This window comes from Talpa europaea, assembly GCF_964194135.1.
Source record: "Talpa europaea genome assembly, chromosome: X".
Lineage (NCBI taxonomy): Eukaryota > Metazoa > Chordata > Mammalia > Eulipotyphla > Talpidae > Talpa > Talpa europaea.
Genome location: NC_140081.1, coordinates 48,992,640 through 49,130,328, shown reverse-complemented (window position 1 = coordinate 49,130,328; position 137,689 = coordinate 48,992,640). Strand labels below are relative to the sequence as shown.

At 39.1% G+C, this 137,689-nt stretch overlaps 2 protein-coding genes and 1 pseudogene across 4 annotated transcripts; all 3 read right to left on the bottom strand.

Moving 5' to 3' along the window:
* Window positions 1-18,559: 18,559 nt before the first annotated feature.
* CHIC1 (cysteine rich hydrophobic domain 1) lies at window positions 18,560-72,073 on the bottom strand (the record flags this gene model as incomplete). 2 transcript variants are annotated; one of them, XM_084258773.1, is made up of 6 exons in its annotated part: window positions 18,560-18,610; window positions 20,300-20,359; window positions 20,630-20,686; window positions 50,296-50,451; window positions 57,675-57,729; window positions 71,793-72,073. In XM_084258773.1, 6 exons carry the CDS (start codon window positions 72,071-72,073, stop codon window positions 18,560-18,562), a joined length of 660 nt encoding a protein of 219 aa, XP_084114899.1. The 2 variants fall into 2 exon arrangements, with proteins under 2 accessions (XP_084114899.1, XP_084114900.1); XM_084258774.1 differs by lacking the exon at window positions 20,300-20,359.
* An 8,811-nt stretch (window positions 72,074-80,884) lies between these two features.
* Window positions 80,885-85,389, bottom strand: LOC311187563 (RNA-binding protein EWS-like; annotated as a pseudogene). The gene is made up of 2 exons: window positions 85,260-85,389; window positions 80,885-81,727 (listed from the first exon to the last, which is right to left on the bottom strand). The product of its transcript is annotated as an RNA-binding protein EWS-like (transcript).
* Window positions 85,390-101,076: 15,687 nt separating this feature from the next.
* On the bottom strand, window positions 101,077-108,622 carry CDX4 (caudal type homeobox 4; the record flags this gene model as incomplete). The annotated part of the gene is made up of 3 exons (XM_084258431.1): window positions 101,077-101,283; window positions 102,419-102,564; window positions 108,121-108,622. The coding sequence occupies 3 exons, from the start codon at window positions 108,620-108,622 to the stop codon at window positions 101,077-101,079; spliced, it is 855 nt and encodes a 284-aa protein (XP_084114557.1).
* Between the last annotated feature and the right edge of the window lie 29,067 nt (window positions 108,623-137,689).

Sequence of the window (137,689 nt, the reverse complement as noted above, 5' to 3'; positions counted from 1 at the left end):
GGAGGGGAAGAGTGCAAGGAACATGGTGATGGACTCTGGGTGGTGGGAGAACTACAGTGACCACCTCTGAGAGGAGAAATGACGTTCAAAAATTAGCAACAATTAAAAACCCACTACATTTAAAAATTAAAAACAAATAAATAGACTGATTCCAGTTGAAATAAAGCAAGATGAAATAAAAATCTCTAAAATGCATATAATTAAAGATTACCTGTGAATTATGTGAATACTGTGAAACTGGTATGTAAATCTTAAAAAGAAGAAGGTTTAGGACAAATACATTTTATATTATTTTATACACTAAAAAGAAAAAAAAATGCGAAGCTAATCCAAAACAAATTGAATAAGAAAGACTTCAGTGGGAGTTCCTAGTGTAACTAGGTAACCTGAGCTTCAGTTATAACTCTGCCATTAAAAGCAAATTTCTACCCCTAATCTGGGACTCTGTTTTCTTCTTTGTATTGGAGTAGATGCCCTAGAAGATCTTTTTCTGCATCTAACATTTTGTCAGTGTATAATTTCCTGGGAGCTTAAAATCTAAATGCAAATTTAAGAGTTGTTTAGAACATCATATTCAGAAGGCCTACCAGAAAGTTAAGATCCCATATACCCTCTTGTTCAGTTATCACAGACTACGCTCTCCACCATAACCAGGAGTCTCACAAATATCTTTCTGATCATATGGTATCCTTAACAAAAGTTTCCTTAGGCAACATTCTCAATACTAGTGTAAAAATGATCAGGACAATATTACATGAATATGAGCAAAACAATATGTGATTTTCCTAACACTATTTTATTACTTTGTTGGAAGTCAGTTGCAAAGATTTAAATGAAAGGAAGAAGGCCTCTTCATGAGCTTATGCTTATAGGAAAAAACAATGGAAAGATAAATTAGTGATATTTAGTACTATATGACACGGTGGTTTTGCATAAACTTTGGGCATTCCAAGGGAGTATATGAGACTAATAGCTGTAGGACTTAGCTGGCTACAGCACCCCCTCATGGGGAGGATTCCCTCTTTTCTAGCTATCCCTTGGTAGGTAGTGTATGCGGAGAAATCTGTGACAGCAGATTTCTGCTGTCCTTAATCCTCTCCTTCGCTTTATAGCTTCTTTTTAAGATTTATTTTATTTATTTATGCATACACAAGCTGGGGTGTAGGCCAGAGGTGCAGGGAGGGAGGGTGAGAGGATTCACCAGAGACAGAGTGGGGAGCAGAACAGGCGGATTGACTGAATATACTGTTGAGGGGAGACAGGAGAGGTCTGCTGCACTATGTGGGTTAGCTCCCTGGCCGGGGTTCAATTCATGCTGCAGTGGCTGCTGATAATTTCATAGTGCTGAGACTTAACCCTTTGCGCCATCAGGGAGGCCCCACTTTATAGTTTTATTTATTTATTTATTTGAAAAAAATTATTTATTTATACAAGCACTGGGTACAGTCAGAAGCGCGGGAGGGTGAGAGAATTCACCGGAGCCAGAGCAGGGAACAGAACAGGCAGACTGATGAAATACACTGCTGAAGGGAGCAGTGGGCACAGCAGGAGAGTTCTGCGCGCCATGTGGGACCCTCGCCCTGGCAGCCGGGGATCGAACCGGCGCTGCAGAGGCTGCGGGCAGCTTTGCAGCCCAGCGCTCAACCGCTGCACCACCAGGGGAGGGCCCACTTTATAGTTTTAAACACTTGTCCACATCTATGATCTCATTTGATCCTCACAATAGTCCTAAGAAGCAAATATTATATTTTCCCTGTTTCCTAAGTGCATCAAAGACTAAGTCACCTCAAAGATAGTAACAGGTAGTGCCAGAATCTCAGGTGGAAAGTCTCACTGCAGTCTCTAAGGGACAACTATTCTTTCTTTTTCTACTCATTGGTCCATGATCTTTAGTTCTGCTTCCCATTCTGTGTAGCTCAACAGACTGAAAGTGGAAAAGCCCCATCATCTACCTAGAAAACAGGGATTTTAAAGAAGATTGTGTGCTGTAGGCTTGGTCACTGGCATTTATGAAGGAACTCTTTATTTTTATAAGTCAGAAATCATCTCCCCAAGAGAGAACAGTGCCAAAGCCATGAAATTTCTTTATAAGGCATGTCCCTTGACTATATTTTCTATTAAATAACTAGGCAATTATGAGTCTAAATTATCTCTGTCAGCCATTACTGATGTGAGAAGGAAATGGAGGACAGTATTTGGACGATACTCTCACTAACCTGTTCAGACCCAACAACACACATTTCTCCACTTGATCTCTTCTTTGCGATAGATCTTGACCCCATTTATCTCTTCATTACAATTTTTTTTTATACAGGTATGTTATGTTATGTTATTTATTTGTTTGTTTGTTTATACATGTACTGGGTACAGTCAGAAGCGCGGGAGGGTGAGAGAATTCAGCAGAGCCAGAGCGGGGAGCAGAGCAGGCAGAAGGACCCAAGTACACTGCTGAGGGGAGCAGCGGGCGGCAGGAGAGGTCTGCGCGCCATGTGGGACCTCCTCCGGTGGCTGGGAGCAGCCGGGGATAGAACCCGTGTGCAGAGGCTGCGGGCAGCTTCGCAATCCAGCGCTCAACCACTGCGCCACCAGCGAGGCCCTATATAAAATAAAATATTAAAAAAATACTTTGAGTTGAACGACAATGAGGACACTACTTTCCAGAATGTATGGGATGCAGCAAAAGCAGAAATAAGAGGAAAGTATATAGAAATACAGGCTCACATCAAGAAACAAGAAAGAACTCAAAGAAACAACCTAATCTCCCATCTCAAAGAACTAGAAGAAGAAAAACAAAATAAAAACCATATAATCAAAAAACCCAAAAGCTGGGGCCTCCCTGGTGGCGCAAGGGGTTAAGACACAGCCTATGAAGCTGTCCTCAGCCTCTGTAGCATAAGTTTGATCCCCCGTCAGGCCAGGGAGCAACCCACATGGCGCACCAGACCTCTCCTGTCTCGCCTGCTGCTCTCCTCAGCAGTGTACTTCGGAGCAGCGTACTTTGGTCACTCTGCCTCTTCTGTTCCCCACTCTGTCTCTGGTGAATCCTCTCACCCCCCCACACCTTTGGCCTGTACCCCAGCTCTTGTGTGCATGGATGGCTAAATGTTAAAAACAAACAAACAAAAAAAATCCCAAGAGCCAGTAGAAGAAAGGAAATAATAAAAATCAACGCAGAAATACATTAAATAGAAATTAAAAAAACAATCCAAAAGATCAACGAAACCAAGAGTTGGTTTTTGGAAAAAACAAACAAAATAGACAAACCTCTACCCAGGCTCACGAAGAACAAAAGGGAGAAAACAGATAAATAGGGTCATAAACAAAAGAGGAGAAATCTCAACAGATTCAGTTGAAGTCAAAAGAATAATCAGAGATTACTATGAACAGTTATATGCAAACAAGTTGAACAATTTAGAAGAGATGGACAATTCCTAGAACAATATAATCACCCATAGCTTGATAAAGAAGAAATAGAACACCTAAACACACCAATCACAAGCAGTGAAGCTGAAACGGTAATCAAAACACTCCCCTAAGCAAAAGCCCAGGACCAGACGACTTCACAAATGAATTCTACCAAACATTCAGGCCTATCCTATACAAACTCTTTCAAAAAATTGAAAAAGGAGGAATACGACCAAATATGTTCTATGAAGCCAACATTACACTAGTACCAAAACCAAAGACAACACACAAAAAGAAAAGTACAGGCTAATCTCTCTAATGAACACTGATGCAAAAATCCTCAACAAAATCCAACAGAATCCAACAATGCATCAAAAGGGTAATACACCATGATCAAGTGGGATTTATTCCAGGGACACAAGGAAGGTTCAACATCTGAAAATCAATTAATGTAATCCAACACATCAACAAAAAGAAAAATAAAAACTGTATGATCATATCAATAGATGCTGAGAAAGCATTTGACAAAGTTCAACATCCAGTTATGATGAAGGCCCTAGAAATTCTCAGGATAGAAAGAACATACCTTAACATGATAAAAGCCATATACGACAGAGGCCTCCCCAGTGGTGCAGCGGGTTGAGTGCTGCACTGTGCTGTGAAGCTGTCCGCAGTCTCTGCAGCGTGGGTTCAATTCCCGGCTGACCAGGGAAATTCCCATATGGTGCAACAGACCTCTCCTGCCTCACCCCCTGCTCCAATCAGCAGTATCTTTGGTCCATCTGGCCGTTCTGCTCCCCGCTCTCTCTGGTGAATTCTCTCACCCTCCCACACCTCTGATCTGTACACTATTTCTTTTATAAATAAATAAATCTTAAAAAAAAAAAGCCATATACGACAGACCCACAGCCAATATTATTCTCACTGGTAAAAAGCTGAAAGCCTTTCCTTTAAGATCAGGAACAAGACAAGTGTGTCCACTCTCACCACTGCTTTTCAATATAATACTGGAAGTCCTAGCCAGAGCAATAAGACAAGAGAAAGACACACAAGGAATCCAAATAGGGAAAGATGAAGTAAAGCTATCACTATTTGCAGACAATATAATAATACACATAGAGAACCCTAAAACAATCAACCAGTTTAGTAATAAAGTAGCAGGATACAAAATCAACACACAAAAATCAGTAGCCTTCCTATATACAAATAATCCATCTGAAGAAGAAATCCAGAAAATCATTCCCTTTATAATTGAAACAAAAAAATCAAATACTTGGGAATAAACCTTTGTAGAGGAGAAGGGCCTCTACAAAGAAAATTATTAAACACTGTTAAAAGAAATAGAAGAAGACACAAAGAAATGGAAAGACATTCCCTGCTCATGGATTGGAAGAACCAACATTATTAAAATGGCCATCCAACCAAAAGCAATTTACAGATTCAACACTATTCCAATAAAAATCTCAATGACATTCTTCAAAGAAATAGAACAAATACTGATGAAATTCATATGGAGCCACAAAAAGCCTCCAATAGCCACAGCTCTCTCCTGATGAAAACAAAGGAGAATGGAGGTATCACATTCCCTAACTTCAAACTACACTACAAAGCCACAATATTTAAAACAGTTTGGTGCTGGCAAAAACAGATACATAGACCAATGGAACTGAATAGAAAGCCCAGAAATAAAGCTACACATATATGGACAACTAATATTTGACAAAGGAGCAAAGAATTTGCAATGGAACATGGACAGTTTGTTCAATAAATGGTGCTTGGAAAACTGGACCACCATAAACAAAAGAATGAAACAAGACCACTACCTCACACCATGCACAAAAATCAACTCAAAATGGATAAAAGAACTGGACATAAGACCTGAAACCATAAAATATATAGAAGGAAATATAGGTAAAACACTACAAGACATACATCTCAGTAACATCTTTAAAGACTCATCACCCAAAACAAAGAAAGTCAAGGAAAAGATAAACACCTGGGATTATATCAAACTGAAAAGCTTCCTTACAGCAAAAGAGATATTAACCAAAACAAAGAGATATCCCACTGACTGGGAAAACATTTTTTGCACTCCATACAACTGATACGGGACTGATCACAAAGATCTACAAAGAACTCACCATGACTCAACAAAAACAAAGTAAACAATCCAGTCAATAAAAGGGCAGAACAACTTAAAAGACATTTCTCCAAAGAGGAAATGCAAATGGCCAACAGGCATATGAAAAAATGTTCAACATCCCTTATAATCAGGGAAATGCAAATCAAAACCACATCGAGATACCACCTTACACTACTAAGAATGGCACATATTAAAAAAACTACCAACAACAAATGTCGGCGAGGATGTGGTGAAAAAAGAACTCTCCTACATTGCTGGTGGGAGTGCAAACTGGTCCAACCACTATGGAAAGCTGTCTGGAGGTTCCTCTGTCTACTAAAAATGGAGCTACCATACGACCCGGCAATTCCACTCCTAGGGATCTACCCAAAGGACACAAAAACATTGATTCAAAAGAACACCTGTACACCTATGTTTATTGCAGCACTATTTACAATAGGTAAAACCTGGAAACAACACAAATGCCCAAAAACACATAACTGGATCAGGAAGATGTGGTATATATACACAATGGAATATTATTCAGCAATCAAAAAAGATAAACTCATGCCATTCACAGCAACGTGGGTGGAGCTAGAAGGAATTATGCTCAGTGAAATAAGCCAGAGGACAAAGAAAAATATGGGATGGTTTCACTTACAGCAGGAATATAGGGGAACCAAATAAGACATCAGGGTAAAAAAAATAATAGTACAAAACACAACAAAGCAAAAACAGACAATTATAAATCAGAGACATCCTGCAGGGGAGGAGGAGGGAGAGGGATCAGAGGGAGGGATGGAGGAGCATAGGGGACTGAGGTGATGGTGCACAGGTGCATTGGTGAAGGAAACTCTATGGGGACTACACCTGAGGGGGCGGGGGAAGCAAATATTGTTTAAAAATGAACAATGGGGCCTCCCTGGTGGCGCAGGGGTTAAGATGCAACCCATGAAGAAATCCGCAGCCACTGCAGCACAAGTTTGATTCCCGGCCGGCCAGGGAGAAACCCACATGATGGGACAGATCTCTCCTGTCTCGCCCGCTGCTCCCCTCAGCAGTGTACTTCGGTCCGTCTGCCTGTTCTATTCCCCACTCTGTCTCGGGTGAATCCTCTTACCACCCTGTGCATCTCTGGCCTGTACCCCAATTCTTGTATAAAAATAAATAAATCTTTAAAAAAATAAAAAAAATAAAAATGAACAATGATGTAAAAAATTTTAAAAATTATTAAAAAGGGGGAAAATGTACAATCCACATAAAATGTTACATAATTCAAAGATACTAAAATTGTAGTATAGTGGGATTTTGGGAGATTTTAATTTTTTATTAATTTATTTATACAAGAACTGGGGAACAAGCCAGAGGTTCAGGATGGTGATAGAATCCACCAGAGACAGAGCAGGGAGCAGAACAGGCAGACGGACTGAAAACACTGTTGAGGGGAGCAGCAGGTGAGACAGGAGAGGTCTGCCACGCCATGTGGGCATCTCCCTGGCTGGCTGGGAATCGAACTGTGCTGCAGAGGCTGTGGACAGCCTCACAGCACTGTGCTCAACCAGCTGCACCACTGGGGAGGCCCGATTTTATTTTTTTAAAAAAGATTATTTATTTATGCTTACAAGAGGTGGGGTACAGGCCAGAGATGCAGGGAGTGAGAGGATTCACCAGTGACAGAGTGGGGTACAGAACAGGCAGACTGACTGAAATACACTGCTGAGGGGAGCAGTAGGCAAGACAGGAGAGGTCTGCTGCGCCATGTGGACTTCTCTCTGGCTGGCCATGGATCGAACTTGTGCTGCAGAGGCTGTGGACTGCTACATAGTGTGGGGCTTAACCCCTTATGCTACCAGGGAGGCCCCTGATTTTATTTTTTTCTTCACACTTTCAGTTCTTGTATTTTCTTCTTCTTTTTTTTTTTTTTAAAGATTTATTTATTTATTTTATTTATTTATACAAGCACTGGGTACAGTCAGAAGCGCGGGAGGGTGAGAGAATTCACCAGAGCCAGAGCGGGGAGCAGAGCAGGCAGACTGACCAAGTACACTGCTGAGGGGAGCAGCAGGCGGCAGGAGAGGTCTGCGCGCCATGTGGGACCCTCCTCCGGTGGCCCGGGAGCAGCCGGGGATCAAACCGGTGCTGCAGAGGCTCAACCGCTGTGCCACCGGGGAGCTCAACAGCTGTGCCACCGGGGAGGCCCCACAATATTTGGTTTTGATAAACCTTTCCCCTAAGTACAACCAGGAAAAACTAAATTTGGCTCATAGGAAATTTCACCAGTTCACCATTGGCAGTGGGGGACCGAAGGAGATATTTGACTCTGAGGTTGGTGGCTCACTGTGGGGGCAGACAGGGAGATGGGAAGGGAGTTGCAGTCAGGGCAGAACAGCTGCGGACTGGCACAGGCTGTGTAGGCACATGGACTGTGCGTGGGCAATTGTTCACTGAGTGGGCAGTGCAGACATACATGCACACGGTTGCTGGGGCTACTTGTTCAGTCTTAGAGACTTTGGCTGGTGGAAGCGTGGGTGGCAGAGCTCCCTCCTCCCGCTCTATTGGGAGATCAAAGAGAGACCTACTGCAAGTAGCAGAGGAGAGGGCTCCATGAATCAGTGACCAAGAAGAGGCAATGCAAATCTCTCCACCTGGAATAACTGTCCTTCACCACCAGGACTAAGATCAAATATTTGGACTTCAGCATCCCTTGCCTACATCACCTGCTACCAAGTTTAACGAAGCAGATAAGCTAACAAAAGTAAAGCCACGGCACCCCAACCAGAAATGTTAAATAAGGGAACATACGTACCTAGGAACCTCTGAACGCAAAATGGAAAAGCCAAAAAAAAAAAAAAAAAAAAAAAAAAGAAAGAAATCCAGGAACCTATATAAAAGACACAGATTCAAGGAGCTAACAAATATTTCAGAATTACAATCTTTTTTAAAAAAAGATTTATTTATTTATGCATACAAGAATAGGGGTACAGGCCAGAGGTGTGGGGTTGAGAGGATTCACCAGAGACAGAGCGGGGAACAGAATAGGCGGTCTGAATGAAATACACTGCTCAGGGGAGCAGTGGGCGAGTGAGGAGAGGTCTGCTGCGCCATGTTGGTTGCTCCCTGGCCAGGGATTGAACTCATGCTGCAGAGGCTGCAGTTAGCTTCATAGGTTGTGTCTTAACCCCTTGTGCCACCAGGGAGGCCCCCCTTTTTAAAAAGATTTTATTTATTTTTATACAAGAGCTGGGGTACAGGCCAGAGGTGCGGGAGGTGAGAGGATTCACCAGAGACAGAGTGGAGAACAGAACAGGCAGACGGACCGAAATACACTGCTGAGGGGAGCAGCGGGTGAGACAGGAGAGGTCTGCTGTGCCATGTGGGTAGCTCCCTGGCCGGCCGGGAATAGAACCTGTGCTGCAGAAGCTGCGGACAGCTCCACAGCACTGAGCTCAACTCTCTGCGCCACCCGGAGGCCAGAATTACAATCTTAAAGAAACTCAATGAGGTCCTAGAAGGTCAAATACAGAGAGGTGGGTTCAGGATCTCAGAAAAGAGATCCAGGAAGAAAAAGAGTTCTTCACTACAGAGTTTGAAGATATCTAAAAAACGCAAAAAGAGCTACTGAATGAAATGAGAACAAATAGGGAAAACATATTAAGTAGATTTAAACTGGCAGAAGAGATGATTTAGGAAACTGAAGATAGAAATGTACTAATGGCACAAGTGGAAGAAGAGAAATAAGATTTTGGAAATGAAGAAACTCTACAAACTGTAAACATCAGGCTCCACTAGAAGAGGAAACAAGGACAATGGGTCTTCCAGAAGGTAGAGAGAGAAGGGAACAGAGAACCTATTCAAAGAAGTAGCATCTGAGAACTGCCAAACCTAAGGCAAGAATTAAACATGGGTGTCCAGGAAGCTGAAAGAACACCCAGTTTTCTAAAAGTAAAATGACTTACACCAATACATATCATTGTTAAACTATCAAGTCAGTGATAAAGAAATCAGAATGCTCAGCAGATACTTGCATGGCTAGGAGAGTGGAATGACATTTAGTTTTGAAAGAGAAAAATTGCCAGCCAAAAGCTAGCTGGAATATACCAACACTAGAGCTCCCCAAGAAAGGCCGAAAGGTGTTCTTCTACAAGAAAAGTAACAAAACAACAGAAAGTCTTGAGAAATAAACAGTAGGTTAAAAAAAGAAATAAACAGTAGGTGAAATCTTTTTTTTAAAAGATTTATTTATTTAGGGCCTCCCCGGTGGCGCAGCGGTTGAGCACTGGGTTGCAAAGCTGCCCGCGGCCTCTGCGGCGCAGGTTCGATCCCTGGCTGCTCCCCGGCCACCGGAGGAGGGTCCCACATGGCACGCAGACCTCTCCTGCCGCCCGCTGCTCCCCTCAGCAGTGTACTTCGGTCCTTCTGCCTGCTCTGCTCCCCGCTCTGGCTCTGGTGAATTCTCTCACCCTCCCGCGCTCCTGACTGTACCCAGTGCTTGTATAAATAAACAAACAAACAAACAAACAAATAAATAAAACATGCCTCTATAAAAAAAATTAAAAAAAATAAAATAAAATAAAAAAATAAAGATTTATTTATTTATACAAGAACTGGGATACAGGCCAGATGCGCGGGAGGGTGAGAGGATTCACCAGAGACAAAGTGGGGAAGAGCAGGCAGAAGGACTGAAATACACTGCTGAGGGGAGCAGTGGGTGAGACAGGAGAGGTCTGCCGTGCCATGTGGGATTCTCGCCGGCGGGCCGGGATCGAACCCGCGCTGCAGAGGCTGCGGACAGCTTCACAGTGTGGCGCTCAACCGCCTGTGCCACCAGGGAGGCCCAGTAATATGAAATCTTAAGTAGAAACAAGAATACTGTGAGACAACAACAACACACTAAAGGGGAGAAGGGACAGAAACTGCATAGTCAAATGATGTATCATTACCAACACACACACAAGACTATTTTAGAATAGGTTTGATATAATCCTCATGGTAACCACAAAGTAAAACTCAAGACTGCATACACTTAGAAAAAGAAATGAAGAAACTAAATCACCAGGGAAAGCCATTACAACCAAAAGGCATATAGCAAGCAACACATGGAATATGAAACAATAGAACGATAAATCTACCAAAAAACCCCTTCAAAGAATAGTAGTAAATAAGCCTCATAGATTAATAATCACCCCAAACATGAATTGTCTGAATTTACCAATTAAAAGATACAGAATGACAGGCTGGGTGGATAAGCATGAACCATCTTTACCATGTATACAAGAGACTCAGAGATCTAAAGACAAACACAGACTTAAAGTGAAAGGCTGGGATAAGGTACTTCAAGCCAGTGATACACAGAAAAAGCAGAAACTGCTATTTTTTTATACCAAAATTAGACTTCAAAAAACCAAAGAGGGTAATTAGTGACAAAGATGGGTACTATATAATGATCACGGGACAGACAATTCATTAGTTCGTTCTAACAGCCATTCATATTTACAGACTCAACGCAGATGCACCCAAATACATAAAACAACTATTCACAGAACAAAAGTAAAATATTGACAACACAATGGCTTTCTTTTTAACTGTACTGTAAGAAAAACAACATAACCTGCGTTTCAGGACAAGAGGGAATATAAGACCATGACAAAACAGAAAATAAACGCTCCACCTAAAAGGGATGGATTGCTACTCACCTCTTGCTGATTGTTCAAATGTGGAGTTTTCCAAGTGAAGTGAGAAATCTGGATTTCTATGTGAAGTCTTAGCTTTTAAGTACTGGTAGCTAATTCAAATATGTGACAAAATCTCGCAGGTCAAAAGGACACGTCTGTCTGTGGATTGGCTACAGATGAGTTTGCAACTCTGATCTAACCAAACTTTCTACTTTGTGGATGAAATGGATAAAATCAGGCTCTGAATATTCTGATTTTTGCTACATGTCACTCAGGTAAAAGAACAGATTACAACTCAGATTTATGGCAGTTATCACTGGGGAATTGTAGTAGTCCCCAGAGAATTTCTAACAATTAGGTAAGCAGAGTATTGAAGTGTTAAATGTAATCTAATGGCAGCTTTAAATGCATGTGGTTTCTGTCCTCTGATATAAAAACATAAAGTAGAAGTATTTCCCACATAGCACATCTTCTACGTCCAAGAAGTTCTCAGTGAACAGTGTAGATTTTTGCTTCACCCATATAGTAAAATTTCAAAAAAGAATTTTCCGAATAAAACATTATGAAACTTGTCTGTCGGTTTAAGTGTGTCATCTCTGCTTAAAAATGATGCAATTTAAAGATCTTTTGAAATATTTAACAATTACCAAAATACCAGGAAACACTGAGCAGTCTTTTTCTGTTGCACTTTGCTGTTTTGCTGAATTTGCAAAAGTTTGGCATAAGTTTTAAAAAACCTATTATTGCATGTTAATCAGCTTGAATAACAAGTCCAGTTGATGTTAACACTTGAACTTCTTAAACAATCTACTTTTAAAAGTCAAATTTTCTCAAGTAGCTTCAGATTTCCATATTTCATGCACTATAATTTATGCTCAGGAAGGTGAAATCCACCTCGACTGTAATTTTGCAGCTCATAGACAGGCGTGCAGGGCAAATGCAAAGTTTTTCAGAAACAAATTCCTATTTAGCCAAACACTGGGCAGAACAAAGGCCCCCAAAGCTAACATACAGCATGAATTACTTACATGGTCAGACATAACATTAGCAAATGCAGGAAGGATCAATGTGCCAAACACATTTTTTAAAAGGAAGCCTTAAGTAATGATCTCATAAAGATGAAAAAATATTGACGGGAAGGAAGGAGGGAAGATGAACCAAACAACACACAATTTAATTCATTGACATAGATTTACACTTTATTGTAATTTTGCATCCTGAGATAATAAAACTTTATATCTAACAAGTGAACAACAACAGAAGCAGCAGTGAAAGTTTCAGAGAGGCAGATATCCTTCATTTTGGCACAGCTGTATATAGGTTGAGTTCTTCCAAGGGAGTCACTCTCAAGGGAGAAAAAGGAATTCATTCCACAGGCTATGTAAGAATACAAGATGCATGAAAGTTCTTGGTTTGAGTGGACATGTCCACTTTTATTCTTTTCTGGTAAAGCTGTCCCAACAGGAATCCTCTGCCAAAAAGTAGAAATCATAGGCTTTTCAACCAGATAGTTTGATCACCATCTGCTTTCTAGCTACCCGTATTTCCTGTTTTTGCAGCCGAGACTCATATTTGCATGGTCAGTTCAAGGATGTCAAACTAGCTTGTAGATTATATAATTTCAAATATATGTAACTTGTTTCAAAGTCCAGGCATTAAAACAATTTTACACTGATCGTTTACTAGAAAAATGGAAAATTAAGCCAAGATAAAAGCAAGCAAGCAAGCAAACAACAAAAAGCAGGAATAAAAGGAACATTTGAGAAATTATTGCCTTCATACTGAGTTTATACACAGAACTATTCTGAGACGTGGAAAATTTTACTCCAGTGTTAGAACATGATATAACTTTCCACATTTGCAATTCTGTGTGTGTATTACTCATACACACCCCAATAAATTAGTTAGGTCATCCGGAAACAGAAAAAAACTGAAGGCAAATTCTAACATAGCTCAATCTAGCCAAACACACGGACACACACACACACACACAATCCAGCATTTCATTATTTAGGGACTAAGTAAGCAACATGTGGACGGAATCAAATAATCCTAGTTCTTTCGTAAAAATGGCTCCCAACACTTTTACCATAAAGATCCCTTTATTATTCCTTCCCCATGTTTTCAAGTATTTTATTTACTAAATTGCATGTAATAATAGGCTTTCTTATTTTTTTATTAATCAAAAACATAACCACCATTTACAGTTTCTGATCAGTGTGTGATAACCAGTGTTAACAGAAAGAATTGAAAAAATACAGGCAAGATGCATGGAAATGCAATGTCTTAGTTGGTTTGCACAGCAGGGTTGTGGGTTAAATGTATGATTTCTAGTATACTTTTTGAAATGTTGAAAAGTTTCAAGGATGCCCCCACTGCTGTCTTTATCTTCCCCAAGTTGGGAACCACTGGTTTACATCCACCTGCTTTTCCTCCCTAAATCAAGTATTAACATAATAACACAATTACCATGTTTAACACATAGGGGATTGGTAACAAATTTTGCTATTGAAAACATAGATTAACTACAACATTCATTCTGTAGGGTCTAGCTGAGAAAAAAAACGTAACATAGATTAAAAGAAATCTATTTAGGAATTAAAAAAATTATGATATCCAGTATATCTTTCAGTCAACTTCAAAAGCACATTAATATATGAAAAAAAACCTCAATTCACCTGTGAGGTAGGTCCAGATTATTGTCCCCACTTCCACAATGAGGACATGAGGTACAGAGGAATTAAGCAGCAGAGGCTAAGAATTAAACCAGAAGTGACTTGGGTTCTTGAATTCCATACCTCTTTCCTTTCCATCTAATATGATTAACTGGTTCCAACAGATCCTTTTGAGGATATGGACCTTAATAAGACACTGAAGCAGATGTTGGATAGGATATGAACTTATTTTCACATCAATGTCAAAGTGGATCCTCCCATATCTCCATTGTTGTCACAGCGATAATTCTTGCCTGGATACCAATTACATTCCACTTAGGCAAAGCCCACAGACCTCAGTCCTCAGTTCATAGGGAAACTACATTCGTTTTTATCACCATGGAAGGACTGAAGTCTAGCAGGCATCAGGTTTCTTTTGAGTCTGTGTGATATAAACACACACCAGATAGGAGACAGTTGGCAAATCAAACTTTAACTGAGTGCAAGGCACTGTGAGAGTGTCCACCAAGGGTAGCAGATTTGAGAAAAATGATTCTGATACTCTGTAGAGGAAATATTTCCTAAGTATTCCTAGGATCACAGAATGCTTAGTGATCTCTGATTTCCTGTCCAGCTCTAGGTTCACCCCAGATTTTGCAGATGAAGACTGACATGTAATTTAAAATGTAATTTAAATGATTTGCCTGGAGCCCACAGTATTAGATCATTTCCTCACATAGTATGAATCTGAAAAAATCCACAGAAAATGGAGCATATCCTCAGGTTGCCATCATCTAAATGAAAAGGCTGGCTCAGAATCAGGAATGGGAAATTTGGGACAAGAATATACATATATTATGTAGTGTATATGTATATATACATCTCCTTGCTTTTAGTCCATGTATCATATGAACAGGTATTATTAATAAAACCTATTCCTTTTCTATGGAAAAGTTTCCAATAGCTCACCATTGAAAAGAACCTGAAATATTTGAAAATTGTTGCAAAACAGATTTTTAAAAAAGTTTTATAGGCAGGCATAAAAGGACTTAAATTTCAATGAATTGATCTTATTATCAATTTAGCAAAAAGTACTTCCACAATGTGAAACTGCTCCAATTAACCTGGTGTAGTAATTCCATATCCTTCTATATCAATACAGTCAATTTTGACGAAATATTTTTTTGGGGCTTTATGTTCAAGCAGTGAGGTTTGATTTTTTTGTTAAGTGGAAGTTTATTTGTAAACAAAATAAAATGCTAATGATTTTTTAAAGCTCTTACACATTTGTTTAAGGGCTTATATATGTTATGGAACTTAACTCAAATTATGAAAAAACAAGAATACATTTCATTAAAAATGATAGAGTACTAAATATTAACAGTTTAATTAACTGCTCAGACATTAGTGTTTATAGGTCATAATATGAGTAGCAAGTACATTAAGCACTTAAGTGGGTTTTGGTGGGGCTTCAACCAAAAGCATATTGTTCTTTCAGAACCATGCTAAAGCTCATGTTTACAAGCATTAGAATTATACTGTTTTTTTAAAGTGACTGATATTTTCTGTAATATTTTGTCATTAATATTATCACATAATTGGAGGAAAATAAGGAAACAATAGGAATAATAGAAGAAATGAAATATGCTATTGAAATATTTTTATACTTTAGAAAAGGAGGTTTTAAATCTAATGAGCCACTAATTCACCTATTCTGCTTCCTTCAACATAAAATGTTATCTTTGTTCAGAATAGACAAGGCACTTCTCCATCTACTACTAATGTTCGACTACAATGATTTTTTTCCCTAAAATTAACAGAGGGGAAGAAGGGAACAAAAAGTAGCTGGAAAAGATTAAAGATTATTTCATTTTATATACAATTTAGGGACTTAAAGGGGGAATGGGGGTGGAGATGTATAAAAAAAGTTAGAGAAAGAACAGCTTTAACTTGTGACCTCAAAGCTTTGTTAGATTTATATACTTTGGCTTAATACACATTATTTTCTCTGCAAACTGCCATAGCAGGTTTCATAAAGGAATACTACATAAGAAAGAAATGAAAAATGACTTTCTTCAGCCTAAAAACAACTGTCACAAAATTATTTTACTAACTTGATAAAAATATCCAAGTGTGTTCTATCCTGAGGATAGGTGGGAGAGATTAATGACCAGAGTGTGCTCTGCCATTTTAGCATTCACTACTGCCAATTTCCTTGAAAAGAAAACAAACCCCCCAAAGTACTCCAAAATACCCAACTGCGACAGCTCTGTCCAAATGAAAACAGTTTGAAAAAGCAGTCATACAAGAAAGAAAATAAGAAATTTGGGTATTTTCGGAGTAGTTCAAGAAAATAAGATGAGTCAACCAGCACAATGAACATTAAAATGATCAATTTAAGAGTAATCAGAGTAGGTTTTAAAATGAAGTTTACACAAGCTGGCAAATGTTTTTTTATTACAAATACTACCATAACTTGAATTATACTTTATAACCAACATATACACTCTATTCCCGTGTCTCAGTATTTGTTTCATGGAAACAACTGACTACTTTTTGCTGTTCTTGAGCAAAACCAAGTGTGATTTATACACAGCATAAAAGCTACTATGGCCATCCTATGGCCAAACTGTATGTTTACAGAAAAAAAGATTTTATAGTTGACATATAGAAATAATTATTTTATCAGTGACAATGATACATTTTGTATTATGCTGGAAATCAATTTTGGTACTAAACAGTCACAGTTTGAAGCATAAAGACCTGGTGATATTAGCGGGAACAGGAACCACAAATACAATTTGCCCTGACCCTAGCTATATAACAAGACATCTGATACGCATTTTCAGAGATTTCTATCGTGTCTAGAAAAATACACCTTCAGTTTTGCAGCAGACAAATGATATTTGCAGGCACACACAATATATTTAAAATTAGAGATTCTGGGTGGCTGGGTGTCATGTGGGTAATAGGGTTCTACAGAGAGAGGTGGAAAAGTGTTTGTGCAAACAATTACAGTCACTTATCAAATAAACTCTCTTTTTTCCCTCTTCTTTGTCTGATCCAGGACTGTGAATTTCGAATTAGTTGTAAATTTTAAAAGTCTTTAAAAGGCTTGAACTTGTATGAAGAAATTATTGTTCTCTTCACTGGCATGAATATTTGCTTAAAAAACTTTGCTAAAAACAATAAGAATAAGGTAATAAATATCATTCAGTCCCAGACACTTTTATTTTTAGTACTATGAACTACAAATAATGCCTGCATATAGGTATACATTTACAATCGAATTAACATCATAGAAAGCTTTCATTGTGTTAAAATTTCAAAATCTAGAAGAATTAGTCTGCGGTGTTCTCACTCATTTTAATTGTGAAGAGAAATATGCACATATCAATGAAAAGGCTCCATGTGTGGTGAATTTATAAATTAAAATAATTTTGTCTAAATATCTGTCTTTATTTTAAAAATCCTCAAAAGAGGATTGTGAATATTTTAACAATTGTAAATCAGCCACTAAATATATTCTTTAGGTTCAGTTTCTCAATTACTTCTCTCTCTTTTCCAAAGTAGAGTATCAGAACATCCAGAAAGGTGTTAGCTGTGGCTTTCATGGGGGGGGTTAAGACACCTCCAGAGACAGCTAAAATCTTGAAATACCCCTTAAAGGTCATAATTGCGTATTTCCAAAGGCGGAAAGGATATATAGAGGGAAATAAATGAGGATAGTGAGACTGTGAAATGTGTCAGATAGCTGATGAATTCTTTTCAGGGTGAGAGTGGAGGACAAAATGGAATTCTTGAATTAAATGGAAAAAAATAAGGTTCTTGATTTCAGGTGCAATGCAGAGTATTTCAGACAATGACGTCAACTTTAATCCACTTGTTACAAAGGGCAACCTACCCTCACACCTGAAAATTTTAACATGTTTCTTATGGTTTTGCCATAAACAGCATGTTAACAGTCTATACATTCAAAAGGATGCTTGCAAACTTCATTCATATTAAAATCTATGCAGAATTTTGGCAATACAGTATGAGTAATATTACATTCTGTAAACCATGGCATATCACATTTTACATTATGCAAACAGATAATATTTACAAGTCTTTAGGAGTTTAAATACTTTATCTACTAACATAAGTCATAGCAAAGTGCAGGACAAAAACAGTGCTATTAATTGCATGTCCTTTAAAAGCAGGTAAGAGTAAAACCATTTCTAAAACCTACCAAAAGCTTATTTACGTGTCCAGTAGGGATTACAGAGCATGAAGTCGCCTAGGAAAATGATGCATATTTAGAAACGGTGAGTATGAAAATTATAAGGCAGCATGCTCAGAACAAGTTTTTGTTTTTTAAACACCAGCACTGATGTTTAATCTTTAGTGGCAACTATATAAATATATATACATATATGTGTATACACAGACATACACACATATGTATATACACACATACATACATACATACATGTAAGTGTGTGTATTTAAAAATTGAGAGTGCAAAACACAAGCCTCATTTAACAACAACAACAAAAAGATGTGCAAATTTTCTTCCTAAACACAAATAAAAGAGTGAGGAGAATATTCTACCATTATAAAGAATAAGTTGAACACAGCAAAGGAGGCCATCTTCATTCCAAAATCATCTACAAGGCACTAAGGGTAGGAAATGACAGGTAACAGAAGTGACTGAATAAAATTCCTCAGTCAGGTCGGAAAATGGGATATTTTGGTAAGAATTCTATTAATATTACCTGTAAAATAAAAACAAATAAAGAATATATTGACAATTTTTATTTACTATAATTTATATATAACCCAGAAAGTCTATAATAATTTTTCACAGGATTATTTTTTGATCCTGTACTATAAATTAGTAAAGTATATACAATTATAAAAAGAACAGATCACAAGTTATCTTTAGATTGACAAATTAAATTGGCAAACATAACTATGTATGGCAGCTAACAGCTTTTATTACCTGATTTATCATAACTATTTGTTTAGGTACAGGAAAGCAAACCCTACTGCATTATCTTACCCTTCTCAACCTTCTTCTTTCCCTTTATTTTTAGCAGAGTGAAAGGGATTAAAATTGTGTTATGTAGATTAGAAAAAATACCTTTACCTATATATTTTTCAATCAAAGCAGCTGATATTGGCCAAGTATTACTATCTTTGACAAGGACAAGTTTTTGAGAAAAATACTAAAATGTCCTAATGAATTATGACATTTTAATTAAAGATAGATTTGAAATAAAATTAAAAACTTAAGACATTTATACATTTATATAAATTTATATAAGTTTAATACATATAGTTTATAGTTTTATATACTTTAATATATAAAATACAAATGACAATAGTTTATTTATTTTTTATTTTATTTTATTTTTTTACTTTTATTTTTATATTCCCCATACAATTGCAACCCCCTTATTTTCACCCCAATCTCTCCTTTCCGTGCACCCCCCATAGTGTGTCTCTGGTTCATAGTTGTTTGTTGATTTTGATTTTTCCTTTCTTATAGTTATTTTTTTTCCTGGTCCCTTATTTAGGTTTTCTAGATTCCTACTATGAGTGAGGCCATCTGGTATTTTTCTTTTTCTTTCTGGCTTATTTTGCTGAGCACGATCCCTTCCAGCTCCATCCATGTTGCTGCAAATTGCATGTGTTTATCTTTTTGATTGCTGAGTAATATTCCATTGTGTATATGTACCACATCTTCTTGATCCAGTTAATTGATAATAGTTTAAATAAGGTTTTGTCTATAGTTAATTTTAAATTTGTGGTCATTTGCACATTTTCCCCAAAACTATTTAAAGTGGAGAAGGAATTCATAATAATCTTTACTTATGAAATGGAACCTGAATGTTTATATTAAATATATAATACATGTCAGCAACTTGAAGCTTGGATACATTTTACATTGTTTTGAATGTTAGGATTTATCACATTGGCTATATGTGAAGTTAATGTTTTAGGATTAAGATTGCATAGCTTTCAGTAAAAGCAATTAGAACCTATAGTTTCTTTATAAAAGTTAAATGTCAGCTAAGAAAGAAAAGTCAAATATAAACTCAAAATTCAGAAGTCAATTCCATTTTTATAAGAATTACATGTAGAAACACTTTGTTCAACAGCAGCTGTGTTCAGATATGTAGTAGTTTGCAGCTACATTAAAAGAAGATTAAGGCTGTACAATGCTTTTTCATCAGAGCATACTAGTTGAAGCTTTTCTAAGATCAAAATAATGCTAGCTTTCAAGATATTTCATATTGGCTACTAATCTAAAGAAGGTGTAAGGAAACATCTACTTTTCAACTAACAAAAGTTCAGGCTGAGCAGAAAAAAGGTAAAAAGAGGATCTGATAAATGATAACAGTAAAATGTAACACTTAGGAGGAATCCAAAAATGTTATTAAAAGCAACCACATACTTACATATTCCATCATATTGCTAGTTTCGCATTTCCTTTTAGTCAACTTCCAGTGCAAAGCAAGCTAAAAAAGGATAGTTTGTTAATAATTTTGATACTGACTTATGATATTTATAATAATTATTACCTATACATTTGAATAAATCACTGAGAGACATTCAGGAGCAAGTGCCAAATACAAAACACAGCTTTTAAAAATAACCTATAAGAAATATACATTAAAAATTGAGTATTAGTTCTCTAATTCATCCTTTTGTGGCATGAAAAATTCCCAGTTTTTAAATTTAATGATACAAATACATGAATGGGCACTTAAATGCTTAAACTTTCTTACCTTGTGATATAATCTGTTGTTTTCCCATTCTAACAACTTCTGAATTGATCTTCTGGTCTAGGATAAAGAATCAAGTATTTGTTACATGATGAACTAAATAACTTTGTAAACTATGTATATCTGTATTTTCCTGCTTCCTTTGTGAGATCCTACCATTTCTCCTATTTTCTATTAAAATCAGAAAAATTTAATGTACCTAAAATTGCCAAAAGAAGGATATTTGTGACATTATACTGTTATAGTAAGTCCCCCCCCCACATACAGGCATACAGGGATATAATACATGGTTTTCAAAATGAAATATGCACAAATTACTCTGCCTGTGAGTCCATTCACGAGACTGTTGTGAAAGCATTACCAACACTGCTTGTAGTGCATTTATAGACCCAATTTAGATTTTTGTGTACCTTCTCAAAGGGTTACTTTTTCAACATACATACATACATATGCCAAGCTAATCTGATTCTTCATAGAAAGTTTTCCTATCCTATATCCTTATATATAACAGTCAGCCAAGGTCTATACATTGACTAAAGCAAGCCAACATATGTTAAGAATTTCAAATGAGAATTTCCATTGAAGGGAACACATTTAAAACAGCCAATCAGGAAAACTTGTACTTAGAAGAAAAATGTATTAGCAAAACCTTCATAATTAACAAGTAGTCACTTTGACTCTTACTGTAAGAGGTTATTATAGGGTTTCCAATAAAAAAGTTAGTAGACATTGTTAAATTTTAAACTACTCCCTCAGGTAAATGACTTACAAACCAGGCTATATTTGAAGTGATTCCCAAAGCACCAACACAGGAAACTATTCTACATGTTCAATATGTAAGTTAGCAATCAATGGCAACTGACTTCATGAGTTCATGTATAGTGGGTGATCAATGGCAACCAACATATATATGTAGCAATACAGGCTCACATCAAGAAACAAGAAAGAACTCAAACAACCTAATCTCACATCTCAAAGAACTAGAAAAAGAACAACAAAAACACTAAAACCAGCAGAAGAAAGGAAATAATAAAAATCAAAGCAAAAATAAATGAAATAGAAACTAAAAAAACAATCCAAAAGATCAATGAAACTAAAAGCTGGTTCTCCAAAAAAATAAATAAAATAGACAAACCCCTATCCAGACTCACAAAGGAAAAACGGGAGAAAGCACAGATAAATAGGATCATATATGAAAGAGAAATCACAACAGACACAGCAGATCAAAAGAACAATCAGAAACTACTATGAACAGTTATATGCAAACAAGCTCAACAATCTAGAAGAGATGGACAAATTCCTACAACTTTACAATCACCCAAAGCTGGATAAAGAAGAAACAGAACACCTAAAGAGCCCAATTACAAACAGTGAAATTGAATTGGTCATCAAAATTCTTCCCCAAAACAAAAGCCCAGGACTAGATGGATTTATAAATGAATTCTAACAAACATTCAGAAACGAACTAGTGCCTATCCTTCACAAACTCTTTCAAAAAATTGAGAAGGAAGGGATAATACCAAACACGTTCTATGAAGCCAACCTTGCACTAATACCGAAACCGAACAAGGACAACACAAAAAAAGAAAACTACAGGCCAATCTCTCCAATGAACACTGATGCAAAAATCCTCAATAAAATTTTAGCTAACAGAATCCAACAATGTATCCAGAAGATAATTCACCATGACCAAGTAGGATTTATTCCAGGGACACAAGGATGGTTCAACATCTGAATATCAATCAATGTAATCCAACACATCAACAAAAAGAAATATAAAAACCATATGATAATATCAATAGATGCTGAGAAAGCTTTCAACAAAGTACAACACCCATTTATAATGAAGGCCCTTGAAATTCTCGGGATAAAAGGAACATACCTCAACATGTTAAAGGCCATATATGACAAGTCCATAGCCAATATCATTCTCAATGGTGAAAAGTTGAAAGCATTTCCATTGAAAGACCTGGAACAAGAGAAGGATGTCCACTCTCACCACTGCCTTTCAATATCATACTGGAAGTCAAAGCCAGAGCAATAAGACAAGAGAAAGACATACAAGGAATCCAAACAGGGAAGGAAGAAGTCAAACTATCACTATTTGAAGATGATAATATACATAGAGAACCCCAAAACCCCATAGAAAAATTAATCAAACCAATCAGTTTAGTAAAGTAGCAGGATACAAAATCAACATACAAAAGTCAGTAGCCTTCCTATATACAAACAATACATCTGAAGAAGAAATCATCAAGAATACCATCCCTTTTATTATTGAAACAAAAAAATCAAATACTTGGGAATAAACCTAACAAAAGAGGTAAAGGACCTATACAAAGAAAACTATAAAACACTGTTCAAAGAAATGGAAAGACATCCCCTGCTCATGAGTTGGAAGAATTAACATTATCAAAATGGCCAGCCTACCAAAAGCAATTTACAGATTCAATGCTATTCCAATAAAAATTTCAATGACATTCTTCAAAGAAATAGAACAATTATTGATGAAATTCATATGGAGCCACCAAAAACCCCAAATAACCAAAGCTCCCCTGAAAAAAAAAAGAAGGGAATGGAGGCATCACACTCTCAGACTTCAAACTCTACTACAAAGCCATAATCATCAAAACTGCACAGTACTGGAACAAGAACAGACACACGGACCAATGGAACCGAATAGAAAATCCAGAAATAAACCCACAGATTTACAGTCAACTAATCTTTGACAAAAGAGCAAAGAATATGCAATGGAGCAAAGAAAGTTTGTTCAATAAATGGTGCTGGGAAAACTGGGTTGCTACATGCAAAAGAATGAAGCTTGACTACTACCTCACATCATGCACAAAAACCAACTCAAAATGGATTAAAGAACTAGACATAAGACCTGAAACCATAAAATATATAGAAGGAAATATAGGCGAAACACTTTATGACATATACCTCAGTAACATCTTTAAGACATATCACCCAAAGTGAGAGTGAAGGCAAAGATAAATAGCTGGGACTACATCAAATTAAAGAGTTTCTGTACAGCAAAAGAGACAGTAACCAAAACAAAGAGACACCCCACTGAGTGGGAGAAAATTTTTGCACACAACACTAATGATAAAGGACTGATCACAAAAATCTACAAAGGGCTGAGGAGACTCAACAAAAACAAAGTAAATAACCCAGTCAAAAAACGGGCAGAAAAGCTAAAAAGGAACTTCTCTGAAGAGGAAATGCAAATGGTCAACAGGCATATGAAAAAATGTTCAACATCACTTGTAAACAGGGAAATGCAAATCAAAACTACAAGGAGATACCATTTTAAGAATGGCACATATTAAAAAAAACTAGCAATAACAAATGTGGGCAAGGATGGGGAGAAAAGGGAACTCTCCTGCACTCCTGGTGGGAGTGCAAACTGGTCCAACCACTATGGAGAGGTGTGTGGAGATTCCTCAGTCTACTAAAGATGGAGCTTCCATATGATCCAGCAATTCCACTCCTAGATTTTTACCCAAAGGACACAGAAACATTAGTTCAAAAGGGCACCTGCACCCCTATGTTTATAGCAGCACTATTTACAATAGCTAAGCCATGGAAACAACCAAATGCCCAAAATAGATGACTGGATCAAGAAGATATGGTATATACACAATGGTATATATACAATTACTCAGTAATCAAAAAAGATAAACTCATGCCATTTGCAACAACATGGATGGAGCTGGAAGGGATCATGCTCAGTGAAATAAGCCAGAAAGAAAAAGAAAAATACCAGATGGTCTCACTCATAGCAAGAATTTAGAAAACCTAAATAAGGGACCAGGAAAAAGACTAAATATGCTAAAGTAAAAATCAAAATCAACAAGCAACTATAAACCAGAGACACACTACAGCGGGGGAAGAAGGGAGTAGGATCAAAACAAGGAGGGGTGGGAATTGTATGGGGACTATAACCAAGATGAGAATGCATGCATTGTGCAAAAATGAAAAATGCTAGACAAAATATATAGAATAAAATAAAAAATAAAAAAATTCAATAGCAAAAATAAGAAATCATATATAAGAAGAAAAAAAAATTGTAACTTAAGTTAAAAAAAAAAAAAAAACTTAATGGTGGGCCTCCCTTGTGGCGCAAGGTGTTAAGATGTACCTTTGAAGCTGCCTGCAGCCACTGCAGCACAAATTCGATCCCCAGCCAGGGAGCAACCCACATGGCGCAGCAGACTTCTCCTGACTCGCCCACTGCTTCCCTAAGCAGTGTTTATTGGTCAATCTGCCTGTTCTGCTCCCCACTCTGTCTCTGGTGAATCCTCTCACCCCACACACCTCTGGCCTGTACCTCAGTTCTTTTATGCATAAATAAATCTTAAAAAAAAAAAAAACCAAACAGGTGGGAAGAGCACAAGGGACTATTGTGATGGTACACAGGTGAATTGGTGGTGGGAATTTCATGGGGACTAAACCTGAGAGAAGAAAGCATACATTGTACAAAAATGAAGAATGATGTAAAATATATATAAAAAAGGATAAAAAGAAAAAAAATACTCACTTAGCTAGAAAATTGAAAAAAAAATTAGTGTCTATGAGTAAAATGCCTTTACATCACGTAGAAAAATTGAAATATGTGTTTTAGAAATTACAAAAAGTTATTTGTCAGACTTACAATTTAAAGGGACAATAGGTATATATTTTACAATTGCTTACAATCTGGAAATTAGAAAATTAAGGTTGTAAAGATTAGGAGTTAAACAGAATTATGTAAGAAAAGGGAAAGTAAAAAGGGATAGGAGATGTGAGAGAAATCTTAGGAAACTTTGTTCGGAAAAATGACTTTGTTATAAGGGTTTAAAAAAAAATCAAGCTTTGATATCTGTAGTGTACTTATGTGAAACCAAACAAATCTCTTTAATCTGCTTGAGAGACAAAAGCATTCTTAAATTGGTCAGTTTCTGGTAAACTGTTTGTAACCTAAAGGTCTGGTTCTTTAAGGCCCCTGGCTAGCTAGAAAGCAATCTAGTCCTGTCAGCACTGCTGAGAATTGTCAGAGAAACAGATCTGCTCTTCAAATCTTTGTCACTCTGGGTAATATAGTATTTTTTTTTATAAATTCTCTGTGTTAAAGTGAGTGACAAAACCTCCCTGGAAATAAAAATTCCAAGAAAGAATAGTCTTTGATGTAGTAAAAAATATGGACAGCTTTGGAAAGACTCCTGAGATACTCCATAAAATTATTTTCCTTGTGTAAAGAGATTAATCAAATTAGGGTAATTTGGAATGTTGAAACTTCATGGGAAGCACTATCATAAGGAGAAACATTAAACCTTTTTAGCATACACACACATATTAATATAAATGGTATAAAAACCATGTGAAACAAAGTTTAATATGTTCAGGTATATCACTGGTTAATTGTGGTTTTTCTAAAATTCTGTATGTAACAGATTTGAGCAAACTTCCTTGTCAATTGCATTGCAATCAGATTTTAATTATGGTCACTTCAGTGTCTTTTGCCATTTACAGATGCTATTATTTATTTATTTTTAATTTACTCTGCTTTGTATTTAGAGAAGTCACAGGAAAAGAACTCTGACAAATATTCCAGAAATACATGTTTATCATGGCACTGAGGATAAAAAAATTGCAGAACTCATGGAAAAACAGGACTTATAAAAATTGCTAACAAGAGACTGAGATTTGCTACATGGGACTGGATGAACTGTGAAGGACTAGAAAGATTTTTCAATAATAATTTGCATCTTTTTGTGAGCAGAACTGAAACATTTACTTTCTCCCAACACCCGCAAAATATGAATAACAGTAAGCTTATTTCTCAAGGCAATGTGTTTACTTGCATAAAACCAGTAAGACGTTTTTCTCCTCTATAACAGACTATTGGAAATATTGGTGTATCACCAATACTTTGATTGGAATGTTATATTTGAGACCAGATTGCTTTCAGGAACCCACAGATTTTAGTGCCTTGAAGAAAAAGACAGCTTGAATCTTGCTTTCAGGGTTCCAGGGCTATCAGGAAAAGGGCAAGAAAGATCACCCCTTGGTAGATCCAGTTGCCCCAGGACATTTGGGGACCTCAAGGAGATTAATGTACCCAAAGATACAGGTATTGCAGGTGAAGTCTCATGGTGAGACCCTGGCATACTCCTGAGTCCTTGTGAAAAAGGCCATTAAGAGCTCAATCTAAGGGCCTCCCCGGTGGTGCAGCGGTTGAGCACTGGGTTGCGAAGCTGCCCGCGGCCTCTGCGGCGCCGGTTCGATCCCCGGCTGCTCCCCGGCCAGCGGAGGAGGATCCCACATGGCGCGCAGACCTCTCCTGCCGCCCGCTGCTCCCCTCAGCAGTGTGCTTCGGTCTTTCTGCCTGCTCTGCTCCCCGCTCTGGCTCTGGTGAATTCTCTCACCCTCCCGTGCTTCTGACTGTACCCAGTGCTTGTATAAACAAAACAAACAAACAAATAAATAAAAAAACATGCCTCTATTAAAAAAAAAAAAAAAAAGAGCTCAATCTAAGAGTCCTTATGAAAAGTTCAAGCAAAGAATATTTAAAAAAGTATATGGTCATATTTTGTTCTTATTGTGTTTATACAAAAACAAAAAACTGGCCAAATTTACTGGAACTAGACTTAATCTGCAAATGACTTGTCATGTAATTATTTTGTAGAATTAGAATGAAAGGGGAGAAAAAAATCTTTTTGTGGATATCAGATTCTGGACCTCTTAAATTATTTCTGAAGTTTTTGCTCTTGTAAATTGGACTGGATCCCAAATTTTTCTAATGTCTGCCATGACTTTCTAAACTAACCTTTCCAGTTTTTCTCCCAGTCTTTTTGGCTTCAACTGATTGAAAACTAAAACTGTTTTGTTTAGAAAACCACCAACAGTGAGAATGTGGAAAGTCAGCTTCAGGGAGATCACCAAGATGGCTATGAGTAAACATGACTATTGCTGTTTTTTTTTTAAATAACTGATGGTATCAAACTGCAAAGAGGGAAACAATTGTCTGCCCTCACCCCATCAGCAGATGCTTTGAACCTGAATATAAAAATTTTCTCCATTGGCTTCTTTAGGCTCTTTAATGGACCTGTGGTTTGCTTCAATCTTTAATTTTTCTATTGTTTTCCAACAAATCCCTGTGATTATTGTTTGTACCCACCTAAGGACTTTGGACAAGACTGCTTAACTGAAGTGAATTATTTGCAAGACTAAGGGACTGAATGCTGTGTCTACATCCCTGACTATTCATCCAATATTTCACACCTTTTATAGGCTGTGTAGGTCCAGGTTCACTCACTGTATGACATGTCAACATCTTTAAATGACTGGCTTGGTTCACTGGGTAGTTAGAATGGAACATGATGGCAAAAATTATTAATCAGATTAGCTTTTATCCTTGGGGTAGGAATACTGTTTTGCCCCCTACTGCTTCTGCAATCTGTGAGCTGCTTCACAGCACTTACTTTCCCGGTCTCCATTCTAGGTGGCAAGACCACAGTACCCTCAAAAACCCTTTACATGGGAATTAAAAACAAAACCCCTCCTGTTTTTCTTCTTTTAATAAAACTTTTTATTTTGAGATAATTACAGATTCATAAACAGTTCTAAGAAATGACAGAGAAATCTCATGTACCTCTTAACCCCATGGTACCATGTTGCAAAATTATAGAATAATATTAAAATCAGAATATTATCATTGATAAAGTCAAGATATAGAACATTTTTAGCACCACAAAAACTTCTCATGGGGTTCTTTATAGCCACACTAAACAAAACCCCTCTCAGCAGGAAGCAGTTTAAGAAGATTATACCCCGTCCCATCATCATAATTTTATGAATAAAATCCCTTTTAAAGAAGAGGGGGCGACTTTAGGGCCGGAGTCAAGGTCAATGGCACAAACTCTGCTTAACTTTTTTTTTTTTTTTAAAGATTTATTTATTTATACAAGCGCTGGGTACAGTCAGAAGTGCGGGAGGGTGAGAGAATTCACCAGAGCCAGAGCGGGGAGCAGAGCAGGCAGAAGGACCGAAGCACACTGCTGAGGGGAGCAGCGGGCGGCAGGAGAGTGGGACCCTCCTCCGGTGGCCGGGGAGCAGCTGAGGATCGAACTGGCGCTGCAGAGGCTGCGGGCAGTCTCGCAACCCAGCGCTCAACCGCTGCACCACCGCGGAGGCCCAACTCTGCTTAACTTTTAACTTATCAGTTTAGTTTAAAGCACTAAGCAACATTCCTCAGGGCCTTTATAATAAAATTATTTCTGTTCCTTCCAAGGATGCACATAACATCAGTGCCTGACAAATACCTCTGGGCCATTTTAAACCAGTAACAAAGAAAAGAGCAACCATTCCAGGAAGGTCATTGATTATCCTGTGACGAACTGCCTTAGACCACGTGTGTCTTCCCAGGCCCACACCTCTCATGTTCTTGCATTGCTTTCTTACCTATATAATCTTTCTTGCTCACCACTGGAAGAGACAGTTTCTTTAAAATACTAACTTCTGTGGTGCCACACATTAATAAGCAACTTCCTTTGTGGAAACAAAGAAAAAAATCATATAAATGGTGACAAGAAAAAGACAATCTTGCCCATATTTGCCACTTGTTTCAGCAACTTACTGTAAGTTCTAGATAGAGAATTAGGCAAGAAAAGAAATAAAAGAGATCCATATAGGAAAGGAAGGAAGAAGTAAAAGGCATGTTTGCAGGTGACACTACTTATGTGTAGAAAACCCTATAGAATCCACAAAAAACCTGTTAGATATAACACACAAATTCAGCATTTCAGGATACAAAATCAACATGCAAAATTCTACTGCACTTCTATATAATGTTAAACAACTTGAAAAATTAATTAAAAAGCACATTTATAATAGCATCAAAAATATTTAAGCTTACGGAAGACTTGTACACAAACTACAAAACATTGCTGAAAAAAATCAAAGACTGAAATAAAGTCAAAGAAACCTGTGTTCATAGGAAAACAATATTGTTGAGATGGCAATATTATCCAAAGTCATGTACAAACTTAATGTAATCCTTATCAGAATCCCAGTGACTTTCTGGATAGAAATAGAAAACTCATTAAAAAATTCATATGTAATCTCAAGAGACTCCTATTTGCTAACCATTCAATGGAGGAAAATAATCTTTTCAATAGACCTTGCAAGGAAAACTGAATATCCATGTACAAAGTAATAAAGTTGGATTCTAAAGTATGTCACATACACAAGTTAACTCAAAAGCAATCAAGCAACTAAACATAAGAGTTAAGATGATAAAAAGCCTTAGAATAAAATATAGGAGACAATCTTCATGACAATGGAATTTGTAAAGATTTTGCACAGGCAAAATGGGGGAAATAGTTTAATTGGACTTTATCAAAGCTAGTAACTTCTATGCATCAAATGATACTATTAAGAGTGAAAAGAAAATCTACAGAATGGGAGAAAATATGTTCAAATATTATATGTGATAATGGGTTAATAGGTAGAATATATTAAAAACCCCCACAACTCAAGGACAAATAAACTAACAACTTAGTTTCAAGACTGGCACCGTAACTGATAAACAAATGAAAAACTGATCAACACTGCTGTGATTAGTAAGAGGAAAATTGAAACCACAGTGAGATACGACTTCATACACATTTGGGTGGCTATCAATGAAATGGTAAATAATGAATGCTGGTGAGTATCTGCAGAAATTGAAACCCCAGTGTATTGCTGGTTGGAATGTAAAACAGCACAGCTCCAATGGAAAATTATTTGGTGGTTCCTCAAGAGCTAAACAATTGTCATTGATTCAGCAGTTCTACTCCAAGGTATAAGCCCAAAAGAACTGATAGCAGGGACTTGAACAGGAACATGAATGACAGGTTCGATTCAATTATTACCTACAGTAGCCAAAATCTACACCTCGTAAACTCATATTCAAAGTGCAGAAAATCATAGAAAAATCTTGAAAGAAATCAGAGAGAAATCCTTTACATATAAAGAAGCACACTTCTAAATAACACACAAGTCAAGAAGAAATGTCAAGAGAAATTTAAAAATATTTTGAACTAAAAGAAAATAAAAACAACTTACAAAAATCTGTGGAATGCAGTGAGCGCAATGCTTAAAAGGAAATATGTAACACTGAATGTATATAGTAGAAAAGAATAAAGACCTAAAATTAACATACAAACTTGCACCTTAGAAAACTATAAAAAGAGCAAAATAAATTAGAGCAGAACAATGAAACTGATAATAAAAATTCAAGAGAAAAACTATAGAAAAATTAAAAGTAATATGTTATATATCAATTATACATCAAATAAAAATTAATGTGACAAGCACACCAACAGGATCAAGAAGAAAAATCATGATTATATCAATAAATGCAGAAAAACATTTGACAAAATCCAATACCCATTCATGATTAAAAGAACTTTATAATAAACTAAGACTTCTCAGTTTGATGAAGAATATTTACAAAAGAGTATAGCTAACATCATACTTACTGGTAAGAAATCATAGCCCCAAAACAGATAAAGACATCACAAGAAAACTACTGATCAATATCTATCATTAGACTAGGTGCAAAAATCCTCAAAAAATATTAGCAAATTAGATCCAATAATGTAAAAAAAGAATTATATACCACAACCAAGTAGGATTTATTCCAGGTACACAATGTTGGTTCAAAATTAAAAAATTTTAAAAATCAATTAATATAATCTATCACATCAATATATTAAAGAAAAATCACATGAACGTATCAATAGGTGCAGAAAAATCATTTGACAAAATTTAATACCTATTCATAATAAAACACTAGCAAAATACAAATAGAGGAACTTCATCTTGAACATCTTAACAAAAATCCTATAGCTAACATACTTAATGGTGAGAAATCCAAAGTTTTCCAGCTGAGATCAGGAACAAGGCAAGGATATTCCCCCTTACCATTGTTTTCCAACAGCAATTTGGGAGTCTTAACTAATACCAGTAAAGGAAATAAAAGGTATGCATATTGAGAAGGAAAAAAATAAAATTGTCTTCATAGATTATACAATTGTCTACGAAGAAAATCTCAAAGAATAACAAAACTCTTAAAATTAATAACAATTATGGTGAGGCTGTAGGATACAAGGTTAATAAAACAAAGTAATTTGCTTTTTCACATGAGCAATGAACAAATGAAATATAAAATAAAAAATACACTATTTACACTAGTACCTAAAAAGCTGGACTATTCATCTGGCATAAGTGTAATAAAAAACATAAAATCTACGAGGAAAACCACAAAACTTTGAAGGAAGAAATCAAAGAGTATCTAAATGATTATCCATGCATGAACATGGATAAGATGTAATATTGTTAAGATGTCACTTCTTCCTAACTTGATCTACAGATTCAACACAATCCCAATCAAGGGATTGACTTTTTTTTTGAATACGGACAAACTGATTCTAAAGTTCATATGGAGAGGCAAAAGATATAGAATAGCTAACACAATAATGAATGCAATCAAACTGTCAGAGGACTGACACTGCTCTATCTCAAGACTTATTATAAGGTAGTAAAGGCAGTGTTGTACTGGCAAAAGAATAAATATACTAAGCTCAAAAACAGACCTACACAAATATCATCTAATATTTCACAAATGATCAAAGACAATTCAATGGGGAAAGGACTTTTCAACAAGTTGTGCTAGAACAGACATACATATGAAAAAAGAATTCAGACAATGAACTTATTATTACAACCTTCACAAAAATTACTCAACATGGGGCCTCCCGGTGGTGCAGCAGTTGAGCGCTGGGTTGCGAAGCTGCCCGCAGCCTCTGCAGCACCTGTTCGATCCCTGGCCACCGGGTGAGGGTCCCACATGGCGCGCAGACCTCTCCTGCCGCCCGCTTCTCCCCTCAGCAGTATATTTCATCACTCTGCCTACTCTGCTCTCCCCTCTGGCTCTGGTGACTTCTCTCACCCTCCCGCGCTTCTGACTGTACCCAGTGCTTGTATAAATAAATAAATCTTAAAAAAAAATTACTCAACATGGATCATAGATCTAAATGTAAAATCCAAAAGTATACAACTAGAAGATAACAAAAGACAAAGTTTAGCAGACCTTAGGTTTGGCAATGAATTCAGATACAATATCAAAGGCACAATACATAAAAGAAAAAAACTGATAAACTGGACTTTGTAAAAATTAAAACTTTCTACTCTGAAAAAAAAATTTCTACTCTGAAAAAGATACTGCTAAAAGAATGAAAAGGGGGCCTCCCCTGGTGGCACAGCGGTTGAGCGCTGGGTTGCGAGGCTGCCCGCAGCCTCGGCAGTGCCAGTTCCATCCCCGGTTACCTGCGAGGGGCACACAAAAAATATAAATAAATAAATAATAAAAGAATGAAAAGGTAAGACACAGATGGGAGGAAAATATTTTCAAAATACATACCTGATAAAGGAGGAACACCAAAAATATATAAATAATGCTTAAAATTCCACAATAAAGTAAATATTCCAATTTAAAAATGGGCATAGGTGTGAACAGAAATATCTCCCAAGAAGTTATACAGGTGGCAAAAAAACATAGAGAAAGATGCTCAATAATGTCATATGACTCTAGGGAACTGCAAATTAAAGTAACAGTAAGATACCATTACATATTTCCTAGGAAAATCCAAAATACTAACACCAAATGCTGATGAAAATATGGAGCAACAAGAAATATTATTCATTGTTGGTAGGAATGTAAAATAGTATAGCCACTAAAGAAAACAGTTTGGCAGTTTCCTAAAATACTAAACATAATATTACAATATGATCCAGAAACTAAACTCCTTGGTATTTATCCAAACGAGTTAAAAACATATGCCAACACAAAAAACATATACCTAGGATATTTGTAGCAGCTTTAAAATTGGCAAACCTTGAAAACAATCAAGATATCCTTCAACAGGTGAACAGAAAAACTGTAGTGCATCAAAACGATGGAGTAGCAATTCCACTCCTAGGTATCTACCCAATGAGTACATAATCACTAATCCGAAGGGATATATGCACTCCTATGTTTATTGCAGCACTATTTATAATAGCCAAGTTATGGAAACAACCTAAGTGTCCAAGGACAGAGCAAAGGATTAAGAAGATGTATATAAACATGGTGGAATAATACTCAGTGACAAAAGATGAACTCCTGCTATTTGCAACAATATGGATGGAACTGGAGGAGATTATGCTAAGTGAAATAAGTCAAAAGGAGAAAGACAAATACCTGATGATTTCACTCACATGTGCAATATAAAGGAAAAAAAAAACAAAAGAACTGACAAAACTAAATCAAAGCAAACCCTAGAAATATGACTGCAGAATTAAGGCTTGCTAGAGAGGGAGGGAAAGTAAGGTAGGAACAAAGGGCCAAGGGGCCCAAAGGCTGTGGTAGAGGGCTGTGGATGCTTTGATGGGGGGGGGGGTGTTGGTAACATACATCTCAGGAGTTCTATATTCTCCTAAATCATATATAGTGTTGTAAACCAATGTTACCTCAATAAAGAAAATGAAAAACAAAACAAAAAAAGCACAATGGAATATTATTCAGCAAAAAAAAAAAAAAAAAAGCTATCAAGCCACAGAAAGATATGGAAGAATCTTAAATGCACATGTTAAGCGAAAGAAGTCAATCTGAAAAGACTAGATCCTTATCTTCCAACTACATGACATTTTAGAAAACGTACATTTTGGAGAGAATTTTAAGTTCTGTGATGGCTTGGGATTTTGGGGTGGGGGAGGAACAGGTGAACAGGTATAGCACAATGGATTTTTTGGACAGTAAAACCATTATTCTACATGTACTGATATGATGGATGCATGTCATTATTCCTTTGGCAAAACCTATAGAATATACAATACAAAGAGTGAACTCAAATATAAGCCACAGACTTTAGAACAATAAATAACAGGGGAAATTGGGGGTCAGGTGACGGAGGTATCTGGGAACTGTCTACTTTTTTCTTAATTTATTCTGTAAACTTTAAATTGATCAAAAGTAGTCTATTTATTAATTAAAATATGATATATACAAAAGTAAAGGTGAAACGAAGACATTCATAGATAAAAATTGAGAGAATCTACTGCCTACAGATCTACTTTACAAGAAAAACTATGGGAAACCCTTCAGGTTGAAAGCAAATGAAACCAGGAATTAATTTGAGTCCACACCCAGAAAAAGGAAAACTCTAAGAAGCTCAATTAATTCCAAGTAAACTCAAAGAGATCCATACTAAGAAACTATAAATGATATTTGAAAGCCTAAACAAAACAAAACAAAACAGAGATAAACCTTGGCCGCAGCAAGGGAGAAGCGTCTTGTTATGTACAAAGGATCCCCAATCAGATTAACAGTCAATTTTACATTGGAAAACATGAGGTCCAGAAGCAGTGGGCTGGCATATGTTATGTGCTAAAAGAAAAATCTGTCAATCAAGAATTCCATATCTGACAAAACACTCTTCAAAAAAGGAGAAATTAAGACATTCCCATATAAATAAGTACCAAGGAAGGTCATTGCTATTAGAATTGCCTGTAAGGAGTGTTAAAGAGAGTCCTTTAGGCTGAACAAAAGAACAGTAGGCAGTAACTCAAGTCATATCATGTAATAAAGAATACCACTGAAAGTAAGTGCACAAGTTAATACAATAGCAAGTATTGGTATGTTTTTGTTTTGGAACTTCATTTTTTTCTAATATGATTGATAAGACAAATACATAAAATAATTATAAATGTATTTTAATGGACACACAATATGTAAGATGTGATTTGTGATAGTAACATATATGGGGAAGTATAAAGATGCACAGGAGTAGACTTTTGTGTATTGAAGCTATGGTGGTATTAATTCAAACTAGTGTGCTACAGACTTAAGATGTTTGTTATAATCCCCACGGTTACAAAAAAATAGCAAAAATATATAAAAGAGGAAATGAGAAGGTACATAGTACAAGGAAGTAAAGAACAACAGAGAAAATAGGTACATATAACATATGGAAAACAAACAGCATAATGGCAGAAGTCCGTCCTTATCTGTTACTAAGTTATATTGCCCCCAAGTTCATATATGAAAGTCACAACTGCCAGTATCTCAGAATGTAAGCATATCTGGAAGTAGGGTTTTTAATAAGGTAATTAAACTATATGGTGAGCCCTAATTCTAAATGGCTGGTGACCTTATAAAAAGACATTAGGATACAGACCTGAATAGAAGAAAGAACAAGTGAAGACCTGGGGAGTAAAAGGCCCCTGCAAATCAAGGAGAGAAGCCTGGGAAGAATCAACTTTCCCAGCACTTTGATCCCAGACTCACAATCTCCAGAACTGTTAGAAAATAAATTCCTGTTGCCTGAACCACCTACTCTGTGGTACTTTAGGAAGGCAGCACTAGCAAACTAATATAGTATCATTAATATTTTGAATTTAAATAATTACTCTCAATTACATGAGACTCAATTTATATTCAAAGACACAAATAGTTTGAAAGTGAAAGGTTAGAAAAAGATATGCCATATAAATAGTAATCAAAAAAGAGGGTGGTTATAATAATATCAGACAAAGTAAGACTTTAGGCAAAAAAATACTGGAAGAGAAAAGAAAGACAGTATATCTCTTAATATGCTCAGGCTGCTATAATAAAATACCACAGACTAGGTGGGTTAAACAACAGACATCTATTTTTCATAGTTCTGGAGAATGGGAAATCTTAGATCAGAGTGCCAGCATGTTTGGTTGGATTCTACTGAGAGTCTTCTTCCTGGTTTGTAAACAGCTGCCTTCTTGCTGCCTTCTTTTCAAATATATATGAAGTATTCTCCACTATAGGACATATTTATGGCACTAAACAAGCCTCGATAAAATTTAAAAGATTAAAATAAACCAATGTATCTTCTCTAATAACAATGGAGTGAACCAGAAATCACAATCTAAGGAAAATGTCATATTCATGTTGCAAGACTGAGATAACGGTCCCTTCCTTCTGAACAGTACTCTCAATTTAGTAAATATTATAGCTGGACTGTTTGAGCGGGGAGCTACTGGGAACTAGGGGTGGAGCTGAGTGGCCAGGTAGACCTATATAAAACATGGACAGGTAGCCCTGTCTGTCTTGTTTTTGTGGCCCTGACTTGCACCTCGGTACTGCTGGGGAGGAGACACATGGAGGAGAGACATGTAAAGACACTTGGAAAAGGTGCTTAGAAGATATATGTGGGTGAGAGACACAAGGGGAGGCTGCTACTTTTAATTGGCAGAGATAATGCAGCCATTATCTTGACTTCATGGTGGATCATGTTGAACATTTTGAATTTTTAGTCTCTCTTCCTGACTTAGCTGTCTGGGACCTGCCTAATCTCTTTCTAAGGTACCAGAAGGTAACTTTTTGACTTGAGGCAAGCTTTTGGGGCTCAGCAGCCCTGCTTTGGGTTTGGCTGGGCATTTGCCCATAAGGGGATAGGTAATTTTGGGAGTTTTACTGGGAAACTATTATTTGAAATCCTTTCTTATCTCTCCATACTAACTCTATTACCATCTTTCACACTAACGGTATGCTTTCTTTGCCTTTCTGCACATGGATGGCAGAATATCTTTTAAAGAGGGCGTACCTTAATAGTTTGGGGTCCTTGGGTACCCCTCAGTTGCACACTAACAATATCATTGTTATTTCAGTGGTAGATGTAAGAATGAATAAATGAAAACCCTCATTTTATATATTATACAGTCATGGAATTCTACCAGATACAAGAGAGACTAGGAAGAGCTCTGTGGACCCTGATCTGTATTTATTTTCTTTCATTTAATTTGTTAAAAATATTCCATGAAGTATACTCCCTTTCCCTGAAAAAAAAAAAAAAAAAAAGACAGAAAAAAGGATTATTTGGGCCTCCCCTGTGGCACAGCTGGTTGAGTGCAGCGCTGTGAAGCTGTCTGCAGCCTCTGCAGCGCAGGTTCTATTCCTGGCCGGCCAGGGAGATACCCACATGGTACAGCAGATCTCTCCTGCCTCGCCCGCTGCTCCTCTCAGCAGTGTTTTCAGTCTGTCTGCCTGTTCTGCTCCCCACTCTGTCTCTGGTGAATTCTCTCACCCTCCTGCGTCTCTGGCCTGTACCCCAGTTCTCGCATAAATAAATAAATCTTTTTTAAAAAAAGGATTATTTTTCTGGTTGTGCCATTGACTGTGTGAATCTTAGAAATCACTGCACCTTTCCTGATCTGTTTCCATTCCTGTAAAATAAGGAATTTGGGCTATATGGATGCTAATTATTTTTCCAATATTACAATTTAGCCTACATACATATTAGGGGGAGTAAGTGAAAACATGAAAATTTTTAATTGTTTTTTAAATTTCTTCATGTGGACAAAAAAGCAGGGAGCTGCCTTTGTCATCATCACAGCCACCTTAAAAGTGCTATTATCCTGATTTTGTAGGCAAGAAAATTGAGGAGCCAGAAAAGACAGTGCTCTCTACAAGATTACTAGCATGTCCTTAGTGTTTCATTGCCTAGCATGTTGACAACATAATGTTTGCAAAATCTAGGGCCCTAAGTATAAAGTGTATGAAGCAAGGCAGATAATGTAAATTCTGGATGATTCTGTGGTGAACCACAGGCTACATAGCCTATTTAAAGGGAGCAGTCACTGCTGAGCGAGGATGAACTGTGCATGTGGGCACTCATGCACGCGCACCCCCCCCCCAATATTGCCAGATATTTGTATTTTATAAGAAAGTCTGAATATTGAAGGGAAGAAGAATTTCCCCACCCCAAAATATGTCTTTTTGGCATAAATATTATTATAGGCTTAAACAAAAAAAGAAACAGCAGACAATGGAAAAGCCACATAAACTGATAAGTTATGCATTTATAAGAGACATTTACAATGACTAGTGAAATCTTCATTTGTAAAGGTGTCTTCCACTCTAAACCAGGAAGAGGATAATGACTGAATATATTTTATAACAGTGTAGAAAGCAGTAACCTAAATTTGTATAACAACCATATTCTTGTTATCGTGCGAGTGCCTTTCCTAGTAACCTTCCATTTCTGGGTTTTCCCTTCTACACAATATCCTTTGCCTTTAACTAAAGATGTAAGGAAGCAGCTTAGGCCATTTTGAGGAGTTAGTTTTTCTGGGTCTCTCCGATGGATATATGTTATTAAACTTTTGTTTTCCTCCCATTGATTAGTCTTTTATTACTGAGGTGTCTCTGTCAAGGACCTAGAAGGGTAGAGGGAAAATTAATTTCCTACATCTGTGAAAAAGACAAAACTTGCAAACTGGCCACAGATCTGAGGCATACAGCAGGGGAGGGGGAGAGAGAGGGGTCAAAACAGGAGAGGAAAGAGCACAAGGGACTATGGTGATGGGTCCCGGGTGCTACGGTGGTGGGAGGACTACCAGGACTACACCTGCAGGGAGAAATCAAGTCCTGTACAAAATAAACAATGCTGTAAGATAACAAATAAATTTAAAATTAAAAAAATTTCTTCACTTGTGATAGGTGAAGGAATTTTTTATTTATTATTAAAAATAAATTTTTTATTAACTATTCCAATTTTTAAATGCCAGCAATTGCTTCAAATGTTAAAAAAAACTACAGTGGGCTCAATTTGGCCCACAGGGTGGTAGTTTACAAATATATGCTAAAGAAACTTTTTTTAAATTGACAATTTTGTCATCTAAGAATACACTGGTACCTCGACTTCAGTATGACTCTTAATTAAGCTAAGTAATGGGGCATATAGAGAAATCACAGCATCTGGATTAATCTCATTTTCCATTGAATATTCTATCAGAAGTGCTCATAGTAAAATCATGACTGAAAAAACTGCTTCTATTTCAGGCCAGTGAAAGTAATAATAAATATGCAAAGATTCTTGAATCATTTATAATGTTAAAACTCAATGTTACTTCAGTAAAAACTAAAATAAAAAGATATGCAAAGAGCAAAGAGGTCATCAGGAAAAAAACAGGTCTGGCAGCAGCCATCAGGTAAGTCAGATGGGCAATTACAACTAAATCCAGGAACTATGGGGAAACAAGCAATCCAATGTGATATGCTTCCTTTTCACGGTGTGCTGCTGCCCTGGGGTGAGATTCAAGGCCAAGCAAAGTTCTGTCATATACTGGATTCATGTGCATTGTGATGGATATAAACACCCAGTTCCTTAGGGTGCAACCTATGGCAAGTTTGGCCATCATGGTGTTAACCAGCTAAAGTTTGGTCAAAGTCTTCATTCTGCTGCTGAGAAATGAGCTGAATGCCAATGTGGGGCAATGGGTTTCTGAGAGTCCTGAATTCTGACTGGGTTGGTGAAAATTCCACATAAAGAGTCATTGAAGTTATTCTCATCGATCCATTCTATAAAGCCATCAGAAGAAATTCTGACACCCAGAGGATCACTGTACCAGTCTCCAAGCACAGGAGATGTTGGGCTGACATCGGCAGGTCCCAAGAGCTGAGATCTTGGAAAGAGCCACAAGTTCCACCACACTATAGGTGGTTCTTGCCCTGCAGCTTGGAGAAGGTGCAAAACCCTCCAGTTCCATCAAAACCACTAATAATGAGTAATATTTATAAAATTTTTACCCAATAAATAACTTAGGTCAGTGGAAAAAAAGAAGATAGATCCCAAATAATATAAAGCCATAAAATCTGTGTGCTACACAGGCTGTGCCTGACCTCCAGTTTGTTTGGCTGATAGGAATAGCTGTTGCCCTGGCCACAGCTCCCTTTCCTTCTCCCTGCTCTGCCACCATAGTAAGCCACCAATCTCCCACTTTAGAGGAAAATATCTCTTAATTGAAATTGGCTGTATAATAGAAATTGATATCTGTGCGACAGGAAATCCACATCATAATTAATTCACATTGAGGCTTTGAAAATGATGGAAATGGACTCTACCCATGACATGGTGGAACAGGAAGGTTTTTTTTTTTAAATAAAGATTTTCTATTAATTTTATTTATTTATTTATTTATTAAGATTTTTAATTTATTTATATAAGCACTGGGGTACAGGCCAGAGGCGCAGGAAGGTGAGAGAATTCACCAGAGATAGAGCAGGGAGCAGAACAGGCAGAAGGATCAAAGTAAACTCCTGAGGGGAGCAGCGGGTGAGACAGGAGAGGTCTGTTGCACCATGTGGGAATCTCCCTGGCCGGCCAGGAATTGAACCAGTGCTGCAGAGGCTGGGGACAGCTTCACAGGGCTGCACTCAACCTGCTGCACCACAGGGGAGGCCCGAGGGAAAGTTTTTTTTTTTTTTTTTTTTTATAGAGGCATGCTTTATTTATTTGTTTGCTGGTTTGTTTGTTTGTTTTGTTTATACATGCACTGGGTACAGTCAGAAGCGCGGGAGGGTGAGAGAATTCACCAGAGCCAGAGCGGGGAGCAGAGCAGGCAGAAGGACCGAAGTACACTGCTGAGGGGAGCAGCGGGCGGCAGGAGAGGTCTGCATGCCATGTGGGACCCTCCTCTGGTGGCCGGGGAGCAGCCGGGGATCGAACCGGCGCCGCAGAGGCCGCGCGCAGCTTCGCAACCCAGCGCTCAACCGCTGCACCACCGGGGAGGCCCACCGAGGGAAAGTTTTGATAAACATCTCACCTAAGTACTACCAGAAGAAATCTACTATTGGTCATAAGGAAATGTCACCAGCTCATCACCTGTGTAGGGGGACTGACCCCGGGATATTTTCCTCTGAAGCGGGAGGTTGGTGGCTTACTATGGTGGCAGAACAGGGAGAAGCAAAGGGAGGTGTGGCCAGGGCAGAAGCTATTCTTATCAGCCAAACAAACTGGAGGTCAGGCATAGCCTGTGCAGCACATAGACCTTGAGCAGGGCACTTCTCAGTGAGGGTGAAGTACAGAGTTACATGAATACAGGGAAGGGGCCCCTGGTTCAGACATGGAGAATCTGGCTGTCAGCAGTGGAAGGAGCACAGTCCCATCTTCCTCCTTAGGAATTGAACAGTCAATGGAGAGAGACCTGCTATACACTATAAAGGATGGCCACGAGGTGGGGACCTGGTACTCAAGTTCCACGCTGTAACCAGGGCTGGCTCTGGACCCCAGGGAAGAATAGGCAGTAGAGAATTCTCTGCCTGGGCTGGTCTTCCTCCCAGCCAAGAGTGAGACTGAGAGCTTGGAGTCCCACTGTCCTTCAGCCCCCCCACCTGCTGCCAGGATAAACAAACAAAACTAAAGCCACAGTGCCTCAAGCAGAAAAAAAATAAATAAGGCAACACACATCCCTAGGAAATAAGAAGTCTAGGAACACAGCTGGAAAAGTTGAAAGAGAAGAATGAATGTTGAGAAACCATATAAATGACACAGCATTTGAGGACCTAATAAAGATTTTAGATAGCTATTATGAAGAAACACGATGAAGTCCTAGAATCATAATGAAACACACAAAGGCAGGTTAATCTTTGAAAAGATATCCAAAGGCAGAAGGAATTAGTTATTCATTAAAGAGATTGAAGATACTAAAACACACACACACACACACACACACACACACAGAAATGCTGAATGAAATGAAGATAAACATGCAAAGTCCAGCAAGGAGTTTCCAGAGGAAAGAATCAGTGAAAGAGAAGATAAAAATGTACATTGCTCCAAGTGAAAGAGATAATAATATTTAGGAAAAATGAACTCTATGAGAATTATCGGACTCCATTAGAAGAAACACAAGGATAATGATGGATATCTTGGTGAGGAGAGAAGGTAGACCCTATTCAAAGAAATAATAATTCAAAAAAACTTCTCAGACTTAAGGAAGTAACTAAATTTCTAAACATAAAATGGCCAAGATATACTGTTAAATTATCCAAAGTCAGTGATAAAGAAAAAGAAAAAAAAAAGCATGTTAACATACAAAGGTACCTTGATCAGGGTTTCATCACGCTTCTCAGAAGTTCAGAGGCTCGGAGAGAGTAGAACGTCACAGTCATCATTCTAAAAGATAAAAACTGCCAGCTAAGAATATTCTACCCCCAAATTATCAACATAATGGAGAGACTCAATCATTTTGGCCCTCAACATGCCATCCAGAAAAAGGAAGACCTAGAAACTTCAGGGCCATGTAAGTTATGGCCACAGCCACATCAGCAGGCCCCGGAAGCACCCAGGAGGCAGGGGAAAAGCTGGAGGTTTGCATAACCATAGGCTCAACTTCGACAAATATCAGCCAGGTTACTTTGGGAAAGTTGGTGTGAGGCATTGCCACATACAGAGGAACATCGCTTCTTGCCAACTGTGAACCTTGATGAGCAGTGAACCTTGGTCAGCGAACAAACACAGGTAAATGCTGCCGAGAAAAAGCCTAGGGCCGCTTCTATCATCAGTGTGGTGTGTGGTGTGTTCGAAATAGTCCACAGTACTGGGGAAGGGAAAGTTCCCAAAGCAGCCTGTCATTGTGGAGGCTAAGTTCTTCAGCAGGAGAGTGGATGAGAGGACTGGGGTGGGGGGAAGAGGTTATGTTCTGATGGCTAGAAGTCACAGGGAAGAAGAGTCATTAAATGCTTAAGTGCTTTTCTAAAAACAACAAATAAACAAATAAAAAAGCCCAAATATAATGGTGAAATAAACTTCTTTCCCAAACAAACAGAAATGACAGAGCTTACCACCACCAGACCTGTCCTAGAAATGTTGAAAGGAGTTCTTCTACATGAAAAGAAAAACAAAGGAACACAAACCTTTGAACAAGGTGATAAACAGTAATAGAACAAGAAGTATAAAAAAGAATATGAGACAGCAACAAAACATTAAAGGGGAGGAAGACAAGGAGAGAATCTGCATAGTCCAATGACAATGAGTTGATATCAGCACAAAAAACACTATTTTAGATATAGAAAGTTTGATACACAAACCTTAGGGCAATAACAATCCAAAAATCTGGAGCACAGACACTTGAAAGAAAATTGAGGACACTGGGAGAACCACCAAGAAAAGCCATCCAAATGAAAAGGTAGGTAGAAACACATGGAAAATAGGCAGCATTTCTGCCTGCCTGTGACTATGCAAGTACCTCTCTTTTTCTTTCTCCTCTTCCTAATAAACCTGTCCTTTTAAAATGTAAAAAAAAGAAGAAAGAAACACATGGAAAATAACAACAGATAAATAAAACAACCAAAAAACTAAAAGACAGAATGGCAGTAACTAAGTCTCATATGTCAATAATCACTCTAATGTGGATAGCTGGAACTCACCAACTAAAAGACAGAGAATGGGGTCTCCCTGGTGGCACAGGGGTTAAAGTCTCAGCGCTATCAAGCTCTGGCCAGGCACAGAGGCCTGAGTTCGATCCCCACCAGCCAGGAGCTGACCCACATGGCACAGCAGACCTCTCCTGTCTCGCCCACTGCCCCCCTCAGCAGTACATTTCAGTCTGCCTGTTCTGCTCCCCACTCTGTCTCTGGTGAATCCTCTCACCCTCCCACCTCTGGCCTACACCCCCGTTATTGTATGCATAAATAAATCTTTAAAAAAAAGGCACAGAATGACAGGTTGGATAAAAAAGCATGACCCATCTATACAGTATGCATACAAAAGTCTCACATCAGGTCTAAAGACAGACATAGGCTTAAAGTAAAAGGCTGGAGCAAGATATTTCAAGCCATAATAGAGAAAAAAACAGGAGATGTTATTTTCATATTTGATAAATTAGACTTTCACCAAAAAAGTAATTAGTGACAAATATGGGTACTATATATTTATCAAAGGGTAATTCATCAAGAAGGTATAACTATCATTAATAATTACACATCCAATACAGGTGCACCTAAATATATGAAGCAACAGACTTAAAGCAAGACACTGACAGCAACATCATAATAGTAGGGATCACAACATACCACTTACATCAATGGATAGATCATCCAGAACATCAGTGGATAGATCATCCAGACAGAAAGAAAAGGAAATAATGATCTTAAATGAAGTAAGGGATTAGATGAACATATATGTCAGATGAAAATATATAGAACTTCCTATTCCCCCCCCCAAAAAAGTACATTTTTCTCAAGTACACATGGGTCATTCTCAAGGACAGCTCCAATGTTGGGACACAAAAGAAGCCTCAATAAATATAATAGGAATGAAATCTTATCAAGCATCTTTTCTAATTACAATGGTCAACCATAAAAAAACATGAAGAAACCCAAACATGTGAAGACTAAACAAAATACTTTGAAGTCAGTCTGGGATCAATGAAGAAATCAAAGGAGAAATAAAAATTATCTAGAGACCAATGTGAAGACATGTACTACCAGGTCTTATGGGATTCAGCAAAAGTAGTATTAAAATTGAAGTTCATAACAGCATAGGATCACACCAATAAATAAGAAGAGTCTCAAGCTATTTACCATACATCTGAAGGAACTAGAAAAAGAGAAACAAATGAAACCAAAAGTCTGCAGAGGGAAGGATATAATAAAATTTAGAGCAGAAATAAATGAAATACAATCTACAAACATGATACAAAAGATCAATGGAACCAATAGCTGTTTTTTTTTGAAAGGATAAACAAGAGAGAACACTAGTAAGAAAAAAAGCTTATTAAAAAGGGAGAAAACCAAAATACATAGAATCAGAAATAAATGAGGTGAAATTACAGCAGATACTGAAGAAATATGAAGAATCATAAGAGACTATAATGAACATGCACATGCAAATAAATTGGACAATCTAGCAGAAACAGGCAATTTTAAAAAATCAAACAATCTTTCAAGACTGAACCAGGATGAAAAAGGTAGTTTGAACAGACTAATCGAAAGCACATAAATCAAAACAGTAATCAAGTCTCCCTAAGAACAAAAGCCCAGGACCAGATGGCTTCATAATGAATCTTACCAAACTTGCAAAGACCTAATATCTCTCTCCCTGAAATTGTTAAAAAAACCTTAATTGTTCCCAAGCATATTTTATAAGGCCAACTTACCTTGATGTCAAAACCAGACAAAGATAGCACAAAAAAAAACCAAAATTATAGACTGATATCTCTGCTGAACATGGATGCAAATATCCTCAACAAAATCTTGCAAATCAAACCCAGGAATATATTAAGAAAATCATACATACCAAGTGAGGTTAATTCTTTTTAAAGATTTATTTATTTACACAAGCACTGGGCACAGTCAGAAGTGCAGGAGGGTGAAGAGAATTCACCAGAGCCAGAGCAGGGAGCAGAACAGGCAGAAGGACCGAAGTACACTGCTGAGGGGAACAGCAGCAGCAGGAGAGATCTGCGAGCCATGTGGGACCCTCGCCCAGCAGCCGGGGATCAAACTGGTGCTGCAGAGGCTGCGGGCAGCCTCGCAACCCAGCGCTCAACTGCTGCGCCACTGGGGAGGCCCCAAGAGAGATTAATTTTAAGGGTTGCAAGCTTGGTTCAACATATGCAAGTCAGCGTCCTTTTTTTTTTTTTTTAAAAGATCTATCTATCTATCTATCTATCTATCTATCTATCTATCTATCTATCTATCTATGTATTTATTTATACAAGCACTGGGTACAGTAAGAAGCGCGCGGGAAGGTGAGAGGACTCACCAGAGCCAGAGCAGGGAACAGAACAGGCAGACCGACGAAATAACACTGCTTGGGGGAGCAGCGGGCATGGCAGGAGAGGTCTGCGCGCCATGTGGGACCCTTGCCAGCAGCCAGGGATCAAACCTGCGCTGCAGAGGCTGCGGGCAGTCTCGCAGCCCAGCGCTCAACTGCTGTGCCACCAGGGGAGGCCCCCAAGTCTACATCCTTTATGACATCAACAAAAGGATAAATTATATGATGATCTCAACAGATGCTGAAAAAGAATGTTTGACAAGATTCAACACCCATTTATGAGAAAAACCCTTAATAAAATGGGAATTAAAGGAACATATCTCACATAATAAAGGCCATTAATAACAAAATCACAGTTAAAATCATACTCAATGGTAAAAAACTGAAAGCTTCATCCCTAAGATTAAGAACAAGAGAAGGATGTCCACTCTCACCACCACTACTGTTCAACATAGTATTGAAGGGCCTCCGCGGTGGCGTAGTGGTTGAGCGCTGGGTTGCGAAGCTGCCTGCAGCCTCTGCGGTGCCGGTTCGATCCCCGGCTGCTGCCCGGCCACTGGAGGAGGGTCCCACACGGCGCGCAGACCTCTCCTGCCGCCCGCTGCTCCCCTCAGCAGTGTACTTTGGTCCTTCTGCCTGTTCTGCTCCCCGCTCTGGCTCTGGTGAATTCTCTTACCCTCCCACGCTTCTGACTGTACCCAGTGTTTTTGTGTGAATAAATAAATAAATAAATCTTTAAAAACAAAACAAAAAAACCCAAAAACATAGTATTGAAAATGAGGCAAAAGAAAGAAGACATAAAAGGAATCAAAATTGGAAAAAAAAGTAAAATTATCACTTTGAGATGACGTGATGAAATACATAGAAAATCCTAAAGACTTTGCAAAAAAACTACTAGAAGTAGTTAGTGAATACAGTAAAGAGGGAGGAAAAAAATCAGTACATACAATCTGTTGCATTTCTGTGCTCAGTGAATTAGAGGAAAAAGAAAAAAAGAAAACAATCCCATTTAGAATTGCACCAAAGAGGATGAAACACCCAGGAGTAAACATAACAAAGGAAGTGGAGGACCTATACACTGAAAACTGCAAGATACTGTTAGAAGAAATAAAGGAAGACACAAAGAAATGGGAAGATAACATGTTCATGGACTGAAGAATAAACATCTTTAAAATGGCCATGTTACCTAATGTAATTAACAGAGACAATGCAATACCTATTAAAATCTCAATGACTTTTTCTCAGGAAACAGAAGAAACAATTCTAAAGTTGGTATGGGACCACAAAAGACCCCCAATAGCCAAAGCAACCGTAAGACAAACGAAGAAAAATGGGTACATCACTCTCCTTACTTCAATCTATAGTATACAGGAACAGTAATCAAAACAGTGTGGTATTAGAACAAAAAGAGAAACACAGATGAATGGAATAGAATTCTCAGCCCAGGGCCTCCCCGGTGGCGCAGCGGTTGAGCACTGGGTTGCGAAGCTGCCTGCAGCCTATGCAGCACCGGCTCGATCCCCGGCTGCTCCCCAGCCATAGGAGGAGGGTCCCACATGGCGCGCAGACCTCTACTGCTGCCTGCTGCTCCCCTCAGCAGTGTACTTCGGTCCTTCTGCCTGCTCTGCTCCCTGCTCTGGCTCTGGTGAATTCTCTCACCCTCCCGCGCTTCTGACTGTACCCAGTGCTTGTATAAATAAATAAATAAACAAACAAATAAATAAATAAATCTTAAAAAAAAATTCTCAGCCCAGAAATAAACCCACATATTTATGGACAATTAATTTCTGACAAAAGAGCCACAGATATACAATGGAGAAAGGAAAGCCTCAACAAATAGTTTGGAAACTTGGACAGTTACATGTAAAACAATGAAACTAGACCATGCACAAAAACTAATTCAAAATGGATTAAACACCTAGACATAAGACCCCAAAACATGAAATATATGTAGAAAAACACAGGCAATATATTCCTGAACATCAATCTCAGAGATGTATTTGGGGATCCGACTCTAACATCAAGGAAACCAAACATAAAAGTTGAAAATGGGACTACATCAAAACTAAAAAGTTTTTATTCTGCGAGAGAAACCACCACAAAAGCAAAAAGGCTGGGAGAGAAGATCTTTATATGTCACATGTCTGACAGGAGTTTAAATTTCAAAATATATATATGAAGAACTCATAACACTCAACAACAAAGAAACAAACAACCCAATCAGAAAATGGACAAAAGGCCTTAATAGGTACATAACCAAAGATGACATACAGATGGCCAACAGGCACATGAAAAACTGCTCAACATCACTCATTATAAGGGAAATGTAAAGCAAAACCACAATGAGATATCACTTCACATCTGTGAGAACGCCCTATTATCAAAAAACCTGAAACAAGTGTTATTAAAGGTGTGTACAAAAATGGAACACTTACTCCACTATTCAGCACTGTTGCTGGGAACGTAATTTGGTGCATTTAAGGAAAATGGTATGAAGAGGCATTAAAACACCTTTAGATATTTACACAAATAACATGACAATGTTAATATGAAAAGATTTATGCACCCCTATGTTCCTAACAGCATTATTCAAAATAACAAAGACATGTAATCAACCTAAATCAACTGATGACTAGATAAAGAAATTGTATATATACTCAATGGAATACCATTAAGCTATTAAAAAAGATGAACTCTTGCCTTTTGTGACAACACAGATGAGCTTGAATTGATTATGCTTAAGTGAAATAAATCATTAAGTGAAAGACAATTACAGGCTAGATGGCTTCACTCATTTGTGGAATATAAATAACTGAAGAAAACAAACTGGCAAAATACAACAAAAATAACTTTTAAACTTTGGGTTTTGTGAAAATATGATGTTTATGAGAGGTGAAAGGAAGAGGCAAGTGGGGACAGTGTGGTGGTGCAGTGGTACTGGAACTGGTGGTGGGTGTATGAGCATGTGCATATGTCCAGGTGTGAAGATGTACCCCTGAAATTACATCATTATGCAAAAGAATGGTTAATCAATAAAATCTGATTACAAACAAAAATAATGGAAATGGATAGGCGTTATTGATTTGTAAGTTTTAAAGTAAGGTCTGACAAAGGGAAATTTTATGCTGTTAATTTTTTAACATACAGAAGCAATTTGAGAATATTATAAATAACTTAATATATAAGGAACTAAGCTCTATTTAAAGTGAAAGTATGACCTACTGGTAGTTACCAAGAGAATTAATAAAATATCTAACTTTTCCATTCAAAAAGCTGTAGGGTGGCAATATTTTATTATTTGTGTTTTGAAATGGACAGTAAGAAGGGAAGGAGAAAGAATCAGAGAGGAATAAATTGAGAGTACACACTGGGAAAATGACTGGTTTGAAACAAATGCATCACTCCTCCAGAAGTTGCTGTGAGTTTGAACATGGTTCAGTAGGCTAATTGTTATTTAAATGCTTACATGAAATCATCAATGTAGTACAGAGAAAAGAAATTTACATGAAAAAAATTAATTTTTTCTCATGAACTTCAATTAAAAAGTTAGACATCTTTATATGGGGAAAAACATTACTAAGACTAAAATAAAAATTTAAATACGATGAGATTAAGATAGTCTTAAATCCATGACATAACTAGTAATAGCACGTTAGAATGTCATTTCAACCTTTTTAAGACAAAGCAGTTTTCCCTCTAAACCCCAACTCTGTAGGTTACTCCCACTGCCTTTCTTCAGAACAGAGGAAGCTTCCCATACACCTGCAGCTTGGGAAAACTCTAACACAAGCTTTATGCAGTTTTGGGTTTTGTAAAAAGAAAAAGTGGCCAGTTACACCTTTATATTTACTTAAATACTCAGTTTTAGTGTACTTATTTAAAATCATGGGGACCATATTAAGTGATAAAATGTTAAAGGATGGATAAATGACTTAATCTCCATTCTAGATTTTTCCTTATCACTAGAATGAGGACAGCACTGTCATAAGAATTAAACAAGCCATGTTATAGTACAAGACGCATAGTAAGTGTTCAAGACTCTTATAACTACACAATAAAATGGTTACTCACTCTTTTGTTGAGACAAATAACAGGCCACAGGCTGCAACCCAGCGTGCAACAGCAGCAAAGACAACCACACAGCAGCCATTTCACATTGACTGGGACAGCTTTTTTCAAACATGCATTCACACGGCCAATGCTGGTCTTAAATTCTTCTGGGGCCACCTACAACAAGGGCACAATCTTTAACATTTTTTGGGCAGCTTTAAACTATTTACCTCTATACCACCTAAAGAAAATGCTTGTCTTACTATAAATACTTCTTGGAAGTATGTAAAAGTATGTCTTGGAAGACAGTAGAAAGCAAAACAATATAATTTCATGTTTACAGAAGTTATTCTGATGTTTGAAAACCATCTCCCCAAATTACCAACAATAAAATTGGTGGTAAAAGATATCCTTCAAACAATTTTTGTAACAAATATTATAATTATTAAGGCAGTATTATTTATAGTCTCTAGTCACTCTGACTAAAAGTTGAGCAAGACTAGAAACATAACAATAGAAATACTACCACAGTAAACAGAATTAAAATTAGATGTTGACTATATTCATGGATTCCTTTTAAAAAGGCAACTCTCAAACCTTTTCTCCCTGGCCAAATAAAAAAAAAAATTGTTAACAAAATTGATGACAATTTTAATTTTGGGGATTACAGTTTTGCTCTTCTATATGTGCACATGTTCTACTCACAACATAACAATTTTAAAATTTGCTGTTTCTGTAGGGACAAGTTATACTAACAATAGACAGTGAGGAGTGATCCCATTAAAAAAAAAGTCTTGATGTTTAGCATAAAATAGACTCATGACTGTGGTAAATTTGAAAGTGGAAAAGGTCCTTAGATATATTAATTAAATACTTCTAGCTACTACCTCCATTCCTGAAAGTGGCTGATTGCGCCTCTCTGTAAACAATGACAGTAAGTTCAAAGGTTAAAAGCATGACAGGCGTAATTAGATTTACACCAAAAAATTTGCTTGAAAGTCATACAATTCAAAGGTATACTCAACTTGCTTTCAGTGAAATCACGTTTCTGATCACAAAAGTGATTTCCTTTCATTTATAAAGCTGTCAAGACTAAAATCTATGGGGAGAAAATCCAGAATCTGGCCGCGTAAATAAAAATTATGAAATTGTTAGGAAAAATCAACTTATAAAACATAACATGTTTGGTATTAAAACCAGAGATTTACAGCACTTCCAAGTAAAAATTGTACTAGAAGAATCAATTTACTACATTTTATATTTTAACAGACACTCTTAGAATCAATACTATAAAATATATACTTATTAGCAGATGTTATAAAGATACATGACCACAGAAATCAGCACCATCATGATTAAAACATTAAGCAATTACATTAGCTTCATTAGAATTGTTCATGCCATCCAATAACACTAATTTGCTTAATCCATAAAATTTGCTTTTCTTCCCAACATGTTAATCAACAACCACTGTTAAAACTATAAGATTCAAAACTATGTTTACACAGGGAAAGTAATCTAATTTCTTTCTCCATTTAGACTGCTGGCAATATAAATTAAAGACAATCACAGAGTAAGAAGAATTCTAATTAAATGCTGAAATATTGGGGGTAAAAATGAAAATGAATTCTGAGAACCATGCCTTATAACTAAAAATAGGAAACACTAATGAGGTAACTAAACACATTAGACAACAAATCTAGTCATGGATTCTAGTTACGTATTAGCTATGAAAAATTCTAGGCAAATTCATTTAAATTTCCTGAATTTTTTTAGTTTGTCATCTATAAAATGAGAATAATAATCTTAGTTTTATGTACCTTATAGGGAATGAAAATACCTTAGAAAAAAACTTCCTGACTGGAATGCTTTCAAAAGGGAAGCCAATGAATTGTATCTCCAATTAGATTCGTAAAAAAAAAAAAAAAAAAGTTAGAAATGTCTCTCTTTCATGGATTCTTACTTGGGGGCAAAGGGTATGATCAGGCAATGATTAATATGCCACAGCTTTGCTATATATTCTATTATAACTAAAAGGATAACTTGCTACATCCAGTTCTCCTATTCTTCAGAGAAGAATGTTCTTTAAAGACAAGGTAGCAAATTGGGCCTCCCCTGGTGGTGCAGTGGTTGCGAGCTGGGCTGCGAAGCTGCCAGCAGCCTCTGCAGTGCCGGTTCGATCCCCGGCCACCGCGAAGGTCTCTCCTGCTGCCCACTGCTCCCCTCAGCAATGTACTTCAGTCCTTCTGCCTGTTCTGTTCTCTGCTCTGGCTCTGGTGAATTCTCTCACCCTCCAGCGCTGCTGACTGTACCCATTGCTTGTATAAATAAATCTTAAAAAAAAAAAAAAAAAAAGACTCCTTTAAAAAAAAAATAAAGACAAGGTAGCAAATTGCTATCTTAAGATTTACCTTTCTAACAGCAATATTCAACTTTTTTCCCTAGTGAATCATTAAGCAACCAAGTAGAAGTTAAAGTAAGCAAATATACTTATATATTTAGCCCCAATCTGTAAAATTACTATCAATTCTCTTTAAATTGTGCATACAGAGGGCCTCCCCTGGTGGCGCAGCGGTTGAGCACTGGGCTGTGAAGCTGCCCACAGCCTCTGCAGTGCCAGTTCGATCCCCAGCCACCGGTGAGGGTCCCACATGGCACACAGACCTCTCCTGTTGCGCCCACTGCTCCCCTCAGCAGTGTATTTCTTCATCCTGCCTGTTCTGTTCCCCGCTCTGGCTCTGGTGAATCCTCTCACCCTCCCGTGCTTCTGACTGTACCCAGTGCTTGTATAAATAAATAAATAAATCTTAAAAAAAAAAAAAAAAAAAAAAAAAAAAAAAAAAAAAAAAAAAAAAAAAAAAAAAAAAAAAAAAATAAATTGTGCATACAGAAACACTAATACATTTTTAAAGGTAACAGCAAATTTTTGATATGATCTCCTGTAAAGTATGAGATAATTAAATCTGTCCATTTACATATTTACGTATTAATAATTAAAATTTAACTTTTTATTTACAAAGCAAAATTTTTATTGAAAAGTATGTAAGTGCAGATAATAAATAAAAGCAGAGTGAGATTAAAGCCTGAAATCAATCAGGTCCAAAAGGGAAAAAAATGTGTATGTAAGAGCCTGAGAAAAGAAAGCCCCACTTCTACCAGGGATGAATATTGCTTAGAAGTCTGAAGGAGACTAAAGCTAGAGAATAAGAGGGAAACTAAAGCTTGTTTTTTTTGTTTAAAACATGTGAATAAAATAAATTATGTGCTTCTGGAAATAAATTAACAAAATAGTTCTAAAATGAAGCAATTTTCCTTCTCCCTGTCAATACTTTCTACTTTAAATATTATATAGTCTCAGTTTATACCAAGGGCAAATTAAAAACTAAAATATTGAAGTTACTAAAAATGAGAATTCAAATATTTTGAAGCCCTAACAAAAGTATATTGAAAAGAAAAACTTTTACTAGGATTCCAAACAATAAAATGAAATCTGCATTTTGACTTTAAAAGGAAGCAGGATTGTGTTTGAAAGAAATCTCTATTTGAATAACAGTAAAAGTCATAAAACAGAGAATAAAGGCATAGGAAATGAGAATTGGCTTACTCTTGATTTTAAACATTGTGAAAGAAAAGTTTAGTTAACTATGTGAAATCAGAGTTAATAACATTTTACTCATTTACTTCCATATAATTAAGTATCTCTACTGATGAAGGTTAGAGGGAGGCCCTTTGCTTTCTAGCCATACAGCAGGTTGTAAAGAAACATTTAATGCCTTTTGACTTTCTTGGAAAGAAAAAAAAACATCACAAAGGCGGGAGAAAGGGTCATAATATTTTATAACAGGAAGTAAGGAGCTCTGCAACAGAAGAAAATGTAAGCAAAACCCAGCAGGACTGACTTAGCTCCTTCAGTCATGGGGAACACAACCCTATCAATCACTTGCCAGACTGAATCACAATAATAAAGGTCGATTTTATGGCTTAGGATCCCCAACACTGCACACTAATTTCCCCATAATACCACTTAATTGTTTCAAGCTGAGGGACAGAAAGAAGCTTTGACGTCTTTTCCAAAGTTCTCTGGTTCTTTCATTTCCTGGTCACTAGAATGTGTGTGTATACACCTGCTCCATATGCTGGCAAGAGGACTTATCTTTAGGTCCTCTGAAATGGGAAAACAACATTTGCTGCACTTAATATAAAAGATTATCTTTTCATCTGCATTGAAAGCACTAACACATAAGAAGCCAAAAATTAGTATTGAGCCATAGAGTTTGTCAAAATGGCTTTGGCTTTTAGAATTTACTTGGTGTGATTTTTGCTTAGTTTATATATAAAAGCCATTTAGAATCCCATTCAAACCAGAAGACTGATTTATTTTTCTATTTTAGCTACTGTCTTAGTTTTTTTAAGATTTTTTTGCTTCTTTTTGCTTCTATCCTCCAATTATCACAGAAACACCTTGATAATATAAAATAACTTATACACATAAAACAATGTCTAGTAGATACTGTCCACCAAAGAAAAATGATCTCATTAAAGAGAAAATGAATAAAACTAATGCTATCACCCTATAACTTGAAAACATCAGACTTCTAGAATTCCCTTTAATGTTCTTCATCACCAAACGCTAAAGAAAAAGATCACATCATCATCTTATCTAACACAAGAGAAATTTTGCATACTTTAAATAATGTAAACTAGAATAAATATCCAATCATTTATGATACATGCTACAGAAAAAAAATGGCCACGGGGTCTCCCTGGTGGCGCAGGCAGTTGAGTGCCACACCGTGAAGCTGTCCGCAGCTTCTGCAGCGTGGGTTCAATCCCGGCTGGCCAGCAAGAATCCCACATGGCACGGCAGACCTCTTGTGCTGCGCCCGCTGCTCCCCTCAGCAGTGTATTTCATCAGTCTGCCTGTTCTGTTCCCTGCTCTGTCTCTGGTGAATCCTCTCACCCTCCCACGCATCTGGCCTGTTCCCTGGTTCTTGTATAAATAAATAAATCTTTAAAAAAGAAAACAAAAACTGCCACCTGAAAAGAATGGGCATCTTTAAGAACAACTCATGTTCAGATAATATGGGTGGATGCATATCAAAAGGAACTTAACATCCTTAAACTCCTCTAATGTAAAAAACAGTACTATCTTTTGGGTTGGTGGAGTTTTTAGTTTTAGAAGGCATGGAAAGAAAAGAAGAGGTATGAAGAGATATTCTGGAGATTCTTGGAGCACATAAAGCTGGTGAAATTTCAAAGAAGTGTAATTCATATGCCTCCAAACTCTGTTTCTGACATATTTTTTGATTATTCATATTCTAGGATTTCTTGGACTTGTAATTCAAATTTTTAACTAAACCCAAGAATAAAGCTGGATGTAACTGCCCAGACGTCACATACAGAATTATCAAGGGAAATATAAAGAACTAGTTTTCCACTGGAGATGTTTCAATTCCCATTCTCTTTAATTAATTTTCTGCTATTTCAATTGTGAATTATTCTGGTGATCAGGACAGGAAGGTAGAACATTAAGTGGCCACATGGTTTTAAATGTTAACTTAGCTGGGGACTATCTGCAACTACCTACTTACTGTATGGAATGACTTGACATTATGCCTCAGGAGAGCTAGAAAAGGTCAACAGTCAATATGACACATTATTGGTGGGACCAGAGAATACTGTTACTCAGAAGAAGAATGTAAAAGCAGCAAAAGCAATTCAAAATTGAAAGCTGGTGAGCAGGCCAAATTGGAAAAACAACAGGGCTGCAACTGGAATATACTGGTGAAGAATGGTCAACAGCAGCCATAAACACAGAGACAGTATATGTACCTACATACTAGGAGCTTTATATATGCTCTCATTCAATCTTTATAAGAAGCAAGGTATTATCATCATCCTGTTTATTTTTCACATAAGAACTAAAGCTCAGCAAAGTGTTTTGCCCAAGGCCACAAAGTCAGTAAAGTGACAGAGGATTCTAATCCAGATTTGACTTCAAAAGCTAGTTTATACTGTCTCCTGCTAGCTCTCATTTCTCAGGGGGAAAAATGAAGCAGAAAAAGTATGAAATACCTTTCTGGGTTCAATTAAATAGAATTTCTTATGATCTCTGTGATAATCCTTCAAAAAAAAGCCTCCCTTTAATGAGGCTGGGGAGAAGTTTGGGACTAGGCCAAAAGTGAGGAGAGTAGCAGCTAGAAAATATATCATGACAAAAAGGAGTCAATATTAGTGGGAATAGTTTAGCCCATTCTCAAAGAGTTTAGAATGAGCGGAAAATTATAAATAAAGGTTTGAATAGGTAATATAGACACATATTTCAAAATTCAAAACATTGAAATTTAGAAAATGACTTCATCTTAACTGTTGCTTCCACCCCTCATTCCTCTTCTCGCAAAGGCAATCACTTTTATCTGTTTCATGTGTATCCCTCTAGAATTTCTTAATACAATTGTTAACATGCTTATTTCTCCCCTGTCTTACACATGCTATACACAGTGACTTGCACTTTGCTTTTCTTAATACAATATGAGAAAATTAACACCAAAAAATCATAAAAGTCCTTCAGCAAATGGAATGCTTTTAAAATATCACCATAATCTATACTGACAAATAGCATTATTCTAGTACTAAAATTAAACAATGAGATTAAATTACAGATTTCAAAATATAAAAAGTTCAAACATATAGCTATCAACCACTTGGGTATTATTCAGTATTTTGTAACATAATGACTTTTTCTTCTACATTTCCTCAAGTGACAAATATATATAAATAACTTTTGGCTTAGTCAAAAGTTGGATCTGGACATTAACATTACTGTTGTAAAGAGGATTTTTCCAAACATAGTTCTGAATATGATGAAGTCCTTTAATATTGAGCCTCAATGGTAGAAGACACTCTACAGTAGACAAAGCAGGGAATAGAAAGAAAATAATTTATTTCAGTGAGTCTAATTTTAGAAACTCAAGTTATCTAAAAGGCAGAAAAATGTCTAAGCAAAAATATGATTCTTTTAATGTATAACAAATCATACCACAGGGCATCTTAAAAATAACAGAAACAAAGTTAAATAATGATTACTCTAAAAACAATGGAAATTACTGACCTAAATGAAAAAATATAGCTACCTGTGCTGAGAAAAAAAGCAAAACTGGAGAAGCTGAAATAGATAAGTAAATAATGGCTGGCATTAATGGACAGTGAACAAAATAACTGGTTATAGGCTAGTAGCCACGGAGACAGCTTTCAGTCATGAAAGCTACATGGCCTCCAAGTATCCTGACCTCTTATAATTAGACTTCATTACCAGTGTGTCAAATCATTTGTCATAACATTGAATAAGCCATAAAACAATGCTTTTAGAATTGAAAGGTTCAAAGCAAACTCTCACTTACCTTCCCTGTTAGAACTGAGGGAAATTCAGTATCAAACTTGTTGCTCAAGCCAAACCTTAAAAACAAAGATAGAACAAAATATATTCTACCCAGCATATTTAACTCTTTCCCTCTTAAAAAAAAAGTTACAAAGTCATGCATTTTTCTTTAAGTGCTGTGATTTAAGAACAAGTCCTAAAAATAATTTTATGACATTTATAGAAAATAACTCTGATGATTAATGCAAACTAATAGTAAATGAAGCTTAAGAAGCAAATGTTAAAGTGGGATTCTAACTAGATCCGTGATATGGGATTAAAGGACAAGAAACACTGACATTAGAGCTAGAAATATCATGATTTTGGCCAAAATGTTTCTGTTAACGGGCCTCCCTGGTGGCGCAGCGGTTGAGCGCTGGGTTGCGAAGCTGCCCGCAGCCTCTGCAGCACCGGTTCGATCCCCGGCTGCTCCCCGGCCACCAGAGGAGGGTCCCACATGGCGTGCAGACCTCTCCTGCCACCCGCTGCTCCCCTCAGCAGTGTACTTCGGTCCTTCTGCCTGCTCTGCTCCCCGCTCTGGCTCTGGTGAATTCTCTCACCCTACCGCGCTTCTGACTGTACCCAGTGCTTGTATGTATGTATGTATAAACAAACAAACAAATAAATAAATCTTTAAAAAAAATACAACTCTCCTTCATATTTAGAAAAAAAAATGTTTCTGTTAATAGTTGACAGCTGATAACTGTTGAAACTGGCTGATGGGTAGTATGTGGGTGTGGATTATACAATTGTTTCTACTTTTGTGTATCTATGCAAAATTTCCTAATAAAAATCCATAAAGCCTTTGGAACTATAGTTTGAGAATTACAAACTATAGTTTGAGAATTACAGTTACAATTCCAAATATTCAAAGGCTGATCCTTATGAATGACATATACATATATCTCACACACACACACTCGTGCGCGCACGCACACACACACACACACACACACACACACACTTTCCACCAATTTTGAAAAAAACAGATCCCAGCCTTGAGATCTCTGCCTCTCCTCAAGTGTGCTCCTTGAAATCTAAGAAGTACTAAGAAGTCAAACAGAATTTTATAAGCCTTTCATTCACCTACTAGTTGATTTCAGCAGGGTCACTTCCTGTATGTTAGATGATATCACATCACAGTGATGACAGTTTTATGTTAGTGTATTGTGGGTCATATGCAAAAAGGAAAGACTAACATTTTTACTGAGAATTCTTATAAGGTATGGGGGTAAGCAGGAACAGTTACCAGGAACTATCTACTTACCATTGGCTAGACACTGTGCTAGATAAATATTTTACTTTTAAACTCTACTACCCCGTAAAAGAGGCACTGTTATCTCTGTTTTACAGTCATGGAACTTGACATCCAGAAATTTTTCCCCCCAAATTAACTGGATTACTTGACCAAAGTCATATGTCTAGTTAGGAGAACCAAAATTCACTTTTTGATCTCTTAGGTTCTTTCTGTCCTACACTAAGCTCTTTGAGAAAGAAACTATGGCTTATTTATTGTTATCTTCTTTAGCTGCATAATGTTATTTAGTAGGTATTTCGAAGTTTGTTGAATAATAAGTTACTGTACTGTTGAATTCAACTGGTTTATGGCACTCTGGTCTTATGGTCACTTTAAAGATATGTTAAGAATCCAATGTCCTGTTAATTCAGGAATATCATATTAAATTGGGAGTATCATGTTAATTTAGGAATGTCCTGATATTTGGGAATATTATATTCTCCTTCTATCTTTTATGATAATAGCTTCTTTTCAAGGACATAAACTAGTTTTAAACACAAAGACTTATATGATGTATACTTAAAGTGTATCTTAAAACAAGAAATTCTCTATTTTGAAATAGTTGGGAAAATTAATTAGTAATTATAAAAAGACCTTAGCTTTATTTAAAAAATACTTCATTACTTCTCTTCTTCAGATGTCAATATCACACGTAATGAGAACATTAATATCCTCATAGTAAATATTCCCTTTAAATCCATATACAAATATGGGAGTAGAGTCAAACTTAAAAAACAGATGGAACACAGCTGTAGGCATTTCTATGACAGCTTTCATGTGTTGACTGAGAAGCTGACACTCTTGTATTAAATATATATTTGCAGTTATGGGCTACTTCAGCACTCAATAATAACATGACAAATACTTAATTGAGCAAGAACATTTCACTTAAATCGTTTTCTTAGATCGTGACTTTATAGCTAGTCAAAAAGATGTGATTTAATTAATTATTCCACAGTAAATTCTTACTGTGTAAAAAAAATATACAGGTTTCATTTTTAGGAAGTAGAAATGACTTTAAAGTAGAACTCTATTTCCATTATTGTCTAAATGCCTTTTAGATGCAATGCCAATGACTGATTCCTACTTCTATTAGCGACTGTTACCATTATAGCTTTTCCTAGTTCTCAACCTCTTCCATATATGAAATAAGTAGAGGGTATAGACAGATGTATTCCTCAACATATATGGACTATTTCTATTATTTAAAAAATTCTTAGCTTTGCTATTCTCTCTCTGAATCTATCACCAGACAAATGAACTTTCCTTTCCACTGTTTGCATTTTATTTAATATCACCTCCTCAATCTTTTGAAATTTGACTGTTGGTGCTGTCACTTTAACGGAAAATAATCTATTCATTAAATCCATTCAGAAACACAACTTCATCTTGTCTTGTTTCTTGACAAATTCAATGCCCTCTTTTCAGAACTTTCCCTCTCGATTTTGTAGCCTGTGATTCTGTTGATGAATCCCTTCCTAACAGTCTCCCATTACTTCACTCTTCCCAACACACTTGCTTTTCCCCAAAATCTAGCTTTCAGTCATCTGCTTCTCTTTCTAAGGGAATGATAATAATTCATCAATGCTTATTTAGCATTGATAATCTTTATATCAAAGTTGCTTTATATCAATATCTGCATATTTTCCAATATGCTCTAGCTCCTCATCTCTAATTGTACACTGAAATTTCTCATTTGGATAACCTTGCTACAAAATAGTACCACTTCAAGTGAAATATGTCTAAAACTAAATGCTCTTTTATTGGAAAATGGTTCTCCCTTTTTAAATTTCTCATCTCTGTAAATGGTAAACGGTGGCATCATTTTTTTGCATCTTTCCTCTCTATTTTTTGCACCTTGCTTATATTCAGGTGTCCCTAAGTCCTCTTATTTGTTCCTTTGAAATCACTCTTATAGCTACTCCTTCCTTTCCATGTCACTGCCATGTTAGCCTTTGCCTTTGCTCATGTGGAACCGCTTGGTTTCTCTTCCTTATTTAAATCCTATGCAGCCTTCAAGGTTCAAATCAAGTTCCAACTTCTGCCATAATCCCTTGAATGTTCAAGCCTTCATGGATTTCCCCTTTCTCTGAATACTCAGTCACTTCTAATCTGTACTACCCAATTCAACAGCTAATAATTTAAGATTTGCTTTTCTACATCACTATCTTAAACATAATTTTCCTGTTAGCTTTGTAAAGCAAGGCCTGAACTTTCTTTTCTCTGTATTATTCATAATGCTTAGTCCAGTGCCCAAGTTCTCGAGAAATATTTACTATATTGATGTTACTAACTTTCTTATCTAATATTAAAAGGAATTATCATTTCGAAAACATAAAAAATATATTGAAATGGCAAAGAAAGTGTCATTTTACATCTTAAAAATACTCTGGCTTACATATATTTGGTTCAAAAGGCATAAAAGATAGGCAAAAATATGAGACATTCCCTCATAATTTTGGCTGAAAGGCAGTAGCAATTCTGCCCTTGTCTATAAGGGATTGCTTTCCTTAACTTCTTTCATTATAGACTCAGCACCAAAAAAGGACTATTAACTCAAATAACTTGTAGACACAACATTTTCTTAGTAGCTACTAGGAAAATCACTGATAAATGATTGACATTAGCCAAGATGTAGGATTCTTTGGTATTAGACAAATAGGCACTTGGGAATTGTTCACACTGTCATTTTATATAAAGCCTAATATGTGTTTCAAACGGATCCAGCAGGTGGCTCTTAATAACTGTATTTTATTTGATAACAGTCTTCAGTGCCCCAGATTTTAATTTATTGGAAAATTCTATGGAGTAAAGGAAAATAAAACAAAGAAGTATGGGTCAAGAATGGGTCCTCTTGGGCCTCCCCGGTGGCGCAGTGGTTGAGCGCTGGGTTGCGAAGCTGCCTGCAGCCTCTGCAGCCGGTTCGATCCCCGGCTGCTCCCCAGCCACCAGCGAGGGTCCCACATGGCACGCAGACCTCTCCTGCCGCCCGCTGCTCCCCTCAGCAGTGTACTTCGGTCCTTCTGCCTGTTCTGCTCCCCGCTCTGGCTCTGGTGAATTCTCTCACCCTCCCGCACTTCTGACTGTACCCAGTGCATGTATAAACCAAACAAACAAACAAGTAATAAATAAATAAGACATGCCTCTAGAAAATTTAAAAAAAAAAAGAATGGGTCCTCTTAGTTATTCTTCCCTCTTTTCCCTCTTCTTTCCTCCCCTACACCTCTATTTTTTATTTATTTATTTATTTATTTATTTATTTATTTATTTTTGTGGGATCCTCCCCGGCAGCCGGGGAATGAACCGGTGCTGCAGAGGCTGCGGGCAGCCCCGCAGCCCAGCACTCAAGTGCTGCACCACCAGGGGAGGCCCACTATTTTTATTTTTTTTAAAGACTTATTCATTTATGCATATAAGAACTGGGGTACAGGCCAGAGATTGGTGGGGGTGAGAGGATTCACCAGAGATGGAGTGGGGAACAGGCAGATTGACAGAAATAGACTGCTGAGGGGGGCAGCGGGCGAGTCAGGAGAGGTCTGCTGTGTCATGTGGGTTACCTCCCTGGCTGGGGCTCGAACTCATGCTACAGTGGCTGCAGATTGCTTCATCGTGCTGCGTCTTAACCATAAGGAAGGCTCCCCTATACCTCGATTTTTAATCCTTTAGAAAATGACTATATATCAACCTTTGAAAATCTTGCATAACTCAAACTCCATGTGTTGGGGTTGTTTAAGAAAACGATTAAATAGTAGTAAAATCATGCCAGAAAGAAAATGATTTCACTAGGAAACTATATACTTATAGAAACACTGATTCTGAAGCATGTGCATGAACTTTATTTACTACACCACGGAAAAGGAAAGTTTATGCCATATAATTTAAAAGAGGTTTATTTTTAAAGAGGGAGAAAACTCAAATAGGATCATAAATGAAAGAGGAGAAATTAAAACAGACATAGCAGAAATGCAGGGCATAATTAGAGACTGCTAATTAGACATCTATATGCAAACAAGTTCAACCATCTATATGAGATGGACAAATTTTTAGATTTATACAATCACCCAAAACCGAAGCAGAAGTAGGAAACTTAAAGAAACCAATTACAAGCAGCAAAACTGAAATAGAAATTGAACCCCCCCCCCAAAAAAAAATAGCCCAGGACCAATTTCATAAACGAGTTCCACTAAAGGTTCAAAAATGAACTAACGCCTATCCAACAAAAACTTTTTCAAAAAATTGAGAAAGACGGCCTCCTTGGTGGTGCAAGGGGTTAAGCACCACACTATGAAGCAATCCGCAGCCTCTGCAGCATGAGTTCGATCCCTGGACGGCCAGGGAGCAACTCACATGGCGCAGCAGACCTCTCCTGACAGGCCCACTGCTCCCCTCAGCAGTGTATTTCATTTCAGTCAGTCTGCCTGTTCTGTTCCCCACTCTGTCTCTGGTGAATCCTCTCACCCCCCACATCTCTGGCCTGTATCCCAGCTCTCGCATGCACAAATAAATAAAATCTTAAAAAAAATTGAGAAAGAAGGAATACTACCCAATATATTTTACAAAGCCTAACATTACACTAATACCAAAACCAAAGACAACACACAAAAAGAAAACTACAGACCAATCTCCCTAATGAACAGATGCTAAAAATCCTCAATAAAATCATAACAAACAGAATTCAACAATGCATCAAAAGGAGTATACAGCATGACTAAGTGGGATTTATTCCACTTGGAATAAATAAACATCCAAAAATCAATTAACATAACTCACCACATCAAGAAAAATAAAAATAAAAATCTTATGATCATATCAATAGATGCTGAATGAGCATCTGATAAAGTTCAACATCCATTTATGATGAAGGTCCTTGAAAAACTCGAAATAAAAGGAATGTATCTTAAGACAATAGAGGCCACATATGACAAACCAACAACTAACATTCTCAATGTTGAAAAGCTGAAAGCCTTTCCATTAAGATATGGAACAAGACAAGGACATCCACTCTCAGCAATGCTTTTCAATGTAATACTGGAAGTCCTAGACAGAGCAATCAGGCAGAGAAAGACATACAAGGAATCCAAATTGGGAAAGAAGTAAAACTATCACTATTTGCAGATGATGTGTTTATATACATAAATAAAGAACCCTAAAAAAATCCAAGGAAAAACTAATTAAAACAATAAACCAGTTTAGTAAAGTAGCAGGTTACAAAATCAATACACAAAAATCAGTAGCCTTCCTACATGTAGACAATCAGTCTGAAGAGGAAAAAATTAAGAAAACACATCCCATTTATAATTGTACCAAAAATATTTAATTACTTGTGAACAAACCTAACAAAGAAGATGAAAGATCTACACAAAGAAAATGATAAAACACTGTTTGAAAAAATAGAAGAAGACACAAGGAATGGAAAGACATTCCCTGCTCATGGATCAGAAGAGTTAACATTATCAAAATGGCTGTCCTATCAAAAACAACTTACAGATTCAATGAAATTCCAATAAAAATTTCAATAACATTCTTCAAAGAAATGGAACTAATATTGTTGAAATTCATATGGAATTTCAGCACAAAAACCCCACAAGCCAATGTTTTCCTGACAAAAAGGAGGAAAAATGGAGCATTACATGCTTGGACTTCAAACTATACTACAAAGCCATAATAATAAAAAGAGCATGGTATTAGAACCAAAATATGACAGACAGACCAGTGGAATAGAACTGAAAGCCCACAAATAAAACCACACATATATGGTCAACTAATTGGTGACAAAGGAGCAAAGAAAATATACTGGAACAAGGAAAGGCTCTTCAATAAATGGTGCTGGGAAAATTGGACTGCCACATGCAAAAGAATGGAATTAGACTACTATCTCACACAACACACAAAAACCAACTAAAAATGGAGAAAGACTTGAATGTAAGAGCTGAAACGATAAAATATATAGGAGAAAACACAGGCGAAACATTCCATGACATAAACCTCAGAAACATCTTTGAAGACTCATCCCTAGAAGCAAGGAAAACAAAGAAGATAAACAGTTGGGACTACATCAAACTATAAAGCTTCTGTACAGCCAGAGACAATGACCAAACAAAGAGACATCCTACTGAATGGGAAAAAATAGTTGCACATCACACAAGTGATGAGGAACTGATATCAAAAATCTACAAAGGGCTTACACAACTCAACAAAAACAAAGCAAACAGCCCAGTCAAAAAAAAAATGGGCAAAAGAGCTAAAAAGACACTTCTCCAAAGAAGAAATGCAAATGGCCAACAGGCATATGAAAAAATGTTCAATATCCGGGAGATGTAAATAAAACCACAATGAGATATCACCTCACACTGGTGAGAATGGCCCATATTAAGAAAACTAGAAACAAATGCTGGTGAGGATGTGGTAAATAAGGAACCCTCTTACACTGCTGGTTGGAATGCAAACTGGTCCAGCCACTATGGAAAGCTGTATGGCGTCCCTCAAAACACAAAAGAATGTATTTACCATATGACCCAGTGATTCCACTCCTAGGAATCTACCCAGAGAACACAGAAATACTAATTTGAAAGGGAAACTTGCATTCCTGTTTATTGCAGCACTATTTCCAATAGCTAAGATGTGGAAACAACCTAAGTACTCCAAAACAGATGAATGGATCAAGAAGATGTGGTATATATATATACAGTGGACTACTACTCAGGGATCCAAGATAAACTCATGCCATTTGTGGCAACATGGATGAAGCTGGCAGGGGTTACACTAAGTGAAATAAGTCAGACAGAAAAAGATAAATATTAGATGGTTTCACTTATATGTGAAATACAGAGAAATTGAAAAATGAGTCAGGAAAATGACAAAACTGGGAGCTGACCATAGATCTGAGACATACAGAGGTGGAAGGGGAGGAGTCAAAACAAGGCAGGGAAAAAACGTAAGAGATGGGGGAGATGGATCATGGGTGCTGTGATGGTGGGAGAACTACAGGGACTATACCTTAGGGGGAGAAATCAATTACTGTTAAAAATTAATAACAATGTAAGAAAATAAATTTTAAAATAAAGTCTTTTTTTAAAGTTAAATCTCTTTAATCTTTCACATGGAAATAATTATGTCTCACCACATCGCACAATGGCAGGCTACCATATCTTCGGTATTCTCAAAGCCTAAAACCTTATGAAATATTTATTTTATACAAACACATTAACAATGCATCACTGTAATTCCTCAATGACAGTTATTCACAGAAAAGGCATTCTTTTTACTGATTTGAAAAATATCAGTGTTTGTGGTATTCTTTAAGTTTTTGCAGAAATGCAATGCTGACAAATCTGGCCACCTTTTTCAATTCTATATATAAAATCTTCAGTTCTTTCATAATAATTTTCATGAGACAATTTTATAAATCTCTGAGAATTGGTAAAATATCTTGTCTACCAACTTCTATACAGGTGTACTATCAAGGTAAATACATATTTTAAGTACTATAAAGAGTATGGTATTGGCTATAAATAAGAAAAAAAAATTCAGGGGATGCAACGTCTCTTCTATTTCAAAATATCGGATCCAAATATTTACACTAAAAATATCAACAAAAGTGAAAGGTACTAATTGTATCACTCAGATGTACAGTGTTTCTGAAACAATACTTCCAAGCAACATTTCATTATGTGCTTCTATAACTTCAACTCTGTGGGAGTTAACTTAACTATATATTTTTTAAATTTAGAAAAAGATCCCCAAATACCCATTTATGATCATCATCTCAGAACTGGAATTATAATTTGTGTGGTTAGGTCATTCTACTTCTTAAGACATTATAATTAATTGCACATTATAAGATTAATATGTTGTTAAATTAACTAGAAAGCCAGTATGTTAAGATGATATAAGTAGACAGGGGTATTCTGACTCATAAGGGCTTGCTTAATAAAACTTTCAGAGTCAAGGTATTATTATATCCATGTATATATCTATGCTCGGCAATAAGTACGTTCCACAGTATGATTCAACTAATATTTCTTGAGGGCCTATAAAACAGGTCCACTGCAGTAGAAATATTGAGTGTTACTAAAGCAAACAGATAAGCATTCAACACAATTTTATAGTGTCTACTTCAGGGCAGCCACTGTACAAGGTACTGAGGATTCAGAGGGAATCAGAAATTGCTCTTGCCATTATAGCTTACAATTTAGTGGGGGGCAGGGAAGACTTACAGGAGGTGGTAACATATGGAGAACTAGGGTGAGGATGGTGGGTACTGGAAATCTAGATGGAGGCCCCAGCTTGAGTAGAGGCAAAGAGATAAGAAACAGCATGCTCTGAACTGGAAAATACAAGCAGTAAGGAAAAATGTCAGATTAGACTTGACAGACAGGCAGGCTCCAGCTCTATGTGCCATTTACAGAGCTTAGACTCTACCCTGCAGATGAAGGGAAAACCACAGAACAGTCTTAATCAGGAGAGTGGTGTCTCTACCTAGCAAAAAGGTGGGAATAAATGTGATGGTGATAAGGATGAAAGAAAGAGAATGTTATGTAGTTATGTAGTTAAGTAATAGGTGGTAAATGGAGCCTGAATGAAGGCAGTGGTGCTATGGAGGAAAAGAAGAAATTTTTAGTTGTTAATACTTGCTGAGTGCTTGCGTAGCTGTGAGAAGTATGAGTGGAAAAAAGTAATCAAGAATGAATAATGGGGTAGGTGGAGGTACACTTAACTGAGATGAGAAACGGAAATTGAAGGGCTCCTTTGAGGGTTGGGGTTGGGGTGAGGGAGTGTGGGGGATGAGTTTTTTTTTTTAAAGATTTATTTATTTATGCATACAAGAACTAGGGTACAGGCCAGAAGTTTGGGGAGGGGGGGTGAGAGGATTCACCAGAGACAGAGTGGGGAACAGAACAGGCAGACTGATTGAAGTACACTGCTGAGAGGAGCAGCGGGTGAGTCAGGAGAGGTCTGCTGCGCCATGTGGGTTGCTCCCTGGCTGGGGATCGAACTCATGCTGCAGAGGCTGCAGATAGCTTCGTAGGTTGCGTCTTTACCCCTTGTGCCACCAGGGAGACCCGATGAGTTATTTTGAATATGTTGAATTTAAGATGATGGTAGGATGTTAGGTGAAGAAGCCCAGAAAAAGATTCTGAGCACAGTTTGGAATAGAGAAACATATTTGGGAGTCATCAGATAATTGAAAACATAAGAGTCAAGGTGAGATCATCTAGGAAGAGAGGGAAATGAAGAAGAGTAGTAAACTGAAAACAAAACCCTGGATATCACTGGTCTTTGAGGGATAAGAGAGGAAGAGAAGCCCAAGAATGACATAGTTAAGGAATAGCCAGCAAAAAAAAAAAAAAAAAAAAAAAAAAAAAAGGAGAACCAGGGAAGTGAAGTGGCCAAGGAATTCTTACATTTACTTGGCTGGCAAAGTGTTTTTGTTTTGTTTTTTAAATCAGAATTTGAATAGCTTTGGCATGTACCTTCTATTTCAACTAAGGCCCCATTATTATTCATGCAGCACCATTTTTTTTGGGCCTGTCTCAATTCTGAAGGCCTGCATATTCTGAAGGCCTGCATATTCATGACCCCTGAAGTGGAATGTGCAAAGAAAGAAGAGTCATTATAAATGTCTTATGCAGCGAGAGGGCCAGAAAGACAAGGAATGAAAGGTGTCCACTAACTTAGCAAGAGGATGACCTTAAATGAGGCTAGTTCCTCTGTGGCCATGGTGACAGAATCCAGGTTACAGAGGAGTGAAGAGGGAATAGATATGGTGAATGCAGCTACTCTTAAGAAATTTGGAGAAGGGAGGAAGAGAAGCTAAAGGGGAATGTAGCTCTAGGAAGGACTTTTGTTTTATCCTGTTCTACAGAATTAAGAGACTCTGAAAGTGTTTACAGGCTGAGCCTGTAGAAAGGCAGAGGGAGGCAATATTAGAGAAATGTGGCTGCCTGATGAGGCAAGTTCTAGGAGGTGGTTGGAAGAGAAGTGTGTGGAAGATATAAGTGGAGGAGTGAGCTTTGGACAAGTGGAGTGACTCACTGACCTTTGAAGTTGGAGGAAGAAAGCAAGAATTCAGTCCTAATTTAGCCTCAATGCAGTCTTTTCAGCAGGAAAGTGACATGATTAAACTGTTTTAAGAAATTAGTTTGGCACAAACACGCAAGATGGATGTGAGTGTGGACAAGTGGCAGACCTTGGCAACAATTCAACAGGAGGTGACGGCAACCCAAAGTACAGCGGTATCTACAGTAGAAATGGAGAAAATGAAAATCTAATAGACATTTCAAATGATATGATGACATAATTCTGGACAGAAGGACATAGGTCAATTCAAGGAGAAGGAAAAGTTAAAATGACTCAAAGATTTGAAACAATGCCCTGGAAGATTAGAATGATGGTATCAGGGTCAGAAATGGGGCAACTGGAATGTACATTTCCATACAGGGAGCCAATTTGGGGAGGGAAAATATTGCGTTTAAGGTATACTGTTTGAGCTGATGGTTCTCTAATTTTAAACTTTGAAAAGAAACAAAGTCCTCCACAAAATAGAAGTGCATAGACAATGGGGAAAAATAAGGGTTGGGAGAGAAAAAGAAATATTTTTAGATACAGGAACTCTAATACTCCCATGCCAGAAAATGATTAAATAGAAGCTGACATTGATGCTATAGGATTTAGTGTTTTAGAATTAGATTAACCATTTCCTAAGATTCTTACTTTACCTGAGATAAGAAAGGTTTTACTACCATTGAAAGACCAGTTTCTCAAATCCAGTAACTTTCTTTAAACATTTAATCTTTTTTCAAAATCTTAGACATTTAACATCAAATGTACTTTCTAGGTGAGAGCATATGTACAATACAAGTAAATAATTTTCTAATTCTGTTTCCTTGCTTCTTTTCTTTTTTTTTTTTTTTTTTTTGTGGGACCCTCGCCGGTGGCCGGGGTGGCCGGGGAGCGAACCAGCGCCTCAGAGGCTGCGAGCAGCCTCGCAGCCCAGCACTCAACCGCTGTGCTACCAGAGGAGGCCCCTCTGTTTTCTGAATTTTAGAAAATAATGTAGAGGAGGAGTGTTGGAGTCTGAAATTATGCACTGGAATGAAAAACCTTTTTTTTTTTTTTGTTCAGGCATAGGAAATAATCTGCACGAAAATAACCTTTGGTGCTAGAATAATAATTAGTTTGAATAATAAATTGTCTCCCTAGTGATAAAAGGAATGGAAGTAAAACAGCGCAGTAAGCTGGCATCTTAACATTGTAGGCTATCTGCAAAATTCTTGCACCAAGAAAAATTGTGTTAAAATTGCCTAATAAAAAGCAGGTCTAAAACTCTCCCAAAACTCTCCCACAATTTCAAAACCTTCCTTAGTACATTCATGCAAAGATCACACACAAAAATATTACAATCAATATACTCAACATGTCAAAATTAAAAGCTAATATGAAGGGGAAGGGGGTACATATTTCAGTAACTGATTTCAGATAAAATGCACTCAATTGAAAGTCAAAGGGGCTAGGAGAGCCATTATCAAAATTAGAGGCAGCATGACTTAATAGCAAATAGTCCTGTTTTGAAAATGCAGTAAAAACACCATAGTTAAGAGGATGAACATGACACAATACCGAAACTTCCAAGCATTTAGTCTGAGCACATAAAAAGAGAAAACACTCCATAAAGCTCAGTGAATACTAAAATTTTCTTTTGCTTTGCAACTACTGAGGTCCTTCCACCCTCTATTTTCTCAAATAGGATCAAGATTACAATTTTTAAGAAAAGTCACTCTGGGTAAATTTTCAAGAAATCATCCTCAGCTCCTGAGGGACTAATTTCCACATATATTTAACGTTTGCATATTTAATGTCTGGGCATAGAAAATCTCCAAGAGGTATCTTATATTATCTCAGGGCTCAAAGGTTTTAGAAACCATCTAGCCCAGAACATTGTAGGCTATCTGCATTTTACATGTGGAGAAATCAAGGCCCAGAAATGGGAAGTAACCTGACCAAGGTCATAGGGCCAGAAAGAAACACAGCTGAGACTAGCATCCAGGCATCCTCACTCCCAATCCATTGCACGTTTTACTTTTCATAGCTTCCTCTCAACCTGAACGTCTAATTGTATGATATTTCAGGAAGGTCAGAGTAAGAAGTGATCAAGGCATTGACAGGATCACTGTATTCATTCATATAAGGATCAGAGAAGAAGAATGGATGGATGAATACGTGGATGGGTGGACATTCTATATTATTCACGAGATATATCATGTTTCTGTTTCGAAGAATCCAAGCCTATGTCTTGTCACGTCACAGCAGTCCCCGTGCTCCACTAGACACCGATCTTAGCAGCAAAGAATCCTCCAATACATCCTGCAGTTTAAGGACTATTCGCTTGTGAGCACACAACAGAAGGAGACTCACCCCTATTCCAATGCCGTGAGCTCCCAAACCCCTAACTTCCTTGTCCTAAACTCACTCTTTATCAGGCGTTGGTGCATCACATTTGCATTCTCCTTACTTCCTTTACACCTATCTCCTCGGATTTCTCTATCAAGACCAGGTGTCCTCTCTTAATTGTAGGTTTTGGCTTCATTCAATTAATACCACAGCAGTTACGAATACTACTGCACACTCCTTGAGGGCAGAATTTTGAAGCTGGGAGGGACAGCACACCTGGCACGAGGGCCCGAGCACCGGCAAGTGGAGAGAGGAGAAGTCAGCCCTCCCCCACTCCGCAGGCCCCCTCGATCGCTTTCTCATCCCTCTGCGGTCAAATCTGCCTTTGGGAAGCCCACAGCCCCTTTCACTTACACAGTGATGTGGCCGGCCCCCCGCACTAATACGGGGTCCGGGGCGTATCTCCGCAGATGCTCCTCGCTCACTACCCGAGGCGGGGGCGGCGTCTCCTCTTCCTCCTCTTCCTCTTCCTCCTCTTCCTCCTCTTCCTCCTCATCTTCCTCGTCATCGTCAGGCCCAGACACCGACGACGACGACGACGACGGCGACGACGACGACGTTGCCGCTTCTTCCTCCTCCTCCTCCAGTTCCGAGATGGTGTCGAACTCCGCCATGTTGGGCAGCAGTATGCTCATCACGTGACCTCTCGTTCGCCGCCACCCGCAAGGAGTAGAGTTCGAACTTGCTGAGGTGCTGGAAGCTGAGGGGACACGCGATAAAGAGAAAGAGGAGTCGGGTAGGGACAGGATTAGAGGAGACGCGCCTGCGTGTTGGGGCGGACGGGGGAGGGGTGCCGGGGGACGGCTGGGGGCGGGAGCGGGAGGGCGACGCGCAAAATCTGTGTACGCTTGCGCGGCTGGGGGAAGGGGCGGCGGAGGTGAGCTCCAGGGAATTGCCGAGGTCCGGTCCCGGGGTGCTGAACCGGAGGCTGCTCTTCGGGATTCTGCTGCTAGTGTTGGGAGACGGGTCTCGTTTTTCCTTTTCACCAGTACTGGGTATGAGTACTCCCCTCCAGTACCGGGAAAGCAGATGCTGCGAAAGTGAGGTGAGAACGTTGCCCCAGACATCTCCAAGGCATATACCAAGCCCTCACATTTGTTCAGCTTTACAGTTTGAACAGTTTCGCATCACGGCTGTGCCACAACCCTGGGAGGCAGGGTAAGCATTTTAATCGACGTTTTACTGGAGAGAAAAGTTTCTCTTACTACTTCTACGTAATACTTGCAAAAGACTGACTAGGTGTCGGGGACTGAGCTAAGCCCTCTACGTGCATATCTCATTTAATACTTAAAACCCAGAAGGGGAAGGGGGAAGGGGTCAAAATTGAGGAGGGGATGCACAAGGGACTGTGGTGCTGGATCTCGCTGCTGCTGTGGTGGTGGGCGAAGTACCCGAACTACACCTGCGGGGAGAAATAAATGCTGTCCAAATATTAGAAATAATGTAAGAAAAAAAAGTACTTAAACACAAAGCCCTATAAGCTTATGTACCATGATGATCTCTTTTCACAGATGGGAAACCTAGAAGCGGAGAGGATAAGTCACTTGTTCAAGGTCATGGAGCTACTACATAGCAGGCTTCCTTTTAAACTTGGGCGTCTGTTCTGATTCCCAAAGATCGGTGCTGTTAACCAAAGGGCCATACTGCCTGAAGTTGTTTCAAAAGGTGATTTGCAGAGTGGTGCCATTTGGGCTGTTTCTTGAAAGATGATGTTTGAATTTTGGAGGTTTGTTTTTTTTTTTAGGAAGGGAGAATAGACGAGCCAGAGGGAACATTCCAATCTAAGGAAATAGAAAAAAATCATTCATTTTCTTTACACTGAACTAGACTATTTCACATACAGTATCTCATTAGCCTTAAACAATTCTGTGAGGGAAGCGCCATCATATCTAAAACAGTCTCAGGAAGTTTAAGTAATTTATTAAGATTTGTACTGACCTTTTGTCCAAAATGTTCTATTTCAAATATTCTATCCTGTCTGCTCCACACCCACCAAAAATGTTGTACAGTTTACATATTTTGAGTTTCCAAACCATGGCTCAAACTCTTTCACATTTGGCAGTGGCACAAAATTCCATGTCTTCATTCAGAGATCATTGAGACCGTAAAGTTCCACAACTGCTAAGTAGTAAAACTCCATAATCCATAATTCTAACATCAGCTTGACTGCTCTTTCTGCTCTATGACAGCCATGTCCCAATTAGATGGTGAGATTGGGGAAACAGGTAGCCACACTTTAATTAGGATCAGTATTACATTAGCAATATAGCAGTATAAACAAAGCATTTAGTGTCTGTGAGGGAGGAAGAAATTAGTTCTATAAGAGGCACTGATCAACCCATCATAATTATCAAGGAGCTTGTGTTATTAAGGTGAAAAAAATTCTTTTGTAGTACTCAACAACTTGAGTATTTAGGAATTTTTAAAATAAACTAACACAATAAGCAACAAAATCTACTTTTTTATCATAGAGAGAATCTTATCTACTAGAGAGAAGTTATAATGAAAGGTGGAACCTTAAAATAATTTATAATAGCCTCTTGCTAGAAATACAGACTATATCTGCTTTTCTTAGCTATTTTTTTTAAAAAAAGATTTATTTATTTATACAAGAACTGGGGTACAGGCCAGAGGCGTGGGAAGGCGAGAGAATTCACCAGAGACAGAGCAGGGTACAGAACAGACATAGAACTGAAAACACTGCTGAGGGGAGCAGCGGGTGAGACAGGAGAGGTCTGCAGCACTATGTGGGTTTCTCCCTGGCCAGCACTCGAACCCGCGCTGCAGAGGCTGCGGACAGCTTCACAGTGCTGTGCTCAACCCGCTGGGCCACCAGGGATGCCCCTTTTCTTAGCTGTTAATAAACAATGTGTCAAAAACATTTATGGGAGTGAAATGCCTTAGACTTAGGGTCAAATCAGTATTCTGCACCCATTCTTCTTTTTCAAAAAGAAGAAAGTCATAGATAATACTGAAAAATTTCCAAACATATTATCCATTAATGTCCACTAAGCCATTGTTTAGAGGAAAGTATTTTGCTGATTATTGCTTAAATGGTAGTTTCTCCTTTTCATCACTCAGGATTAGGCCAAAAAGGAGCATTTGCAGGCGATAAAGGGAAAGGAGTATAAAGGATCGACTTTAGGACAAGTGCAAAGTGAAGCACTGAAACTATGACAAAAGTGAAAAAATGATGGCTATGGGGTAGAAGGAGAGGAAAGGGGAGATTCCACTTGTCAAAAATGTAAAGAATTCCCTGGCATTTAGTCAGATGTCAAAAGGACAAAGCAGTTCAGGGAACTGGTATGCTTAGAGAAACTCACAAATATAGTCAAATCATTCATCTGTTTTTCTGCATATACATTGTGCTGAAAAGGCATATATTTCAAAGGTAATTTGTTTTGTTAAACCATAGGAGAATTTGGATTAAGCTAGAATTTGGACTAATTCACATAACATGTCCTTGTGTGAATATATGTTTTAATTTCTCTACCATGAGTAGAACTGCTGGGTCATATATTAAGACTATCTTGAAATTAAGAAACTCCCAAACCGTCTTCCAAAATATTTCAATCAGTTTACACTCCCACCAGCAATGTGTGAATGTTCCATTTTCTCCACATCCTTTCTAATATCTGTTTTTCCTTGTCTTTTTGACTCTAGCTATTCTTGTGGGTATGACATGCTATCACATTATAGTTTTGCTTTGCATCTCCCTAATGATTCATGATGTTGAGCATCTTGTCATGTGCTTATTGTCCACTTGTATACTTTCTTTGATGAACTTTTTTTTTATTCTTCTTTTAAAAATTAAGTTTTTTTCCCCAAGATAATTGTAGACTCCTATATAGTTGTAAAAATAACACAAAGATGTCCTGTTCATCGTTAATTCAGTATCCCCCAATGGTTACATTTTGCATACTGTTGTACACTATCACAACCAGGAAATTGACATTGATACAACCCACACATCTTGCTCATATTTCCAGTCATGTATGTACTTGTTTGTGTGTGTGCACGTGCATTTAGTTCTATGCTATTTTATCACATGTGTAGGTTCATATAACCCTCACCACACTCAGCACACAGTTACATCACCTCAAGCATACCTGCTGTTATGATTTTATAGCCATCCTCCCACACCCCACAACCATTAAACTTTTAATATCTATAATTGTAATTTCCAGAATGCTATGTAAATTGCATCATATAGTGTGTAACCTTTGGAGATTGGCTGGCCTGCCTCCTTCCCCCCACCTTTCTCTAGAAAAATGGCATTTATTCTGAGCTTGCAAGGCAGTTAATTACTGTCACTTGCCTTTTGGTAGAGACCCAAAGGCAAGTAGAGCATGAGGAATTGTAGAAATTTTCACATCTGTTAACGTGGATAAGAAACTGAAATTTCCATATTTGAAGCTGTCAGATGGCTTTTGTTTGTGTTTATATATTTTTTATTGAGGTAACATTGGTTTATACTACTGTATGTAAATTAAGGGTATAACTTGACACCCCTTCAGATTTCTGTTATCACACCACACCCTAGACCAAAGCTCCCATGAGTCTCTGCAACAGTTCATGGGCTCCTTTTCCCTTATGCTCCTCCTTTGATAGCCTCAATTCTGTAGTTGGATATCCAGGGTTCCTTTAAGTTTATCTAGGGTAAGCTTAGTTTTGTCTGTTCCTTTGTTTTGTTTATTTATATTCCACATGTTAGTGAATTCATCTGGTGTTTTTCTTTCATCTTCTGACTTATTTCATGTGTCACACTCTCCTACAGTTCTATTCATGTTGTCACAAATGGCGAGATTTCACCTCTTTTTTCTTATTTTTTAAAAAAATATTTTATATATGTCTTACATCATTTTTCATTTTTGCACAATGTATGAATTTTCATCTTGGTTATAGTCCCCATACAATTGCACTGTTTACAATAGCTAAGCTTTGGAAACAACCCAAATGTCCAAAAATAGATGACTGGATCAAGAAGATGTGGTACATATACACTGTGGAATATTACTCAGCAATCAAAAAGATAAACTCATGCAATTTGCAGCAACATGGATGGACCTGGAAGATTTCATCTCTTTTCATAGCTAAGTAGTATTCCATTGTGTGTATGTACCGCTATCTCCATAATCCACTCATATGTTCTTAGACACTTAGAATGTTTCTGTAGCAGATAATTATGAGGTTAAGAGGGGGAGGGAAAAAGAGCCAAGGGGGTATAAGGGATGGTGAAGGCATTTAAAAATGCAGTGGAGGACCTCCCCTGTGGCGCAGCGGTTGAGCGCTGGGTTGCGAAGCTGCCTGCAGCCTCTGCAGCGCCGGTTCGATCCCCGGCTGCTCCCCGGCCACTGGAGGAGGGTCCCGCATGGCGCGCAGACCTCTCCTGCCACCCGCTGCTCCTCTCAGCAGTGTACTTCGTTCGGTCCTTCTGCCTGCTCTGCTTCCCGCTGTGGCTCTGGTGAATTCTCTCACCCTCCCTCGCTTCTGACTATGCCCAGTGCTTGTATAAATAAATAAATAATTATTTAAAAAAAATAATAATGCAGTGGAGATAAGCAAACTACCCGAGGAAGAATTCAAAGTAATGGTTAAAAAGATGCTCAGAGATCTTGGGAGAAGAATGTAGGAACTAGAAAATTAAGGAACATTTAAACAGAATTTGCAGAGATGACAAACAGTAACAATTAAAAAATATGATAGAGGGGTCCAATGAGAGACTGGATAAATCAGAGGAATGAATAAGTGAGTTGAATGACAAAGCAATAAAACCTATCCAGACAGAGCAAAAATAAAAAAGAACGGAATAAGTGAAGATACCATAAGAGATCTCTGGGACGATATCATCTATGAAAAGCTGAAATTTTACCATTTGTGATATCATGAATGGAACTAGAGGGGATTTCTATTATGCAAATAAGTCAGAAGGAAGACAAAGACGAAGATTTCACTCACATGGAATATAAAAAGCAAATCAAAACAGACCCTTGAAACCTGTCAGCAGAACTGAGGTTACCACCAGTGGAAGGATCAAGGGACAAAGGGTTCCATGGACTATGGTAGATTTTTGATGCTTTGTTGGTGCGTTGGTGTGAAACTCTACCCCTGAAACATACAGTGTTACAAATCAAAATTACCTTTATTTTTACACTTGATCTTAGCCAAAAGGCCAAGAAGTGATACCTTAATTTTTTTTTAAAGATTTATTTATTTATACAAGCACTGGGTACAGTCAGAAGCGCGGGAAGGTGAGAGAATTCACCAGAGCCAGAGCGGGGAGCAGAGCAGGCAGAAGGACCGAAGTACACTGCTGAGGGGAGCAGCAGGCGGCAGGAGAGGTCTGCGTGCCATGTGGGACCCTCCTCAGGTGGCCAGGGAGCAGCTGGGGATCGAACTGGCGCTGCAGAGGCTGCGGGCATCTTCGTAACCCAGCGCTCAACCGCTGCGCCACCGGGGAGGCCCAGATACCTTAATTTTTAAATATAATTTTAAGAATAAATTTAAAAAGGAAGGAAATTCTGACATATACTACACCCTGGATGAAACTTGAGGATATTATGCTAAGTGAAATAAGCCAGTTACAAAAGGACAGATACTGTATGATTCCTTTTATGTGAAATACCTGGAGTTAATCAAATTCATAGAGACATAAAGTGTAACAACGGTTGCTAGGGAATGAGAAAGTGGGGAAAGGGGAATAGTTTAATGGGTATAGAGTTTTAGTTTTATAAGACACAATGAGTTCTAGAGATGAATTGGGGTAATGATTACATAATAATATGAATTAACTTGATGCCACTGAACTGTACACTTAAAATTTCATGTTATATATGTAAGGTGAACTAAATGTTGTATATACACATGTTGATTTTCAATGATGCACACCTGAAGCTGATATAACATAATGCGATGTTACTGCAGTAAAAAAAAAAATCTTACAACAGTTTGGCTATTTCTTGGATCTATCGTATGATCCAACAATTTTACTCCTAGGAATCTACCCAAAGGACACAATAACAGTAATTCAAAAGGGAAACCTCCATTCCTATATTTCTAGCAGCACCATTTACAATAGCCAAGATGTGGAAACAACCTAAATGCCCCAAACAGAGCGGCATTTAGGTGTGGATCAAGAAAATGTGGTATATCTACATAATGGACTACTACTCAGTGATCCAAGATAAACTCATGCCATTTGTGGCAACATGGATGGAGCTGAAAGGGATTATGCTAAGTGAAATACATCAGAAGGAAAAAGATAAATATTGGATGATTTCACTTATAGGAGGAATATAGTGAAATTGAACAAAGCGTCAGGGAAAAAAAGGACAAAACTAGCAGGCAAATTATAGATCCGCGACATACAGCAGGGGAGGAGTGGGGGAGGGGTTAAAATGTGATGGAAGAGCCCAAGGGACTATGGTGATGGATCATGGGTGCTATGGTGGTGGGAGAACTATGGGGACTACATGCACCTGAGGGGAGAAATCAAGCATTGCCCCAAAATGAACAATGATGTAAGAAAATAAATAAATTAACTTTTTTCAGAAGAAATGTGCCCCTTTCTTCTAGATTTTTTTTTAAAATGAACATTTGGAATTTTATTAAAAACAAACAAATATCACAACCATGAATACTGTTAGAAGCCCTTTTAGTTGTCCACAATGAGACTAAGCATGCACTCAGGGGCTGCTATTATTTAGTCTTAAACAGTCATCTTTATTTTTTTTAAGATTTATTTTTATTTATTTCTGTGTACAAGAACTGGGGTGTAGGTCAGAGGTGCGGGGTGGTGAGAAGACTCACTAGAGACAGAGTGGGGAGCAGAACAGGCAGATCTACTGAAATACACTGCTGAGGGGAGCAGAGGGCGAGACCAGAGAGGTCTGCTGCGCCATGTGGGTCACCTCCCTAGCCGGGGGTCCAACTCATACTGCAGTGGCTGCGGATAGCTTCATAGTGCCGAGACTTAAGCCCTTGTGCCACAGTCATCTTTAAAAGAAGGAAAAAGTTAATTCAGCACACTACCATTTAACTTGTTTTAATGTTTCTTCACAAATGGTGAAAAATACTACAGACGAGGAATAATCATAATGTTGAGGCATTATGATTATAAATATGGAATTGTATAATTGTAAATATGGAATTATAAATTTAAAATATTTTCTGGTTTAAAAAATAAAAATGGTGGTCAGTGCAGCTCTGCCCGGTCTCTGTTTAGCAGGGCGGGTCTCTGCGTTCCTGACGGCGACAGTCTTTATCCATTTTTCCAGGTCTTCAACATCCACTTCTTCCTCCCATCTGTTTCATCAAAGGTCCGGGGGGCTTCCCAGGGCCATCTCTTCTTCCTCCACCAAAGCCACCTCGGTCCATGCCCCGGCCACCAAGGAAGCCACCTCTGTCTCCCCCAGGACCTCCTCTGAACATTCCACCAGGCCCATCACAGTTCATGAAGCCACATCATGTCCATGAGGCCAACTCTTCCTCCTCACATATCACCAGGACCACCTGTGCCATAGTCACCACCTGGGGGTGGAAAAGATGGTGGGGGAAAGCCTTCAGGCTTCAGAGCCTCACACCGGCTGCCAGGGGAAGCCAGGGGAAGTTCTCCAGGGGAAGTTCTGGTTTCCATACCCTGGATTGGGGTACTGTCAGTCTCCAGCTCGGTGTTGGACGTTTCCTCCCCTGGATAGGTTCCTTCAATTTTTTTTTTTTAATAGAGGCATGTTTTATTTATTTATTTGTTTGTTTTGTTTATACATGCACTGGGTACAGTCAGAAGTGCGGGAGGGTGAGAGAATTCACCAGAGCCAGAGCGGGGAGCAGAGCAGGCAAAAGGACCGAAGTACACTGCTGAGGGGAGCAGCGGGCGGCAGGAGAGGTCTGCGCGCCATGTGGGACCCTCCTCCGGTGGCCGGGGAGCAGCCGGGGATCGAACCGGCGCCACTGAGGCCGCGGGCAGCTTCGCAACCCAGCGCTCAACCGCTGCGCCACCGGGGAGGCCCTGGATAGGTTCCTTCAAGAACCCCGGGGCTCTCTTGGGGGACGCCTCCTGTCTCCTATGCCTCCCATGCGACCCACAGTTTCCCTAGGACCTCCTGGGCCCCCTGGACCTCCGCAGAGAGGCAGCGGCATCGCTCTGCCCTCAGGGGGTGGCACACTAACCTGTGTGCAGTTCACTGGTGCATGAGAAGCGTTGTTTGCTCCCTTTAAAATCTTTCCCATCAAACCACTCCCCGGCCATGGCTGTTGTGGGTCTTCATAGGACACTGGCATTGCCTGTGGGTGTTCCTGTTTCCTTGTCCAGGCAGGTGCGGATCCATGGGCTCTCTGGTTCCCTTGCACATCTTAACATCTCCACACTGCTTCGAAAAGGTCTGCCGGATCATCCAGAGTCACATTGTCATTTCATCCTTGAACGTAAATTGCTATGTTGTCAGAGTCTACCTGTATCTAAAGGTGGGTCTAGATCTGGTCGCTCCTCCAAGTGTCTCTGCTGCCACAGCTGCTGCACTTTTGGCATTATTGACTTGGAGGCTGTCTGTACAATCCAGTTTTGGAGGGTGGGGGAGATAACTAGTGGGCGGTTGCTGTCCATAGTTGCTTTGTTGACCTAGCTACTCTTCTGTCCGTAGCTGCTCGGCTGTTGAGACCAGCTGCTCTGATCATTATTTGTTGGCTGTGAAGAGGAATAGCTGGTAGGATGATAAGAAGGGGGTGCGGTGACTGGCTGCATGGGATAGCTCCCAGGTACTAGGGATAACTGCAGTGACTCTGTCCACATCCGATGCTGGGCTGGTTGAACCCCCTCTGCTAGATTGAAGCTGACTAGTCTCAGTGGGCTTGCTACCATTCTGTGGTCTTGCAGGTGCAGTGGCTGCTGCCCAGTGGCTGGGTAAGCGGCTGAGTGCCATAGGCAGGCTGAGCTGCATAGGAGGCCTGGGTGGAAGTGACCGTAGCAGTGGTGGCATCATAAGCACCAATGCTGTACCTCTGGACAGGCTGACTGTATGCCTGGGGGCAGTTGGAGTGGCATGATCAGTGGGAGGCGATCCATGAGAGGGTGTGTGGGCCATCTCCTGCAGGCTGCAGTGGCCTGAGCCCGGGTGTCGCTGACATCAGTGGGCTGTCCATAGGTTCCATAACTTCCTTGCCCATGTGCCTGGGTGGTCTGTGTATATCCTTGAGTGGGCAGGGAAGTACAAGGCTGCAGCCCTGCTGGGCCACTGCTGGGCTGTAGGTACTGTGACCGGTGGGTGCTGTTTTCTCTCCTTCCGTCTTGTTCTCTCAACGTCCATCTCCCTCTCCCATTTCTTCAGGATTATCGAATTTACTGGCATACAGTTTTCATTGTATTCCTTTAGAGTCTTTGTATTCTGTGCCCACCTTGGCAATTTCTCCTTTCATTTCTAATTTTGTTTAAAGATTTTCTCTCTTTTAGCTTAGGTAGAGGTTTATTAATTTTGTTAATTTCAAAGAACTCTTAGTTTCACTGATCTTTTGTATGGCATTTTTGACTCCTCTTGCACTTATTTTCACCCTAATTTTTGTTATTATTAGTTCATTATTTCTTTGTGACATTTTACTAGATTTGGGTCTTATTTGTTCCTATTTCCACATTTCTTTAGATGTAATATTAAATTGTTTATTTCAGATTTTTCTTGCTTCTTAATGTTGGCTTGTGTTCCAATTATCTTTCCTCGAAAGACTGCTTTTGCTTCATCCCATTCATTCCAGTAGCTTGCATTCTTATTTTCATTAGCCTGGAGGTATTTTTAAACTTCTGTTTTAATCTCTTCTTTAATTCAATAGCTGCTAAACAGCCTGTTGTTTAGTCTGCAAGTATTTCGGGTTTGTCCACTTTTGAAATCTAGCTTTATGGATTATAGTCAGAAAGAATACTTGGTATGATTTCAATTTTTTGAAAAGATTTATTTTTACTTATTTATGCATACAAGAACTGGGGTGTAGGCCAGAGGTGCGGGGGTGAGAGGATTCACCAGAGACATAGTGGGGAGCAGAACAGGCAGATCTACTGAAATACACTGCTGAGGGGAGTAGCGGGCTAGTCAAGAGAGGTCTGCTGCGCCATGTGGGTCAGCTCCCTGGCTGGGGATCGAACTTGTGCTTCAGTGTCTGGCGATAGCTTGATAGCGCTGGGGAGCCTGATGTCAATTTTTGTCACATTTTTGATAATTGACTTGTGTCCTAACATACAGTCTATTCTTCAAAATGTTTTGTGTGCGCTTGATAAAATGCATTTGCTGTGATTTTGGGATGGAGGGTTCTGTAGATGTCTGTTAAGCCTATTTGATCTAGCTCCTCATTTGAGGCTATTGTTTTCTTATTTATTCTGTCCTGTTGATCTGTCTGTAGTTGTAAGTGGGCTTAAAAATCCCCTACTGTTATTTTATTGTAGTCGACATGTCTCTTTAATCCTCTTAATAATTGCTTTATATATATTAATATGTATAAATATAAATATATATATAGGTGTTTCATAATTTGGAGCATACATATTATGAGTACTATTTGTTGTTCTTGTATTTGGTCCATATTCATATATAATGTCCACCTCTGTCTCTTGTTACCTTTTTTTATTTGGAAATCTATTTTATCTGATGTAAATGTAGCTGTTCCTGACTTTTTTTTTGGGTTGCCATTTTCTTATAGGACTGTCTTCCAGTTTTTTATGCTTGTGGTTATCTTTGGTGGTAAGATGAGTTTCTTGTGAGCAGCAAAAGGTTGGATTTTGTTTTGATACCCACTCAGCCACTCTCTACATTTTAATTGAATTCAGGCCATTCGTATTCAAGTTGATAATTACAACATAAATGCTTATTGCCATTTAAACATTTTTAGTTTGTGTCTTTTGATTTTTGACATCTTCCTTTTATGCTTTATTTATATTCCATTTTCATTGTCTTATGTGTTACTTCTACTGATTTTTGTTTGAAGGTATACTGAGGTTTGTGTATGATGGACCACATTTGTGGGATCTTAGATGGTTTGATCTCAAACTCATTCTTATGGGCCACATTTTTACTCTCCTCCAAGTTGCATAATTTAGGTGTTTGTTACCTCTAGATTTATTTTGTTGTTACTTATGTTAGCCCCTTTATACTTGTTTCAAGTATGACTTGGTGTTGGTATAGTCTCTTGATTTTTGTTTTCAGTGACATTCTTTACCCTGTGACATTCTGTTTTGAATGATAATCTGGTCCGAAAAACTATTCTAGGTTAGAAATCTTTTCCTCTGCATACTTTAAATATTTCTTATCCTTCCCTTCTTGCCTGTAAGATTTCCACTAAGAAGTATGCAGACAGTCTGTCTGATAGGTGATCCCTTATAGGTTACTTTTCTTTGTCTTAATTCTTTTAGTGTTCATTCCATGTCATTGGTTTTCAACACTTTAATTATAACGTGTCTGGGAGTGTGTCAGTCTGTTTTATTTTGTTTGGAACTCTTTGCACCTCTTGAATCAGAATGTCTGGTTTGTATCCCAGATCGAGGTGGTTGTTTATTTTAATAGACTTTTTTTATTTTAATAGACTTTTTATTTTTTTAAATTTTTTTAAAGATTTATTTATTTATTTATACAAGCACTGGGTACAGTCAGAAGCTCGGGAGGGTGAGAGAATTCACCAGAGCCAGAGTGGGGAGCAGAACAGGCAGACCGACGAAAATACACTGCTGAGGGGAGCAGCAGGCATGACAGGAGACGTCTGCTCGGCATGTGGGACCCTCGCCTGCGGCTGGGGATCGAAACTGCGCTGCAGAGGCTGCGGGCAGCTTTGCAGCCCAGCGCTCAAGCACTGAGCCACCGGGGAGGCCCTTTAATAAATTTTTTTTTTTTTAAAGATTTATTTATTTATTTATTTATTTATACAAGCAATGGGTACAGTCAGAAGTGCGGGAGGGTGAGATAATTCACAAGAGTCAGAGCGGGGAACAGAACAGGCAGACTGACGAAATACACTGCTGAGGGGAGCAGTGGGCAAGCCTGGAGAGGTCTGCGCGCCATGTGTGTTGCTCCCTGGCCGGCCAGGGATTGAACTTGTGCTGCAGTGGCTGCGGGATAGCTTCAGAGTTCTGCAATTTAACCCCTTGCGCCACCAGGGAGGCTTAATAGATTTTCTCTGCCTTCCTGTTGTCTTCTTCTGGGACCCCCATGAAGGGACATTACTTCTCTTTAGGTTATTCTTGTTTTTGATCGCCCATTGTTTTTCTTAGTTCAGCAAGTATGATTACAACTGTTGCCTCAAACTCCTCACTAGGAATATTCACACAGTTCTGCTGAATCGATAATTCTCTCAGGGATTTTTCTTTGCTCCAGCACTTGTGATATGATCTTCTATTTCTTCATTTTTACTTTATATAGGTTATAATAGGGACCTTCCTTTTAATGTCATGACAAATTGACTTTATACCCTGCCTACAATTAGCTGGTCATGATCTCATGATTTTTACCCAGAATCTTTATGTGTTTACTATTTCATAGATAAATGCCTCTACATGTGTTTAGATGACCAGAGCACTGAGGACAGCTCAATATTCTTAGGTTGATCACCTACAGGCAACCTGCTAATTCCTGGCAAAACCATAAGTGTTAGATTAACAAAGTTTAGTGAAAGAAATCTCAAGATCAATAGGTTCAGGGCTTTCTCCCTTATTAGTAGTTCCTGAAATCCTTTTTGTTTCATTTTCAATTTCTTGTCAAATTTCATCAAAATCTATGTGAAGTTTGTTTTTGGTGTGGAGAAATTTATCCCATTCTTCTGCTTCAACTCCATCTTCTTCTGTTGTTTTCCATTTACCTTCAGATGAATGACCAGCTAGAGTCAGAGGTATCCAGGTGACAATACCAGTGCCTCTAGGAAGCAGGTCTCTCCCCACTAGGCTTTCCAGCGCTGAGCTCTTCCCATTCTTCTGCATCCCCACCACCATGATCTGAGGCAACTGGATGATTTTGGCACCCACCGAGTTGAGGACACCCTGAAGCTTGCTGACGAAAGGAATGAAACACCTCCATGAGTTGGGAAATGCAGGACCTCCACCCAACTAGCCCCAGCTATGGAGTGAGGCCAGGAGTCTGCCACATGCTTCCTTGAAGCCCCTCTCTCCTAAGGAGCCAGTACTCATTGGGCCTTGCTTGCTGTAGCCTATCTCTCCCAGTAGGCTCTGTGCCAGGTGGGAGGTGGGGAGAGGCAAAGCCTGATAGGAATTGTAGTTCCAAAGCTCTCATAATTTGGATATTCTGTCCTTGTCATGAACTTTCAATAATTTTATTATTTATTTGTATTTTTAAAAATTAATTTGTCAGTCATTTTATATCTATAAAACATTGGGATTACGTTTAACAGTTTTATTATAATGTGTCTTGTATTATGTCTGTATTATTTTCCCAGGTTGAGCTGGTTCTCAGTGATTATTTCTTTAAATAAATGTTCTATGCCTTTACCTTTCTCTTCCTCTTGGGCCACCAGAAGAGGGGTTTTCTAGTTTCTCTTTTGGTTATCCCAGAAGGTTTTTGCACTATTTTTCATTTTTAAAATATTTTTCTGTTGTTCTATTTGTGAGTTCTCTGACATGATTTCAAGCTCACTAATTCTATTGTTTGCATTTGTCTGCTGTTAAGGTCCTCTATTATATTTTAAATTTAGTTTTAGTATTTTTAAATCCATTAGTTCTAATTATAATAGCCTATTACCTTCTTGGTCTTTATTCTGTTCCTGTTTTACATTAACCCCCCCCCCCTTTTTTTTTTTTGGCCAAGCAAACATTGTTATAACTGTTACCTTGAACTCTTCTTTGAGGGGTATTCTGCAGTTTTGCTGGATTGACACTTCTATTTTTTCCCCTCCCCTCTGGCATTTCTGATAGGTTCTTCTGTCTTTTCAGGTTTAGTTTTTCTATGCTGTATTATGTATAAAATCAGACTGATACCTTTGCACCTGTTCAGGTAGATAGAAACCATATTTGTGATTTTTCTGCATTCCTCTTACGATTTATCTCTAGTTTCATACCATTATGGTCAAAAAAAAAGATTGAAATAATTTCAATCATAAAGTTATTGTATCTTGTATTATGTTCCAACATGTGGTATATCCTTATGAATTTTCCATGTCTACTTAAGAAATATTTGTGTTCTGCTGCTTTTAGATAAAATGTTCTGTATATAGGGCCTCCCCTGGTGGTGCAGCGGTTGAGCGCTGGGCTGTGAAGCTGCCTGTGGCCTCTGCAGCGCCGGTTTGATCCTGGCCACCGGTGAGGGTCCCACATGGCGCGACAGACCTCTCCTGCCGTGCCCGCTGCTCCCCTCAGCATTGTATTTCTTTGTCAGTCTGCCTGTTCTGTTCCCCGCTCTGGCTCTGGTGAATTCTCTTACCCTCCCGTGCTTCTGACTGTACCCAGTGCTTGTATAAATCAATCAATCAATCAATCAATCAATCAATCAATCAATCAATCTTAAAAAAAAGTTCTGTATATATCTATTGTGTTTATTTGGCCTATTGTGTCATTTAAGGCCATTGTTTACTGGTTGATTTTCTGTCTGGAGGATTTGAAGTAAGTGGCTTGTTAAAGTCCTCCATTATTATTGTGTTGGTGTTTATGTGTCGTCCCTGTAGGGCTGTTAATATTTGCTTTATGTATTGTGGTGCTTCTGTACTGTGTGCATGTGTATTAATGGTTATGTCCTCGTGAATTGACCCCTTCATCCTTATATAGTGTATCTTTGAATCTTATTGTCTTCTTTTACTAAAAGTCTATTTTATCTGATAGAAGTATAGCTTGTGTTTCTTCTTTACTTCTTTATCTGATATATCTTCCCCCATCCTTTCACTTTGTGTCCAGGTTTGTCAGTAGAAGTGACATGTAAATCCTGGAAGTAGCATGTAGTTGGATTCTTTTTTTCCCCATCCAGCCAGTCTGTGTCTTTTCATTGGTGAGTTGAGTCCATTCGCATTTAGGGTGATTTTTGCTCTCTGAGGAGTTATAACCCCCATTTTCTCTTGTTTCATCATTGATCCATATTTCCAATGTTGCTTTTCCCCTATGTTTTTCTCTGCCATTTCATTTAGGTGTTTTTCCATGTTGATTCTCCAAGTTTCTTCTTTATTTAATACTTTGTGTCCTTGCTCCAGATTTTTGTTTTGTGGTTATTGTGATGATTGTAAAATTTTTCATATTTAAAAAACATTTTTGGGGGCTGCTGGTGTCATTTTGTCATCATTTGCTTGTAGATTCCATCCTTCTCAACCCCTTTATCATTTTTTCATTGTCCTGTTTCCCTTTTTAGTATTGTGATGTCACTGGCAACTTGAAGTAACTATCGTTGTTTGTAATGTTTCTTTTCCTTTGGCCTTTATGCTGTAGTTAATTATTTTAGCCTTATTCTGGAATGTAGTTGCAACCCTCTGATTCTGTCTTTCTATATATCACCCCTCTCAAGGTTTTGTGCACTTTTGTTTTTTCTTTTCGTAAAGAAGAACTCCTTTCAACATTTCCTGTAAGGCAAATCTAGTGGTGAACTCCATTAACTTTTGTTTGTTTGAGAAAACTTTTATATTCCTATCATATTTGAATGATAATCTTGTTGTGTAGTGTATTCATGGCTTGTCATCATCATCATTTGGTATTTTGTATATGTCATTCTACTCTCTCCTGGCCTGAAGTTTCTCCTGAGAAATCTGACGAAAACCTGTGATTCCAAGGGCATCTGATGGGGATGCCTTTGTATGTTATTTGATTTTTTCCTCTAATAGCCATCGGTACATTTTTCATTGTTGTCTTTTGTCTATTGTACTATTATGTGTCTTGATGTAGCTCTTTTTGCATTCAGATGGCTAGGTGTTCTGTTAGCGTCATTGACTTGTATAGTTATTTCTTTCACTGGGTTTAGGAAATTTTCAGCTATTACTACCTTCTATTCCCTTTTCCCTCTCTTTGCCTTCATGGATATCCACTATTCTTGTGTTTCTTTTCTTAATGTACTGATAGTTCTTGTAGTTTCTTCATTGTTTTCCTAAATCTTATCTCTCTGTCTTCTTCCATGTGAGTCATTTGTAGATTTCTACTTCAATATCATTAATTGTTTTCTCCATAAGATCCATCCCAATTGCTATAATTTTTATAGCAGTTTTTATTTTGTTTATTGAATTCTTCATAACCAGATTTTCTGATTAAAAAAATAGAAGCAATCTTTTTTGTGCAGTATTCCTTCTGTTTAATTTCTTTCCTGGGTCTATTGAGCTGCCTTTCTGTGTTTTCTTTTTTTTTTTAAAGATTTATTTTTTATTTATAAGATAGCTGGGGTACAGACCAGAGGCGCGGGAGGGTGAGAGGATTCACCAGAGACAGAGTGGGGAGCAGAACAGGCAGACGGATCGAAAGCACTGCTGAGGTGAGCAGCAGGCGTGACAGGAGAGGTCTGCCACGCCATGTGGGAATCTCCCTGGCCGGCTGGGAATCAAACCCAGGCTGCAGAGGCTGCGGACAGCTTCACAGCGCTGTGCTCAACCCGCTGCGCCGCCGGAGAGGCCCTCTGTGTTTTCTTATATTGTGTTGAATTTCTTCATGATAGGAACTTTGAATTCTCTGTCCATTATATCACAACATTTTGTGACTTTCAGTTTGATTTCTTCAGATTCATTGTTCTCTTTTTGTGATTCCATGTTTCTGTGATTTTTATCTTATCTGCACATTGGGTTATCTAATGGATGCATTTCCTTTATTTCCTGTAGGTGGTGCTGTGGCTTTAGCTTTATATAGTTCTTTTTTCTTGATCTGGACCATGGGTGGAGAAAAGGGAGGGTGGGAGGGGAATTGGATTCCTGATATCATAGGTATGGGGGTGGGATCTGAACTTTGGGGCACAGTCTCTTTGCTGCCTCCTTGTGATTCCAGAATGGGTATTTTCTTGCACACACAGCCTTTGTCACAACCCAAAAGACCAAAGAAACCAATAGTTAGTTCTTTGAAAAGATAAAATAATAGAGAAAACTTTAGCCAGATTTGCGAAGAAGAAAACAGATAAATAAAATCAGAAATGGAAGAGAAGTTACAAAAGATACTGGAGAAATGCAAAAATCATAGGAGAGTATTTGTTTTTGAAGATTTATTTATTTATGCATAGAAGAACTGGAGTACAGGCCAGAGGTGCAGGGAGTGAGAGGATTCACCAGAGACAGAGTGGGCAACAGAACAGGCAAATTGACTGAAATACACTGCTGAGGGGAGCAGCCGGAGAGACAGGAGAGGACTGCTGCACCATGTGGGTAGCTCCCTGGCTGGCTGGGCATTGAACTTGTGCTGCAGAGGCTGTGGATAGCTTTATGGTGCTGCAACTTAACCCCTTGTGCCACCAGGGAGGCCCCATAAGAGAGTATTGTGAACAATTATATGGCAACAAATAGGATAACGTAGAAGAAATCAACAAATTTTAGAAACATTAAGCATTCCAGGACTGAATAAGGAAGAAACAGAAAACCAGAAGAGACCTGCCACAAGTACAGGAAAAAAAATCTAGTAATGAAAACATCCCCCAAAATAAAGCCCAAGATGAGATGGCTTTACTAGTAAATTCTACCAATCTTTCAGGGAAGAATTAATGCATACCTGTCTCAAATTCTGCCATAAATTTAATAGAGGAAAAACTCCCAATCACATTTTATCAAGCAAGCATTACCCTAACTACAAAACAATACAAAGCCATCATATAAAAAAGAAAATTGCAGGCCATTATCGCCTATAAGCATAAGCATTGATGTGAAAATCCTCAACAAAATACTAGCAAACCGAGTCCAACAATATATTATAGGAATTATAGACATCATGATCAAAAGGGATTTATTCCGGGGATGAAAAGATGTTTCAGCATAAGCTAAATAAGAAACTGAAACACTACATCACAAAAGGAAGGGCAAAAAATCATAGCATCATCTCAATAGATGCAGTAAAAGGCATCTGGCAATATTTACTCACACGCAATGGTGAAAAACTGAAAGCTTTTCTTCTAAGATCAGGAGCAAGGCAAGGACGTCCACTTTCTCCACTACCATTCAATAAATTGCTGGAAGTCCTAGCTAGAGCACTTAGATAAAAAAGTTTTAAAAGTTATTCAAATTTTAAGGGAAGTACACTATCACTGTTTGCAAATGGCATAATAATATACATATAAAATCCCAAAGACTCCAGTAAAAAATCTATTAGAAATAATAACTGAGTATAGTAAGGCAGAGGGCTACAAAATTAATATACAAAAACCTGCTGCATGTCTATACACACAAAAATAAACTAGCAAAAGTAGAAGTCAGAAAACAATCACATTTAGAAGAATTAAATACCTTGGAGTAAATTTAACCAATGTAGTGAAAGACCTGTACACCAAAAATTATAATGCATTGTTGAAATAAACTGAAGATAAAAAAGATGGAAAGGTATTTTGTGCTAACGGATTGGAAAAAGTAACACTGTTAAGATGGCTATATTACCCAGAGTAATATATAGATTCAGTGCCACCCCTATCAAAATCCAAAAAGATTTTATTACCAAAATAGAAAGAAAACATGAAGACCCTGCATAGCAAAACACTCATGAAAAATGCACAAAAATGGAGGTCTCACACTCCCTGACATCAAGCTATGCTACAAAACAAGGGTAGATAAAACAGCTTGTGGAGGACCACCAATATGGCATAAAGGAGGCTCCTTGCTTTACTCCTCAGTAGCTCATCTAGGTTAGCGAGTGGAAACTGCCCAGAGAATCCCATAGCTTGGGGCAAAACTGGAACACCTTTTGGACATCAGAGAGAGCAGGCAGAGTGCACCAGATGGCACACAGGAGATTCATGCCTCAAGATCAAGAAGTGAGTGGAGAGAGACACCCGGAGGCTGTGGTGGGGAGAGGAGGCTTTAATAAAAATTGCAGTGCTACCTCTCTACCAGCCACTCTACCGGTAGAAGGGACACTGAGCACTGTGAAGGCAAACACCCTTGATTTAAGGGAAAAGCATTTGCAAGAGTTCAGGTGTTCTCTGCAGACTGGGATCACAGTGAGCAGAACAAGGAGAGTGTGTTGGGCTGCACTCCTCTCCCACACCCCTTGGGACTGGTACAGACTTGAAGCAAAAAGAGAGAGCAGATGTCAGTCTCAGGTCTGGAATACCTGGGAAGAAGGCTACTTGTGGTGCCACAAACACAAGTCTGCCCCAAGAAGAACATTCACAGTAGTGGCTAGACTTCGTAGGCCCCTCCTCCCTCTGGCTCAGCAGCTGAACAGTCTGCTCTCTGGACCTACTGGAAAAGCTAAATAGCTAAAATCGTATAAAACCAAGGCACCACATGCTATGAAGGTAGAAGTAGTTTAAATCTCTAACTTTCTGCTACGTATACTTTAGGAAAATATATGGTAGCAAAATGGTCAGACCAAAAAAAATATAAAAACACCCATGACACATGGCATCTTCACCTCAAAGGAATATGACATCAGAAGGAGAGAACAACTCTCCAGAATTCACCACAAAGATATGGACGATTTTATCCGTTGTGGTCTAATGTTGGGCTGAGACGAGAGGTGCAGGGTAAAAGTATTCACCAGAGACAGAGTGGAAAACAGAAAAAGGCAGATTTATTGAAATACCCTGCAAGAGAGCAGGGAGTGAGACAGGAGATATCATTTGCCCCAGGAAGAAGCATATGGGGCTCACTTTTATTACCCACTTTTGTGGCCTTTTTTATGACTCGGGGAGTCAGTCTTGGCCAGTTGCTGTCTGCTGGGACATCAAGTTTTGATGTTTTGCCTGGCTCTGTTCACCTTGTTTCTGCGTTCCCCAGAATTTTTGATAGCCCCATATTGGTGATGTGGACCTATGACCAGGTTTCCATGGCAACTCTATCAGTTTCCCTTTATTGTCTATTTTTTTTGTCTCCCAGCAGTATTCAGCTGAGCAAAGTGCAGAGACTAAGTTTGAACTGTATATTAAATGATACCCTGGACATTATCTTCCTATCAAATAAAGAGTTCAAAATGGCTGTGATAAATAAATTCAAAGAAATGGAAGAAAATGGTGAAAAGCAAGTCAAAGTGATACAGGAAAACTCAGAAAGTCTGATCAAAGAGAATCAACAAAATTCATATAAACAAGTGAATGACCTGAGAAATAAATTAATGTACAGAAAATAGAAACTGAATCCTTAAAAAAAAGGAATAATAGAAATTCAAGATGCAAAAGCTCTATGTATGAAATAAAAAATTGTAGAGAAAACTGTGAAAGCAGAATTGATGAAATGTAGGATAAAATAAGTGTCCTGAAAGATAATAATGTGTAAGGAACCAGGTAGAAGAAGAAAGAAGTATGAGAAAAAAAACACAGAAACACTTCAGAAGTATCTAATGACATTAGGAAAGGCAACAGAAGAATGATGGATGTGGGACCTCCCTGGTGGCCTAGGGGTTAAGTCTCAGTGCTATCACTGCTGTGGCCTGAGTTCAATTCCCTGGTCAGGGAGCTGACCCACATGGCCTGCAGACCTCTCCTGTCTCGCCTGCTGCTCCCCTTACCAGTGTCTTTCAGTAAATCTTCCTTTTTTTTTTTAAACTTTTTTTTTTTATAGAGGCATGTTATTTATTTATTTATTTGTTTGTTCTGTTTATACATGCACTGGGTACAGTCAGCAGCGCGGGAGGGTGAGAGAATTCACCAGAGCCAGAGCGGGGAGCAGAGCAGGCAGAAGGACCGAAGTACACTGCTGAGGGGAGCAGCGGGCGGCAGGAGAGGTCTGCGTGCCACGTGGGACCCTCCTCCGGGGGCCGGGGAGCAGCCGGGGATCGAACCGGTGTTGCAGAGGCCGCGGGCAGCCTCGAAACCCAGCGCTCAACCACTGCGCCACCGGGGAGGTCCTCAGTAAATCTTCTTGCTGTGCTTCCCCTACTCTCTCTCTGGTGAATCCTCTCACCCTCCGCATCTCTGACCTAAACCTCAGTTCTTCTATGCATAAATAAATAAATCTTAAAAAAAAAAAGAATAAAGAGTATCACCAAAGGTGAAGAAAGAGGGGCAAACACAGAGAGGTTATTCAAAGAAACAATACAGGGTCCTCCCTGGTGGCGCAGGCGGTTAAGCGCAGCGCTGTGAAGCTGTCCGCAGCCTCTGCAGCGCTGTTGGATCCCTGCCCGCCGCCGAGCAACTCATATGGTGCAGCAGACCTCTTCTGTCTCCCCCGCAGCTCCCCTCAGCAGTGTATTTCCGTCAGTCTGCCTGTTCTGTTCCCCCCTCTGCCTCTGGTGAATCCTCTCACCCTCCCGCACATCTGGCCTGTACCCTGGTTCTTGTATAAATAAAATAAATCTTAAAAAAAAGATTTAAAGGGCCTCCCCGGTGGCGCAGCGGTTGAGCGCTGGGTTGCGAAGCTGCCCGCGGCCTCTGCAGCGCCGGTTCAATCCCCGGCTGCTCCCCGGCCACCAGAGGAGGGTCCCACATGGCGCAGACCTCTCCTGCCGCCCGCTGCTCCCCTCAGCAGTGTACTTCGCTTCTGCCTGCTCTGCTCCTCGCTCTGGTGAATTCTCTCACCCTCCCGTGCTTCTGACTGTACCCAGTGCATGTATAAACAAGCAAACAAACAAATAAATAAATAAAACATGCCTCTATAAAAAATTAAAAAAAAAAAAAAGATTTAAAAATAAAAAAAATAGATGTTGATCGGCAAAATAAAAGTAGGGGATTCAACACCTGACTTATATCAATGGACAGATCAACGAGGCAGAAAATCAACAAGAAATCAATTGCCTAAAATGAGATCATATGGCCTTAATATACATAGTACACTGTATCCTCCAAAACTTAGTGCACATTCTTCTCAAATTTACATGGAATGTTATTGAGGCTAGACCACATGTTGGGTTACAAAGCAAGTGTAGATAAATTCATGAAGATTGAATCAAATCAAGTATATTCTTTGATCACAATGGTATCAAATTAGAAAGGAAAAGTGGGAAAAATTCTAATATGTGGAGACTGAACAACATACTATTAATGACTATTGGGTTAATGAAGATAGCAAAAGGAGAAATTAAAATATAGCAGGAGTTTAATGAAAACAAAGACCCAAGCTACCACCATGTTTATTGCAGCACTGTTTACAGTTGCCAAATTATGGAAAAGACTTCAGTGTGGATAAAGATGTAGTATAATGTATAGAATGGAATACAATGCAGCTACAAAAGGTGAAATCCTGCCATTTGCAACACCACCACCGGACCAACTGAGTATTATGCTTAGTGAGATAAGCTAGACATAGACAAACACTGTATTATTTCACCCAGTTGTGGTATATAGAGAAAACAACAGGTGAATGAAATAAAACAAAAGTAAATGCTTGCACTATAAGTCCAACTGGCTTTTACCAGAAGGGAGAGAGGGTGGAGGCTCATAAATAGAAACAAATGTGGTATAATGAAGAATAATATTGGACATTTAGTAGTGAACTTAATGTATTATTATTATTTTTTAAGATTTATTTTTTTATTTATTTATACAAGCATTGGGTACAGTCAGAAGCGCAGGAGGGTGAGAGAATTCACCAGAGCCAGAGCGGGGAGCAGAGCAGGCAAAAGGACCGAAGTACACTGCTGAGGGGAGCAGCGGGCGGCAGGAGAGGTCTGCGCGCCATGTGGAACCCTCCTCCGGTGGCCGGGGAGCAGCCGGGGATCGAACCGGCGCTGCAGAGGCTGCGGGCAGCTTCGCAACCCAGCGCTCAACCGCTGTGCCACCAGGGGAGGCCCACTTAATGTATTATTATACATGTTGATTCTCAATGATACACTTGAACATATAATGTAATAATGCAATGTTGCTTCATTTAAAAAACTGAAATAAAAACCAAAAAAATGTACACAATCACAACTAAAAGAAAACTTTAAAAATCCAAGCAATTTGTATTAATTTTGTGATATCCTCCTCATTATCTTAAGAGAGTCATTCCTACTTTAGGAGGGTATTTTCACATGGTTCATGTTGAGTTGGCCTTTAAAAGCTTTTCTGGTTTGAAAGGGATTGGAGATATGACTGATAGTACCTTCCTTTCCCAGTAGCATTTGAATTTTAATTAGAGATCCACAGACCTAGAGTTTCAGAGATTGGCAAGATATGTAAAAGCACGTTTTAGAGATGGAGAGAAGGAGACTCTGTTTACCATGTTCCCATGGTAAACTCTTGAGGACAGAAAATATCTTTGAGACCAAAGGACTAGATCTTCCTTTGGTGGTATTTTAATACCTGAGAAATCAAGTGTGTGTGCGTGTGTGCGTGTGCGTGTGTGCATCTGCGCACGTGTGTTTTATTTTGTGGAAGGGGGAAAAGCATATAGACTCTTCCCAGGATGTCACGTAGAAATTAGTTAGACTAAACTCTTTAAGTCAAATCAAATCTCTAGATTTTATAAATGAAATAAGAGTCCTTTATTGGTAAAGTGACTTAACCAAAAAATTACAAACTTTTTAGTTGGAGAATTAGATATAACTCTAACTTTAGGTCTCATTTTTCAGTTCTGTACTGTTTCATACCAGGTAAATAGCTGCTTTCACTACCAATTGATAATAGTGTTCCTATAGGCACACAATAGGGGACTTCCTTGCCTTGCGTTGGCACTCATACTTGAAGATGCAACGCTCATATGCCCTGGTCTCTCTCTACCCTTCAACTCAGCTCCATGGTATGAAAGACTCACTGATGATCAATTGCTGGTGCAGATCCTCAGGAGCACCATTATACATGAATATGCAAGCATGTGATCCCCACCTGGGGGCTAAACCTAAGGTATCTAAAGTGACTATCTCCACAGACCAAACCCTCTAATGAGTTCCTCCCTTCTGTTATTGGAGTTGTAACCACTGTGCTGTATTTTTTTTTGCAATTTTCTTAAGGCATAGTTGACATATAAGTAATTGCACATATTAAATATTTATTTTTGACATTTTGGGCAATTTATAACTTCATATGACTATCATGATTACTTCTCATCCACATTGACTTGACTGTAGATTTTGAAAGTGTTGACAGGGACATAGGTAACTAATGTGTACAGCTTGTTTGGGGAGACTTCTTTCTCATTTAATTTTCTGGACAACAGCACATGGATACAGTATGGGGCATTCCTTTTTCCTTTAGCTCAAACAATTTTGTTGAGCCTGGACTCAGTGACACATTAGGAACGCCCATCTCCTTCATGGCAAATTTCCAGATCTCTTTGAGTGCTCAAGAGGCATGCTTCTTGAAGCCAACTCCATGGATGTGCTTATAAATGTTGAAGATCTATCTTCTGGCCACTATTTCATTGCAGCATAACAGCCCTTCTTCTCACAATCCTTCCTTGTGGGAACTATTCTTTCAGGCATGGATGGGAAAAGAACTGGCATGTGTGTATACTAATGAGCCCATCACCAGATTTAAGATTAAAAAACATTTCTACTGGGCCTCCAGGTGGCTCAGGAGGTTGAGCGCAGCGCTGTGGTGCTGCCCACAGCCTCTGCAGCACAGGTTCGATTCCTGGCCAGGGAGATACCCACATGGCGTGGCAGACCTCTCCTGTCTCGCTCGCTGCTCCCCTCAGCAGTGTATTTCAGTCAATCTGCCTGTTCTGCTCCTTGCTCTGTCTCTGGTGAATCCTTTCACCCTCCTGCACCTCTGGCCTGTAACCCAGTTCTTGTATAAATAAATAAATCTTTAAAAAAACCATTTCTACCACCTCCAACATGTTCCTCAAACTGTTTTAATATATCTGCTTTTCATTACCCTCCCCCTTGCTGGTGCCTTCTTCCTTTCATGACTTGGTTTGATAGTGTTAAAATATTCCAACCCAGAAATATTACTTGTAACAGAAATATTTCTGTTACAAGTATTTATTTGATTAATGAGTTTCTTAGAAAAATAGTTCTGGATTTTTCTGCTCTGGGAGGACGATCTTTCTAAGTTTATTCTAATTTAGTCAAAGAATATCATGTGTATAATTGAAATTTGGGGAGGAAAGCATTTTTTTATAATGCTTCATGCAGTTTTGAAAATAACATGTTTCAGAATTTTGTAATGTTTTCTATATATTAGATTATGCTTTTTTTTTTTAATTTCATTATTTTGTTTTCTGAATTTCTCCTGAGAAGAATATATTCAAGCCTGAAAATATGGTGAAAAAAAAAAATATTCCAGGGCCTCCCCGGTGGCGCAGCGGTTGAGCGCTGGGTTGCGAGACTGCGCGCGGCCTCTGCAGTGCCGGTTCGATCCCCGGCTGCTCCCCGGCCACCGGAGGAGGGTCCCACATGGCGTGCAGACCTCTCCTGCCGCCCGCTGCTTCCCTCAGCAGTGTACTTCGGTCCTTCTGCCTGCTCTGCTCCCCGCTCTGGCTCTGGTGAATTCTCTCACCCTCCCGCGCTTCTGACTGTACCCAGTGCATGTATAAACAAAAAACAAACAAACAAACCAGCAAACAAATAAATAAAGCATGCCTCTAAAAAAAATAAAATAAAATAAAAAAAAAATATTCCAACCCAGAAAAGGTCTGATTCTTTGGATCTGAGTGAAGAGTAGAGAATTTCCCTTGGGCCTTGCTTCCCTTCTCTTTTGAAAAGAAGCCAGACCCTCCCCAAGATTTTTTTGCAGCTATATGTAACTCCCAGACTAGATCAAGGGTCTTAAGAAAGGAATAGGGAGGTTGGAACACTCCTATAAATTGTTGGAAGATTCTAAAATTATAAATTACTTGTGTATAAACTAAAGAAAGATTTAGGATAAAAACATGTTTCTTAAGGACATATTTATTTTCTACTATGAACTGAATAAATTGAAAAGTAATCAAAAGGAGAAAATTTGCATAATTCCACTATCCTAATTGAATACTACCAATCTTTTTTTTTTTTTTTTAAAGAGGCACGTATTTTATTTATTTATTTATTTATTTGTGTGTTTGTTTATACATGCACTGGGTACAGTCAGAAGCACGGGAGGGTGAGAGAATTCACCAGAGCCAGAGCGGGGAGCAGAGCTGGCAGAAGGACCGAAGCACACTGAATACTATCAATCTTTAGGCATGTTTCATTCCTGCTTCTTCTTTCAGGAAGCTTTCTTTCCTGCTTCTTCCAGAAAAAAAATCTATCTAAAACTACTTTGAATGCAATTTTGAGTTTTGGTGTTTAACCTTTTTTTCTCTGCATACCTCCAGCACACCCATCACATTCTACCCATAAAAACATGAGGTATATATTATCTCAGGTTTCAGAGAAAGAATTAGCATGTTTCTCAGAGGAAGTGGCTGCAGTGTACTATTTTTTTTTATAGAGGCATGTTTTATTTATTTATTTATTTATTTATTTATAACCCTACAGAGAAGTCTAACTGCTGTAACCAAAGGTATACTGTTGAGGGTGGTGGTGGTGGTGGTATTAGGGGATGAGGAAGCTAACTCCTGAGTGTGTTTGTCTATGTATACTCTGCACTTAGTTTCCACATCCTTAAAATCACCAATTTCCCCCCACTACACCAGAAGAATTCACTTTGTTAATATTGATTTTCTATGTTCAATACTCTAGATACCCTATTGACCAATTAGCATGGACATGCTATGCAGTCCACTCCATATTTATTGGAGGTAGTGAGGTGGAGCAGAATATGTACTGCTCTGGGAGTCAAGAAACCCTAGCACAGAGTAGGCATTCAACAAATATTCATTGAATCTAGTGGATATGAATTCTAGTCATAGATTTTGCCACTAACTTACTGGAAAGTTGGTAACTATTTGAATAGAAATAAATTGATTTATCCTCATCACCATCCCTCAATATGTAGATATCAGCTAAGAGAAAGGAACTGATTAATCAGAGATATTTAAGCCCCTGTACTCTCTAGTTAAGCTACAAAGTGAGGATAGTAACTCTTGCCTATCTCGTAAGAGTATTAGGCCAAATAATACAAATAAGAGATATGAAGGTGCATTGAAAACTATAAAATATTACACAGATGTAAGACATCATTGCAGATGAGTTGGAAAATAAAGGGTTAAGGCTGCATTCTTAGGTAGTAATTAGGAACATCACTGGCTGTTGTATAAGGAGCTGTGTGCAACTTCAATGGCATAATTAAATAGCAGGTGAATAGAGAAAGATGCTCACTAGAGACTGAAGAATAGAATTCTTATGCAACTAGGAGTTCTCATCAGCATTCATGGTTGTCTACCTATGTGTCTCTGGAAAGTGATCTGATTGCTCATATCAACATCTCCCTATTAGCAAAACTGGCAATTGAGTGTCTTCATAAGAGTGTTATGAAGATGAATGGGGAAAAGGCATATGATAATTCCAAAAGACTGGATGAAAGATAAAAGGGTTTTTCTTTAAACATTTTCAAGACCAAATGAGAGGATATAAAAAGTAAACCATCTTCCTGAGATTTTCAAAAGGGAAGGGAGGACAAACTTCTTACTCCCAACCCCAGGAAAGATAGCTGTGCTCAAGATTCTAATTTTCTTAAGAACTGCAAATATATATCTTGATAGAGGCAAAGAAAGTTGTGCTCTGATTGCTTTCTTACTTTAATCAAACTTTCTTGTAAACTGTCTTAATTTAAAATGATTCAGAGCCCAGCATTTGGCCATTTCCATATGCAAATAGTATACTGGACCAACACCAAAAACTCCAGACAACTCTACTCACCACAGCCCCAGTTTTGTGTTTGTAATCAGTAAACTGCAGCTTCTGGGGCCACACTGCATTGATACCACACGACGTAGGAAAAACTGAATAGGTTGAAAGGTGATGGCAGGGAGAGATTTTAGACGAGTGCACTGTTCTTGTGCTTATGTTAATCTGACTGCCACTGAACTGTAACTGTACGTGGAGTGGAAAAGCACAAACGGGAAGAGTTTTTCGGTGTTGGAGATCTGTCTTTTTTTATGACTTAACCAACCTGACATGTATTGTTCTAGTCTGATTTCACTGTTTTGGAAAAATTGGAAATTGACCCTGAAGATTGGAAGTTCTGAGATAATTGATGCCAGATCAGTATGACAGAAGGAAAAAATGATTTTTTAAATTTATTTTTCTTAACCTGTGACAATAGATTCATAATCACCTCCTACTGATCTTATAAACATTAGTCTTGTTATGAAAACACAGTTAGCTTTTGAATTAAACACTTGGAAAGGTAGCTAGAGACATAAATTTCTGCTTACCTTTTCCCCAGTCCCGCCAAGATAGCACAAAAGAACACAGCCAACACCAAATAACAAACACAAGTGCATATGCACAAATGTGCCCCCTGGCAGACCTGTTTTTTTTTGTTTTTGTTTTTTTGTAGTCTGTTCACAAACAAGTTTCTGAAATTGTGATTAGAGTTGCAAGGGTCTATGACTGTAGCTTTTAATTATATAGCTTACTATCAAGCTTCCTGAGCGGCTGATATATAACAGGAGCTTTTGGGGGGATGGTTTCTAATACTAAGTGACCCCTGAATTATCTTCAACCCATTGCACATTCACTTTTTCTGACTACTGCCTCACAAGGAATTACATCCTGCCCCAACTCCCCTGCTGATATCTTAGAGACCAAAAAGACAATGCTAAGGGAGAAGCTCTATCCATTTCTCTTTGTCTTTTATTCAGAGACTATGACCTGCTGTATCTCAATAGGTTGAAATCCACAGACAGCAGATGGGGTGGTGAAAAAAGTGTTAGATATTTCCCCAGGGCTAATGGAGCCAGAGTCACTTTGCACTGAGCCACCACTGTTCTCAAACTGGGAGATTTTCTTTTTGATCATCTTTCTCTCCTTGGCTCTGCGATTCTGAAACCAGATTTTCACCTGAAACACAAAATGCTTTTGATTTAATTGGGAAACATACTGAATGCAATTTTCAAAGTCATTGCTGATATTGTACATGGACTTTTGCATTTACAAGGCAATTTCACATGCATCACCTCACTTGAGTCTCACGATGACCTTGTGAAGTCTGCCCATTTAACAGGTTAAAAATGCTGACACTCAGAGAGGGTGAGTACCTTTCATGAGATGAAACTGAGCTCAAGTCCAGGGCTACTGACTCTAAATGCAGTGTTATTTGTATTACACCTTACCCACCGCATTTGTTACACAGATGGAAATAAATAATGATAAAATGGCAGATGCTGAAGTGTGGTGATAAAAAGGGAGGGATTTAAATATCAAAGGTGACTATGATCTGTTATTAAAAGAAATTTCCTAAGGTTAATGAAACAGAACTGAGAGAACAGGGATGATGAAATACTGTATCTCTTACGATGATACCAATGCTCCTTCATACATGGTTGAAATGCAAGTTGCTTGGGATAAGGCAATACATGAATGGATTTTACAATTCTAGAATTCTATGGTTTCAGGATTACTCCTAGACTTAAGTGGGGAAAAAATCAGGTAGTTATATAATATCAGAGTCCAGTTAAATGGAAACCATCAACTCTTGCTATGATTTAATCTTCACTGAGTACCCATAGTAAGCTAAATTTGAGGCAGGCAGCATAGTTTTATATGGACCATAAAAATGAAATTTCCCATCCTGAATAACAGTAAATCTCCAGGTAGCAGCATTGGTGTTCAGTTACTGTTGTAGTTTGATATGAACTAGATAATTTTCATGATTTACAAATATATATTCTCTTTACCTATTGGTTTTAGACTTTTGGGGAACCAGATCAAGATTTTGACTTGAATGATCAATTCTATGTGAGTTTTAATCATTATTCATCTCCTATGTTCCCTATTCTTACTTCTACACCTACATAATGCATACCATAGTCAATTTTTTTTATTAAACCCACCCACCAGTAGGATTAATGTAGGCTTTAGGAGAGCTTGGATAATGTCTTGGTCTTGTTTTGCTTCCACTTATGCTTATAGACTTCCCTAAAACTTCAGCCTATTGAATTGACCATGAGACCTGTTGGATGTATGTCTGGTATACCTGTCTCTCAGAAAGACCCAGGTTGACTGCCAGCTCTGATTTTCTCCGAATGGTGATGTATTTATTGCAGTGGAATTCCTTCTCCAGCTCCAACCTTTGATGATCAGTGTAAACCACACGATACTTTTCTTTTGTCCTGGTTTTCCCTGTTAGGGGAGAAAGCATTGTATTCAATCTTATTTTACTTCTTTGGAGATTATTTCGTTTGAAAGAAGCAAGGGGTCACTGTCCCCACTGTCATCTGTTTTCATATATAAAATAAATACATTTATGAACCAAATATGTCATATGTTTACATCTCCATTAAGTACTTGATCATCTGCCATTGCTATATATATATACGTTTCTGTTTGTATATCCTTTGTATATATAAAACCTCTCATCTATCCTTTTAAATAATGCAGTACATGTCTTACCCCCATTTGCACACAAGTTGCCTGAGGCTCAGTGTAGGTTAGAAAGTGACTGTGCTAGAACTGAGTGGCAAGGACCCAAACACAGTCCCCATCCCAGACCATTGTGCTAAATATCATTCCCAATTTAAACATGCCAGGATGAATAAAAATGATCCAAGTGTGGCAAGCCATTCTGTGTTCCTGATATGATTAGTTTCATGCATTCACTAGAGAGAATTTAGTTTGGATAGTAAGTAAAAAAGAAAATATTTATTATCATTTAGATTCTGTTCTAGGATAGCCCTTATTACCTATTAAGAGAAAAGTTCAGTGTTGGTTTTTTTTTGGGGGGTGAGGGAAGTCTTCATTCCCAAGCAGATAGTGAATGGAAGAAAGAGGAAATGTTGACTTAAGTAGAATAAAATGAGTATTCTAGGATTCTTTGCAGGGATATACAAACATGTGCTTTTGTTATAACATTTAACTAAATTTTCATGACCTCCTTCAAATAGAGTTTTATTTCTCCTTTCAAATTTTCCAAAAATGATGGGAGTTTTCTTTTTCATTTCCTTTCAATTTTTGTAACCCCCTCCAGGATCTCCCTCCTTTCCTCTATGACTTTTAGCAAACTCCTTCTGATCCTCCCTAGTTGTTTTTGATGTGAGGTTTTGGGCAGTGATCTGTAGGACAAAGGTTTCTTTAAAGTGGGTCCCTAAACTCCATTGAGGTGTTAAGATTCAGCAAGGCCAAACAAAGGAGCTCCATAGAATCAGATCCCATCCTGAACCCTCTTCACATTCAGGAACACCAGCCAATTGGCTTGGAATTTACAAGCCCTAAACAAATGTCAGACACCCTTTTATCTCCTGGAAAGAAGAAAAAAAGACCTGAACGGAGAAACAAATTCTAAATAAGTGGTATGTTTTAGGATTAAACTAAATGGCTGAGTAACTCATGGACTAATGAACTAAACAAATCTTTCCCCCTTGAAAATGAAAAATGATGAGCCCCAGTCAGTGAAATACCTCAAAGGCCTAAACTTTGAGCTGGATTTCTGAATCCACACAGACTCAGGAAACCAGGGGTCTGGAATTTGGTATGTTCCAATAGCAGAATGTATATTTGAGGCCACAATTAAAACTTTGAAGTTTAATTTATTTCCAGAACCTCAGATCTTAAGATAGAATTATATTTTCGAAGAGATGGTTTCCAATCCCAAAGTGGCTAAATGATTAAATTCTAGCATGAGGGGGAAGTTAAAATTCAACTTGTATGTGTCTATGTTTTCCATTCTTTGGTAATCAGTAACTATAACCAGACTTCAAGAACTCAGGAAGGTTGCAGTTCTCCCCCACCCCCATTGGTCATAAATTCCCCTCTTGCAGTTTCTTCTGAGGACAATAAAGTCAAGACCAGGCCTCTTTATTTGCCATGGAAATCCTCACCCTTTCCGGCAATATAACCCCTGAAGAAAGGAGGGATAAGGAAGAGCCAACTGCATATCAAAGGCATGCGAAGTGTTAAAAAGGATCTGTTGCCCCAAATCTGACAGATAAGACCTCAAACCTCAAGAAGACATAGCTCAGAGGAAAATATTGACTGCACAATCTGCGAAGCACCTATTTCCTGGTGTCCTCTTGCATCCCTTTTACCACCATCTCCATGTTCCTCTCAACTCCTGTCTCTTCCCCTTAAATGGGTTAAACAGGATTTGGACATTTTCTTAATAGAGCATAATTCATACCCTCATACCAAAGGACCAACAAAGAATGAGGTGTACTATGACAGAACATTTTCTTCTAGAGTCTATGACTTTTTTGAGTGTAAAGGATTTCCTTCACTGGAGATATTGTGAGTTAATTTAGGAAAGTTGCGAAGTATAAGATGTATCAAAGGGTTGCTTCCATTCCTTGGTAGCAGAGATTTTATTGCCTCACCTTACCCCCTGCAAAGACTCAGACAAATCTCTGTAGTTCAGGAGACACTATCTCCACAGAGTTTTCAAGCAAATGTTATCATAGATGATGACTTATTACCACCCTTAATGTGCTCTTTTGACTGACTGGCTGTGAAAATGCTGTTAGGCAGAAAAGCATCCTCCAGTCATGATGCTGATGATGGTGAGGGTGAAGATGATGAAAACCAGTTTCCTTGCAAGTGAACTCATCAGGATGACTTTCCATCTCATTAGTCATCCATCTAATGACTTTCCATCTTTCATTATCTTATGGGAATACTTTGCTTCTTTTAGCTAAAACTATACTTAAATTCATTTTTAAAAATGTCCAACAAAACAATCAAAACCAAGGAAGACAACAATAAACTTCAAGAATTATTAAGCAACTGATTTTATGAAGGGTCCTAATTGAATAAAACCTTTTAAGTGTAACTTCCTCAGTGTTTTGTTCAGTGTTTTAATAGAGCTATTCAAAATCATTTCCTTCTTTCATATCCTTTCTTACTCCTAACCAGAAAGCCTCTCTCCAGCTCTGCTTAGGTTACTGCCACGCCAGTACTTATCCAGGGTGACAACTTTGTGTAAAATAAAGAGATGAAAAAATAATTCCTAGTTGTAACACACCGACAGTGTTTACAATATGAAAATTCTTTTCAAATAAACTTTCTGTCAATTTTCTGTTTTACACAATCTTTAAAGTGAGAAGCGTACTGTAACAGACCACTTAGAGAACAAAGTGGAGATAAAAACATCCCACTCTTGATTTAATCACCTAGAGAACAGTCGTTTATTTTGTATGTCAGTCCCTTTCTCTCAGTAGAAATCAAATGTGATAATGGTCATTATAAAACGATTTCTGATTGTATCCTGGTACGTGCATTTTTTCTTTCTTGAGCTTAAGGCTGTTTAAAACATTCTTCAGTAATGGAAAGAGCTTTCGCTTGATTACCTTAATCAGGGAGGGGTTACTTCCATTTTGTAGTTCATCTATTTTCTTCTCAGCCATAAGCCAAGTGTTGTCCCACAATACTACAGAGTAAAGTAGAAAATTGAGAAGGATCTGACTCATTCATTCATTTAGCAAGTATTTACTTAACACCCATTAAGTACTAAGTATACAAATGGGTGCATTTTGGTCCTCAGTGGTCCAGTGAAGTGATCAGCTGAATTTTTTTTCCTACGGTGCTCATAACCTGAGATACAAGAAAGGACTTCAGTGGATCCATGAGTATCTAAATATTATTTTAAGAAATGACATGTGTGTGTGCATGTGCAGGTGTGTTTTGTGTATTTTTCTGGGAGGGAGGGATCATACTTTTCATCATATTCTTAAATTATTGTTAAATATATACTTTGAGCTGTAAGAATATAGCAAAGGGATAATTTTAATTTATAAGATATTATAATGCAACAAAGATTGCATTTAATAAAGCCTCATCTATAGAATAGCTGCCAGGAGTCAAAGGGGTTCCAACATCATTCAATTTTAAATTCTCAAAGAAGTTGGAGAGAAAATCTTATGAAGGTGGCATAATGGTTGGACTGAAGTCTTATGATGATGATGCCACAGTTTCCTTTGTAAACATCTCCTGGCACTAGAATGACCCAAGAGAGAGGCTCAGCTTATAAAAGCAAATACAAGCAGAAGAGTTTCAAGCAGAGATACTGGCCATATTTTCTCTCATAAACAGAAATTTCATGCCTCAAGATATATTTTTCCTAATTCCCCTCCCTCCAATTTTTCTCTCTTTCAAACAATGCACTAATTTGACTTTTCTAAAGTGTCAAGACATAATCCTGGACTGGGAGCAGCTACTTATCTGGCTTTTACTGATGGGTAGAGTTTAGTGAATGGATGTTAATTACAACTCTAAGATTAGATGTCATAACAGCCAGGGGAGTACCCTGCCATAACTTCATTTTCCATTCTATATAGCAAGCCAACTCACCCATATTTCAAAAAACAATGCAGATTTACATCCAAACACTTTAAAGCCAAGTACTTAAATATTTTTACTTTAAATTTGAGGTTGTTGCTCTGGTAATGTCCTAATACACAGGAACTGCCTCCTCCAGTCTGAGTTTTCTTAATGGTGAAAGCTGGATCCTTCTCACCCTCTTGCCTTTGCTTTTAACAGCAAGGAGAAAAATGCAGAACTGTGAACAGGAGCATAATCGTCTGTGAACAAATGCTACTGAATGCCATTTCTTCCCCAAAGGAATGAAAATGATAGTCAAATTTTGCTAATTTTCTCTGATGACAGAGAGCAATGGGTTGGAATAATAATGTGATGAAAGAATACAGCTGATGTCCCCACCTCCCCTCTGCCCCTGGCCAAGATTAAAGCAGAGAGCCCTGGCCCCTGACTCTCAGCAGCCACCCACTGGCTTGCTGGTAGGAGAGTTGGTCAAAGTTAGGCTGGGATCTCTGGACCTTTCTACTTGGCATAACAGACATGCATTTTAACCCGGGAACCCGGGAAACCTGCTGCTTGGACAGGGATGAGGAATTTAACCAAGTGTCAGTGCTGGAGCTGACAGGCCTCCTGCCCAGCAGAGGTTATCGGTGAGTAGCTTATTGTGTCTCAACACTTCCGTGAGAAAAGAGCATCGCAAGAAGGCAAGAAGGCAATGGAGTTGAGTCCAGTTGGCCTTTGCCAATTTGGTGGGACCCTCACTGGCGGCCGGGGAACGAACCGGCGCTGCAGAGGCTGCGGGCAGCTTCGCAGTCCAGCGCTCAACCGCTGCGCCACCAGGGGAGGCCCTGCCTTTGCCAATTTGGATGAAGGAAACTGGAGCTTCTTTGTGAGGGCAGCGATGAGGCTTCTTTGCCATCCGGGCCTTCATGGCAAACCTGGAGGCTGGGCTGCCGGTCCAGCACCGTGAACCTAAGTAGCGCGTTGCCACCTTCGGGAAGCGAGCTGACCCTCCCGCCCGGATGGGGAAGAGCTGCAGTGGAAGGGGGCAAACGGTGGTGACTGAGCATCCCGGCACCCCGGTTGTCCGACTCTCCACATCAGTTTTCCCCATGCATCTGTTTTCCCATCTGGGAGGCTACAGGGTTGGATCCCGAGTCCAGTGGCCCGACATGCTCACTGTCCTCTAGCTTGCACCCTTGACTGACTGGGGAATGGCAAAAACACCCCTAGTGTTGGTTTAGTTCCGTGCGCCACACGCACTGCGGACTTTGAGCAGATGGAGTCACCGAAGGACCCGGGGCCCCGGGCCGCCAGCTAGGCAGTGGCCTTCTCAGCTACGCTGTCTGGGGCGAGGCCTGAGGAGTAGGGGCGCGGGCAGGTGAAAAGCTGAAAAGAAGAGAAGGCGTGAGGGCACTGGGACAGATCACTCACCGGTCACTTGCAAGGTCTTGCGCATCCACGCGTATGGGCTGTGGCGGCTTCTGCTGGGGGAGTGGGCGTCGGCGGCGCAGGCGTCGACGGGGAACAGTGACCCACCTGTTGGAGGTGCCAGGCTGCCCCCACCATTTCCACCGCCCGCGGGGCCCACGTTGCCGCATTCGGGGGAGCCAAAAGCGGCTGGACTGGAGGCCACGTCGTGCAGGGGCACCGTGCCCATGGTACAGGACGGCCCCGGGTACGCACCCCAGTCTTCCCGAGGCGGACTATAGGGCGAGCCCCAGGCCCCCAACGACGGTCCGTGAGGCTCCAGGCAGGGCGTGTGGGGGTACCCCATGTAGTGTGCATAAGCTGGGGCCGCCGCGAGGTTGGAGACTGGTAGTGAACTCCCACCACATCCAGTGCCGCCAGCCCCGGCGGTGTCGTCCCCCGCGGGGTTCCTGAGAGTGCTCGGGTACATGCCCGCTTCTTTTTCCGAAAGGCAGTTTCCGTACATGGTGGTTTGGTTACGAGGAAGGTGCTCCCTAAGCCATGTTGAGGTCTCTGGAAGGCCCCGGCCCTACTTTGAGAAGCAGCAGGGAATCAGTAGGTCTGTCGGTGGCTGTGCAGCGAGCACCTCTGCGCCCCCAGACTACTCCATCCCGCGTTTCCTACCCGGACGGTTTCCAGGTGACTGGTGTCCCGGTAGAGATGGGCCACCAATGGTTGGGTTGATGTAAAGGGGCTTCGGGCTTTTACATAACATTTGCATTCAAATGATGGGCCATTTCACTTTCACAGGGACTTGTTTCTCTCTCTTCCTTCCTCTCCCTCTCTCTTCCTCTCTCCCTCTCCCTCCCCTCCTGGGACTTTCTGTCTCATCTTTCCCTCTTTTGTCTATCTGGTCCGTAGCACTGGTCTTTGAGAGGCAGGAGCTGTTCCGGGGGTTTCTGATCAGCTCTCTCCAAAGCAGCATGGAGGGCCAGGCCCTGCTCTGTGGGATTCGGGCCTCATTCAGGGGCCTCCTCCCTTTCTTGATGTTCTTAGGCCCAGCCTGCAGCTATGGTATCCCCTTCGGTCACATTTGTTGGCAGGGGTGCTTGATGTGGCATTAGCCCATGCTACCACTGAAAGGACTTTCTGTTCTTATTTCCCCCTTCCCCCAGGAGGACGGCTTTGGCTGTAAGGACAGAGATTCATTTCATAGCTATATAGTGACTGCCTACTGTGTGTCAGGCACTGTTGTAGGCTCTGGGAATATAGAGCACTGAGCAAGAGTCAAACATTCCTGCTCTGCATATGTAAGGTGGTACATTCCAGTGGATGGCAGGCCAGATGAATTGGATGTTTTACAAATAAGTACAAATTAAAGAAAGATGAAGAGAGTAGGGTAGGAAAAAGGAAAAGAAAGAGGAAGAAGAGCCATATGGGTAGTTGGGCTTATTTCCATGGGAGGTCACTCCTCTCAGATGTTTCTTTCAGTTTCATACATGGCTTCTGCCTCAGAGTCAGTGCTCCAGAGGGCCCAAATCCTGCAGTCTCAAATCCAGGGCAGTTGCAGCTCACAACTTTCTTTTGTACCTGGGGAGATTTCCTTTGCAAAGCTCTCATTGTTGAAAACAACTTGGGCTTACTATAGATACTCATGAGTTCAAGATTTTGCTTCAAGAAACCACATCTCCAATCTGTGATCACAAAGCCAATCTGTGTTCCTTTCAAGCTCCACCCTGCCTCACCCCCAAACTTACCACAGCCAGGCTGTGCTCCTATTCAAAGACAGTTCCTTCATGAAGTCCAACCCAACTTGGGACCCTCACTAACTAATTTCCTCTTCGGTTTTGGGAATATTACTTCACCTCTGGGAATTTCAGGATTTCCCCTGTGTGAAATAGGTGTGCTGTATTGCAAAGCAGGATTTACTGAGATAATGTATGCAAACTGCTTAACGTAGTGCTTGGTATACAGTATGGAACCATTGTATTTATAAATTCACTCAACAAATATTTATTGAGTTCTAGGTGCTGTTATAGGCATGGAAACATCAATAGTGAGGAGACAAAGCTCCTCACTTTATTTTTATTTTTTAATGAAAATATTTCAAATTTAATGATAATAAAAATACAGTATAACAAATTTGCAATATGTAACTGAAGTAATATGGGGGATTTAGAGTTTTAAATATTTTTAAAATTTAATTTAAATTTATTTTAAAACATTTTCTCACATTATTGTTCATTTTTGTACAATATTTGATTTCTCCTCTCAGATGTAGTCCCCATAAAATTCCTACCACCAAGTTACCTGTGAACCATCACCTTACTCACGTGTGCCCTTCCCTCCTCTGTTTTTTTTTTTTTAAAGATTTATTTATTTATTTATACAAGAACCAGGATACAGGCCAGATGTGTGGGAGGGTGAGAGGATTCACCAGAGACAGAGCGGGGAACAGAACAGGCAGACTGACGAAATACACTGTTGAGAGGAGCAGCAGGTGAGACAGGGGAGGTCTGCTGCACCATGTGGGACCCTCACCAGGCGGCTGGCCAGGATTGAACCGGCACTGCAGAGGCTGTGGACAGCTTCACAGCACGGAGCTCAACCACCTGCGCCACCAGGGGAGGCCCCCCTTCTCTGTTTTGACCCCTCTCCCACCCTCTGCCCCACTGTATGCCTTGGATCTATGGTCAGTTCCAAGTTTTGTCTTGTTCCTGACCCTTTGTTCAGTTTCCCTATATTCCACCTATAAGTGAAACCATCCTATAATTTTCTTTCTCCTTTTGACTTATATCACTGAGCATAATCCTTTCCAGTTCCATCCATGTTGCTGCAAATGGCATGAGTTGATCTTTTTTGATTGCTGAGTAGTATTCCATTGCATGTACATACCACATCTCCTTGATCCAGTCATCTGTTTTGGACATTTAGGTTGTTTTCATATCTTGGCTATTGTAAATAGTGCAGCAATACACATAGGAGTGCAGGTTTCCTTTCAAATTAGAGGTTTTTTTTTTTTAAAGATTTATTTATTTATGCATACAAGAACTGGGGTACAGGTCAGAGATGCAGGGGTGAGAGGATTCACCAGAGACAGAGTGGAGAACAGAACAGGCAGATTGACCTAAGTACACTGCTGAGGGGAGTAGAGGGCGAGTCAGGAGAGGTCTACTCTGCCATGTGGGTTGCTCCCTGGCCGGCCGGGGATCGAACCCCTGCTGCAGAGGCTGCAGATTGCTTCATAGTGCAGTGCTAAACCCCTTGCGCCACCAGGGAGGCCCCAAATTAGAGTTTTTTTTGTGTCCATTGGGTAGATTCCTAGGAATAGAATCGCTGGATGATACGGTTGATCCATTTTTAGTAATTTGAGGATCCTCCACACAACTTTCCATAGTGACTGGACCAGTTTGCATTTCCACCATCAGTGTAAGAGGGTTCCTTTTTCTCCACATCTTCACCAGCATTTGTTCTTGCCAGTTTTTTATTATGGGACATTCTCATCAGTGTGAGTTGGTATTTCATTGTGATTTTGATTTGCATTTCCCTGATAATAAGTTATGTTGAGCATTTTTTCATAGACCTGTTGGCCAGTTGAGTTTCTTCTTTGGAGAAGTGTCTTTTCAGCTCTTCTGCCCATATTTTGACTGAGGTGTTTGATTTGTTTTGTTGAGTTGTGTAAACTCTTTGTAGATCTTTGATATCAGTTCCTTACTAGTGTGTGGAGTGCAGATATTTCCTCCCATTCAGTAGGGTGTCTCTTCGTTTTGGTTACTGTCTCTTTTGGTGTACAGAAGATATTTTAGTTTGGTGTAGCCCCAGCTGTTTATCTTTTCCTTCACTTTCTTTACTTCTGGAGATGAGTCCTCAAAGAGGTTTCTGAGATGTATGTCATGGAGTGTTTTACCTATGTTTTCTTCTATATATTTTATGGTTTCAGGCCTTACATTCAAGTCTTTTATCCATTTTGAGTTGGTTTTGTGTGTGGTGTGAGATAGTAGTCCAGCTTCATTCTTTTGCATGTGGCTGTCCTGTTTTCCCAACACTATTTATTGAAGAGACTGTCCTTGCTCCAGAGTATGTTCTTTGCTCCTTTGTCATAGAGCAGTTGACCATATATGTATGGCTTTATTTCTGGGTTTTCAATTCTATTCCATTGGTCTGTGTATCTGTTTTTGTTCTAGTACCATGCTGTTTTAATTATTATTTATTATTATTTAATAAATAATATTATTTAATTATTATTATCATTTAATATTATTTAATTATTATCATTTAATTATTATTTAATTATTATTCTGGAGAGGAGAGATTCTAATAAATAAATTTTATGGTATGTTGGATGGTAATAATCAAAGGTATTAAGAAAAAGGAATAGAAATGACATGATCTCATTTAATCATCACAACAGCCCCATGACTTATTTATTATTATTTCTTTTTTAGAGGTGACCTGAGGCTCAGAGAGATAGTATGACTATTTAAAATAACTACTAGTGTTTAGTAATGCTAAGTCCCCATCCTAGGTCATCCTGACTGCAAAATTCATGTCACTAAATTGAAAACAGTCTAAATGTGCAAACTGGGGATTTAGGCCCGGAGCCTGGTGTCTATTTTCTTTCTCTGCTTAGGCTCTGAGGTCTGGCATTCAAGGCTCTTCATGACATGGACCCATTATTTTCTTTCACCTATTATATCCTGAATTAAAAAAAATATGTTAATATGAAAGCACATGGAAGACCTTTAAAAGTGGCTACCCACTATTATCATTTTACCTATGAGGCAGCTGAGGGCTTGAGAAGGGAATCTCTTCTTTAAGGAAGTGAGTTACAGACCTGAGATTCAAACTCAGATATGTTAACTCCCGATCAATACTTGCACAAAAATATTTGTCTTTGCTTATGCAATAACCTCTGTCTACACCATGTTTCTTCATAAATATTATTCAAATTCTCCCTATTCTTTAAGCTTTGCTCAAATGCCCCCTCATCCCAAAGTCTTACATGTTGCTGTGTCTCTCAGAAAGCACTCTTTCTCTTTTCTGAAACTTGTTATCAACTCCTCTCCCTCACCGGCTAGCTAATACTGCTTTTGTCCACCTTAAAGTCATTTGGGGTCTTAGAGTCATTTGGAATTTGAACACCTTAAGAGGTTTGAGCCCAGCAAAGTGCAGTGTCATGCATATGGGAGAGCCCCAGGAAATATTATGCTGGAATTTAGAGACACATTGGCCAAAAGGGACTTCTGTTAGATATGCATCTGCACTGCCCACCTTGGGGTTGTCCCCCAGGGTCCAGGTTGCTTGTATAGCTCATGGGCGATACTGAATGTGAGATTGCTTTGTAAACAGTGATGTAGAGATCCGGGTAAGTCTTTAGAAGGGTCACATTGTATGACAACGTTTGACTTCAGTTGTCAAACATTGCACTCTTGCTACTGTGGGATGGAGACGAGGAATGCACATTGTCCTTTTTATAGATACGGGAACTGAAACTGACAGTAAGGCAGGAACTTACCTGAGGTGCCATACTAGTAAATGATCTGTGCAACTTGGATTTAAGTCCAAGTATAACTGACTGAGGAAGCCTACAAAGCACTCTACCTGTCTCAGCACCAGTTTCTAACAGGAAAATGGGACTGATACTAGATATCAGTCTAACGTGTTGGGTAGATTCGGTGTACCAGTCGTGTGCTCAACAAATGATCACTATCATTGTCATCCACAGAGTGACTGGTACTTCCACAGGGCATGGGCTTACTGTGCTCCCCCTGGCCCACATCCATGCATAACAGTCACTGAGAGATTAGGGAGAAGGCTCAGATAAAATTGGACAACCCTGCCTGTGGTCTTGTCATTCAAGTTTTGCACTCTGGACTGTGAAAACAGCCTTCCTCTACCCAACCACTCCCATATCCCTCCTTGAGCACCTTGGAGTCTTAGAGTCACCTGCAGGACAGAAGTCTTCTACCCTTTCCGTTAATCTTTGACATTCAGATGGGCTTTCATATGTCTAGGACCCAATAACCTGGAAAATGAATACACCAGCCTCTGGGCCTGTCCCATCAAGGTATGTGTGGAGAAAGATTAGGATTCTTTCATGCACATATGGGTAGTTAGGGCAACTACCAGTTGGGGTGAATAAGGGCCTGGTCTCTGAACCTACCCTGCTCCCATGGCCAGCTGCCCAGTTCTGGTTAGGCGAGAAGGAGGAATGAGGACGTTCTAGGACTTAGATGGAGGCCAAAAGACAACATAGTGGGAAACGGATTTCTTGGCTGTCAAAGGGCATCCTTGACCCTGGGAAAGAGAAGGTATGGGCAAAGGCAAACAGGAACAGTGAGTAATGGCAAGATCCCAAACTTCAGATGAATGGGTCAGGGTGGAGGGCAGGGAAAGGAGAGAAAGAAGAGAGAGGAGGAAGGCAGAGATACCAACCAAGAATGATGAGACTATAAACCTAACACTCTAGTATTAGGGGAGTCCCATACTGAGTTTGAGAGCATAGGGTAGGCTGATTCTTTGAAAGAAAAAAAGAAACACAAGCTCAGTTCACAGAGTACTTACTCTAGGCCAGAACTGGCACAGTCCTTGCTGGTATGAACTCCCTTTAGGTTCACTACAATCAAAGGGGGTAGATGGTATAAGTCCTGCTTTGTAGTGGTGGGGAATGGAGGTAAGAATGGAGACTAAGTGAGGTTTAGTAATTGGCCCCAGGTCAAACATCCAGTAAGTGGTATTCTGAGACCACTGTTAGCTCATTTTCCAGTTTGACCACAGTATCGATGCAGGGCCTGGGGAATCATGATTTATAGGATAAGGACCCAGTTTATTAGGCCTATATTTACTGAACACAGGACAAAAGGGACCGAACTGTAATGGGAGAGATTGATACAGTTCTGAAGAAGAACATGACCACCGTAATTGCCAGGAAGCACTGGGGTGAGTTGCTTTTTTAGAAGTCTAGGCGGGACCTCCCTGGTACTGCAAGGGGTTAAGCACAGCACTGTGAAGCTATCTGCAGCCTCTGCAGCATGAGTTTCATCTCCGACGCCCAGGGAGCTACCCACATGGCACAGCAGACCTCTCCTGCCTGGCCCGCTGCTCCCCTCAGCAGTGTATTTCAGTAGATCTGCCTGTTCTGCTCCCCACTCTTTCTGGTGAATTCTCTCATCCCTTGCACCTCTGGCTTACACCCCAGTTCTTGTATGCATAAAGAAATAAAAATCTTTAAAAAAAAAAAGAAGTCTAAGTGGTACTCTGCGAGGAATTGTTTCAGAACAGTTTGACTTTGAAGCCAAAACAGTCAAATTGGTACTGACATTTGATTTTGTAATGAGCATTTTACTTTAAAGACATATTTTATTTATGCGTAGAAGAACGGGGGTGTAAGCCAGAGGTGTAGAGGGTAAGAGGATTCACCAGATACAGAGTGGGAAGCAGAACAGGCAGACTGACTGAAGTACACTGCTGAGGGGAGCAGCGAGCAAGTCAGGAGAGGTCTGCTGCACCATATGTGGGTTAGACTGACCTCAGGCAGGCAGGCTGTAATGGTGATAGCACTGAGACCTAACCCCCAGGCCACCAGGGAGGCCCCTCATTCCAGTTTCTTTATTCTTTCTCTTTGAAATCACCTTTCATGTCACCTCATTTTACTGGTTTTTTTTCTTTGGCTTGTTCCCTCACTGGAAAATTTCTACATTGCACCTTCATTCTCTCCTAAACACCCAAACTTCATTATCCTTCACCTAATCCAGAGCGAAAAACATCCGCGAAACTTTCATTTAGGATTGACAAACTGTGACCCTTGGGCCAAATTCAGTCCTCAAACTCTCTTATTAAGGACTGCAAGCTAAGACTGGCATATGTATGTGTATGTACCCACCTATACACATATAAATTATCTAACAAAATTTATTTTTACAACAGTTTTAGGTTCATAGCAAAATTGGAAGTACAAAGAATTCCCATTTACCTCATGTCCCCTCACACCCACAACCTTATCCACTATTGACAAATCTTACCACCCCGTCAGAATGATAAATTTGTTATAATCAATAAATCTGCTTTCACTTATCACTATCATTTAAGTCTATAGTTTATATTACATTGAAGTTCATTCTTTTGTGAAAGTTATTGCATAGTATTATTTTTTTTATAATTTTGTTTTTTGAGGTAACAAGCTTAAAACATTATAAGTTTGTACTGTAAAGTTCCTTATATCAGCAACTGTATATATCACACCATGTCCGCCACTAAATGTCCAGTCATTATTTGACACCAATCAATTGGCCCCCTCTATCTGCTGCTCCACCCTTCTGTCTTCTGGTAATCACTATTCTGTTGTTAGTCAATGGGTTTGTTTTTGTTTTGTTTGCTTGCCTGTTTGATTTTTTCTTTTATATTCCACAAATGAGTGAAATCACATGATATTTGTTTTTTTCTCCTGACTTATTTTGCTTAACATAATCCCCTCAAGGTCCATCAATATTGTCACAAATCACAGAATTTCATCTTTGTTTATGACAAAGTAGTGTTCCACATCTGCTTTATCCATGCATCCATCATTGTGCACTTGGGGTTATTTCCATATCCTGGTTTTGATGAATAATGCTGCAATGAACATAGGGGTGCATATGTCTTTTTGAGTTAGTGTTTTCATATTCTTTGGGAAAATACCCAGAAGTGGAATTACTGGATCATATGGCAGTTCTATTTTTAATTTTTTGAGTAACTTCCCTATGTTATCCATAGTGGTATCACCGATTCATTCTCACCAACAGTACATGAGGCTTCACAATTCAAGGTACCAGCCTGTCACCCAAGCCCACAGCTTCCTGGCCACTTTGCTTAAGTCAGAGTCTCAGGGAAAAGACACACCCAGCAAAACTTGCTGAGAACAGAACTAGAATGCAACTAAGGGTCAGTCTGGGGCTCCTGGTAGAGCACTGACGATGGTTTGACTTGGTCAGCCTTGGGAAGACCATGATTTCAGAGCCAGCCTTCAGCTCAAGCAGCTGCAGCACTGAGGGAATCTAGTACCTTTGGAAATGTATTGCAGCAACCTCCACATCCCTCACATACCTAGCCCAAAGCCTTTAGGCTGTGTTCTTGGATCACAACATCATTCTGGCTCATCAGCTCCAGTCATCTCAATTGGTTTCAACCAATACAACAACAAAAAGCAGAGAATTTAAGACCAACACCCTTGACCTGCAATTCTAAAGCAATACCATCACGGCTGGCCTGAGAAGGAAAGTAGTATAACTAAATCCATAGAGATAATCACTGAACATCAAACAGAATGAGGAGGCAGAATAATTAACTCCAATTATAGATCACACACACACAAATAAAACCTTGGGGAAAGTCCCTGATACAAACTATTAGAAGAATCCTTCAGAGCAACAGTTTTAATGATATTTATTGAATTAGGAGAAGAATAGATGAACAAAACAAGAAGAACAGAGAAAAAAATGAAAAGATGCCAAACATAAATAACAAAAATTAAGAATGCAGTTTGTATTATGCAGTTAAATTTAAAAATACAACAGGGGGCCTCAACAACAGACTCAATGAGCAAGATGAAACACAGGGTATTAGAAATTATCCAAAAGACCAGGAAAAAGAGAAAAATTAAAATGAGGACAACATAAGAGACTACGGAACATCATCAAGAGTGACATCATATTATAACACAGAAGGAGAGGATGGAACGTCCCTAGACTGGTGAAGGAAATGGATATACAGATCCAGGAAGCTCAAGGAATTGTGAGCAAAACAAATCCAAACAGATGCATACAAGGACACAATATAATTAAAACGGCAAAAATTAAAGCTAGAGAGAGATTCATAAAAGCTTCCAGTGAAAAGCAAAGATTACCATATAAGGAAACACCTATAAGACTTCAACAGATTTCTCAGTAGAAACCTTATGAGACAAAGGGAATGGTATGATGTTTTCAACATACAGAAAGGAACAGATCTCCAGCTAAGAGCCCTCTGCACAGCTAGGCTAGGCTAACCTTCAGAATTGAGAGTGATAAAGAACTTTCCAGATAAAGAACATTTGATAACATTCATCTCCTCTAAGCCTGTCTTGCAAGAATTTTCAAAGGGACTTCTGTATTAAAAGATGTCTCACTTAGAAGCAACAAGACTCGCACAACAAAATATGTTGGGGAAGGAGGAGGGTAAAAATGGGGCCTAGTATAAGGATCTCAAGTGTACTTGCTATTGATTTATAAGGTAACCAGCCCCAAGCCTGGATCTGCTGCTTTAGGGTGAGATTCCAGCAAACTATCCCCATACTCAGTACCCAACCAGCTGACCTGGTGACCAGCCCCAAGCCCAGATATGCTGCTTTGGGGTGAGGTATCAGCAACCTGCCCCTGGCCCACAACAATCCAGCTGCCCCCCAAACTTGTCCAAAGGCCAAAAGAGCTTTTGGAGGAGATCCTAGCACCAACCCAGATGCAATGAGGCCTGAGCTGATGTTCCCACCATCTGGTAAATGCTCATAATGGTGTGAGAGGAGGACCCCCACACAAAAGAAGACCCAACTACAGCAGGGCAAAATTGAAAGCAAAAAATGGGGAGACAGAAAAATAAAGTGACCAAGCAAGTCCTCAGGAGAAAAATACACCTAAGAGAGAAATCAAAGAAAACTATAAAACACTGTTAAAAGAAATAGAAGAAGACACAAAGAAATAGAAAGACATCCCTTGCTCATGGATTGGAAGAATTAACATTATCAAAATGGCTATCCTACCAAAAGCAATATACAGATTCAATGCTATTCCAATAAAAATTTCAATGAAATTCTACAAAGAAATAGAACAATTATTGATGAAATTCACATGGAATCACCAAAAACCCCAAATAGCCAAAGCTCTTCTGAAAAAAAAAAAAAAAAAAAAAAGGGAATGGAGGCATCACACTCCCAGACTTCAAACTATACTACAAAGCCATAATCATCAAAACTGCATGGTATTGGAACAAGAACAGACACACAGACCAATGGAATCAAATAGAAAATCCAGAAATAAACCCACAGATTTATGGTCAACTAATCTTTGACAAAGGAGCAAAGACTATGCACTGGAGTGAAGAAAGTTTGTTCAATAAATGGTGCTGGGAAAACTGGGTCACTACATGCAAAAGAATGAAGCTTGACTACTAACTCACACCATGCACAAAAACCAACTCAAAATGGATTAAAGAACTAGACATAAGACCTGAAACCATAAAATACATAGAAGGAAATATAGGTGGAACACCACATGACATGCACATCAGAGACATCTTTACAGACACATCACCCAAAGCAGTGATAGTGAAGGCAAAGATAAACAGCTGGGGCTACATCAAATTAAAGAGCTTCTGCACAGCAAAAGAGACAGTAACCAAAACAAAGAGAAACCCCACCAACTGGGAGAACATTTTTGCACACAACACTACTGATAAAGGACTGATCACAAAAATCTACAAAGAGCTGATGAGACTCAACAGAAACAAATAAAATAATCCAGTGAAAAAATGGGCAGAAGAGCTAAAAAGAAACTTCTCTAAAGAGGAAATGCAAATGGCCAAGAGGCATATGAAAAAATGTTCAACATCACTTGTAATCAGGGAAATGCAAATCAAAACTACCATGAGATACCATCTTACACCAGTGAGAATGGCACATATTAAAAACACTAGCAACAACAAATGTTGGCGAGGATGTGGAAAAAAAGGAACTCTCCTGCACACTGCTGGGAGTGCAAACTGGTCCAACCACTATGGAGAGTTGTGTGGAGATTTCTTGACCTACTAAACATAGAGCTTCCATATGATCCAGCAATTCCACTCCTAGGTATTTACCCAAAGTACACAGAAACATCAATTCCAAAGAGCACCTGCACCCCTATGTTTATAGCAACACTATTTACAATAGCTAAGCTATGGGAACAACCCCAATGCCCAAAAATAGATGACTGGATCAAGAAGATGTGGTACATATACTCAATGGAATATTACTCAGCAATCAAAAAAGATGAACACATGCAGTTTGCAGCAACAAAATGGAGCTAGAAAGGATCATGCTCAGCTAAATAAGCCAGGAAGAAAAAGAAAAATACCGGATGGTCTCAGACATAGCAGGAATTTAGAAAACCTAAATAAGAGACCAGAAAGAAGACTAATCAATTCAAAGTAAAAATCAAAATCAACAAGCAACTATAAACCAGAGACACACTCTGGGGGGAGGGGTGGGGAAAGGAAGGACTGGAGTCAAAATAAGGGGGGGGGGTGCAATTGTAAGGGGAATATAACCAAATGAAAATGCATACATTGTGCAAAGATGAAAAAAGATGGAAGAATTATATAAAATAAAACATTAAAAAAAGAAAACAGTATATATTTAAATGTATTTTGGGTGTTGGTAACTAGATGAATTTAGCATTGCTTTACACTGTCATCTTTTGTTTAGTTGTAATACAAATTCTGTCCACCTAAAGGATATATTCTAAGCAATCAGGTTATGTATTAAATACAAAAGTAGGAAGTATTTCCAGATTGTATGGACTGGATCCAAAAACTAAGAAGGTGGAGAATGAGATTGCCTTTAGTTCATCTAGACCAGTCTTCTGCTTTTCCTCTTTTTTATGTGTCTAATCCATTTTTCATTCTCTTCTATGGTCCTAGTTAAAGTGCCCAGTGGAGACTGATAACCAAGGTTTCAGTTTCATATTCAAACTCCCATGAGAAACTGATTGGCCCAGTTTACATAGTTTCTAAATAGCTGCAGTAGTTTCTCTGGAGAAAATGATCAAGCCAAAGTCAAAGAGTTTGAACATGGCTTAGTGGATTATTCTTTCCCATGGGAAAAGAGAGGTTCTTATAGAGGACTTAGGGTTTAGCAGATGTTGCAGACATTTTCATTACAAGCAGTAATTCTGTTATGTTTTATGGCATCTGGGGTATTTTGTCACTACAAATTTCCTATCATAGAAGTCTTGGGAAATTGTGGTTGAATTTATGTATTATTTTCACAATAAAAGAACTGAAAAATAAAAAAAAATAAAAAAAAGGAGAAATCGAATCTCAGAAAATAAACCCAATTGCAAAGGCATGGAAGAGTTTTTATTCCGATCAAGCACAGAATTCAAAATTGACATAATAAAAAAAAATCAAAGAACTGCAATGATACAAAGAAAAACTCAGAGATAAGCAAGAAAACTCAGAAAAACAAAAGAATGCTATGACAACATCAATGAAGAGAAGATCAAAATTAAAATTTTAAATAATGGAATTGCAGATGTAAAAAGATCAATGGAAGAGATGAAAAAATAAGAGTCATAGGAATCCCAAAAAGAGAACAAAGAGAGAAGGGAATAAAAACTTATTTAAATAAATAATGGAAGAAAATGCCCCAAACTCGAAGAAGGAACTGAATATACAAATAGAAGAGCACCAAGCTACCTAAATAAAAGGAGACCTGCAGTAAGATGTATAGTGGTAAAACCTCCAGGAGTCCAAGACAAAGAAAACATAATGAAGCTGATGAGGGGGAGGAAACAGATAATTTATAAAGAAACCTCAATTAAACTAACATGAGCTTTCTCTCAAGAAACCCTATGGGCAAGAAGACAATGGAATAACATTCAAAATACTCAAATCTAAAAATTGCCAGCAATGCGCTCCTTCAGATAAAGGACTTCTCAGACAAACAGAATTTTAGGGATTCTGAAACCACTACACAACCCCTCCAAGAAATATATATATATATATTTTTAGGGCCTCCCCGGTGGCGCAGCGGTTGAGCGCTGGGTTGCGAAGCTGCCCGCGGCCTCTGCAGCGCCGGTTCGATCCCCGGCTGCTCCCCGGCCACCAGAGGAGGGTCCCACATGGCGCGCAGACCTCTCCTGCCGCCCGCTGCTCCCCTCAGCAGTGTCCTTCGGTCCTTCTGCCTGCTCTGCTCCCCGCTATGGCTCTGGTGAATTCTCTCACCCTCCCGTGCTTCTGACTGTACCCAGTGCATGTATAAACAAAGCAAACAAACAAACAAATAAATAAATAAATAAAAACATGCCTCTATAAAAAAAATATATTTTTTTAAAGATTTATTTATTTATACAGTAACCGAGGTACAGGCCAGATGCGCAGGAGGGTGCGAGGATTCACCAAAGACAGAGCGGGGAACAGAACAGGCAGACTGGTGAAATACACTGCTGAGGGGAGCAGTGGGTGAGACAGGAGAGGTCTGCTCGCCATGTGGGTTGCTCTCCGGCCGGCCGGGGATCGAACTTGTGCTGCAGAGGCTGTGGACAGCTTCACAGAGCTATGCTTAACCGCCTGCACCACCAGGGAGGCCCTCCTCCAAGAAATAGTAAAAGGAGCTTTAGTATTTCAACCAAAGAGAGGAATGAACACAAAGAACTGGACAAGCAACTAAACCGAGCTGGAAAACTCTGAAGCACAAAGTTGCAGGAGCAGGTACTCATATATCAATAATTCTTCTAAATGCCAATGGTCTGAACTCATCAATAAAATATTGCATTAGGAAACAGAATCCAATCTTTTGCTGCTTCCAGGAAATGTTCCTAAGTTGCAAGGATAAATAGAGACTGAAAATAAAGAGTTGGAAAGGAATTCTACAAGGAAATGGCCCCTAAAGGAACACAGAGACAGCCATATACATATAGCATATAAAACAGACTTCAGAAAAAGTGAAAAAAAAAAAAACCACATCAGGGCTGAACACTATAAAGTTTTAGGGAACAACACACAGGAAGACATAACACTCATCAATATTTACTCACCAAATGAAGGAGGACCAAAATATAACAGACAATTACTATTAACTCTGTGTAGGGTAAATGCTTTTCAAGCTTTTCTGCCCTCCCACCATTAGGATTGCCCTGCCTGATGGGGCACCTGCATTTGTGACATTGTTATAGTTGTGTTGCCTACTTCTGTGGGCCATGACTGCAGTATTGAGATATTCGCCAAGAGAAGCAGAGGCAGGAGAGAGAAGGGGAGAAAGATCGCCAGAGAAGCCCAGAGGGAAGACTTGCCCGGGGCTTGGAGGCCTGCCAGCGTCCTGCCCGCCCACCCCCGGCACCCCTGCCTGCCCTGTACCTGGTTGCCACACTACATGTAAAAGCTCAATAAAAGCCTGAGAAAGCCACCGAGGGCTCTAGGACTCTCTTTTACCCGTCTGGTCTGCTTGGATCATAGATAACCTGCCTTGTGCCCATCCCGCTGTTACACACTACAATTGGTGTGAGTCGGCAGGATGATTCGAGGCAGACGGGTATGCCTCAGGAGGGACGGAGGAGGAGCAGATCGTGAGCCCGTGACAACGCTGGACGTGCCATGGCAGCACAGGTGGTGACCAAAGCCCAGGAGCTGCGAGAAGGGCTGAAGACGCTGCAGGAGCACAGGAGGTGGACAAGGTCCGGGAGCTGCGGGATGACACCTCGAGTGGAGGAGGACATGGCCCGTGAGGACCAGCCCCCAACCCCTGAGGCAGCAGAATCATCCGGGAAGAAAGGACGACGATTCGGAGCTTGCCCAGTGCTGACATAAGGAACAACGATGGACTTGGACTGACAATCCCGCCAGAAGGTGGAGGAACTTTGGCAGGGTAATGTTATATTTGGGGGCCCTGGGGGAGGATGGTATTGTTTGTACACCCCAGGAGATGGGAATCTGGGGGTGGCCAGTGGGCCTCGGTGGCCAAAATCAGCCTCTGTACTGCCCAGCATTCCTAGCACCACAGCCCGGAGAGGCAATGGCCAGAGTAGAGGAAGGGGCAGGCATGAGAAGAGCCCAAGAAGCTGAGGGAGGAAGCCCTGGCCAAGTTCTCTGCAGCCAGGCAGAGGAAAAAAGCCAACTTAAAAAGGCAAAAGCTGGTGCTGAGATTGGGAAGTCCTGAGCGGCTGTTAAGCAGCCTGAGTATGTTGACGAAGGCCAGTGAGTCTCTTCAAATCACCTGTGGGTGATGCCCTGCTCATTGTTGAGCAAGGGTGAGGAGCTGAGGAACCCGTCCTTGGGGGACAGGTGGGGAATATGGGTTGTGGTGGAGCCCACAGCCGAAGAGGGCACCGAAGAGAGGCCGCATGTGGTGCTTTGTATCCACGGATCCCCAACCCATGTGATTGTGCAGTGGGTTGGCCTGAGTGCAGGAGTCTGCGTGTTGCATTGGTGGCTATGGAAGCTGAGTGTTGGAGCAACCGCAGACAGAAACCCTGAGGGTTGGCAATTTCCCCCAACAGTAGAAGAGAATCGCCAATCCAAGAGTGAGTGCATCCTGGGGGTGGATGCGGTGTGAGGCTTGTGGCTGACACCACAGCCAGAGAAAGTCAGGAAGCCTGATGGCTCCTGGCATGTGACAGCAGATGCCTGAGTGGTTCCCCCGTCGCATGAGCAGTGCCTTCGGCAGCAGAAGTGGTAGATCATCTGCTGCTGCTGCCAGTAATCAGCTTTTGCCACTAGGTTGGTGCCCTGCCTGGACTCATTTGTGTTCTGTTGTATTGTTTCATTGTTATTTTCTCTTGTGGGCCATGGCTGCAGTGTTTATGTTTTCTAAGGGAATACTGTATATAATTTATATATAGACTGTATATAGCAGAAAACCCTGAAGGGGTAGATGGTAGGGTAAATGGTTTTCAGGCTTTTCTGCCCTGCCATTAGGATTGCCCTGACTGATGTGGCACCTGCATTTTGTTACATTGTTATAAGTTATGCTGTTTACTTCTGTGGGCCATGGCAGCAGTATTGAGATATTAGCCAAGAGGAGAGGCAAGAGAGAGTCAGTAGAGAGAAGGGGAGAAAGAAGGCCAGAGAACCCAGGGTGAAGACTTGCCAGGGGCTTGGAGGACTGCCAGCCTCCTGGCCACCCACCCCCCTGCCCCGCACCCGTCTGCCGTGTACCTGGTTGCTGCATTACATGTGAAAGTTTAATAAAAGCCCAAGAAAGCCACCGATGGCTCCAGGACTCTCCTTTACCTGCTGGTCTGCTTGGATCATACAAATCTGCTCTGTGCCCTTCCTGCCACTACACTCTGAAAACAGACACTGGACAAAATAAATATGTGGTGGATTCTTAAACACCCTACTCTTGCCAATGAACAGCTCAAGGAGACAAAAAATAAATAACAATATAATAGCCCTAAGCAAGACCACATGGATTTAATAGACAACTGCACAGCCCAAAGGCGAAGTATATATTTTTCTTTTTTTTAATTTATTTTTTTAAATAATAAATTTTATTTTTATATTCCCCATACAATTGCAACCCCCTCATTCTGACCCCAATCCCTCCCCTCCCGCCACCCACCCCCCCAAAAGTGTCTCTGGTTCATAGTTTTTTGTTGATTTTGATTTTCACTTTCTTATAGTTACTCATTTTCCTGGTCCCTTATTTAAGTTTTCTAGATTCCTGCTATGAGTGAGACCACGAAGTATATATTTTTCTTTAGTACATATGGATCATTCTTCAGGATAGACCATACACATACAATGGGTCACAAGACAAATATCAACAGGTTCATGAAGATTGAAATCATACCAAGTATCTTCTCTGACAAAAAGAAAGCAAAGAAATCCCCTAATACATGGAGACTGAACCACACTATTGAAAGACCACAGGATCAATGAAAAAATCAAAGAAGAAATAACAAAATACCTTGAGACAAATGATAATAAAGACACAATCTTTCAGAATGTATAGGGCACAGCAAAAGCAGTAAATAAGAGGAATGGGCCTCCCCTGGTGGTGCAGCAGTTGAGTGCTGGGCTGCGAAGATGCCCTCAGCCTCTGCAGCGCCAGCTTGATCCCTGGTAGCTGGTGAGGGTCCCACATGGCACGCAGACCTCTCCTGCCATGCCCGCTGCTCCCCTCTGCAGTGTATTTCGTCAGTCTGCCTGTTCTGTTCCCTGCTCTGGCTCTGGTGAATTCTCTCACCCTCCCATGCTTCTGACTGTATCCAGTGCTTGTATAAATAAATAAATAAATTTTAAAAATATATAATTAAGTAAATAAGAGGAAAATATATACTTCTAAAGGGCCACATTAAAAAGTAAGAAAGAGTCCAAAGAAATAGCTTAATCTCTCACCTATAGGAACTAGAAAATGAGGAACAAAAAAACCCGAAAAACCATCAGAAGGAAGGATATAAGGGAAATTTGAGCAGAAATAAATGAAATAGAAATTTTTAAAAGGTCCAAAAGCTCAATGAAATCAAAAGCTGTTTCTTTGAAATAGCAAATACAATAAACATTGTTAGGATGGCCATCTACGTAAAGCAATGTACATTTTCAAAGTATTCCCTATCAAGCCTTCAATGGCATTCTCCAAATAATTGGAAAATATTACTGCAATTCATATGAAACCACAAAAGACCCCAGATAACCAAAGTAATCATGACAAAAATGAGGAATAACAGTGGCATCATACTCCCAAACTTCAAACTATACTAACAAGCTTTAGTAATCAAAATAGAATGATACTGGAACAAAAACAGATGCGCAGACCAATGGAATAGAATTGAAAGCCCAGAAACAAACCACACCTGTATGAACAGTTAATTGTGACAAAGTAGTTTAGAGTATACACTGGAGAAAGGAAAGCCTCTTCAATAAATGATGCTGGGAAAACTGGACAGCTATATAAAAAATGAATCTAGACCATTAGTTCACATCATACACAAAAATCAACTATAAAATGGATAAAAGACTTGGATGTAAGTCCTGAAATCATAAAACAGTAGAAGAAAACAAAGGCAAAACACTTCAAAACACAGGTTTCATTGATGTCTTTGCATATTTGTTTCCATCAATGAGGAAAATAAAAGATAATATGAACAATAGGGACCACATCAAACTTAAAAGCTTCTACACAGCAAGAGACTCTACCACTAAATCTAGTGAATGGAGAAAATATTTGTACATCATATATCTGATGAGGAGCTGATATCCCAGATCTTCAAAGAAATAATACAATTCAACAAAAAGAAAAGAAACAACCCAATCCAAAAATGGACAGAACTACTAAGTAGGTATTTCACAAATGGCATACATTTGGCCAACAGACACATGAAAAAAAATGCTTATCATCATTTATTGTCAGGGAAATGCAAATCAAAACCACAATGATATGTCAAAAATACCAGAAGCAACAAATATTGGAGAGCATATGGAGATAAAGGGACTCTTGTACACTGTTGGTGGGAACATAGACTGGTCTAGCTCCTATGGAAAGCAGTGTGGAATTTTCTCAAAATATAAAAAAAAAATATCTATCATATGTTGCTGCAATTCCACTCTTAGGTATCTACCCCAAGAATGCAAAAACACTAATGCAAAAGGATATATTGCACTCCTATGTTCAGTGTACCACTATTTCCAATAGCCAAGCTATGGAAACAACATTAATTTCCCAATGACACATAAGTAGATTTGGAAGATGTGGCATATATACACAATAGAATACTATTTAGCTGTAAAAAGATAAAGTCTTGCCATTTGTGGCAACATGGATGGAACAGGAGGAGATTATGCCAGCAAAATATGTCAGGAGAAAGACCAATATTGGATGGTATCACTTATATGTGGAATATAGAGAAACAAAGACTTGATAAAGCAAAACTAATAAACTCTAGAAATCTGACAGTATAATTGAGGCTACCAAAGGGTGAGGGGAAGGTGGAGAGCTAAGTGGTGAGAGAGCACAGAAGACTATAGAGGAGTATAGGTGTCTTGGTGGGGTGTGTGGTGTGGTTAAGAGTTGAAGCAGGTTATCCTATACTTGTAAATCATGTGATGTAAACCAATATTACCTATATAAAAACAAAATTAAAGAAAAATAAAAGAAATAAAATGCTTGCAAATTTGAAAGGAAGAAGAAAAATGAGTTTTCTTTGCAGATATGATCTTGTATGTAGAAAAAACCTAAATATTCTACAGAAATCTGTTAGAAGTATAAATGAATTAATGAAAATATCAGAATTCAAAGTCAGTATACAAAAATTAGTTTCATTTCTGCACACAAGCAATGATCAATCAGAAAAGGTAATTACAAAGCAATACCATTCTCCATAGTGTCTAAAAGAACACAATATTTAGGAAATAGCCAGGAAATGAACGTCTTCTATAATGAAAACTATAAAACATTGATTGCTGGAAGAAATTAAGGAAGACCTAAATAAATGGAAAGGCATCCCATGTTTACTTAATATTAAAATGTAAACACTTCTCAAAGTGATCTATAGATTCAATGAAATCCCTATCAAAATCCCAATGACATTTTTGCAGGGATATAAAAACCCATTATAAAATTCATGTAAAATCTCTAGGGTTCAAGCATAGGCAAAGCAATTTCGAGTAAGAACAAAACTAAACTACTTATCTTCCCTCTTAATATAAAGCTACAGTAATCAAAAGCATGTTATTGGCATAAAAGCAGACACATATATTAAGGAATAGGATAGATAACCCAGAAATAAACTTTCTCATTTATGATCAAATGCTTTTTGATAAGGGTGCCAAGACTATCTAAAGGGGAAAGGACAGTCATTTCAACAAATGATGCTGGGACTGTCCTTTGCTTTATTCTGTCCCTTCTCTCAGAACAAAAGACCAAATACACTCATTCTGTTTCATCACATACAACAGTCCCTTGTGTATCCCTCCCAGTTAAGATGGAAACCAATTTAATTATCCAAAACTCTGCTGGAGCTGCTCAGCTATGTTTTATTGCCTCTGCGTAAGAGACACCGCTGGTATTTACAAATCTCCCATTCTCTCCCCTGGGAGGTCTCCCTTACCTTCGTTTCCACTGTCTTTTCTCCAAGTTGAACTTGATAACCTTTCCTTTGATTTTTGAGCAGCTAGGCATCTCATGTGACCAGCTGTGATCTGCTCCCTCTGGTGCCTTACGAAGGTATATTCCCTACAGGCCCTGGAAGCTTATAATGGTCACAAGATAAATGTAAGGTCACTGCACTTCTTCACTCTAATCCCCTTCAGTGAGACAGGCTACCCTGAGTCCTTCGTCTGTTTCTTGCAAGCCAGTAGCTGCAATTGTAAAATCTATCATTTATGCTGGATTCCTCTGTTTTTGAATGATGCATGTGAGGCTTGTAAGTCAAAAGGGGATGAACTTAACATTTCATATCTAGCATTTTCATCTTGCTTCTAGTACATAAGTTGGGTTATATTGTCTTAAATTTGCCAGTGTGGGGAAATGGGGGCTTTGTCTCCTGCTTAGAAGATTGGGGAGACTGCTAAGTATATCAGTGCTTTATTGTCAGCCTGAATTGCAGTCTATCCATATCCACGGTAAGTCCTTTAAGACTACACAGGAAACCAACTAGTCCCTTTAAATCTACACAGGAAACCAAGCAGCCCCCCCTCCCGCACCCCCCCTCCCCGCTAAGGAAAAGCACAAGGTAATATATACTGTTGTCTAGGTTTAGCATTATCTTTTCTGATACACAGTGAAATGTCACTTGTGTGGGTATGAAAGCTGGTTGGCATTATTTTTGGATGGCTGACATGATTATTTTTGTTGTGTGGCCTCTATGTTCCCCCAACACTCAATTTTGGCCATTGCTTTCTGGAAAGAAAGTGGATCCTCATGCCAAAAAAAAAAAAGTGGTGCTGGACAAACTGGATATCCACAGTACAAGAATTTCTGTTGGACCCTTCATAATACTATATACAAAAATTAACTAAAGATGAGTCAAGATAGTATCTTGAGATCAGTTCAGGATGGTGGTGTAGGAGGAATCTGAACTAACCTCCTCCACACACACACAACAAATGCACAACTACATTTGGAATAATAACAAGACTGGAAACCTGAAAACCAGACAAATAGAGGGCCAACAACAAATGATAAAAGGGTGGCACAAAGACTGATAGGAAAAGCAGAGATAAACTCCCACTGAGGAAGACACCCCATCCCAAATGTGGATACCTGCAGTTAGGAGGATTCTGAAGATGCAGAACTATTCCTGTGGAGCAAGGGAGAGTGTTGATTTACATCAGTCACCCCAACCTTTCTACTCTGCACAGCAGAGATGAGCCTGTATAGTCCTGGCATTGAAGTCATCAGGAAAAACACTCAGGAAAATCTAAGAATTACAGGGAATGGAGAACCCTCTAATGGGGCTGTGTTGCATCATGCAACACCACACTGATAAAGACATGGGAGTCATGGAGCAGGCTGCACAAGTCAGGATGCTGCTGAGAGCAAGATCCTGGCCATTTTTACTGATAGAATAATCAGAACATCAGCTACGTGCATTAGGAGGACAAGGAGAAAAGGATGGGTGAAACTCGGGAATGTTATCTAGGGCTTGGGGGACACCAGTCTGCTGACCATGTTATCAGCTTGATGACCATGTGTTGTAATCAAAACTGGACCCCAGATCCCCGGCCATGGTCCTAATCTTATCAACAAGGCATTCCACTGATCGGCTTCTTTGGTCCCTTGTCATATATCAGTCCTCGGCCACCCGGGCATTTCCTGTCATACCTCATGATGTATCAGTCAGGAGTAAGTTTACGCATCTGTCCTTAGCCCCCGGGCATTCCCAGTCATACCTCTTGATGCATACCCTTCCCAGAGTGATCAAGCTTTCTGCTCTTGATTGATATAGAAGGCACCTTGCAAGGTTTGGCTCATATGACTGTGACTGGACAGTTCTGACCTTTGTATAGGAATGCAGAACTGCAGGTAGACATAATGGTGGCTGAGCAGGCTGCTTAAGTCTAGCAGCCGCTTAAGTCTAGCAGACCCACAGGGCTGCACAAAGATTTACTAATCCAGTATTTCAATGCCTGGGAATAAACAGAAGTATAAGTGAAGGAAAGCTTGTAGGTTCTGCCTGAGGGGTAGGAAGTTTTGGGATGATCCCTGGATCAGAAACATTGGTGGGCACCATCTTGGCAACCTTGCTAATACCAACAATCCCAGGGACCATCTTAGAAACACCCCCCCACCCCAGCTGACTAAAGACTGTGGGTGAGACATGCAGAGCGTTCCACCCATTGTGCAAGGTAACCGCATGCCAGTGCCCAGCACTCTAAACTGCCTCAACAACTCCACCCACTGGCACTGCAGCAGCAGCAGCAGCAGCAGCAGCAGCAGCAGCAGCAGCAGCAGCAGCAGCAGCGCAGTGAGGTTTGCACGGGCCCATGGTACCACCTGCCTAGCACACCACAGCTGCATGCTTAGACAGTGCCCACACACCATGCCATCATCAGGCTGGGCCAACTGCCCTACAGTGTCACGCTGACAGAGCATGAAGGTGGGCACAGCCCATATAGGGAACAACTGGTGCACCTGATTAGGTGGCTATGGGGCACTGTGCTTCTGAACTGCACAGGACAGCACCTGCAGAAAGCTATTCCTACAAGACCAGGGGAGGTAATAGGCTTGACTAATATACAGAAGCAAGCACAAGAATCAGGCAAAATGGGGAGATAGAACATGTCCCCCATAAAACAAACAGCAAGACAAAATTCCTGAAGAAGCCTGTAAAGAAACAGATACAACCAAACTACCCTATGAAGAATGCAAAGTAATGATGCTCACCAAGCTAGGGAGAAGAATGGATGAACTAGAAAATTGAATAAAGATCATCTTTCTCAGGATGGATTTGAATTTGAGGGGGTGTTTTCCACTTTCATATGAATTTTAGGATGGTTTCTACTATTTTTATGAAAAATTCCATTAGAAAGTTAATAGGGGGCCTCCCCTGGTGGCGCAGCGGTTGAGCGCTGGGCTGCGAAGCTGTCTGCAGCCTCTGCAGTGCCGGTTCGATCCTCGGGCCGCTGGTGATGGTTCCAGACCTCTCTTGCCTTGCCGGCTGCTCCCCTCAGCAGTGTATTTCATCAGTCTGTCTGTTCTGTTCCCCGCTCTGGCTCTGGTGAATTCTCTCACCCTCCAGCGCTTATGACTGTACCCAGTGCTTGTGTAAATAAATAAATAAATCTTAAAAAAAAAGAAAATTAATAGGAATTCCATTGAATTTATATAAGGCTGTGGGTAGGGCGTATACTTTATGATAGTAATTCATCCAGTCCAGGAACATTGTGTATTTTTCCTTTTACTGTGTCTTTTTCAATGTCTCTCATCAATATCTTATAGTTTTCAGTGTAAAGTCTTCCACCTCCTGGGTTAAATTTATTCATAAGTATTTATTGTTGTTGATGCTATTGTGAATGGGTTTTTAAAATGTCCCTTTTCTCTTTGAAAATTGTATTATTTTTATTGACATAACAATGGTTTACAACATTGCATGTGATTTGGGGGTGTATGTTCACAACTCTTCAAATCTATGCTACAGCAGTGCTCCCACCACCAAAACACTAAGTCCACTGGGTCCCCTCCCCGCTGAGCTCACCTTTCCCCACCCTCTACATCTGGTAGCTTCAAGTCTACAGTTTTCTAGTATTCTAGGGTTTGTTTTGATTTTGATATCCTGTTCCTTTGTTTAGTTTCTCTATATTACATATGTGAGTGAAGTGATCCGGTGTATTTGTTTTTCTCCTTTTGACTTACTTTGCTTAGAATAACCGCCCCCCCCAGTTCTATCCATGTTGCTGCAAATTGCAAGAAGTCATCTGTTCGTAGCGGCGTAGTATTCCATTGTGTACATATATCACATTTTCTTAACACAGTTGTTGGAAACTTAGGTTGTTTCCAAAGCTTAGCTGCTGCAGATGGTGTTGCAATGAACATAGGGGTGTATTCTACGGTTTCAGGTCCTACATCCAAATTTTTAATTCATTTTGAGTTAATTTTTGCATATGGTTTGATATAGTGGTCTAGTTTCATTCTTTTGCATGTGGCTGTCCAGTTTTCCCAATACAATTTGTTAAAGAGACTTTCTTTTTGCCATTTTATTCTCTTGGCTACTGGGTCAAAAATTAAGTGTCCACCACACAGGTGTGACTTTATTTCTGGGTCCTCATTTCTATTCCATTGGTCAGTGTATCTGCTTTAATGCCACTATTATGCTGCTTAGATTACTATAGCGTTATAGTTTAATTTGAAGTCTGGGACCTTAATATCTACTTTCTTTTTTTTTTTAAGTTTTATTTATTTATTTATACAAGCACTGGGTACAGTCAGAAGCTCGGGAGGGTGAGAGAATTCACCAGAGCCAGAGCAGGGAGCAGAACAGGCAGAGGGTGGCAGGAGAGATCTGCGCACCATGCGGGACCCTCGCTGGGCGGCCGGGGATCAAACCCGAGCTGCAGAGGCTGCGGGCAGCTTCGCAACCCAGCGCTCAACCGCTGCTGCCACAGGGGAGGCCCTCCTTTCTTTTTTTTGTCAGGGTTGTTTTGGCTGTTTGGGATCTCTTGTGGTTCCATATATATTTTGGTATTTTTTCCTCTTTCTTTAAAGAATGCTGTTGAAATTTTGTTAGGGATTGCTTAGAATTTTTACATTATTTTGGGTAAGACCACCATGTCTACAACGTTGTAGTCCCAGGTGTTTATCTCCCAATCCATAAGCAAGGAATATCTTTCCATTTTTTAAAATGTCTTGTTCTATTTCTTTTACAGTGTCTTATACAGTTTTCCTTCTACAGGTCTTTAACCTCCTTTATTAAGTTCATTCCTAGGTATTTAATTCTTTTTGATGCATTGTAAATGGGATAATTTTTTGATTTCTAAGCCTTCTAATTTGCTGTACTTATTAATGTAGCTAATTGTTTGTTTGTTTGTTTTTTTAGCATAGTCTAGGGTTTTCTGTTTATTATCATGTCATCTGAAATCTTGAGGTTTCACTTTTTTCCCAAGTTGGATTCCTTTTACATATTTATCTTGTCTATTTTCTTTAAGACTTCCAATACTATGTTGAATAGTAGTGGTGAAAGTGGATATCCTTGTCTTGCATGATCTTAGAGGAAAACCTCGCAGTTTTTCACCTTCGAGTATGATGTTAACTGAGAATTTCTCATAGAAGCAATTTTTATGTTGAATTATTTTCCATCTATTCCCTATTTTCCAGAGTTATCATAAAAGGATACTGAAACTTGTCAAATGTTTTATTTGCATTTATTGATGAAATTATATGATTTAAAAAATTAATATATTTTATTAATGAAGTCCTCTTGTTTTACATCTCTGTTAATATTTTGACAATATGGGATTTCTCACCTATGGTGTGGTCATCATAGCTCTCCTACCACCAAAGCAACCATAGTCCTCCACCACAGTCTGTTGTGCTTTTTCCTCCACTCTCATCTCTCCTTCTCTCTCCCCCTACTTTCTTGGATACCCCAGATCTATGGTAAGTTTTCAAGGACTGGTTTAAAGTTTGTCTCTATTTGACCCTTTGTTTGGTTCCCCTATATTCCTCCTATGAGTGAAACCTTCTGATAAATTTCTTTTTCCTTCTAGTTTATTTCACTGAGCATAATCCCTTCTAGTTCCATCCATGTTTCTGCGAATGGCATGAGTTTATCTTTTTGATTGCTGAGTAGTATTCCATTGTGTATATATACCACATCTTGATTCATTCATCTGTTTTGAGACATTTGGGTTGTTTCCATATCTTGGCTATTGTAAATAGTGCTTCAATAAACATAGGAGGGCAGGTTTCCTTTCTAATTAGCGTTTTTGTGTTCTTTGGGTATAGATATACAAGTGGATCATATTCCATTCATAGGAATATGATTGCTGGATCATACGGGAGATCCATTCTTAGTATTTTGAGGAATCTGCACACAACTTTCCACAGTGGCTGGACCAGTTTGCATTCCCACTTCCATTTTTTCACCACATCCTTGCCAGCATATGTTGTTTCTAGTTTTTTTTTTAAATATAGGCCATTCTCACAGGTGTGAGGTGGTATCTCATTGTAATTTTGATTTGCATTTCCCTAATAATAAGTGATGTTGAATTTTTTTTTTCATATGCCTGCTGGCCATTTGCATTTCTTCTCTGGAAAAAGGTCTTTTTAGCTCTTCTGATCATTTTATTTTTGGACTGGGTTGTTTGCTTTGTATTAGTTGAGTTGTGCAAGCTTTTTGCAGATCTTTAATATCAGTCCCTTATCATTTGTATAAGTGTGCAAATAATATTTTCTCCCTTAGTGTGTCTCTTTGCTTTGTTTGATGTCTCTTTTGTTGTACAGGAGATTTTTAGTTTTAGTAGTCCCACCTGTTTGTCTTTTCCTTAATTTTCTTTGCTTCTAGAGATGAGTCCCCAAAGATGTTTCTGAGGTTTATGTCATGGAGTGTTTTACCGATATTTTCTTCTATACATCTTATAGTTTCAGGTCTTACATTCAAGTTTTTTTATCCATTTTGAGTAGATTTTTGTTTACGGTGTGAGACAGTAGTTTCATTCTTTTGTATATGGCAACTCAGTTTTCTAGCACCATTTATTGAAGAGACTATCCTTGTCCCAGTGTATATTCTTGCTCCTTTGTGATAGATTAGTTGAATATATATGTGTGGTTTTATTTTTGGGCTTTCCATTCCATTCCGTTGGTCTATGTGTCTGTTTTTGTTCCAATACCATCCTGTTTTTATCATTATGACTTTGCAATATAGTTTGAGGTCTGGGAGTGTAATACCTCTGTTCTCCCCCCTTTTAGTCAGGATAGCTTGGGCTATTCAGGTCTTTTTTATGGTTCTATATAAATTTCAGCAATATTTGTTCCACAAATAAGGAATACACTAAATTTACCTAAGCAGGGCCTCCCCGGTGGCGCAGCGGTTGAGCGCTGGGTTTCGAAGCTGCCTGCGGCCTCTGCGGCACCGGTTCGATCCCCAGCTGCAGCTGCTCCCTGGCCACCACAGGAGGGTCCCACATGGCACGCAGACCTCTCCTGCCGCCCGCTGCTCCCCTCAGCAGTGTACTTCGGTCCTTCTGCCTGCTCTGCTCCCCGCTCTGGCTCTGGTGAATTCTCTCACCCTCCCGAGCTTCTGACTGTACCCAGTGCATGTACCCAGTGCATGTATAAACAAACAAACAAATAAATAAATAATGCATGTTTCAAAAAAAAAATTTACCTAAGCATAATGTAAAAGAGGTATATCATGGCAAGAGAGCCCTCACTAGCCCAGTGGTGCTTCTTTTTATGAACCCTCACTAGCCCAATTGAGGGCTCACCTAGGCATATGAGAACTGAAACCATAAAATACTTGAATGAAAACATAGTGTATGCACTATAGAACACCTACTGCAAAGATGTACTTGGGGGATGCAACTCCGATGGCAAGGAAAACAAAAACAAAATCAGCAAGTGGGACATATAAAAATTTTTGTACCTCAAAAGAAAATGTCACAAAAATGCAGCTGACAGATTGGGAGAATGTATTTGCATATCACACACTGGAGCTAATTTCCAAACTCTACAAGATAGTTATACAATTGAATACACACAACCCCCTAACAACTCCATCAAATATGGGCAAAAAACCTAAATAGACATTTTTAATAAAGAAGACATTCAGATTGCCTATAAGCACATAAAACACCACTTATAAGGGAAATGTAAATCAAAACCATGAGATATTACCTCACTCTTGTGAGAATGGCTCTTATTAAAAAGAATGGAAACAACAAAAGTTGGCAAGGATTCAGAGAAAAAGGACTCTCATCCACTGTTAGTGGAAATGTAAGTTGGTGCAACCTTTATGGAAAATACGGAGATTTCCTCAAAAAAAATAAAATGGAAACCCCATCCAATCCAGAAATACCTTTGCTAGGTATTTATGTAAAAAATATGAAAACTCTAATATGAAAAGAGTACTCCTAAGTTTCTAGCAGCACTGTTTGCAATTGCCTAGTTTTGGAACCAATCTCAGTTCCCACTGACAGATAATTGGATAAAGAGATTGTGGAATACATATTCAATAGAATACTACTCAGCTATTAAAAGTGATGAAAGAGTGCCTTTTGGGACAAAAATCACCTTGAGGTTATTATGCTAAGTGAAATAAGTGAGAAAGTGAGACGGATATTGTATGGTTTCACTTATCTGTGGAATATAAATAAAAAAATATTATCCTGGTAAAACACAGCAAATAAAATCTTTGGCTTTCTGAGAAATACACTGGCTACTAGAGGGTGCAGGGTGGGGGGAAGAGGGAATGGGGAATGAAGAGGATAGGGCATTGGTATGGAAGTTTTGGTGAAGGGTGAGTGGAGCATGTGTGCAAATGTAAAAATGTAACCCTAAAGTTATTTAATATAGATATGTAAGGGGGCCTCCCCGGTGGCGCAGCGGTTGAGCGCTGGGTTGCGAAGCTGCCCGCGGCCTCTGCGGCTCCGGTTCGATCCCCAGCTGCTCCCCGGCCACCAGAGGAGGGTCCCACATGGCACGCAGACCTCTCCTGCCGCCCGCTGCTCCCCTCAGCAGTGTCCTTCGGTCCTTCTGCCTGCTCTGCTCCCTGCTCTGGCTCTGGTGAATTCTCTCACCCTCCCGCGTTTCTGACTGTACCCAGTGCATGTATAAACAAAAAAACAAACAAACAAACAAATAAAATAAATAAATAAACATGCCTCTATAAAAAATATATAGATATGTAAGGAATTGATAAATTTAATACAGTTTTTGATTAAGTTCCTTTTTGTG